Below are 144,179 nucleotides of genomic sequence, written 5' to 3' on the forward strand. Positions count from 1 at the left end.
ACCTATAAACTGAATGTTTATATTTTGAGAGGCAACATGGATTTTAGGGGTTTGTGGATTTTTGGTATTTGACTGTATAAAGATCATGTGAATATTCATAATTGATCATATGAATTGATTTGTATTCGTATGTTGGTTCTTGTTTATTTAAATAAATCCCATTGAATGCTTAGTCATATAAATGAAGTAATCATAATGTTTGTTCATATCAATGAACTTTTACTCATATGTTTATTCATTAGGATGGCACTGAATATTTGTTTGTTAGTGAATTTGGTAAAATACTCATTTAACGGCACACAATGAATGAAAGTAAATATTAATAAATTATAACTTGCAATATTGAATCTAATTTGGTATAATGCCCAAGTGCATTTAAGGGACTGCTGGAAATATATCAGTAATACATAAGAATAATTTCAGTAAAGATGAAAAGAGATATGTGGATATATCTTTATTATATCTTACAGAAAACACATCATAATCAAAATCATTAATTTTTTGTACTCTAGTAGGAAAATGATGCATCATATCGCAAATCAAAGACTTCATTCAAGATGTACCACATCAGGAATCTTTAGCCAGTGCACTTAACTGCATTCATTGTGATTGATTTCAATGTATTCATCGTTCTGACATGCAGATATTCCATTCATCGTTCTTATGCAATGTCCTGGATAAGTTTTTGTCTGAAAAAGATAAAATTATTTAACAAGGAAAATAATGAATTTTTATGAATCATGAAACATTAAGATGCTTGCTTTAGATTGAAATTTTAAAGTTAACAAATTAGTATTCAATTATCGTATGCTTCTCCTTTCCAACTTAACATGCTCTGCCTGCTTTAATTTGAAATTTTCATGTATTTTGCTACCGTTTTCTCCTCTTTTCCAACTCAGATCCAGAAGTATTCAAACGTTCAATATTTCGACCTTGAACAACACTTAACAGGACACAATAGGTGTCAAGACATGGATATTAGTGGCCAATAGCATATTTGTCTCCTGCTGCCTTCAATATTCACGCTTGTATTGTAAGTTGACTCGTAGAAATCGGAATTTAATTTTGCATGTGAAATTGCATGTTGTTTCGGTCTTTTAGCTTTTTGATCAAGCTTTAGTGAAAACTTATCATTCAAAGTCAACCATTCTTTATATGTGAGTAATGAATCCTTGGTTTTTGTAAGGTGCAAGTTGCAGACTTAAGTTTCACAGTTGTGTTCATTCGATTTGTAGAGTGAAGTTGGTTTTATTTGCTATTGGATTAATTTGCAAAATTAAAGCTATTCAGTATTTTACATGGAAGATAAATTGCTAGCAGAAGCAAATCCTAGTCATTGTTCTTAATGTAGCTAAGATTAGTAAGAGTACACATAGCACTTCTTATATTCATTAGTATACACAGCACTTATTCTAATTTTGCTTTTTACAAATTCAAAACTTTCTTCCCAGATAAATTATTATTTTTACTGTATACATAATTTGGCAAATCTCTGTTATCTTCAGTGTGAGGGCATGTGCTGAATTTCCTATAATACAAGGGGTGACCGAATGAAAAGGTTTGAAACGTAACAGTTAAATATTTGCATATTCCGCCATGGGAAAATGTAGCGAGACATCTTGGTGACTCCAATTGCATCCCGATCGGAGCATGTGTAAGCGCCTGCATGCACAGGAGAGAGCAGAGGCTCTTATCAAAAGTGGGGTTCGCATTGTAAAATTCGATGACTGAGGAGCAGCGAGGTGTTATCCGATTTCTGACAGAGGAAGGTGAGAAACTGGCAGCTATTCATTGCCGGATGGTGACAGTTTATGGGAGAAAATGAGTTTCTGACAGGTCTGTCGGAAAATGAAGTGCCCGTTTTCGTGCAGGCCATGAGAGTGTGGGTGATGACCCAAGACCAGGCCAGGCAAACACTATCATCACGAGCAATCTCATCAACAAGGTGGACGACATAGTGAGAAGTGATCAGCGTGTCACGTTGCAAATGTTGGCGGTGAAGGTGATGTCAGCTATGGAACCGTGTAAACAAATGTTCACGACAGGTTGCGATATCGGAAGGTGTGTGCCGCTTGGGTTCCAAAGCAGCTCACCAGCCAGCAAAAGGAACTGTGTAACATCTGTTTCGGTATCAGGAAGACCCAGCTGCATGGAGCAGATCGTCACAGGTGATGAGACCTGGTGCCAGCATTACGAGCCAGAGACAAAGTGGAGCAGCATGCAGTGGAAGCATGCATCGTCACCTCCCCCTAAAAAGTTCAAAGCCGTGCTGTCAGCAGGCAAGGTTTTGCTCACCATCTTTTTCGACGTTCAAGGTCTGCTACTTGTGGAATTCCTCGAGCACAGAAAAACCATTAACTGTGAGACACTCTGATGCCTACGCAGGTCCATCAAGAACAAAAGACCGGGGCTGCTCACGGAGGGTGTGGTTCTGCTCCATGATAATGTGCGTCCACACGTCTCCAGTCACACACATGGAACTGGCCAAGTTCAAATAGGAGATGTTGTACCATCCGCCCTACAATCCGGACATGTCGCCCTGCGATTTCCATGTGTTTGGTCCTCTGAAGGAACACCTGAAAGGAAAGCGCTTCAACTCGGATGATGTACTCAAGGACGCTGTGGAGGACTGGGTCTCGTCACGGTCACAAGAATTCTGGGAACAAGGAATCCTGCGGCTTGTTCATCAGTGGGATCGTTGTGCTCAGGCCTATGGTGTGTATTTTGAATAAAGTCTACATTTGTACCCACCGTGTCATTTCATACCTTTTCATTTGATCACCCCTTGTATTACGCTTTATAAAATCTCTTTCTGACAAGTGATACCAGAAATAAATAGATGAAAAATAACTATCACAGAACTAGTAAAGTTACCTGGAGTTCCTCCTTCTATTCTCTTTTAGGTGGGGTAAATGTAAAAAACTGAGACTTTCATGCCACTTCTGGTGTAATAATCAGTATAACATGTCTCTAGAAGTCCGAGTTCAGAAATTGAGCTCGTGCACGGTCTATTCTCTTTTCTAATCTGTAATATCTTCTCCCCCTCTAATGGTTAGACACTTGCTGATTAAACAAATGTTCATTGGAAATTAGGACAAAATACATTGCCCTTTTAGCAGTCATAATCGAGAGCATAGTTCAAAGTGAACCGCAGGGATTAACTGATGCTGCTTCAGCAAGGAGGGAAGAAAGACAAAATAACCCATCTAAATCTTTCACAAGAGTCGAACTGACAACTTTGGTTTTGGGCTAGCGTCAGACTCTGTTAACCACCATACCATTTCAGGATGGCTATTGTCTACAGCATCAAAGAATATTATAAGTAAGAATTATATTCATCATTAAAGAATAATGTTAATCAATTATCAGTAATTGTCATAGGAAAGTAACTTCTTGAATACTATTATTATGCACAATTTCCAACACAATAGCAATGTCGTTCTTATTTAGAAAAAATTAGATGAAAATGAGAAAATTTGTAGAGTGCATAAAACATAAATATAGGAAAATAGCAGCTGCTTCCAAAAATTTTGTAGCAATAGCTGATTGAGCGACAGCATTGTGTTGGACGGCTGCACACCTTTGAATGTGTTTACCAAAGGCTCTCTGGTTGCTATGAGATATAATGAGAAGATCGTAGAGTTGTATGTTTGACTTCTTAGGGGTACAGTTGTCCTGGATTCATGTTAATGGACAACTTTCATCCACATATGCCTCAGCAGGTAAACAATTACTTAAAAAGTGAGTATATTTGCTGCATGGATTAGCTGGCTAAATCTCCTGATCTTAACCATGCAGACCATATATTGGATTCCCTTGAAAGAGCAATTTCACATTGTCATCCCCCTCCAAGAACCATCTCGAAGTTGGAGACTATCTTGTTGGTGGAGTGGGATAGACTGCCACAGAGAGTTCTCAACTGCCTCCTGTCTAGTATGCTGTCATCCCGTGAGACCTGTCTGATTGTGAGAGAATGCCAGTTAGACTCAGTTCGATATCACGATGTGGATTTGGGACTTCCCTGCATTATGAACTTTACTGATAATCATGTGTATATAAAATGACATTTGAATGGTACAGTTCTTTCCTGTTTTAAATGCATATTCATACCAAATTCAATTAAGCTTTGTCCATTAGGTTTTCAGAAATTCGACATGATGTGCAGATTTCTTAATTTTGCATATGAGTGTTTAATACAACAATTTCAGGAGAAGTAGACGAAAGTAAGAACTAATTACTTCTTGTATGCGTATGTGGCACTGAGCATCTTCTTCTGATCTTAAATTACGTCTGAAGATCTCTGGCATTCCTGATGTTTTCTCGTTATTTCCTCTTCTGAATTTTGAGAGATCAAGATCATGCACGGTACCTAAAAGGACGCCAGGATCTCTTTCAAGTTCTTTTCTGATTGGATGATCCTAGAAGAAAAAAATTCATTGTTGTAGCCATCATGTTACAGTTTATTTGCTTCCACTATGGTCAGTTTTAAACGACTTGTAATTTCAAATTAAAAAAAAATAAGACTTGTAAATTTCCTATGAAATATGTGTACAGTCAAAAGTTGTTAATTCGGACACCCATAATCCGGACCTCAAAGCTACAAACTTTCTGCGCATGTGTCCCGACGCATGCGCGTAAGACCTTTACGGCTGCGAATTTGCGTGTGCGCAAAATACGTTTACGAATGCGCGTTTAATGTATAACGGATTGTATAAGCTCAGCTCTAATTATCTATTTCAGTTAATGTAGCCGATTGCGTTGTTCCTTAATCTTCGAATTGGATCCGGCTTATTATTTTTTGCAGACTATTAGAGCAATTTTATAAAAGTAAGCTTGAACATTCGATTATGTAAAATAGAATTTCCGATTTATATTTACTAATATGTAACGGATCTACAAAGCGAAAGTATGTTTCGGAGTCCATTAAACAAAAAGTGGAATTGCTGCAAATAATGGATAAAGGCATATCCTTTGTTTATCTAAGCTCAGAGTTGCCAACTCTCCCGATTTTCGACCGCTCTCCCGCCAACCCGATTTACAATATATTTCTCCCGACTTTTTCTTATTCTTAATATTTCTCACCATTTTTATGAAACTTAGCTTAATACTTCGTTATGTGAACAAAAAAAAAAAAAAAAAAAAAAAAAAAAAAGTGATTTTGGACGTCTGAAAGCAACTGAATTTTCTCTAGATTATATCTAAAATGAAACCTTGCGAATCAGATGAGAATTTCTGCATTGTGATTGACAGCATACGTTTCTAGAAACGTCGTTCTCCAGTTGCCCAATGGGCATCGAGCTCCACTGCGTGTCATCTGGCATATATTAGCCAATGAGCACAAAGCAAGCTCAAGGCCGTTGGCCGTTCTTTGGATGTTCTTTCGCTATTTCGTTCATCTTGTCCTGAGTTGTGTGAGTATACGTGCCTTTAGGGAATAGTTTTAGAAATTATCGTCTTTTGATATGTCTGCGAGAAAGGTGAAATACTCGTGCACGTTTCAAAAATCGTACACAGTTGACTTTCCTTTTCCATTATTTCTTCAAGGAAATGTAATAAATTTGCGAGGTGTACCATCTGTCGTTGCGATTTTTCGATTTCGCTTGGTGGAAGGGCAGATGTTCTCAAACATGTGCGTACACAAAAACACAAGGACAACATGAGTTGTTTTGAAAAAACGAAAAATTAAATTTTTTTTCGGAAACAAAAGACCAAAAAGTGATTAATGCAGAATGTCTGTTCTCTGCCTTTTTACTGGAGCACAACCTGCCACTGAATGCATCGGATCACGCTGCAGCTTTATTTAGAAAAATGTTTCCCGATAGTGAAATCGCTAAGAAGTACTCAAGTGCAAGGACCAAAACAGGTGCAATTGTTAAAGAAATGGGTTTGAAAAATAAATCTTCAGTTATTGATTGCATTAAAACAGCTCCGTTCTGCCTCTCTACGGATGGAAGCAATAATACCAATTCAAAACTGTATCCAATTGTTGTTTCTTTTTTTAATCCAGAGTCTTCAGAAATTGAGTGCAGTTTACTTTCTGTCCCCACTTTAGAAGGACATTCGACAGGCTTTAATATAGCACAGCTAATTATTAAAACTTTAAAATAAAATGCAGTCCCTCTGGATAATTGCTTAGCGCTTGGTGCCGATAATGCACCAGTAATGGTAGGCTTGAAGACTGGTGTTGCAGGCATCTTAAGAAAGGCAAATTCAGATTTGCAGATTATGAGGTGCACCTGTCACCTCTTAAATTTAGCAGCTGAAAAAGGGGCAGCTTCTTTACCATTAAATGTGGATGAACACATTGTTGATATTTATTATTATCTTGAAAGGAGTTCTAAAAGAAAGGAAAAATTGAAACAGTTCCAACAGCTGCATAATACTGAAATGAGAAAAATTTTGATTTTTTTGTAATTTCTGCATCATTCAGCAATTCAACTGGCAGTTCTCAAAATAATACTGCAAAATATAAGCGTAAAGCTGATACAAATTTCTCTCAAAATAAAAATAAAAAAAAATTGCTCAACACACGAAACATTTTCCGATTACTGTAAGTTTATCTTGTGAAGAATGAATATTTATGTTTTTTTCTTCGGACCTTAACAAAGCTTTTTGCTTTTTTTTTTTTTTTTTTACAATTCATTTTGCCATCATTCGATGTTCTGAACACAATTATACAAAGCAGAATTCCATTAATTCATGTTTTGCAATCAATGATTTATGATCTGTTTAAAGACATTTTATCAAAGTTTGTAAAACCAGTCTGTGTTTTGTCTTGTAATTCTATATATGATGTGATTTATGGTGAAACAGAAAATCAGAAGGAAGATGAAGATTTGGTAATAGGAGCTGCAACTACAAAAGTAGTGGAAGAACTTTCAGAAGAAGACAAAAATAAGTTTTATCTTCATGTTAGAAGTTACTTCTGTCGAGTATGTGATTACACACTACATAAATTTCCAGTCAACGATGAAGTGATTTTGCATGCTAAAGTTGCTGATGTTTCTGCTCTAGCAAATGCATCTTTTTTTTTTTTATATAAGGTACTTTTTGAACAGATTTCCTGTGTTACTTCGTTTAGTCATGAAAGATGATGATATTGATGTTGCTACTGATATACTGCAGTCGCAATTTTGCAGTTTACAATTAGAAAACTTGGATGAAGTTATAAAATCAGCTAGGATTGACACCCAGTGGAGGTTAATTGGAAAATTGAAAGGTGCTGATGGAATTTTAAAATATAGTGAACTCTCTAGAATTATGTTGGCCATCTTGACAGTTCCCCATAGTAATGCAGAGTGTGAGAGGATTTTCAGTGTTGTTGCGAAAGCGAGGACTAAATTTAGATCTAATATTAGTGATGACACATTAGAAAAACTTTTATTAGCGAAAGCAGGCCTACGTGGCAATTGCTATGAACAAAATTATGAAGTTTCTTTCTTAACGAGAGCAAAATCTGCCACTGTCCATAACATTTGTATGAAAATTGATTAAAGTGCCTTTTTTTTTTTTTTTTTTTTTTTTTTAACGATGAAAGTAATAAAAATGTTTTTTATGTCTAAGGTATTTTTGTTTTGCTTGCATTTAAGACTTAGTAACTATTTTTTATCATTTAAAAAGTCTTTTTAACATTGTGAAAAATCTCCTGATTTTTGAGTGTCATAGGTTGGCAAGTATGATGCTTTAACGTTTATTTATCTAAACTTTGTTTATCTTTAACGCCCGGCGAGCGCGCAATGAATTGGAAGTTGATCTGTCAGCACTATCCTTATCTTCAGGGCAGATGTTTTTATTTTATTTGGCTTATAATTGCTTACTAAATGTAGTATTTCATTTCGATATACTCCGTCTTTGATATGATTTAAATCAAATGCCTCGTCATTATAATTCGCTTCCGATAGCGATTAAAGTAACAGAGGTTATTGAAAACGAAAAAATTTCGATTGACAAATTAGTCGGTATTCTCGACACAGCAATTATAGGACTTGAACAGCGGAACTTTGTAACTGAACAAGAAATTATGTCAGTTTATAGAATTAAAGAGAAAGTGTTATCACATAAAACGAAGCAACTTAAACAACTTACATTGAAAGAAATGTTTAATAAAGTAAACAAATAAATATTAAGCTTTTTTTTTTTTTTTTTTTTTTGTAAATTTTGATACCCTTTAGATCATAATTGTTCTTTATTTCATAAATTACGATTTCATATTTTTAATTTTATAATTTCTGCATGCCATCTTACCAGATTTAAACTGATGATCTATAATCCGGAATCGCCGAAGTCCCGACGAGTCTGGATTAACGACTTTTGACTGTATATAATTTAATTCTCCTTACCTTTATAGAACAAAATCATCAATATTTTTTCCAGAAGGAATTTGATAGCTTAATTCATATTCTATACAGATAATAGATAGTTTTTTGTGACCAAATGAAGATGTTTCATAATTTTTTATTATTTTAAGATTATAGAAGCTTCTCTTACCATCAGCAACAGTAACTGGGAATATTAGCCTTATTTCAGCTTAAAATTTCATTATGATTGAACTATGCTGTAATTAGAGAATTATCTTCAAAAGATTTAAAGCAGTTTTACTGTTCAAATAACTGGTTTTTAAAGCTAGAAAGTTGTGAAGAAATTTTTATTTGTATATAATTTAGGTATTTAAATGCTAAATTATAAGCTTCTTCATTTGGATAGCTTAAATTTTATTAATTTTAATTTTTCACTGATTAGAAAATGAAAGTCAAAAGATAACTCGTTAAATTTACATATCTCGGTTTTTTTTTTTTTTTTTTTTTTTTTTTTGTGTATGTGTAAGATTAAAACGTATATCACTTCTTTCATTTCTACTACAAGAATTCCCCCCCCCACCTACAAAATTAGTTCTTTTATCAATTTATTACATTTTCACCTTCTCTTCAGATTAGGTTACTTATATTTAAAGCTAAATTTCAAATTTCTAAAAAATGTTTTCAGAAATAATTTTATATCTTCATTCTAATCAATGGCAATCCCTCTGTTTTATATTTATATAAATAATTCAATTCAGTTGTAGATTGTCAGGATTTCTTTGATATGGGCGATGTGAAAAATTAGCAATGCCTTCGCCGGGACTCGAACCTAGACCTCTCGAATACGCACCGAGTGTACTACCATTACACCATGAAAGCATGCAAAAAGGAGGGAGAAAATACCTTAGGGAACCCAATCGCCAAATCCTGATGGTGAAGAATCATCATCCACCATCTTTTAGGTCGGGGCCACTGTAGAGTCATTAGGTTATTTTCGAGCAAGAGGATATGGGAAATGAGAAATACCCTCGTAAGGACTCGAACCTTGTCCTTTCGAATACGCGACGAGTGTGCTAACCGTTATATCACGAAGGCATGCTGAAAGGAGGGAGAATAACAAAGACGAGTCCGGATTAACGACTTTTGACTGTAATAAGAATACCTCGCAATCAGTTTGCTCATTAATGTTAATATCGGCTTGCTGAGCATTGTAATATGCTTCTAGAGCTGAGCTTAAAAACATGCCTTAGATGGCTTTAAAAACATAAGTGAGTGTGTTTTCTGTTCAAGCTATCTTTCTATCTGCAGCATGATAAAGTATTTGAAAATTCTACCATTTTCAAAGCTCTGTATAATTTCATTTTAATGTTTTACAGCCACAAATGCTGAACCTAATAAAAAGGAAAAAAATGTGTGTATTTGATTCAGAATATCTATTGCTTCTGCAAAGTTTAAGAAGTTGGAATTTTTGTTTCGTGGTGGAGGAATAATGCTCCCTAAATTAAAATTTGAGGAAGTATTTCTCTTAATAGTAAAATATGTGTAGTTTGCATAGGCATATATGTACACAAAAGTTAATCAATGGAGTAAACTGTAAGAAATGATTACTCAAGTACTTCATATTATGTATTTCTGAAACATATAGCGAGAAATACACAGTGTGGAAAACTCACTTTATTTGGATGGTATTTACTGCTCAGAATTAGACAACCATACCGCACAGCGTGCAACTTATAATGGAATAATTTTATAAGTTTTCATTCTTTATCTTTTCCCCTTTTATCTAGGGGAAATATAAGAAAAATGAAACTGAAATATAATGATAATTTGCGGATCTTTTTTATATCACTTGAAAGAATTATCTCAATGAAGTAATTTGTATCAATGTGCAATTTTAATGCAATATTTACTATTTATTTAGCACAAAATGACAAAGCACATGAAATAATTTTAAGCTTAAGGATAGCCAACGAAATATTGCATGTTACGTTATTTTCATGCTTTTATTAAATACATTACATTTTCAAAAATTTTGAATAACCTATTTGTTTTACCAAAAGCGTTTTAAATAATGTTTTTGCAAACCAAGTTGGTTTTAAAATAGATAATCAATAGTATATGTTAAAAAAAATAATGTCATTTTACTAAACTTCAGTAACTGGTATTTGAAATTAAAAATGGGTGAATCTTCGGATTATGGTAACTTGGTGATTTTTTTGGTGACCAACCCTGCTACAGCAACCTGCTAGTTTTTTTTTTGGATGACATTTTGTTACTCAACATTTTTTCCAACAATCTGTTAACCGAATTACGCTTATGCTAGAACTTTTATGGAACAAAAGTGCTTAATCACGACGAAGATTAGGTGCGAAATTGTTTCTAAATCCTCATTAGCTAAAATCACGATCGGAATTTTCTGGAAAGTAGTGGAACAAACGTGCACAGAAATTTGTTTTTACAAGGCAAATTTATATATGAAACATGTAAATTTTTCTCATAAAATAGAAAACTTTGCACGAAAATGCAGAAAAATTTTGTGAAAAGGACATGTATGAAATTACCTGATCGCTAAAAAAAATGTATACTATGCAACCTTTTATATCTTCAGCTTGCATATACCCTTTCCAAGGATGAACATTTGCACGTATAAAATAAATAAAATATGCAAGAAATTACATTAATTTTCTTTCCCCTCTAAATTATCCATTATAAAAGTCGCTCCAAAATAATCTGAGACTGGAACTGTGTACTTCTCAGATTATTGCTGAAGTCCTAGTTAGTAACCTTTATCACCTTACCAAAATGTCGCCAAACTACCTGCAACCATATTCCAAAGATTAGCCTAACCGGCCTTTACTATATATATTTCATATTGCTTCTGAATGTTCATATTACTAAAGAAATAAAATTAACCGCTTTTTCCGTACATTGTAAATGCATTTAGTGTTTTTTAAATAACAAAAATCTTTAACTAAATCCAAAAATTCTAAAATGAAAGGGAAACATGTTGAAGAAAGAAACTGAATACATAACGGTTTGGTTTGGTTGGTTTATTAAATTACGACAAAGCACACTAGGCCTATCTGCCTAAGGGGAGGGATGCCTTCGTGGAGGACTTTCTAAGGGAAACTGGCTTGTATACACGTTACACATGGGGAAAACCACGAAAACGCCCATGCAGCCAACCCGTTCGCGGGATTCGAACCACCAGTGTTCAGCGACTTTACCGCTCGGCCGCTAGTGGGCATGAATACATAAAGGAAACTATTCTTCAAAGATATGTGCAGTTATTATTATGTAAATGACTCAATTGTTTATAATTTCAACCTTTACTATAATTCTCCATTTCTATTTCCTCATATGATAGAGTTATTGAGCCAGATTAAATTAAAATTAAATTGTATAATCTGACCATTAGTCCACATTATTAGTTTGAATTTGACTGTTCTTGTTTAATTGCGTCACCGTGAGCTGTAATTGATTTTGTTAGCACCAGAACATACCTTTATGTTCTAAGCTCATTTTAAATGAGAGGCTTATTTAAATCTTTGTCTGATCTGTAGTTAATTTCAGACATAGCGATAATATGCTTCACGCCTGTCGGGAGTTTTGGAATATTTAACTTTTACCAGATAAATTAAGCCCTTATAGGTACATTGTGGAGAGGTTGACAAGTTAGGAGATAAAGACGCAGAAACTAGTGAGAGCATTGATTTGTACATTGAGACAAATCTCTAAATGTTAGAAAAGATGCTTAAAGAAAATGAAATCGATATAAACTAGCCAAGAAGGCTTCAAATTAAAATGACGGATAAATATTAAAATTTAATAGTGGTCATGTAAATCCATAATTACTAAGGTTATAAAACTACCTAATTTAATTATTTATAACTAACTGCTTACCCTTAACATTTATCTCTACATAATAAAGCGAGTTATTGCCTTTCATTAATACTCACTGTGGTCACAAGATAAAATGTAAACATTCAAGTAAAACATATTCTATGCATCTACTTAAAATGATACAAAACAGGTTATCACCTCTGGTGCTGTAAAGGCTTATTGGAAACTTAAAGTATATTAACTGGCTTAAAACCCCTGGAACTGTATACGAAGCTACGACACTAACTGCATGAAACAGAACCTGACTAACTTTCAACACTTGCCAACCTTGCCTACATCAGGCCTTTCAGATTTGTTCTAATCAGCAAGTCTCTGTAGACAAGCAGCAGCGGTGACAACATTGTCTTTTGTTATGAATCATGCTGATTATGGTCTTCTCATTTTAACAGTTTGAAATAAAATCTACCTGCTTATTTACTAAACCTCTAGACTGACCAAGTATGTGACAAAATGAGACATTAAAAAAAAAAAAAAAAAAAAAAAAAAAAAAAAAAAAAAAAATCAACATAAAGCTAACTGTTAGTAAAACGTAAATGTCACTTATCTTCTTTCAAATATGACCAACAATTATAAGTGTAAAATATTTAATGCTACTTGATGATTAATTGCATAAAGTTTATTTTATTCTCAAACTTATTAACAATTATGTTAATTAATTCATGTTTAGTAATAATGCGTACTACTTAGGGATCTATTTTATTTTTAGAATGGTACTACAAAAGGGAAATTCAGGCATAAATAATATCTTCAATTGAATTTGCTCAGTTCCCATTTGCTTAAAGGTCCTTAATTTTTTTCATTAATGATCCTTAAAAGTACTTAATTTCCGTGTGCAGAAATGTGTACGAACCCTGTTAATATCATTGGAAATTATTGCGGTATAAGTATTCGTTCAGAACATGTATGACTCCAGGCAGCCGAATGAAGGAATACTGTAACGCAATCGAGGATTTTTAGGGTCCCAACATAATGCATCATACAGTAAGTGTTCAGATTGCAGACCATTGATGTCAATGCTTTGCATTGTTGAATTATGAAATGGCTTATGGATTCAGTGATACTTGGCGTCATGACGTCAAGCATCTTATGAATGTAGTCAACAGCTAATTGAAATGCGCGCAATGAATTCTTAGCGATAAAGTACTTCTGGTATACAGATTGTTTCAAAGCGTTCCGAGGAGGAAATTGATAGGTTTTACGTCTAGTGATGCACAAATACCAAGAATAAGTTATGGGTGCGTCTTGATTCGGTCAGCCGATTAGGCACATAGGATTTTAAGTCGCGTTTCTCCCGAACAAAACAGTTTGGGAAAAATAAAATGGTGTACCAAAATCATTTGAAAGACATTTTGTTACTTCTAACAGCACGAATACCTCATGTAACAATGCCTTTTTTCTGGGACACCTTGTGCACAGATTGTCATGACCGTCACAACTTCCATTGATGCTAATGCAGGTAACATGAGTAGCTGATCTAAAGAAAATTTGTAATTTCCTATTATAAAATTCAATAGTTACTGGGTAGGAGTATTATAAATGTAGTAGGAGTTTGTCTGAAATAGAAAATGAGACTGAAAAAAGTTAGAAATTTAATTTTGAAAATGTAGTAAATCAACAGGTTACTTATGTTGAGTAAGATTAATTAATAGTTATTATTCAATTTTGTATAGATATTATGGAATTACAAGCAACTTGTTTAATATCTTATTTCTTACTGGGCCTCTGTCAATGTATTCCAAGAACCAACTGAAAAGAAATTTTCTGATTAAAAAATAGAAAGAAAAGAAAAAGGCTTTCGCTTCCAAATAAGTACTGCGGTTCAGTTTTACAATACTGTGTATTCCCTAATGTTATATATTTATTTAATTGTTACGGGAACGTACACGAGTAGTTTTAAATGTTATCCAAACTAATAACCATTAAAAAAGCCGTGGCCTATTAATTAAATTAATATAAGCAAAAGTTTGTTGGGAACAATGAAATTTTATCAAGAAACAATGAAGCTTTTGAACTTACTTTAGACATGCCCCAAAATTTCACGCCCTTTGTCTTCTGTACCACCGATAATACCCTGAAACAAAGAAGGCATGGTGGCATGAACAGCAGAGAGAACTAGCAAATTCCAAAGGATAAAAATTCCCATTTCAGACATCTTGATCTAAAAATTAAGGAAAGTATAGTTACATTAATTTCATTTAAAAGTAACTAGAAATTAAAAAGGAGGAAAAAAAAAAAAAAAAAAAAAAAAAAAACGGTACTTTTCCGTTTCGGCGGCGCAAATCTCGCCAAGCAGACTTTATTGGCGACAACATACAGTATACACATAAAAAATATTTAAAAAATTTTAGTTCTAAGAATTCTTTTTTGAAGGCATAAACATTTTAATATCGCTTAAAACTTTATAAAAAGCCAATAAATAAAGACAATAAATTTGTAAAAAGACATTAATTTAAGAATTTACTATGCTTTCATGGTTCAACATCCTAATTCTCCGGTTCATATCACGTGACCCCAAGCGATCTCATCTCACGTAAACTACTCTACAAAAATCTAATGCTCTCAGTAACTATCTACATTAATTTCAAGTTAAATCTTAATTTGGAACACAAGTTTAAATGCAAGAAATATTTCAATGTGTACGAATAGCTTACTCAGAAATTATGTAAAACTGCAATGCCTTACTTCCCTAATGCATTCTCATTAGAATGGATGAATTTAACCCTTGACTTTCCTTTTCTATATTTTCGGCTTCGGGTAAGAGCTGTGATTGCATCCTAATTGACTTAATTACCGAAAATGGCCTTAGACATAAAACTGATATATCTGATAAAAATTATATGTAATTATATGCCAGTATTGAAAGAAACAGTCAATCTGATAAGAAAAAGCTGCGACTTGTTTTGAAAATGAGGCGTGAAAGGTTAGCAGCGAGAATATTCCGTTTGGCATCGGTTATACCATTATTGGCGACCTTATCACTTGCGCCGGCAAAACGGAAAAGTACCAAAAAAACTTTAAATCATTAACACAGCACTAGAAAAGCATACATATCTCACCAGTTGCGAAAATAACGAACGCGATTTATATAAGGTACGTATAAAGGCCATGTACACTGAGCAAAAAAAAAGAGACAGTTCAATATCTCCCGTTCTAGTGGGCTGATTGACGAAATTCAGCTTGCATTTTTGATGTCTGAAAAGCGCGACTTAGGATATGTATTAGATTTATATATAGCATTGTTCTAATATAGGTATTTTGACACAAAATCGGACTTTTTCTGAAACGACCTGCCAATTTTTTTCCATATTTCAATCCTACGATTCTAATTACGCCAAGTTCTGTAAAACCGCTCGAGTAGTTTTTAAAAAATTAGCTGTCAAAGTTTTAGCTCCTCAATGTTAATTGAATTTGATATATATTTGTTACTATCTCTTTTTTATTAAACTTACTTGATTCCTTCTTCCAGAATTCGAAATTTAGGTTCATTCCAAATAAAATTCGCCCATTTTTTTCTGATTTATTTTTTAAATTTGAATTTTTAAATAATTTTTATAAATTTTTCGAAAAATATTTTGAATTATAACATATAAAAATTTTACCATCTTAAAGTAGATGTATTTCTAAACATACCTGCAAAGAATTAGTATTTTTATTCAAAATTTCCTAGGATATACGTGAATTTACGTATTACCGCGTTTTAAAATTTGTCATATTTGTTACAAGCGATAATAACGCCAAATGTGGTTTACGCAGTTTGTTAAAATTATTTGAAATAATGAGCTGTGACTTTTTTCCTGCTCGTTTACAAAGGAAAATAGGTTGCTATATATTAAGAAGTTCGCCAAGTGAATTATTCTTGGCGCAAACTGAAAAAAAGGCGCCAAGATAAATATTTGTGTTTCTCCGTAAATTTCGCGCCAGATTTTACAAAATTTTTAATGTAGGCATAATTTGAACTGTAGAATCGAAATATGGAAAAAAATGGTATGTTATTTCAGAAAAGGTCCGATTTTATGTCAAAATACCTATATTAGAACATTGCTATACATAAATTTAATACATAGACTACATCGCGTTTTCGAGACATGAAAAATGCAATTTGAATTTCGTCAATCGGCCCAGTAGAATGGGAGATATATAATTCTCTCATTTTTTTGGTGGGGGCAGCAGTGTACTTCAAAGGTGAGTAATGGTGTCTTGTTCTTGCTGAGGAGTGTCTCACAACTTGTGAGACCCCACATAACACAAAAAATTTCTCAGGATATTCTGTAGGTGTTGATCATGGTACCCTCAAAACATGCTGGTATGTCCCTAATTCTCCAATCTCATCCTCCTTAGTCATATCTCACTAGACCTAGCACATCAGCATTAAGTTCCTCCGATAACGTCCAGGATGTCGTGAGGATTCAAACTCCTGCTTACCAAATTCTCAGGTCATCCCGGAATAACACTAACGCATCCTAATGCTAATGTTGCATCTCAGTACACCCCCAGATCATGTTCGAGCTAATTCGAAGAGCCTAAATCATAGAAAAATACAGAATATAATATATTGTGAGAATGCTTGACGACGGAAGTCTAAGAAATGCAGTTGAATATCCTGAGAATGCCAAATGACGAAGTTCTCAATATGTGAGAATCAACATCTTCAAAATATCTTCGCGTGTTCAGGGACTGGGATTTAACAACTTAAACAAGACATTCTCAGGATATGAAAAATTACATTTCTACAACACCTTAAAATGCCAATTTGCTAGAACAGTAAAGAGAGTCAGGCCACTTATCGCTCCATCCGCTTTCTAACTATAGAGCACTCAAACACAAAGTGAAGGTTTAAAATAAACCTATTTATTAATCAGTCCACTTAGTGGTTGATTTCACACACTTGAAAAAATAGAATTTCACAATGAACGTCTAAGTCAAATTTTAATGTGAAATACAAATCAGCACGCGCCTAACTAAGCCTTGGCTGGGTTTTATTCGCGTAGCAGAAGCGGCTGCGCAAAACCGATCAGTCCAATTTAGGCTGAAGGGAACAACAGCAGTCAGCATGGATTGCCAAAAGCTCTCTCTCAAACTCAAGAACTCTTAGCTACTTTAACTAATTCGCATTCTGGTGAGAGTTGATGAAAGTAAAAGCAAACTAAGAAAATAACTGAGTTTTGTAGAGATATTAGGATTTTTTGAGAAGCAGGAAAGATGAAAAATATGCAGCTCCTTCGCCGGGAATCGAACCACGGACTTCTGGAATACGCGCCCAGCGTGAGGTGTTTCTAAAAATGGCATGCCTTCGTGGAGTGTTCCTAACACCAAGAAGGCAGGAGAAATACCTTATATACTCCCCCTTTTAAAGGGCGACTGGGATTTTTAGGGGACCCAATCGCCAAATTCTGGTTGAGGAGAATCATCATCCAACACCCTTTTAGTTCTGGCGCCACTGTAAAGACATTAGGATTTTTTTGTAAGCAGGAAAGATGAAAAAAAGGAGCAAACCTCCGTGGCCGGGAATCGAACCACGGAGCTCTGGAATACGCGCCCAGCGTGCAGACCACTACACTATGAAGGCATGCTAGGAAGGCGGAAGAAACACTTTATGAGTTAACATAAAAACCTTATAAAGTTACTAAATTGTTAGGGTATCTGAAAATGTATAGGACGCTGGGAATTAAACAGGATTTCCTGAAAATAATCTGTGTTATGAGAAACTTGGGTCCTACCTCATATAGTGAAAGGACTGGAATATCTAGCAATGGACTTATTTTTGCCGGTATGTATGTTATTGGTCACCTTATGAGGTGTTTGTTTTCTGTCTGCTCACAGGGTGTAATTGGAAATCCCATCCAGCTGACGACTAGAATTCGAATTTCGGGGAGGCTATTGCACATTTTTAATGTCTCCTACTCCAAAATAAAGTGTCTAATGTTGTATACAGCCTCACATCTTAGAAGGGTATGAATTCTGCACAGTGATCTTTCACAAGCGGCTGAGCGGTGAAGTCGCTGAACACTGCTAGTTCGGTCTGAGTTTCGAATCTCGCGAACGGGCTGACTGCATGGGTGTTTTCGCGGTTTTCCTAACATGTAACGTGTAGACGAGCCAGTTTCCCTTAGAAATTACTGCACGAAGGCATCCCTACCCTTAGGCACGTAGCCCTGGAGTGTTTTGCCATAATCAAGTAAACTAAACCTGCACACTAATTTGACAACACTAGAATACCCTGCATATAGTCTAGTTTTAGCGATATGGGATTTTGGAGGCGATCTCAGTTTTGAAAAGGCAATTACGCCGTCAGAAATTATCTTCAAATGAGGAAGCGGTAAACACCACGTTAGCATAAAGAAGATGTCACAAAAATGCCTGTTTTGCGTTTATAAAACGATGTGAAATGTGTCATTCAGTGTGAAGGACTCAAGCTCGAAATGAAATAAAAAATACAGTACCCATAAAGTTATCCGATTCTGAATAACAGAATTAGTCCCAAAACGTTTCAGTCAAATTACATATATATATATATATATATATATATTCTATCTCAGACTCCAACTTGAAAGGGGAAAAGAACATACATTTTTAAAGAAAATTTGGTTAGCATCATAAACTGGTTTCATAATTATATCAAATTCATATATGAAATAGTTATTTTCAGAAGTCATATTAAATACGAATTCTGCTGAAATTTTACAGAAATAAAAGCATAAGCATCTTGTAAAATTATGTACGTTTACATGAAATCAAGGGAATTAAGGAAACAGATATTGAATTTACATAAAATACAGTAAATATTCTACCTATAACAGGCGATTCAGCAAAAATATTACAAATCATACTTTATAAACATGAAGAAATATGAAAAATACAAAACCTCTAAATTCTTTCTTATTCTTATCAGCTGCAATGAATGCAAAGCAAGTGAAGTGTCGACAAGGTTTATTTCTCTGGTTTATATACTTTTTCGAGAACTGTATTTTCCAGTATAACCACCTACAACTTCCTGGCAAGAAACCTTTGAAACTTTGAAGTTAATTGAAAACCTTTTACGAGTTGTCACATTACAAATCGTGCGTACTACGGTTAATGCGTTATTTATACATTTTATGAATGAAGAAAAAAGAATACTTAAAAATATCGCCTAAGTTTCTTTAGCTAAGTAAATAAAATTATATTAACCTTAATTAATTGTAATCATCGGCACAATGAAGGAATTTTATAATAATTCTTCATGCAGCTGGTAAAAATGATGCGATTTGATACCTTTCAGTACTTTTTAATGTCTTTAAATGCTTACGTTTTGTATGATACATATTTATATTTTAGCCCAAAGGGCGTTAGACCGATTGGGCTATTAATTTCGAAACAGGACTTCAAGGTGTATCACTTTTCAGATTATTGCTACGAAATATTATCGCTCCTTATTGCTTTTAAAGAAATTAAATAATGAAGAATCTGCATGAATGTGTGCATGTTTCTCGCTTTGTGGCGGTGTACCTAAGGCCTTCAAATTTTGAATAACGTAGTCCTCCACCTGAACATGAGCACCTGGAAGCCCGAATTTTATATTTCATATTTTAAATAAAACTTTTAACAAACTGAACGCTTTGAAAGCGAGTAATGGCATCATTGTACGAATTAACACATATATTGTTATCTCCAGCGCGCGGGACTGTATATCGGAATGCTGTTTTTAAATATTTTGTGATTTTGATACTCAACTGAATCTTATGTGGCGTAAATACGAAAAAATGAAATTTTTTTCATAAATTTAACGCACAAAATGTTAATAATGAAAAAACGAAAAACAGTTTGCTTTCTACTAAGAAATGTTTTGCTCATCTTACTAAGAAAACTGTATATTGATATGATAAACTCAGAAAAGACTGAATAAAATAGAAAAAATTACCCCAACATTTAGCACTTCATGCTATTTTAAACACATGTTGTTTTTCAAGATTTTGTAATTTTGTTGTTGAAGTGTATGTGGCGTAAATGCGAAGAAAATGATGCTAAAATAAAATGATAATGATGAAAATGATTGGTAAAGCTAAGAAGACAAGAGAAAATGGGTTTGCAGGAGTGAGTGTAACAGTTATCTGGAGGACTGCGAGCTCAGCGAGAGCATAGAAAATCCTTAACAAATCCTTCTGGGCGTCCGTTAAAATCTGAGCCTTTGAGATTTTTTTAAAAATTATCATTGCAATTTATTTTTAACCCTGTGTTTATGACATTTATATTTATAATTATATTTTACTTAAAAATATAACTTTTGTATGTGGGTTATTTATTACCGGATAAATGTGCCTACTTCAAAAATTTTTTTGCAATTCATCCTATAAGCGGTAGTATGATAACTATTAAGTTTTAAGCAGAAAACTGCAATCTGCAAACTTCAGACTGAAATCTAACATCTTGCGTTTAAGAAAGATAAAATTTAAATGTTCAAAATTGTAAAAATTTTAAGATTAAAAAGGACTTGCAAACTAAGCTTAGCAACCAAACTTAAGTCTGACACCTGCAACAAATTTAAACTAACGAATAGGCTTACTAGTTTATATAAGTAATCCCTATTCCAGAAATTAGAGATGTAAAACATAACATCTTATATTTGAATTGAGCTGTTCGAAATGGCAAAGCCAAATATTAAGAAAAGATTTTTATGATATTGTTTCATCATATATTAACGACACTTACAGACTGCTCTAATTTAATACGAAAAAAAGGCTTAATTATTCAAAATGTAACTACGTGTGTTTTCAATCCATCGCTTGAGCATGAGTCTTGCCGCAATTATTTCCTTGAAGGGACAAAACTTAATAAGCTATTTTGCCAGGATTTCAAATCTGAGAACTAAAAACAATATCTGTAAGAGGTTTCCTTCAAGATGAACGAACCTCTTAGCGAAACATAAAATTAGTTTTGCAAAATTAAGTTTTTGGAAACTGATGCTAGGATAAAAACATTGGACTTCCTATGTTTTTAAATAGCAATAATAGAAATAATACCACATTGATTAATATTTACTTGTATCATCTTTATATCCCGAAATTGTATTCACTTTAGTATTGAAAGTATTAATGTTTCGAAGTTATTGGATGCAATTTTAAGCCAAAATATAAGTACATTTGCCTTTAATTTAGCTTTGGTCCAAGGCTCCTTTTTAATTACAATCTATTTAAGAATATTCCGCAGTCTATTGTAGGATAACCTTTCCTTAACATTGTGGAATTTATGACAGAAAGCATCGTCTTTCTGAAACACAAATGGTTAACTGATGAACTCCTTCTCAATCCTCGACAGTGTTAAGATATATTCCATAATACCTCCGTCTCCATCAATTAACTGTTATTTTCACTTCGAGTAGCAAACAGTTTGCCAGAAAATATTCCACAGGAAAATTTTTAAAATGCGAAATGGAATTTTTTTTCATATTTAGTGCTGAACTTTTATTTTTTCCCACATACGTTCATTTATACTTCAAATTAAATATCGAAGGGTTTATGTATCATTGCAAAGACGATAAAATAGTTAATAGTACATACAAGTAAAAGCTTTTCTGTATTTTTAGAATAATATGCCGAATTTTTCAGTTTTTTAATTTCCACTTTTTTAGCTGTCGTTCATTAGCTAACAATATTCAATTTTTAAATCAAAGGATATCATCTTTCATTGCTGCCCTCTGTTTTCAAGTGTTGTTTAAATTCTGTCCATCAGATTTTTTAAATCCAGTTGGAGTTGAAATGAATTGAATGTAAATTTGCGTTTTCGGATGGATGAATTGTCCTTATAAAATAAGCTTCAGGAATTTACAAAATGTGTCTCCTCGATATGGCGGAGCCACTTTTGCTTTGGAGAACCTTTACTTCTTCTAGATGTCCTTTACTTCTTCTTCTAGGAGTAGCATCATGAGGACTGGAAATTTGATTCCAAGTTTTTTTGCGTTACGTTGATGATAAGCTAAGTATATGACGTCCATGAAGCCAGGGAAGTTGTAATTGTAAATGGAGCACGGCGTCTCAGCGATGGTCTGGGATGCTTTCTCTTGGTAGATTTGGTACCTTTTAATACTTCTACCAAGTACCACTGGGTTTAAATACGTAGGATCCTTAAGATGATCACCTTTGGCATTGACACATTTGTCAAAGCCTTTTCAGATCATGAGTTTTGTAAGAGGCACTATTTTAGCATTACTTTCAAATGTTGTTCAGGTAGCATTTAAACATTATTTTATTACATTAGTTATACATTACTTGTATTCCAGGAACAGCAGTTACCATTTCCTATAGTAAATTTTTTTATTTGTATAGATAATAAAGTAGGTAAAACTGTTTGTATACCATGTTGCTATATGTTTTGTAAGCACTTACTTTGAATGATCGTAAAATAGAAGAAAATTGAGAGTGATTTTACATAAGGTTTTGTAGAAGATTTATTTACGCTGCTAAATACTGCATCATATAAATTTCATTTGATGATATAAATAGATGGGACACTCAGCACTTTTTGAATGGTAGTTTTGTATTCTTTACAATAGATATTTAATTCTGATAAATCAGTTATTTAATATAGACTTAGAATTACGTGTATATGAGTGCGATTATATTCATTCTTATTCACAAAGATGGAATTTAAAGAATACAAGAGTTAACAATTAAGCTTTTTTTCACATCGAAGAATACATGTATACTTACCTAAATGTTATAGATTTTATTTATATAAAATTATTATACTAATTCTGTGGAAGATCACATAACACTAAAAGCGAGATACAGAATCAAATAATATATATTGTTACGAATTTTGTATATATGTAATTAATTTATAAACTATTTCTCTCGCCTTCCTAGCGTTCCTTCGTGGTGTAGTGGTTCTGCACGCTGGGGCGGTATTCCAGAGGTCCGTGGTTCTATTGCCGGCGAAGGCGATCGCTCATTTTCATCTTGCCTGCTTCCAAAAAATACCTAATGTCTCTACAAATTTTAGCGAAACTGTAGTATGCTTTGTTTAAAGTAACACGAAATGCTTGAGCGAGTGAAGTTATGCCAAAAAATTAGATTACAGGGACAAGTCTATTTAACATTTGAGGCAAATGGCAATTGCGCTAAATTGGCGAGAGAGCGAGAATTTGGCGACTATCTTTTGTAGGCAAATTTGGCGAGAAATCGCCAAACTCGGCAACCATTTGTAAGTGTAAAGTGTTTCTTTTGCAAAAATAAATTTTGTCAATCTAAGATTGATTGTTGTCTGCATTCAATCCATTACGAACCCATATACACGCAACAAATGCACGCAATTGTATGTTAAAAGATATTTCAGTATTTGCCAAACTATGGGGTGAAGAATCTGTATTTGTTGAGTCACTTAAATTTTTGAAAACCTGTTTTGTCACAATATTATTACATTTTGCGTATTATTAAGTTTCTTATTCTGTTACTAATTTTGTATATGCAGTGAATGATCGGTTAACGAACATAATATGTTACAAAACTATGTTCGCAATCCGAATTGTTCGTTAACCAATCATCGATTTACCATAGGATTTTTTTTTTTTTTTTTTTTTTTTTCTGAAATCGATTAATTCGTTCTGGTGAACTTAAAAATTAAATTTAAGAAAAATGTATAATTTCTTAGTAAGTTTATTAAAAAATAATTCATAGTCTTGCAGATTAACCAGTTCTTTTCATTTTTTGTTTATTGGGCATTAAAGAACATGCCTAATGTCGTTTGTTTTCTGTCTTTTTAAGGATTTTCCGGAAGTGATTAGTAGCATTGTCGTTATAAAGATCCCCAACCCTACTGACATCAGCTTGATTTGGGTGCCATTCTAAGACCATTGCTCTAACATCCTCCCACTTCTTCAAAAGAACTTTAATGGCAGATTGTCGGCATTGGTTCTCTTTCGTCTTCCTCTTTTTCAGAAGGAGATACATTTCGCTGTGTTTCTTGGTATTTTTCATTCAAGATTTCTTGGAGTTCTTCTGTCATCAGTTCATCTTCATGTTCCATTATGAGCTCTTCTATGTCATCCTCGTTAGATGGTCTACTTTGGCTATAAATATTCTAATGAAAAAGAAAAAAAAAAAAAAAAAAACTCCAATATAGAACTTTGAAGTTTAATAGGTGAGCAATATAATTCAAGAGAGATGAAAAACGATTTTTGGTCCGTTGGGTTTGGCAACCCTGCACATTATGCTCCGAGAGCCGAGAAGTATTCGTTAGAATTCGTTTTAGTTCGTTATCCGAATATGTATTTGTTGTCCGAACACAAAAATCTTTCCTGAAAGTGTTCGTTATCCGATTTGTTGGCAGTCCCCAACTGTCCGTTAACCGATAACCCACTGCATATGGATAATTTTGGTGAAATTTTATGTGAAATTATTGTATTCATCTGCATAATTTGACATGAAACTATAGAGAGAGAATGCTGTGCCAGAATACAGAAAATAAGAATACACGCGCAAGTCTGTTTACCATTAAGTAAATTTTTATTTCGGCAATTTGGCGAGATATCGCCAAACTGGCAACGGTTTTTGGCGACTAATTTTCGTCGTCAAATTTAACGAGAAATCACCAAAAGTCGCCAAACTTTGCGACGTTTTGGTCCGGTCCCTGTATCACTGTAATAGGTATAGTATTTGAATAACTGTAACTGATGTTCTGCAACTTATGTTTAGCCCTCATATGCCATCCAGTAATTTCGAGAAGCAGAAAGTGCTGGAAATATCTCGACCGCCAGGTGAAAATTTTTTAATCTCCTTTTGCTTCTCTACCATCCGTTGCACTTGCTCTTGCAGCTTTTTTTTTTTTTTTTTTTTTTTTTTTTTTTTGTTCAAATTTTATTTCTTCTTTCCACGATTTTATTTCGTTCACTAACTTTTTTTGTCCAACCTTCATCGCAGCATTCATCTCTTCTTGTCTGGTTTTCATGTCGGCTAATAAGTCTATTTCCTCCTCCCTGACTTTCCCCCTGCAGACGGGTCACTGGCATTCACTCGCAAACCCCACCCTTGACACCAGTTATTCCGTTCTACTGGTTCGTGGATTTGGAGTGATTGATGGCAATATTTGATGAAAAATCAAAACACAGTTTATTCGTCAGTATTACACAGGTTAGTTCCAAAGACGCGTTACAATCGTCGAAAACTCTGACAAACACTCTGAAACAGTCAGCAACAGAGCCTTCAGGCCATCAAGCTATAACGGTGAAGACAGCTTCATGGCAAAGCACTAAAGTACAGCTCCCGACTCGGACGATCGCTCTTGAACTGATCTCTGAACTCAAGACACTACTACTGAACTCAGCATATTGTCGATACTCCGCGTACAGCCGGAGTATATATAACTTTTGACCTGCCTTCGAGAACATTCTCGGGAAAACCGGTAATAATTCGTTCTAGAATGTTCTTGTTCTGTCCATGACATATCGCCAAATGGGCGATGTCGTCCCAAATCTGGAAACCATATCTTTCTTTACCACTTTCTGAAAAAACCTAACCCGCTTTGCGGAGAAGCTGTCTTACTTCAACAGGGAAATTCGTGACAATATTTCTATATGGATATTTGCATATATTTTTTGAGAAATGCAAATAACATTCAGGCATGGTTATTGTATGGAGGTGGTCGTCATAGTATTTTCTATTATTATTTCTTCAGTACACTAAATTTTAGGGGTTTTCTTTTTTTCCCAAAACGTTTGCTTACATTCTTAATTTAATTGTTATCTTTAAGTTATTTATGGGCAAATATTAACAAGCACTTCAGCTAAAAAAATAAAATGTAAGGGGATAATAAAAAACTGATGTAGACACCACATGACTTACCATCTGTACGATCTCTTAAATTATGCGCATTTTTTGCTGTACTCCATTTAAACGTACTTCCTCGAATTATTCTAAGTTAATCAACTTATCCATCAAGGCAAGCAGAAAATGACATCAAAAACTGCAAACTCTAAAATCAAATATCCTGCTCAATTTTTGTTGTACAAAAGTCAAATTTTTTGCGTTTTTATTTTTTAATAATGAGTAGAAAACTTTTCCAAATGTAAGTATTGGACCGCATTTAAAGTTAGATTTCGCTATTCGTCGAAAATTATTATTTTTCCTTTTTTTTAATCTGACTTTTCCAAAACATGCATATTTTCGTCATTTAAAACATTTAAACACACAATTGCGAAAATTAAGGCCTTGTAAGATAGGTATAAATATGTTTTGGTGCTGTCGACTGCAATCAAACAGGGATGTGCACTACTGGATGTTACAGCATTCCAATATATAAAAGTTCAACGATCTACGGCTAATCGCTTTTCAGTTATGCGAGATACATACGTAAAGTCTATTTTAAATCCATTTTACAATTCATTTTGTGATAAAAAGTCCTTGATTCTATCCTTATGTACGGACATCGTAAAAGAAAACAGTCGAAAGCGATTCGGGAACTGTCAACATGGATATTTATGGTAAAATCTAATAACCGAAGTTTTTCGCTATTACAATACTTCCTTTACTTTGTAATACAAGGAAGTGGTAATGCGGGAAACACAGAACTGGTATGAAAAGCAAGAAACACGTTGAATATTTTTGAACGAGATGATTTAAAAATTAAATTAAGCAATTTTATACCGAGTAGTAAAACGTAAACAACCATACATTAAGCGCAGCCATCCCATTCATTAAAATCGAGCTTTATCACAAAATGAATTGCCATTAGTATATGGGATTTTGCTTCTGAGTTCTTGTTTATATTTGTAAAATTAAAAAAAAATAAATAAATAAACATCAATCTGATTTTTTTTTTTTTTTTTTTTTTCAAAATTGTGTGCATGTTCTTAACTAACGGTAACCTTTAAGTTATTTATGTGAAATTATTTGTATCATGATTATATTGTATATTGTATATTATGGAAAAAATTATAAGGGTTCGTTGAAGAAAACCATTCTTTTGAAAAGTGTCGATGGAAGAAAAAGTTGGGGAATCCTTGTTGTAGAGCTGGGGCGTCAAACTCAAATTGCATCGGCGCCGGAATGCATGAACTGCACACAACTAACGGGCCAGAATATTTTTTAACAACATGAAAAAAGAAATTATTAACACAAATAAAAAAAAATTCTGAAAGGTTTCAGATTTTAAATTACGTCTAAAGGGACGTTATTTTTCACATTTTGTGTGTTACCTTTATTTATTAAATATTATGTTCTTCGCACTTAAACCATAAAATTCAGTTCAAAAGCAATATTGTAAAATAATTTTAAATTGAGCATATCTTTAGAATTTCCGATACACAGTCTCGCTTGCTGGAGATAAAAATGTTTTTTCTGAACAACGTTGCCATTACTCGCCTTGAAATCCTTAAGTTTGTTAATAAAAAATTCGTTAACGTTTTACAGAATATGAATTGGATAATAAAATTCAAATTTGGGTTTCCAGATGCCCATATTCGCAGGAGGAATTATTCAAAATTTGATGGCTGTAGGTACCGTTGTTTTATCACAATGCGAGAAACATACCTACATTTATGCAGATTCTTCATTATTTAATTTCTTATACTATAATACATTATTTAATTTCTTATAATATAATCATCTTTCTTATAATAATCAAATTGTTGCCAAATATCTGGTGACAACAATTTGAAAAGTGAAACAACGCTTGTAGTGAATCAGTGCAAAATGCCAAAACGAAATTAATAGTCCTTCTGGGCAAATTGCCCCTTTGAACTAAATATAAAAAATATTTTAATTAAATTTTAAATTTCGCTTACCAGATATTTATGAGAACATGACATAATAATAATATCATAAAGAAAAAACTCAAATTTCTTTTTATTTCCTAACTGATATCTGAAGTTTGTAGTTGCAAGATATATTTGTTGATTTAGAATTAAAACAATAATCAATCGAATTCTAAATTAATACTTTTTTGGTGTTTATTTTATCTTAATATATTTGTTGGTTTACATTTTGTAATTCAAATTGTTAGACTAACATTCCTTTCAAATAATTCCAGCATACTTAATTGATCATTAAATAATTTACTTAAATTTAAACTAAGAATAAACAAATTTCGAAAAGTTTCTAAGTTTCCGGATAAACTTCTCCAAGGGGGACAAAACTTGAGAATATAAATGACAACCTAAATTCATTCTCTTATTTATTAAAATTTTTTCCGTAGCATAAATAAAAATACATACTATGCTTGTATGCAAATAATTATAAACTCTTTATTTATTACTACAGCTTGACACTTGATGGTATTAGAATTTGATAAAATTTCTAGCTCTGAAGAGAAATTACTGGAAATCATCTTCATCGCGGACCGTAGATGCTAATCGGTCAATACTCTTCTTTTCCTATCAATTTGAACTGTGAAAAAAGCAGTTCACATGTAAATGTATTCTCAAACGAAACCATTATTCTTAGTGCAAAAGTTAGTAACTGAGCTTAATTATTTTTGACAAGTACGAATCAAGGTTAATGAAATGTGAATCTTGAAATCGTTGAATAAGATTTATATTACGCTGTAAATTAATTAACTACACTTATAGATCTTCTGGCGTTGTTCACGTTCCTTTTTTATAGAAATGAAATAATATAAACTCGAACTTAAAATAATTGAAATCTTTATAACACCGTGTTTGCACTATAAACATAGTTGAAAAGTCTTCGCTGGCAGCATAAAATTGCTTCGGGGGCCGCATGCTGTCCACGGGCAGGCCGTCAATTTGACATTCCTTTTCTACTTGTTGTAGAAGATTACCTATAAAAATCGGCTTCTGTAAAAATTTTCCGTGTATATTATAGCTAAGTTTTAATTTATAATAATCTGAAGTTATTAAAATTGCTGTTTTTCAGTTACGAGAATACCTTTGTGGGAAAATTGCCAGGAAATAAAAGGGAAGAGTCAGAAAACAGTCTCTCTGATTCTGCTGTTCCATTCCTTTCGCGCCTCAATGCGCAGGGAGAACAAACAATTAGCCTTTTCGCATCTCGACAAGGATGGATGGATTCCGCTGCCAGAAAAGAGTGCACGTGCACACAGATTGTTTAGTGATGATCTCGGGCAGATAGATCGTGATCGATAACACATTCTTCTTGGCAAAACAGCGTGTAAAAAAAAATTAAAATAGACGAAGAAAGGAAAACAAAAAGAACAATTGTTTCCGTTGCCAAAACTTATCAATCACTGATAGAATGAACGTTAGGATTTGCTATTTGTACTTTAGAACAAAAGTGTTGACTTACAAATCTTCTGAATGACGCAGAAGATAAAAATTCAGAAAATTTTGGTATTATATGATTTTATTTCGTAAGGGTTTCGGCTGGCAACAATAACAACAAATCTGATGTGGTTAACACATGACCTCTCACCAATTCCATATTAAGACAGGGAATTCGTGGAATATCAAAGAGGTCTTACTAATCTATCACTTAATGGTAAGGCGTTTGTAAATAAAATCGAATGTATTTATATACACTGCCCTCCAAAATGTAAGGAAAAGTATGTTTTTCGAAGCTCACCATTACAAAAAAGTCAGTAACGTTTAAATTCACAGTTCATATGCATGACAGTAACGAAGTTTAAGAAAATATATGCAAAAACAACAGCTACCACTTTTATTTTATAGAAATTAATACTTATATTGAAGTTGGAGAAAAATGCAAAATTTGTAATTTTTGTTCACGACTGTTGATCTTCAGTTGTTAATACAGTTTCGTGGACAATATCCAGGAGAGTCTATCAGCGTTCAGGAGAAGTCGTTTGCCCGATCTTTCAGTCCAAAGGAGGAGTAACATAACTGTGACTCAGCTCATGGCAGATCGTTTAGTGGCAACAGGAACAAGAATCTCAGCTACTACAGTGCGCAGACGTCTGCATAATATGATCAGTTGTTTTTGTCCCCTTGACCCGAGGACACAGCAGAGGTGCTCGTTGATATTGGGCAAGAAAACACGTCTCCTGGACCATTCAACAATGGACGTCTGTTTTCTTCACAGACGAGTCCAGGTTCATATTGAAGAGTGATTGGTGGAATAATGGTTTGGGATGGGATCTCTCTCGGTGGTCACACTGACCTGCATTTGTTCCATGGATGAACTTTGAGCAGTGTGAGACATCGAGACGAGATCCTTGACCAATATGTCCGCCCATATGCCGCTGCTATTGGTTCTGGATTTCTTCTAATAGACGACAATGCGTGACCGCACCGAGCTCGGGTTGCTGAAGAATATCTTGAGGGTCGTGTTATGGAGGAGATGGAATGAGCAGCTTAATCCACAGACCTGAATCCGATAGAGTATCTTTGGTACTACCTTTGGAGATAGGTTGCTGCTTTAAGTCCTCCTCTAAAGTCGTTAGATGAGCTTGAACAAAGATTACCGTGTGTGGTCGTTACTTCCAATTTCAGTGACCGTCAACTTTATTGACAGCATAGAACGTCGCTGCCGACAATATGTTACAGGTAGAAGTGGACACATTCCTCATTAGAACCCAATTCTGTAATGTTACCACCCCATTTTTCCTCAAAACACTGTGATATACTGTTTCTCCAAGACTGGAGATTTCTGCCATGAGTGCAATTTTTTTTTGTAGTAATTCATGTTTTTTTTTTTTTTTTTTTTTTTTTTTTTTTTAACTTTAGAAACATTCTATGTCGCATTCATTACAGAACGATTTAGTGAACACGTCCTGTAAATTTCTTGTTTCTGTGTTGTTTCATTCTCAAATTAGACACAAAAAACGCTTTGTTCCTTAACTTTTTGAGAGCATTGTACTTTATAGTTCAATGTTAATTGTAAGCACAACTCATTTTTCTATCCTCCCGTACAACGGACGATGATAACTGTAAGTATTCATATGCACATTCGTTCTCAAACTTTGATTTGAAAAATAGCGATAACATTTAATATCAGCATCATTTTATTTGAAAAAAGATTCGAAACAAGAGTGAAAATAATACAAAGTTGAAAACTGAGGCTAATACATTTAATTATTTTACAGTGAGAGCTGTCTTCATAATGAAATTTTTCTCGTCGCATTTAGCGTAATTCCAAGAATACATTTAATGCTTATAACTTCAGTATGTTGAATCATTTACCTAATTTAAATACCAAATTTGAGAAGTTTTGGATAATCTCATAATACATATTTTTTAAGAAAGTCTGTTCAGAGCTGCAAGTAAAGTATAATTTCCGGTTTATCAGTTTAAACCAAAATCTAATATGTTGTTCTTATCGATATAGTTAATATTATTATCGATATAGCTGTCTTAAATACTAAAATTGAAATGTTTGGAATTATATTTTGATATAATTTCTCATTAACAACTGTTACGGGACTCAATTAAGTACCACTTCCTGTTTCCATTAATGATGTTTTAGCCTTTACATAAAATGCCTCTTCGGCTGTCCAACCCACCAGCGGCCGAGCGGTAAAGTCGCTGAACACTGGTAGTTTGGTCCGAGGTTCGAATCTCGCGAACGGGCTGGCTTCATGGGCGTTTTCGTGGTTTTCCCTATGTGAAACATGTATACGAGCTAGTTTCCCTTAGAAAGTCCTCCACGAAGGCATTCCTTCCCTTAGGCAGATAGCCCTTGAGGCTTTGCCATAATCACACACACTATCGGCTGTCCAATTTTGCTCAAAATCTATTCAACTCTTTATAAATGAACAAGCTTAAGTACGGAATACGGAAATTTTTATGGAAGTTTCGTATAAGAGGTTTCGTAGACGAAACAATCGTCACCCACATGCATGCACGCAGACAGGCAGATATTGTAAAAATGGTGAAAACGTTCTGTGGGGACTCTAATTCAAAACTAACTGTCGAATTCTTAGATCGGAAACATTACCTTCCTTGCCTATTAAATTAATTATTATTAATTATAAACTATTAATATAAGTCATAATTATTACTAGCTTTATTAACTTAAAATTTAATATGCAACTTATTATAACTGTTATAGTTATTACTAATATATGGGCGCCGTCTATGGGCAAGTGGTTCAGATCGCTGAATGCTGGGAATCTGACTTGGATTCTATAGCAGGTGAATGAGGGTTGTCTGCATGGATGTTTTTGTGGTTTTTCTCTTGTTTAACGTGGAGCCAATTTCCATGAAAAAGTTCTCAGTTTTCGCGGGTTTTGGCATAATCAAGCAAAGCAAAGGAAATTTAATGGGTAACAAAAGCATGTTGTTTCGAGTTTCAGAATGCCGGTTGTTTCTGAAGATACTCGGGATTCTAATCTTCCAATTGTAATTTAAAAAGAAACACTGCTGTTTTCTTCTAAATCTAGAATAGAAATTTAAAGCCTAATCGTTTATAAAAGCGCGAAGATTCAACTTTCGGAGCCATGATTCTTTTTCCAAAATTCTCGGAAATCAAACTTTTCAACTCTCCAGTAGTAAAACTTTTCCAGATATTTATTTTAACATGGATTCTGAAGTATAATTTTTTAATTTTTTTTCCCCCCTGTTCTTTTTTTTTTTTTTTTTTTTTTTTTTCAAAATTCTCAGGCCAATGTTTCAACTCTACTGAAACATTATGTAGCTTTGTTCTAAAACTCTGGAATGAATTCTGAAATATGATCCTCCGTAACAAAAAGCGCAAAGTTTTGGGTTTTGGAATGTTCGTTATTTCCGAAGCTTCTCGGGATCCAAATGTTCAACTGAAGTTCAAAATTTAAAGAAAGAGAGAAAGAAAGAGAGAGAAAAAAAACCCCTACAGTTTTGTTCTGCACTTGAAATAGATTATAAAACATAATCGGTAAAAAAAAGCTCAAAAATTCGAATTTCCGAAACTCGATTCTTTTTTCAAGATTCATTGGATTCGAATACTCCATCTGTATTATAAAATTCCCCAGCTCTTTCTTTTAAGTCTGTATTCTCATGTATAATCTCTGATAAGCGATGGTCAGATAATAATGAATCCCACACAATAACCAAATACAACAAATTAATTCCACGCCACACTGAATCCCGTTGCGAAGGAACGAACGACAGGAAGAAGCGCACCACAAGCATGGCCGGACACCGACAAAAGACCCCTTTCTCAGAAAAATAATAAAGAATTATCCGGCGAATAAGATGACCCATATCAGGAATAAGAATTAGTTGCGGAAGTGTCGATGAAATACCTATTTGCTAAGACGGTGGTATTTAAAGCTTTTTGAGGGCGAAAATGTAATTCTGTTCACATGCGAGCTTGGTGTCAAGGAGACATACAACAGGTGTCTTGAGTAAGAAAGGTAAGGTGAGAAATTTGTTTCTTTTTTGGGGGGCTGTCGTAACGCGCTGTTATTGTTTTTAATATGTATCAGTTTGCAGCTTGTTTTGTCTTTCGAGTAATCACACAGAGAGAGATTATAATTGCATTTCTCGGAATGGCAGCAATCGGGATTTAATTGCAATTAAGATTTTCAGTGCTGTGCTGTTGCTTAAGAAGCTACTGTTACGAAAATTATTTATAGAATTCTATGCGAAAAAATCCAGTGTAAAGCATTTTCTAGGATACTTTAGAATTATGACTAAGTTTTCTATAAACTTGTTTAGAATTTTCTATATAGATCGAGTTTGGAAAATGTTAAAGCGATTTTTTTCGTTTAATTAATTAATGCTTAGAATCTAAAGAGTATTTTTTTGAAATGTTCGATGGGAATTTTTTTCTGAATTACGCATCTGCAGGATTTCCGTGACAGAAGGGCTTTTCGTAACATTTCCAGGACTGCTGATTTCCGTGCCCCTTCCACTACTTTGCAGAATCGATCTATCGTGGTGGATTTGCGGTTAGAAAGAGCTCTTTTGAGAGACCAAAAGCAGAATAGTCTGAAAATGAAATGTCAGGGGATTTCGTAGGAATGTATTGAAAAAATATAAATGCAATACCTGTATCAGCCTTCATTTTTTGGCCCAAATGGGCGTTAGCCCAAAAAGGCTATTAGTCTCAAAACGGCATTTTGCATCGAATCACTTTAAATGCCAGAATCACTTTACAAATTGTTACCACCAAATATTATTGCACTGTATTATATTTAAAGAAACTAAATAATGAAGAATCTACATTAATGTATGTATGTTTCTCGCATTGTGAAAAAACAACGATATCTAGTCATCAAGTTTTGAATATTATAGCTCTCCACCCGAACATGGGCACCTAGAAGCCAGAATTTGGAATTTGGTTTCATTGTCTATTTCATATTTTGTAAAACTTTAACGAATTTTTTATTAAAAAACTCAATAATTTCTAAGCGAGCAGTCGCAACACTGTAGGGAATAAAACATTTTTAACTCCAGCGCGCGAGACTGTCTATCGGAAATTCTAACGATATGTTTGCTTTTACATATTTTTAGCTCAATGTATTAGCCGAAACGCTCTCGAAACGTGTATGTGTCCGTAAATGGAAACAAAACGCCCTTTTGAATGTAATATAAAATCTGAAAGATTTCAGGTTTTTTTTTTTTTTTTTTTTTTTTTGAATGCAGTGGTGCTTTTTGAAGTATGACTTTGTCTCGATGGCGTTTCACTCTTTGAAAGTCATTGGGATAAAAAAAAATCGAAGTTCTTTTGTAAAAATCTGCCGTAAAACTTTTCTTTAGTATTATATTGAGCTGATTTTAACATTTTTCCGCTGTTCGAATATGTATTATAGAAATCTACAAGAAGAAATTCAATGCTAAACTTCATTAGAATTATGGCCAATATGAATAAACTAACTCCATAAATTTGAGAAGATGTAAAGCAGAGATTCCTAACCCCTCAGCTCCTCTCCCCCTTTTTTATTATCAATTCGCTTTTAAAAGTATGGCTTTCTTCGTCGACCCCTTTATGTTTTTAGCTATAATATGCAGCATATAACTCGATCACAATACAAATAATTGCACAAAATGTAAAGATAAGGATTAGACTAAGATTACGGACATTTTGCTTTGAAAGCTTTATAAAAATGCTTCATTAAATTTATGTTTTATTATTATTTTAATATTGCAAATATAAACACATTTTCCGAAAAAAAAATTAATTTCTAATTGTCCAATTAACTGCATAAAACTGATTAACTGAACTCTTAAATCATCTCATTCAAAAATACACATCCAGTTTCTTGTCTTTAGTTGAAAATTATTGACTCCGCTGAAGCTGGCTTGCAGTAATAAGAAGATTGATAAGGTTGGTTCAGTAACAACTTTGAATCGGGAATATTTCTCTCGGATGACTTTTATATTCCCAAACTTAGCGTACCGCTGTGTTTTGAACTGTTTGTGTTTGAACAACCTCCTTCGGTAATCAACTCCTTTCGTACCGTATAATATCAAGATCAAATGTATTGAAGTTGAGCTTTTCTATGAACAATTCAAACTTCCAATGCGAATATCAAATCTTGTTTAAAATTTTGCAAACGGCTTGTATATAATAATAATAATCTTCCGAGAAAGTTTTGGGTTTTTCTTAAATTTTAGTTGTGTTTTATCGCGTTTTATAATCTTATATTGTACATTTTGCATTAAAAATTTATCTCACACTTGTATTCGGACGTAGCGCGCTAGACTGTTGCCATTTAACAAAATGGAAGCTCTCTCAATTTCAATCCAAAAATCCGTGTATTTGAAAGTAATGTGTCTCAAACAGAATACTTATTATAACCACCCACCAGCTTATTGTCATTCAGTAAAGCGAAAGATGTTTCATTTTCAGTTTACATGTTTTTAAATACATTGAGCGACTTGACAAACCATCCACCATATAATAAAGTCAACGTCATATTTTTTAGCACCCCTCGGGTTGCTTGTTTATATGGTGTTTGGGAGTACGTGTAAAGGAATCTGGGTCATAATTAAAGTGCCTTATAATTTAATTATTCTCTAAATATTATACATACAAATTAGAAGAAAAAGTTCATCGAATAAAATTTATTTTATCGGAAATTACAATTTAATGAACTATAGAGAAAATTATATTCACAGCAAAAGGCAGAAATAAAGTAATATTTTTGTTGAAAAAAGCAAATACGCCTTTTTATGTAAAAAGGTTAAGTATGTTAAAGTATTACATTTTGATTTGTAGTGTTTCTAAGTAATCGCTTAACCAACCTATCTGCCTAAAGGAAGGGATGCTTTCATGGAGGACATTCTAACGGAAACTCGCTCATATACTCGTTACACAGAGGGGTAACCACGGAAACTCTCATACCAGCTTAGCCCATTCGCGAAATTCGAAACTCAAAATGGTTCAGCGACTTGCGCACCTCTCAGCCTCTGGCCGCATTTCTGAAGTAATGTGCTTGTAATTAAAGTAAAACGAACTCTCCTGAAATATTTATGTCCTTTGTAATATAATGATGTGAATAACAGCTTTCATTTGCATTCATTTCATTAAGAGTTTTCTGAGCGTACTTTTATTAATTGCAGTATACATTGGCTAGTAATAATGGTACATAGTAACTATATCGTTTTAGAAATTTTTATTTTCTTTTAATATACAAGATATTCAGAAGTGACTAAGACATTTAAGAAATATTCAAGTTTCCTGATAATAATAATAATAATAATAATAATAATATTCATTATTTGCCTAATCGAAGCACTTTCTTTATCGTTTCTTATCGGCACTAAATATTTTCGCACGCTTGAAACGTAATGTTTGTCATCAGTTTGGAATCGATTACTTTGATGCTACCAAATTAATATGCAAGTAATGCATACCAAAAAAAATAAAAAATCGGAGAGCGTTCAGATTTTAACGATAGTCCAAAAAGACTGGTTAAGGTTTTTTTACGCTGTCGCTTTGTTCGCAATCTACCAGTCTGCTATTGCATTCACTCTTGCTAACCCATTTCTTTTTGTATCTTATTTGTTTGTATATTATTATAGCTTTGTTGCTTTATTATTAAACATAATTTTCGTCGCACTTACGCATATACAATTACAAAATTACAAAAATTTTAAATGCAGCATAGCAACATATGTTTAGAATATTCTTCGATGCAGTGTTAAGTGTTGGCATACTTTTTTCTATTTTTTTTTTCACTTTTTTTCTCAGTTCATCATATCAGTGTTAAGGTTTCTTAGTAACATGGCTTGAAAACTTTTTTTATTATTATAATTGTTTTGCGTTGTTAATTGTATATACTAAATACCATGTTCTTCGCACTTACGCCGCATAAAATTTAATTGAATGGTAAAATCACAAAAATAGTTAAAATAGTATATCTTTAGAATTTTCTATATACAGTATCGCGCATGTGGATATAAAAATGTTTTATTGCGCACAGTATCAAACCTTTGAGTTTGTTAATCATAAATTCATTAAAATCTAATAAAATATGAAATATAAAATTCGAAATTCAAAATTCGGGCTTCCAGATGTACATTTTCGTTTGGAAAACTATGTTATTCAAAATATGATGTCTCCAGGTATCGTCGTTTTTTCACAATGCGAGAAACATATATACACACATGCAGATTCTTCATCATTTAATTCTTTTAAAAACGATAATATTTGGTGGCAATTAATTTGAAAAGTGATTCGCCATTTACAGTGGACGACGCGAAATTTCGTTTCGAGATTGATAGCCCCTTCAAGCTAGCGTCTATTTGTGCTAATAATTTTATTATTGGTGTATATTTCTCATTTTTGTATTTAAGATGACGTTCAAACTTTGAAGAGCTATGTACAACTATGTACAGAATAAAATATGCAACGCGGTGAAAATTAAGAGATAAATCAGCACACACTTTTAAACTATAATAGAAATCAATAATAATAATAGATAAAAAAATGAATAAAATGATTCATGATTAAATATACACTCATGTCCATAAATTAAGGATAATTCGGAGTCACGCGGAAATCGAATTCTAAAATAAATACATCACCTGTAAAACCACTACACAGATCTTCAAGAATCATATGCAAATTTCAGGAAGTAACCAGATGACACCGATGGTACGTCACAATGACGAGAGTGATATATAAGGAATACAGGCAAAGAAGTAAAATTGTTCGCAGGCGCTTTATAAGCATTTCAGTGCAATAACCGAACAGTTATGACACAAAGGACGCATTTGGAGGATTTTTTACGTGGTAAAATTATCGGCCGTCTGGAATGTGGGCGTACCCAACTTGAAGTATCAGACGAACTTGGAATTGCCCAGAGTGTCATCTCCAGGCTTTGGCAACGATTCCAAGATGATGGTAATGTGAGTAGACGTTACAGCACAGGTCGCCCCAGAGTTACAACGCCGAATGAGGACCGGTATTTGGCAGTCACTGCCAAAAGAAACAGGCGGAGCACAGCCTCAGAACTGTCTCGTCAGCTCTCTTCAGCCACTGGTACGACAATTTCAAGGTAGACCGTGTACAGACGCTTAGGGCAGATTGGTCTATATGCTCGTAGACCTGTCAGATGCGTTCCACTTACTGCAACTCACTGTCGCCTGCGGTTAGCCTGGGGTAGAGAGCATGCATTGTGGACACCGCAACAGTGGGCTTGTGTGATGTTTTCCGACGAGTCCAGGTTTAGCTTGCAGTCTGATTCTCGCCGGACTTTCATATGGAGAGCTCCAGGTACCTGTTACCACCAAGAAAACATCATTGAACGACACCGTTACGGTGGTGCAGGAGTGCTCGTTTGGGGTGGAATTATTCTGGGTTCCAGAACTGACCTGCATCTTCAAATTGGAACCATGACAAGCCACATCTATCGGGACGTCATTCTGGAACAACATGTGCGCGTACAATTTGTGTTTATGGATGACAACGTCCGTCCTCACCGTGCAAACATCGTAAGTGAATACCTTCAAACTGAGGATATCACCCGTATGGACTGGCCAGCATTCTCACCGGACTTGAATCCAGCAGAGCACGTGTGGGACATGCTTGGCCGACGAGTTGCAGCCCGTCAACCTCCTCCTACATGTCTACCGGAACTTCGGAGAGCATTGCTTTTTGAGTGGTGTAATATCCCCCAAGATCAGATCGATAATTTGATACTCAGCATGCCTAGGCGTTGTATGGACTGTATTGCATCGTCTGGGAGACATACAATGTATTAACAATCATACCAACCATGTAATATTGGTTTTTTTTAAAATAGTTTTTTTTTTTTTTTTTTGTAATTTGCTCTAGAGAGAAAAAATCGCTAGTTTTTTTAATAATATAAAAACATATAGCATCTTTTTTTGCTCTTTACCTTTTGTTTAATAAATAAGCTTTACAAATAAGTCAAATTTGTTTTGCTTCAAACTCTTCCTTTGCCTGATTTTGCATTATCCTTAATTTATGGACATGAGTGTAGATAAAACGTTTTAAAAAATAAGAAGAGATGATGATGAACGGTTGTTCGCAGAATGGATAAACATTTGAATTGGATAAGATACGAATGAGAATTGGAGAAGCTACGAATGAGATCCGAGCAATCCAGCACCCTGACCATTTAGCTATGTATGACAATATTCACAAGCAAAACTAATCGAACAAGTAGACACTGTAGAGGTAGTTATACAATTCTTAGTAACTTATATAATCTATAAGTTTGTTACTGTCTTCAAAAATTTAGTAGCAGTATTTCATAGAGTATTCTTTCACAGTCAAATGTTTTACTATGTTTTATTTAACAGTCTGCTTTATTATTTACTATTTTTAATAATGATTAATTATATTAAAAAGCAGAGGATTTGTTTCTGTGGCAACTGAAATTTATTTACTTTAATATTGCTCAAGGTGTTACACAATTTATTTAGTTTCCTTATTCAGGTGTTACATTCATATGCTTCGCCTATGAATATATCAGTGGCGTGCGGTCCATATGTGCGGGGCATGAACTGCACACCCTGGCAAAATTATGAGAGACAATAATTTTCTGCACCTATCTTTATACGGTATATAATAAATATTATTTATAATATATTCAAATATTATGTTGATTTGATTGCTTGTATTGCCACCAGTGCATGCGGTGCTAGGTGCTGTGCCACGTAGCGCGTTCAAAAAAAAAAAAAAAAAAAAAAAAAAAAAAGGAACATAGGAATTTTTGATGTGTACGCACTGCGCACTAATAAAAAATCACGCTTTATATGTATGGGCTACTGGAGAAGCACAGCATACTATAGCACTGAGGCAAGTGCAGCTATTTTTCCTGCACTTGGCATTCAGAATCATCCGAAGGTACGGTTTATTAAGCGTTGTATTAGAGCGGGGACTGACGTGCTGAAGCGCTTTTGGTTTTTTAACTGATTAACTGGCCATACGATTTTGCAGACGGTTAATGTTTAAATTTATATATTGTAAGATTTTGTTTTTATGGAAATATAAAAATAGTATTTCATCAATATAAAGGGAAATGTTTTAGTGTGGTAAAGTAACTTCGGTGATGTATTATATTTATAGAAATAATTCGCCGAAAAACAATTTTGTTTTGTTAGACAAAGAAGAAACGAATTTTAACAGAACAGTACAACATTTACCATTCACTGTGTCTTACAGACAGTATATAAGTTATTATCTGTCTAATACCATATCCCTGGTTTTGTTTTTAATAATTGTGAAGATGTTTTTCGCAGAATATATGATTTCAGAATGTTAAAAACAAACAATTAATATATATAATTTAATCCACTAACCGAACAAGAAACAGTTCGTTCTATTGTGCCAGCGTGCAGTGAAATCCTCTGCACGTGGAATAAACGTTCGGTTTGTCGGCACCAATGAGCATCCTGATGACTCATCCTGATGTCATCAGGCTGATCATGAGGCACAGCAGCGGTGGGCGCCGTGTGATGCTACGTTTGCTGAAAATATAAGTTTTTGCTGGAAGCCCGAAGCTTTGCTTTTTAGTCGCCGATATGACATCATACAACACAAGACATGATTTTTGCTTCAGTGCTAGTAGAATTCTCGTAAGTTTAGCTGTTTTTATAGTTATACCTCGACTACTCGTAGGTAAATATTTTATTTATTGTATTCTTTAAATTTATATTCATAATAAATAATCCATTTCAGAATGGAGAACTCAGATGTCTCAATAATTAAAGATTTTTTCGAAACTTCATTTTCGCCGTTACTACAAAAAACGAAATAGTTAAATTAAGTAGACCGAAGCCGGATATTATTCTATCGCAAAACGTTAAGATTAAAGGACAACAGTGTGTACGACAATTTCAAAAATCTATGTAAGAAAAATTTAAATGGTTAACCGGTTATAGTAAATTGAATAAGTTGGACTGTTGGCTATGTTTACTTTTTGTTGCAATTGAAAAGCATAAGAATATTTGGGCAAAACAAGGCTACAGTGATTTAAATCATCTCCACGAAGCTGCAAAGAAACATGAAAAAACACAATCTCACATAAATGCCGTAAAAACATTTGGTACCGCCAGGATAGATTTAATGTTAGATCAACAAAAGGCTTCATCGATTGTTCAACACAATGAAAAAGTAACAAGAAATAGAAATATTCTCAAGAGATTAATAGATGTAGTTTCTTACTTAGCAAAACAAGAAGATGCATTTCGTGGGCTCAATGAGAATATAAATTCCCTTAATCGAAGAAATTATATAGAATTAATAACTTTAATTAGTAAATATGATGACCTTTTAGCAACCCATCTAAGAACTGCAACTGTATTTTCTGGAACCTCTAATAGAATACAAAATGATATTATTGCATCGATAAAAAATATTGTAATTTTAAAAATTAGAAATGAGGTAAAAGAAACGCCATTCGTTGCTATTATGCTGGAGGAAACATCTGACATATCTCACAAATCGCAATTATCGGTTGTGCTATGATATGTTAATAATTGTAGTGCACCAGTGGAAAGAGTTTTGTTTTTTAAAGATGTTAGTGGTGATCGTTCAGCGGGAGCTTTGTGTAATGTTGTGCAAGAAACGATTTTGAGTTGGGGGTGTGAGAATAAACTGATTGCTCTAACGCACGATGGGGCGGCAGTCATGGCAGGAGCGTTGAATGGGACGCAGAAAAAAGTAAAAGACATTTTCCCAGAAGCTAATGTTTGTGCATTGTTGCGCACATGTACTTAATTTAGTTCTGTCGCAATCTGTATTGTTTATGAAAGATTGTAATTTTTTTTTTTTTGCAACAATTTCTGGCATAGCCTCATTTGTTTTCGGTGTCTACAAAAAGAAATCATGTTTTAAAGGAAATTATTAAGAGAAAATGTCCAAAATTAGCTACAACACGTTGGAACTATTCATCTCGTTTGGTAAATACCATAAAATGCGAAAGGCATGGCCTATCTGATTTATTTGAAAATATTGTTGAGAATCCAGAAGGCTGAAATAACGATACAATTAATATTGCAAAGAGTTATCACATTTTTTTTGAAGAATTTAACGGTAATTTTCTCTTAAATATTTTTGCCAAAGTGTTTTGTTATACTGATGTTCTATTTGATATTTTACAAAAAACTAACTTAAATATAGCATTATTCTAGTCAAAAAGTAGAGGAAGTAAAAGATGCAATTCAAAATATGCGAACTTCTGTTGCATTTGATGAAGTTTATGAAGAGACTATTTCTGTAGTGGGTCTCCAAAATTTAAAAAGAAAAACGTCGTGGGTTACAAAACTCAAGTGTAGACCAGGACCAACATTTTAAAATTTTATATTGTGAAATAATGGACACTATTTATTGTCAGTTAGATGTCCGTTTTAAAAAATTAAATTCGCTCAGATTTTTTGAACTATTGAATTTCAGTTTTTTTAAGAAATATCAAAGTAAATTTCCGGATGAATGCCTTAATTCGTTAAAGAACGCTTATGCAAAACATTTCGATTTTGTAAAGCTAACCAATGAATTATGCGTATTTTATCGTAGTGAGTCATACCACAAAATGAATTTATCGAAACTTATTCAGCATATAATGCTGAACGATTTGACAGATGGCCTAAGCGAAGTAAATAAATTGGCATATTTAATTTGTACAATTCCATTTTCAACTGCTTCGGAGGAGAGATCATTTTCAGCATTGAAAAGAGTAAAAAATTATGCACGCAATACAATGAGTCAGGATAGATTAAGCAATTTATCTCTAATGACAATAAAAAAAGAAATGTTACACTTATTACAGTCAAAACCAGAGTTTTATGTTAAATTTTGTGTACAAATGAATAATAAAAAGATAAAGAAGTGTTTAATGTACATTTCTATGGTTTTATTATTATTATTGTTGTTGTTCTCTGCATACCCTGCATGAAAACCTACCGCACGCCACTGGAATATATTGTACGGATGATTGCTTTGCAAATACGCAGTTTCTTTCTTTAAAGAGAATTTGAAATTTATACCAGTATCTGATTTGAGAAAACTGAGAATGTTTAAACAGTGCTCATGACTTTATTGATATGGTCAACTACCATCGCTTTAAAATAAAATCTCATCGCTATGTGGTTCCGACGCCATATTGAAAAAGTGTACACCAGAAGTCCTTTCAAATTATGACATGTGATATTAATGCAGTCAGCTATTGATTATTTATTCACGTCGCGTACGTAAACAAGTCAATAACAGTCAAATTCAAATTTAAATATAAGCCTAGTAGTCAAAAATACCCAATTAAATTTTAAATTTTAAGTTGGCTCAAAACTTCTCACCTTCATAAAATTTAAATGTCGGCAGCAATAACGCAAAGCCGAAGAATTACATTCTCATCAAAGTTGACGAAGTATAGTAACGTAGCCTCGAGAAGCAGAAACACGCTGTGTCTACAATCCAAACCCTCGGTTTAAACACTCTCTAACTCATTTACATTTCTGGTGAGGAAACGGAAAAGTTATAAAGGGTGAAATCGTAAATAACTGGTTAGTTTCAAATAATAACTGTACAATTAACTTGCTATTAATAATATATTAATATTCTATGCCAACCCATTAAAATTTGGCTTATCGGGATACTCAGCATACCAGTACCATGTTGTTTTCACATTTGTGGAGTTAATATTGTTCTGTACTTGCCTTGTATTATTGTAATTGTGAAGAAACCGGCTCACAGAGGTATGTTGACCCAAAAAATGCTTTCACTTTTAGTGAGGTAGTTATAGTAAAGGTCTAAATCAGAATAACTGATTAATTAAAACAGTGGTAACCTTACAAACATATTCTAATAACATAATTAATTTAATAACATAACATATTAAAACATATTTTAATAACCTAATTAATAACACAATTTATTTAACGCAAGATAGCATACCGTAACATTTTATGACATAACACAGTCTAACATATTAAAACATAAGAAAACAGATTAAATCAGAATTTAATAACACAATAATGTAATTAACTTAGTAGCAAAATATTAAAACATATTTTAATACCCTAATTAATAACATTATATTTTATTATATAACAAAACATATTTTAGTAACATGACGTAACATATTGAAACATAACAAATATATTTTAACGTAACAAAACAAAATATCCATTTTAATGAATGTCGTATCCTTTAATAAAGTTAAATAAGAGATTTATTTCCAAAATATCGGAAATAAAATGAAATAAAATCTATTCTGATGCTGGTTGCACCTGACCATTATATTATTTATTGCAGAACTCTGAAGCTGTGCGAGAAGCCGCCATTTTGACAGCAGTTTCTAACTGTTGACTGAGTCCTAGCTAGAGAAAAACAAAGGAATGGAAGGTTTATATCTAGGTACGTTTTTAAATTTATATTGTGCTTTTTATCTTTTTTCAGGAAAATTGGCGAAATTACGTTAAATGAATTTAAATACAAACTTTGTTTGCCTTTTATCTTAAATTATATAGCGTGTCCACGAAAGTCCTTACCTGGTCTTTATTCCCTTAATCGTTGGTCGTAAACATGTAGACATTCAATTCAAAAATGTTTGAAAGGACACGTTTAGATTCTCGTTTTGGCAGAGTTCAATTAAAAAAGTTAATTTTGCATCAGATGTAATTGATTAATATTTCACTGTTAGTATTAGAAACGTAATTAAATAACATTTCAGTATACAGTAATATTATGTCGAAATTAATTTATTAATATTTCAGTGTATAATAACATATGGAGACAGTGTTGAGTAACTGAAGTATGGAAGTGTAAATATTAGAAACGCAATTAAATAACATTTCGCTAATATTATGTACCTTTTCCTTGTCAATAAAATAATAATAACAATAACAATAAAATAGCAGAAAAATGTTACAAAAGCCCCATCTTATTACAAAGAATCAACAAAAACTATTCAGGAATATATATTCAGAGTAACACTGATTTCTGTTCATGAAAATGTCTGTACAATATCATTTTGGATTGACAGTGAAGCTGAAAGACCTGTCCACATATTTTATTTATTTTATGAAGTTTCATAGTCCATATAACATTAAGGCGCTGCAAAAGAAATTTCACTTGTGATTCTGAATCTCAACTTTTATTCTCTGAGAAATTTTTCAGATTTTTTCAGATCTCGATGCGACCAAACCATCATCTGCATGCGATTAAAGCTTTATATTCAAAATTATTACACGTACAAATGTAAGTGATATTTAAAAATAACCGCAAACTCACCAAGTTCGGATTCACCAGGATTGTGACTGGTGCAAATTACTGGATATGTTGCAGCTATGGTTGCATCCACAGCTGGCTGCTTGATTACAGGGATTTTGTCTTCCAACAGGATGAGGAACCTCAATGGAACGTTTAATGTTCGTCGATACCTGGATGATGAGCTTCCGCATCGCTAGATTGAGCGTCTTAAAGAGAATGATCTTGCTTTTTTTTCCTTAATCCCCCAGGTTACCTGATTTAATGCCTTGCGACTTCTTCTTTTGAGAGCATGTTAAGGACCCCATTACCAAAATTATTAGAAGACCTCAGGGAACGGATCAATTCTGCAGTGATGGCCATTGACAGGACGACACTACAAAATGTGTGAAACATGCAGAACATTTGTAGAGTGCGCAGAAAATTTGATGAGCTTCAGATTATTTCTGTAATAAATCACTCATGTTTGTACGTATAATACTTTTGAATATATAGTGTTTTGAAAATGAATGGAGCTTTTATAGTAGCCCTGTATATAAGCATGGATCACCGTCACTTGTTTTAAGCCAAGGTATGCACAAAGTCTCAAAAATATTTGTTGCAACAACGCAGTGCTTATTTTCTTCCATCTAAACTGCATTTCAGGCCACATATTCTGTCAGAACCTTCGTCTGATTGTTGCATGTATATGGATGTTTCAAGTGTTCCATACAAGAATGCTGAATAGACATCAAACTGATTAAGATGCAATTTCCTGTTGGCTGCAATATTGAGAATTGAAGGAACAGTCCCTAACTTTATTACTAGACTAAACGTTTAATCGTAATCAACTCTGAAACGTTCAATAGACCCTTTAGCAACAAATACAGCCTTAAATTTATCAATATATCCATCAGGATCAGATCTTATAAACTCATCTGCATGGTATAGCTTTCGCATGTTTTGGTAATTTTCCTAAAAATCTTGTTTCGTTTACCATCAGTGATGTCGTCTCTGAATCCATCCCTTCTTTCCGATGAACACTCTATTTACAGTTAACAGTTTCTTCATAAATACCAGAAGTCTCTTCAGAATCAGCAATAAAAGCTTCACTTACCATTGTATAACCTTGAAAATACTTTGCCTTTCTCGATTCAGCTCTGTTCCTTAGCTTGGCTGTGCCTTATTTTGAAAATTAATATCTTCGCCTTCTTGTTTCTTCAAAATATTCTGATATATTTCCAGATATTTCTTTATTGTGCTCTTTTTCTGAATGTTCCCTCTTGTGAGCCTATGTAAGAACGTAATTTGTAAGGTAATTTATGTTAATTAACACATGATTTGGAACTGCAACGTTACTTCTTCTTTTCGTTAGATCTCACCAAACGTGAAAATCTCTTATACCGTTTAAGTGTACAGTTGTACGTAAGGGCAGTTTATTAAGTGATATTTCGGTGTACACATACAGATGTAATTTGGTAATATTTTCGTGTACATAGGAATATAATTAAGTAATATTCTTCTGTATAGTTGTACGTAGGGGCGTACTTAAATTACATTTCGTTGCATAATAACATTATGTATCTTTTAAATTTCCACATGACGTATAAATTTAAAAGACATATACCTTTATAATATGCATATTAATTAATGGGGAAGACAGATGGCGCTTTATTATTTTGAAATTCTGTTGTCGATAATGAAGAATTTTACTAACGGCATATGTCAGTGATCTCAGTCTCGCGGCATTCGAAGCAGTTTTATGCGGCCCGTGGATGCATTTCAGTTACGTATTTGTTGCAAATACGTTATTGAGAAGATTTTGGTAATTTAATTTCTTCAGTTCCAAGCTAACATTGTTTTCATTTCCATTAAAAATAAATTTGTACAACGCGCCAGAAAATATATGAATGTAGTTAATTAATTTAAAATGTGGTATAAATCTTATTCTGAGATTTCATAGTATAGAGTTCATTAACTTTTATATGTACTTGTCAAAAAATAAATAAGCTGAGTTAACTTTTGCGCTAAGAATAAGTGATAAGTGACGGAGGACGCGAGCACCACCCCTCTACCATAGAGGTTAATTGGTATAGCGCCACGTCCCCATTGTCTAGAGCACCCCAAGATGGTATGGGGAAGGGTGAGGGGCCACATGAACCCCTGACACCAGTTACCGATTTAAAATACACTGCCATACAAGGGCCTTGGCAGATAGTACATTGCCATACAATAATATTTTGGTTCATACAGCATGTTACAGTTGAGGTACATATTACGTATGATGGCGTATTACAAATAAGGTACATAGTACATAATCTTACATATACAAAGACAAATACATTTAAAATATGCATATTACATTACATTAATTTGATTATGTGCATGGGAATATTTTAGATATAGGAAATTATATTAAGATTTACACGTGATCCAAGGGCAATATCGTGTTGCAATGGTTAGTGCTAAGAATAATCGTTTTGTTTAGGAATACATTTATGTGCAAACAGCTCTTTTCACAATTCGAAATTGATAAGAAAACACACTATTGACCGACTGGCATCTACAGTCTGTAATGAAGATCATTTCCAGTAAATTCTCTCCAAAGCTACAAATTTTATCAAATTCTGATATCATCAAGTGTCAAGTTGTGTTAAATAGGGTATATAATTATTTGCATAAAGCATATACATTTTTATTTATGTTCCGAAGAAAAATTTAATAAATAAGAGAAAGGAATTAAGTTGCGATTATTCATTCTCAAGGTTTGTCTCAATTAGGGCCCACCAGCGGCCGAGCGGTAACGTCGCTGAACACTGGTAGTTCGAATCCCGCGAACGGGCTGGCTGCATGGGTGTTTTCGTGGTTTTCCCCATGTGTAACGTGTATACGAGCCAGTTTCCCTTAAAAAGTCCTCCACGAAGGCGTCCCTCCCTTAAGGAAGATAGCCCTCGAGTGCTTTGCCGTAATCTAATACACCACCACCACCACTTGTCTCAATTAGAAATTTTTTTTTTTTTTTTTTGAAAACATGGAAAGTTTTCATAATTTATTTATTTTTATATGAATTGAAGTCAGTTATTTAATTATTATACAACAGGCTAGAACTATTTTAAATATATGTCATTCTGAAGATTTGATGTTTAGCTATCAATATATTAGAATAACAACTGTAGCCAACAAAAATATCTTGCGGATACCAAACTTTAGATTTCAGAGAGAAAATAAATGTAAATTCGAATTTTTTTCTTTACATTATTATTTATTGTTTATGTACGTTTTGATAAATATTTAAAGAAATTTAAAATTTATTTAGAATATTTTTAGTCCAAAGGGGCTTTGTCCCCGAAGGACTATTGTTTTCGTTTTACGATTTTGCGTTGAATCACTATAGATATCCGTTTCACTTTTCAAACTATTGCCACCAAATGTTAGAGTCCTGCATTATATTTGAAGAAATTAAATAATGAAAAATTTGCATAAATGTATGTATATTTCTCGCACAGTGATAAAACAACGGTACATAGAGCCATCGTATTTTGAATGAAGTAATCTTCCACCGAATATGGGCATCTGGAAGCCCTAATTTAGAATTTGTTTTATTATCGATTTCATATTTTGTAAAACTTAACGAATTTTTGATTAACAAACTGAAGGATTTCAAACACTCTACGGGGAAAAAGAAAACTTTTTTATCTCCAGCACGCGGAACTGTGTATCGGAAATTCTAAAGATATGCTTATTTTAAAATTATTTTGCGACATTGCTGTTGAACTGAATTTTATGGTTTAAGTGCAAAGAACATGATATTTAATAAATAAAGGTTTAAAATCTAAAACCTTTCAGATTTTTTTTGTTGTTATTTATTTATTTTTAGAATATTATTTAGAATACTTTTTATTTTGTTAATAAAAATCTTTCATTTGGTTAAAAAAAAATCTGGTGCGTCAATTGTTTTTAGACCATACATTTCGCCCGCTAGCAATCTGATGAGACCACTCACTTCTGTTACAGATAATCATTTCTTAAAAATATTTGCTGTTAATACTTTGAAATTAAAAAAAAATGAAAATATTAATTCTTCCTTGAAGGGTTTTTATGTTTCAGATAAAATTTAGATTACAATTTTTTTTCTATAGCTTGTGCTTTTTGACTAATTATGTCAACGAGCAATTTTTTATTACATTATTTTTTGTTCTTAATTTTTTTAAAGCACTAGAGGTGCTATTAGTATGGATCTCCACTTTTTTCAGTACCATTTTACAAATAAAAGGATGATGCCCTCCATTGTTATTGCCATAGGTTAGTTTTAAAGAAATAATATAGCGAGTTCTAAAGACATGTAAGCAACATTTAACAATATGTTGTAAATTCTAAAGGTATGCTGTTTTGAAATATTTTATGATTTTGTTGTTGAATGTTATGTGGCGTACGTGCGAAGAAAGTGATAAATAAATAAAATTAGAAACACAGAAGTTTAATAATAAAGAGATTAAAAGTTATGTAAGTCAACTTATTAAGAAAATCGAACATTGATATTATACTCGAATGGCGAAAATCAAACATTGATATTATTCCCGAATGGCCTGGAAAGAAATCTGTCGCATTATTCCGTCCTACACCTGGTCTTGGTTGCCGTCGTAAGCACCTTCAACGCATCAGTGCTGCTCCTCATGCAATCTCTTTGCTCCTCATGCAATCTTAAAGCAGACATGGACATGCAACATCTCGGCAAAAGCTCTGCTCTTCCTCGCGTTTCGATTTGGGAGCGCTACTGTGCGGCGAGGAACGCCCCCTTACTGATGTCAGATTTCTTGTCTTCGTCTTATATTTTTTTTAAATGTTTAGTTTCCTTGCAACGGGCCATTAGGAATAAATTATAAAAAGAGAGAGAGAGATGATGATGATGAACTATCTAAAGAAGAAAAGAAAAATAATGCTCTGAAATCTTAAAAATATGCTTTTTTTTTTTTTTTTTTTTTTTTTTTTTAATTTTGTGGTTTTATTGCTGAATGTTATTTTACGTAAGTGCGAGGAAAGCAGTGTTTAGTAATAAAGTTAAAAGAACAACAACCACACAAAAAATGTATAGGTCATCTTGTAAAGAAAACTTACCATTGATAGGATGAACTGAGAAAAGACTGACAAAAGTAATAAAAAAGTGTATGGCAAGACTTGAAGTAAAAGGAAATTTAAAAAAAGTTGTTTTAGCGGGCGGAGAGTTCGAGTACAGATTAGTAAATTGCGAACTCGGCAAAAGCGCAATAAAACGCAGCACACCCTCTAATCGGATATTAAAATTTGAGTTCTTTCATACTTTCTTTCTCCCATCTTTTTTAAAATTTATTTGTGATTTATTTGCTTTTCACATGAGATAAAACTTCAGTTTCTTCTTCCAGGAATACTTCTAGTAGCGACTTTGGTTTCCGGATACAATAACGGATACAGAGTGAGTAGAAGTTTTTTTTCTCACTTTTTCGCCAGAACTGATAAAAAACGTAATGAAATATAGAAAGACCAGCTTAATATATTCCCATTTGTCCACGGTTATTTCTATAATATTAAACGATGAGAAAAAAATATTGCCCTCAAAATAGCAATAGAATTTAACCAATTCAATATATAAATACAACAACAAAAATAGAAATATTTATTGTCACTGTATTTTAATTAGGAAAAGGCAAAATTTGTTTATGAACACTTCATAATGTCTTTATGTAAAAGTTCATTTCATAACGTTTCTGGAAATTATTGCATAAATAATAACAATAATAGTTTATGCAATAACATTTAACAGTAACAATTTATGTAATAATAATAATAATAAACGCTAATTACGAATGCTATATTATTATTAATAATTACTAGAATAACTAATAATGATGATATAATAATTAACACTGATAATAACAAAAATAATTGTAATGAATTATAATAGGTTATAGGTTAAGTTTTAATCTAAATTATTAAGTAAATATAGCTAATAATAATTATAAATGATATTAACATTGACTCATAACTACTTTAAATTATTAAAGGGTTAAGCATACAGTAGTCATAATATGCATATTATTTATACATACAGTCAAAGGGTGCGTCCGAAGGAACAATGTATGGAAATTTTAATATTATTAAAAGGTAAGTAAACTAACTAGTTATACATTGTATTATCACTAATTAGTTATACAATATATTAATAGTTTATGCAATTCATATAACTACACTAATAATAATAAGCTCAACATTTATAATGTTAGTTAAGCATTTATACTATTAGATAAACTATTAGATAGGTTTATGTTATTTATACATTATATTTACAGTTTATACACTTCTTCTAACTACACTAGTTAAAATAAATTAAATACTTATATTATTCAGTAGGCATCGCTTAAAATAAATGATCCCTTGTCAACGGCTATTAGGATAACATTAATTTAAAATGAAATGCGTAGAAGAATTTATCAATCGTATGAATGGAAGTTTCTTTAATAAGGCTACGAACTGCTGACACTTACGAGAATTCAATGCCTTCGAATATGTTCTACTACCTGAGGATGCTAATATCAGACTTTACGCGACCCACCTCACTCGTGACTCGAATTTCCTAATTTAATTGCACCTTTATGTATTTTTTATATGTGTACATAGTTATGTATATAGTTTGTATTTCACATTTATTATTTTATTCTCATTTTACCATACTGACTTATTTTAGCATATAAAACTTTGTATTTTGTGCATTTTCTTATGTAGTATGTTATGTTAACACCAGTCAGATACCGACACTCTTGCGAAGCTTATCCTGGTCTTCGTTCTTGTTTGGTTTTCTAAAACCTTGTGGCGTATAGTCATCCCCTTCTCTTCACCTCAGACATCCTCTTACTCTGTCCGACTGTTACATCATGCGCCTCTTGGGCAGACTTGTCATTGAGACGGCAACATCGCACATATTAGCGATAGCCCGGCAATACATGTATTAATTGATTAATTGATTGATAACATTAAATAATGAGAAAAATTGCCCTTCGAAACAGCGATGGAATTTAAGTAATTTAATATAATACAAGAAAAGTATAAATAATCAGTCTCATAGAATCATAATTAGCAAACTGCAAAAATTCATTTATGAACTGTTCACAAATGCAAATGTCTTAATGTCTTTAATGCTTTAATGCAAATGTTCATAACATTTCTGGAAATGTTTCCCCCGAAATGAATTGCCTTTTTCTTAACACTCGGAGGACAGCCTTAGTTTAGCAGAGATGTTTCCAGGAAATTTTGTTTTCCTGAAAAAAAAAAAAAAAAAAAAAAAATTGCAGAAATTTTCTTGCTCCCGGAGAAAAGAGACCTGTGCCTGATGCTCTCATAATCGATAGAATTATTGAAAATCTATGTCAGATTAAGGTTTATATTTTACCTGATTTTAAATGGTTAGCTAAATCTGAGACCAAGCTGCTTGGCGACTTAATCCCTTGTTTAGAAACATTTCTATATAACTTGGTAAATTTTATAAACTAGACTTTATTTGGCGACTTTGTTTCAGTTTTAAAAAATATATTTTTTAATACTTTAATCACATTAAACAGAACTGTTGATCCCAATAAGTTTCCACGTTTCTCGTATACAAACGGGTGGGACTTCGGCAAATCATAACTATATATGTGGATATGCTTAGGGGGAGGAATGTTTTCATGGAGTACTTCCTGAGGGAAATTGTTTCACATCCTCGTTACCCATGGGGAAAACCACGGAAATCAATCATGCAGCCAATCTGTTCTCCTGCAATCGAACTTCCCGTATTCAACGATCTTAATCAATTGGTCACTTGTGAGGGTAAAGAACGCCAAAGTCGAGCTGATTATTGGTAGATTAGCTACGCGAAAGTCAACTGTTTAAACGTACACTAGCAGTGCCAAAGTTGAACTGCTTAAACATTATTCCTTGCCTTTATATTGTTACTCTTAATGCTCTTTTTTTTTACTCCTTTAGGTCAAGAGGTATTCGAGCAATGGGCAAAGAGGTGGTAAAGAATGGAACTGGGGCAGGAATGGGCAGCTGTTCGCCGGGCAGACGCGTTCCCAGATCTCCTGGTCCTCGGCCAAGGGAGACACCACACCTTCCAAAGGAAGGGCCAATTCCAAAACGAACAGAGGTAAGACCTTCGAAGTCGGGATGGGAACAAAAGTACGCGTTTCTGAAAATGCAATTTTACAAAAATTTTAAAACTTTACATTTTATATTCGCGAATTTCCTTTTCGTAAAGGGACCAACCAGTATTTACGAAACTCAACGCCAGGACAAATTTTGAGACACTCTTCTTTCTGATACTTTTCATTGCATTAGAAACGAATTATAAAATGTAGACACTTTTTGTTGACATAACTTAATAGCTTAATACAGTCAATGGCGTAGGTAGAGATATTGCCGCCCGCGGCGGTCTCTAAATTTGCCGCCACACTTGATATACTTTAAAATTCAACTTATAACTTTTTTATGTAAATAACTTTACAAAGTATTAAAATGACATGTAGTTATTTTTAAAGAAAGACTTTTAATTCCAACAATTTAAAATTATATTATTGTTTTCCTTGTTTTTCCCTCTCTTTTTGTTTCGTTCGTAAAATCGATGATAATTTAGAGGTCCACTTGGTTTCTCGAGTTTTTTACGTGCAGATAATAGACTGCAGTTCTTAAAAGATTTTTTCTTAGAAACTCTTCTCACAGCTAGTAACACTTACAGCTACTGAGAGGAAAGTTCGCACTACTATTATAATATTTGGAACTTCGTTCTGAAGTTCTGTTTGGTTTTCTCTAGCAACAACGGAAGTAAACCCTGAAATACTTCTCTGTTGTTGAGGCGTTTTTCCTTATTAACGTCGCTATGATCGTAATTTAGTTAATAACATTCGTAATTTAAGTCAAAAGTTTTTTGATGGAATAAAAAAGATATATATCAAGTTGAAATCACGTGGCGATTTCTTTGAATGTTTCATCTATAGAAAAAACTTTTTCGTTTTCAGTTTATTTTCATGTGGCAATGTAGAACCTTATTATTCTTCACCTGCCTCCGGCTTACCAGCGGCCGAACGGTAAAGTCGGTGAACACCGGTAGTTCGGCTCGTGGTTCAAATCCTGGCGGGCTGGCTGCATGGGAGTTATTGATCTGCTGCTGCTGGCTGCATGTCATTAGAAATAAATAAATAAAAAATGATATGATGAACTGTCGAAAGACTGAAAAAAAAATAAAGCAACACTATATCCCGAATCCTGAAAGTATGCCCTTTTCAAATTTCTGTGATTTTGCTGAAATTTATGTCATGTAAGTGCAAGGAAAACAGTGTTTAGTAATAAATTTAAAAGAGCAAAAAAACAATTGTGTAAGTAATCTTGTTAAGAAAATTGACCATTGATAGGATGAACTGACTGAGAAAAGACTGAAGAAAAATTAGAAAACTGTATGACAAGATTTAAAGCTAAAAAGGCAAAAAAAGGTGTTTTAACATGACAGACTGGTAAACTATCAACTCGGCGAGTACGTAAACTAAGTAACTCGGCGAGTGTTTCATGTCTAATTCCAACAGAGTAATGATTTATACGGGAAATGCCGCCCTAAAACTGTGCCGCCTGAGGCGGTATGCCACTTTATCCCCTCTAGCTACTCCACTACTACGGTTATATCCCTCTATAAGAGAAATCCGATTAAAACGCAAAAACCTTTTTGTCCTATCTAATTTCCTCCTGTAGACTTGGATGTTATTCGAAACGTTCTGCGGTGTTTTTATGCTAAATACAACTGAAGCAGTAGAAAAACGTAAGAAAATTTCATTGAAATCACATATAAGCACCAATTTATACTATAATTTTTTGCCATATCTTAGGCAGCTGGAAAACTCCTTTTGAAAAAAGTCATTAGGTTTATTTATAAAGAAATTATTGACTTGTTGTTTGACAGTCTCCATCAAGTTCCATCAAATCCATCAAGCTGCCAACTGACACGGAGAAAAACTGTGTTATTAATGACTACAATAGCATACGTTTGTATTTCAAAAGGAAATAGAATTCCAGTTCGAGTATTATTGATAACAGCAGCATATCCATGGGTGCCAACTCTCATTTTCAAATGTTGCTAGATAATCTGCAAAAGTAGCTGAAATGTAGCAAAATTAAGATGGAATTTCGCTAAAAGTAGTAGCTAAAATTAAAAAAAAAAAAAAGTATAATGCATATTCCATAATAGATTTTGTTATCCGTCATTTTTTAAACTGAATCTTCATAAAAACATAAACAATGTCCCAATTTTTCTGCGGACCATCAAAACGTTTTCACGGACCACCGGTTGCCAACCGCTGATATAAATTACGAACAAAGAAATGGGCTCTTTAAATTGCAAAAGTTTATTTTTTAATATAATTTTGGTTCTATGGCAAATTTTTGCGTGGGGTTTGTTTTGAAATGTTTCTAAAAAGTCAAATTTTAGTATTAAGGCATTAAAGAATTCGAATTTTAAAAATGTATTTAAATACACCTGACACTTTAAAGAAAGAGTAAGGAATGCAAGCGTGAAATTAATTTTTTGTTCTTCAGACGGAACTTGGACTACAGACGTCCGACCCCCCTCTTCAAACGAGAAGGGGTGGAGCTCCAACCAACCTCCTCAAGGGAATCAGAAAGGGAGCGCTTACCCAGGAGAAGAAGATGCCGAAGGAAATCTGGAAGTTCTTCTTAGAGGAGTCCCTGGAATGGATTTTCCAAACTTTCTTGTTGTCCCAGAAACTTCTTTTGACTGCAGTGGAATGGCAACACGAGGATACTACGGCGATGTCGAAGCCGGCTGCCAAGTAAGAATAAGTTCATAGCATCGCACCGCTAGCATTCGCACTATTAGCAATCGTAATTACCTAGAAATGCAAATATAGCTGTACATTTGTCTGCGCAGTTGTAGCAAGGACTACAGAATAAGTAGTAGTAAGGGCTATGCAATGATATACTAAAACAATACAATAATAGCATGTATAAAATGGAATACTAGGATAATTCATACCTCTCTAATGTAATAATGCAGTAATATGTATTATAAATGATAATAAAGGTTCTATAAAATTAACTGTAGTAAAGGCTATGCAATAATATGTTACAGGGATATAATAACACTCTTATAATAAATAATAATGTATGTTATTTATTATTATAATAAATAATGTAATACATATTATTTATTATTTTTGTAATAGTGTGAAATATTACTATAATAATAAAATGTAAAAGTACACTAATATTTTTGTAATGTAATAATGCAACAATATCTATATAGTGTAATAATACAAAAATATACAGGGTGGCCAGAAAGTCCTTTTACACGAGCACTATAACTTTTAATAGCACTTTTTGCCCAAAACGTCGGTTATGTGCACCACTGTTATCCCTGAACAACTTGATACGCCTGAATGTCCTCATGTCTGCTTTAGTAGCTGCGGTGTCACATGCTGGAAGCCTTCAAGCGCACTTGCCCGCGTAGTATCATTGTTCACGTACCGCTTCTTCCTGAAGTATGATTCGATGGTCCCCACATAGCATTGGCTGGTGTCATAAGGTCCGGACTTCGAGGCGGCTAAGGGTAAGGGGTTGGTGAATTTGAGGGACCCGCATCCACCACGGACAAGGGACAGTTCATTTAGGTGTTCACGAACGGCAAGTGAGAAGTGGGCGGGAACTCCATCGTGTTGGTAAACAACCGTGTCATTGATGCCCAAATTCTGCAGCTATGGAAGAAGCTAGTCATTCAACATCTCCAGGTAAGTATAGTGGGTTATAGAACTGTCACTGAAGTACGGATCAAGGATGCGTTCTTCAGTCATCCCCACCAAAAGCTTTCTTCTCCCACGCGATCAAAGTCTGATGACTTTGTGGCTCCTTACCAAACCATTCACGGAACCTATCCGTCACCTCTGTTATATTTTTGTTGCTGTGTTTTAGTTCGTGTATACCTACACACTTGTCATTAAGCTCTCCTCCAAAGTGAAGTCGCTGGTATCTGCCATTTCTCTACGCACAGACTTTATTCTCCTCCCTGGGTAGTCACGCGGCAATTTTGTTGAAATTCACGTGAGAAGCACTGTTGCTATATCAATGATCAGGATGGGCGATTCCAATCTGAAATATCATACACATCTTGCATACTTTAATTCAGGTGTAAAGGGACCTTTTGGCTTTTGGCCACACTGTATACTAAAAATAGTAGTACAGGCTGTATAATAAATAGTTGTGGTAAGCACTATGTCATACTATATGACATTGATCTAAAAATACAATAATAATACTATTATAATAAATAATATAAAAAATTTTTATTTCTTATTATTCTTATAGTATGTAATAATACTGTTCTAATAACAATAAAATGTGTGTAATAATATACTAATATATATGTAATATAATAATACAATAGTAAAAGGAATATATGAAACAATCCAATAATATGCACATAGTGCAATAAAAAATAATTGATAGTTATATAATGTAGTAAGTATACACACAATAATATGTGTGCAATATAACAGTACAATAATTCATAATTATAATAATGTACTAATATAATAATGATGCTATTATAATAAATAATAAACTGTATATTTTTATTATTATAATACAATGTAATAGTACTATTCTAATAATAAGAAAATGTATGTAAAATCATTTAATCATAAATCCTTAATTATTAAGATCCGGCACCATTATATCAGAGCACCTTTATGATGGTTTTTGTGTTCTGGAGCAATCGCCAAATTGCGTAAAGATTGTTGTCATTTTCATCTATAGAGCTGTGTGGCTAGATTCTAGAAATGTTTATATAGTTTCTAAACTATCCAAAAATAGAATCTGTATATAGAATTAACTAAGAAAATTCTATTGAAAATATCAGATCCAGAGTATAGAAAATTGTACCATAATTATAAATTACTCTACACAAGTTTCCTTTTTAAATTTTCTAGAGAAAATCCTATAGAAGCTTTAAAAGAATTAAAAAATCAATAATATTTTCTTTTGGAATTTAAGCAATAGTACTTTCTTTCCTGATGTAGAATTTATTCAGATATAGAATTTATTTATTACAGAATGCTAATATACAATTTATTTACTATTGAAATCTGATTTAGAATTTATTCAGAACTTCATTATAGAATTTATAGAGTTTGTCTTACTTTGGGAGTATAAACTAGTTTCAAACCCTTACAGACGTCAAGCGAATTATCACTGTATTTGAAATTAACAATAATAACAATTATCTCGAAAAGGTTCCCAAATAATATTTTGATATAGACACAGAGAATTCAGAGAATTACGTTTTAGAGTTTAGGATATTTTGCATACTCTAATGAGGACTTGTCTCATATCTACCTTCTCCTTGAACTATTTATTTTGCTGTGCGCTATTATTAGCTTCAATAATTTGTCAGTTTCTTCCTGTTCTTCTGGCGTGATTATTTAAAAGAGACAGCCACGACCCCGTTAGTACGTTAGTACCTGGCGTCAGTACTAACTCCGCGACCACGGCTATCGAAATTTGATTAAAATTAAGGAATTGTGCTTATAAAGAAAGAGAAACATTATAGAAGAGATGACTTAGTGGATGATTTACTAAGAGAAATTGTTCGACTCTCTGTGTTCAGCAGAGTTAAAATTCAGCTGTTGAAATACAAAAGGGATGTAAAATATTTAATCCACTTTTTAACCCTTATCACTTATATATTATTTATATAATGAATAATTAACTTAATTGCTGCTGTATAAGCTTTTAATATAATGTATATTAACAATTTCTATATTCAGAGAATGCTTTTGAAACAACAGTGTTCCGAGAGTTTAAAATTTAGACCGAAATTTAAATTTAACCTATTATATATATCATCTAATTATCTTAAATTTAACTTATTCTATCTAACCTATTATAACTTGTGTAATTATAATAAATAATTTAATGCATTAGAGTAACTTATTATTATTATTACTATGTAGATCTATTAGGTTTTTCTCGAAGCACAAGATGTGAAAAATAAGCAATGCCCTCGCCGGGACTCGAACCTAGACCTCTCGAATACGCGCCGAGTGTACTGTCACATTACGAACGCATGGTCGAAAGAGGGAGAAAATACCTTATACACTTCCCCTTTTAAAGAGCGACTGGGAATTAGGGGACCCAATCGCCAAATCTTGGTGGTGAAGAATCATCATCCACCACCTTTTTAGTTCGGGACCACTGTAGAGACACTAGGTTTTTTTCGATGTCAGGAAACTGAAAAAATGGGCAATGCCCTCGCCGGGACGCATATTTCACAAGTGCACATTTGTGTAGCCATCGAGGGAGTGGCTTCTAGGATGGACCAATGGGAATCCAGTAATATTTCTGTCATGTCACATGACCTTTCGCGTGCTTTAAGATTCAAGCAAGATGGTTGAAAATATTTTATCACGCGATTTTCTGTACAAAAGCATCGTCGATTTCTTCTGAAAATTTTCATTGCGAAGTTAGATCAAATATAAGCAATTGTGAAGATTTCACTACCTGGTTGAAGGAATTTGAAATAAATACAAATACATGTTGCATACTCCGCAAAAGTATCCATGTGAAATATTATTTAATAAGTGGTAAATAAAATGAAGAAAGAAATATGTAATAAACATCGAACCGAAATGCTATCATTACATAAAAGTATGCATGTGAGAAAAATATTTACACCAATTATATATGTAAATAGAAATCAGCACTTTTTATTGCAGTCTATATGAAAAAGATGTTCTATAATAATAGCCAATGCAGAATTTTATTCAAAGTGAACTTTACTAATTTGCATTCGTATTCATTTAGTGTATTAAATTTCACATTTAATAACTGCTCACTCTTAAATGTACTGTTTACACAAGAAATACTCATCAACCAGAATAAATTTATCTTATTCACAATGAATATATTCAGTTTATTTACATGTAACTTTTAATGTTAACAATGGATATAATCAGATCAAACACAATATGTATTCTGAATCTTACACTTTAAAAACCAAAAAAATGCAAGCACTGAAATAAGAAAACACTAGATTCATTGTAACACTTCCAGTCCTTCTCAGCTCAATTAAAAAAATAACTATACACTTGAATTCTTTTAATCCACAGGTGTTAGTAAATGCATAATATCCGAGGCTAATTGCAGCTTGAGTCATTTTTTCGATGTAAAGAGCGATAATATGCCGTAAACATCGATCCAAATATTAATGCGTGATAAAAATCGCGAAAGTGAAATGTCAGAGATTAATTTAACTCATAAAAAAGATTTTCTACTGTTACGCCATACATTTATAACTGCGAAACAAATGCAAATTAAAATATAAACTTACGCTCACATGCATGAAAATTTAGAGTCACAGGAGCAATAGAAACTCATTCGTCTATTTTCGAAACCCCATTCCTCAGTGGCTACGCTGATGTGCACTTGTGAAATATGCCGCCGGGACGTGAACCTGGACCTCTCGAATACGCGCGGAGTGTTCTAACCGTTTTAAACTACGAAGGCGTGCGGAAAGGAGGGAGTAAATACCTCATAACTATCATAGTGTTAGTGTAGCGCTAGTATATGCTAGTGCAACAACATAGCTACTATACACTAGTGTAACTATGTACGTAAATATTAGTGAATAATTAATATAAGTGTTTAACTTATTATAACTAGTGTAGTTTTTACTAGTGCAGAAAATATTAATATATTACATAATTAACCGGTATTAATATATTGTGTAAATATCTAGATTACTTAACTTTTAATAATATTAAATCTCTCTGTACATTGTTGCTTCTAACGCATCCTCTAACGGTATAGCTTGTAGAGTCATTAGGATATTTTTAGAGGCAGAAAAGATGAAAAATAGCAAACACCTTCGCCGGGAATCGAACCACGGACCTTTGGAATACCGGATCAGCGTGCAGAACCACTACACCAGATGGACGCTAGGAAAATGGGAGAAATACCTTATAAGCTAGTACAGTTAATAATTTAGACCAATTTAGTGCATAACTTATCATAACGTGTGTATAAACTGATGAGGTACTTTCTCCCCTCCTTTCTGCGTGCTTTGTGGTGTCAATGCAAGCATACGTGACGCATATTTGGAAGGTCAAGTGTTCGATTCCCGGCGAGGGCACTTCATATTTTTCGCATATCCTGCTTCAATAAATCTAACGGCTCTACAAACTGTTAATATATAATGTGTAAACAATATAAGCATTTAACTAACACTACAGTATAAATGTTTAACTTATTATAACTATTTATTATAACCATTCGCCATATAACTGAACTATTAATAAAATGTTTAATTAATAATAAATGCATAACTAGGGGTATAATGAAAGTGCTTAACCTATTGTTACTAGTGTAGTTTATTACAAGTGCATTAACTTATCACTAGCGTAGTTATTAATATTATATAAACTATGCAATGCAAAATCCCGGCGAGGGCACTTCATATTTTTCGCATATCCTTCTTCAATAAATCTAATGACTCTACAAACTGTTAATATATGATGTGTAAACAATATAAGCATTTAACTAACACTATAGTATAAATATTTAACTTATTATAACTATTTATTATAACCATTCGCCATATAACTGAACTATTAATAAAATGTTTAATTAATAATAAATGCATAACTAGGGGTATAATGCAAGTGCTTAACCTATTGTTACTAGTGTAGTTTATTACAAGTGCATTAACTTACCACTAGCGTAGTAATTAATAGTATATAAACTATACAATGCAAAATTAAAATATATGTTTAACTAAACGTATAATATGACTGTTTAACTTATTATAAGAAGAGTATAACCTATTAATATAATATGTAATCAATTAATATGAATGCCATTTCACAGTATTGAATTCTCGATGTATTGTTGTTTCAAATGCAACCTCTGAGTTTATGGAATACCATTCTATATCGTTGCTTTGAATCTCAAATACCATCAAATATCTATCTTACCACGCAGAACTACTTAACATTCTTTTCCAGGTTTTTCATATTTGTCAACCTGGCAATCGCAAAGACTCTTTCCTTTGCCCAGTGGGAACCATCTTCAATCAGAAATACTTCGTTTGTGACTGGTGGTTCAACGTCAACTGCTCGGACACGCCTTCTTATTACGATTTAAACGAGGAGGTGTATAAGCAGCAACAACCGGACGATATCCCGGTCACGACGGAACCAAGCCTGCCTTGGAACGAAGATCTCAGCAAGAAGAGACCGTCGAAGAGTTGGGGCTCCCCAGCTTCTCCAACAAAACCGGTACGTAGTTATCTGAAATTACTACCGCTGCGTTGTAATCTGCAGTTTCTAGCTGCATGTTCTAATCTGATATTACTACTGGTATGTTGTAATCTGAAAATACTAGCTGCACGTTCTAATCTGAAATTACTGCCGGTACGGTATATTCTGACATTACTACCGGTACGTTATAATCTGAAATTATTTCCGGTACTACTTTGTGTTCTGAAATCACTACCAGTACGTTTTAATCTCAAATTACTGCCGGTACATTGTAATCTGAAATTAATACGTGTATGTTCTATGTTCTAATCTGAAACTTCTACCGATATTATGTTCTATTCTGAAATTCCTACAGGTACGCTGTAATCTAAAATTACTACTGACCCTACGTTCTAATTTGAAATTACTACCAGTACATTCTAAAATGAAATTCACCAATACGTTTTAATCTGAAATTACTTCCTGTACATTGTAATCAGAAATTACTATCGCTTTGTTCTAACCTGAAATTAATACTGGTGCATTGCAATTTGAAATTTGTTTTTACATTTTTAGCATTGCCTTAACTAGCGCCTCAACATTCAGAGAAAATTCAATGCAAACGTTTCATTTAATGTCAGAAAAATTCTGAAACACGCCTGTAGTAACAGTTATAACACAGACAACAGCACCTTCGGTACAATTTTTACTGTCATTCTCATGCAATGGGTTGTAGAGTCATAAGGTTATTTGGACTCGGGAGACAAGAAAAATGAGTAATGCCCTCACCGGGAGTCGAACCTGGACTCTCGAATACGTGTCCATTGTGCTACCGTTAGAGCACGAAGACATACTAGAAGGAGTTCGAAAATATCTTATAATGTAAAGAGGTAGTAGAGAGGTAAAGAGGTAGAAGTTTTACCTAAGCAACACAGGAACGTTCGGAACACATCCAGAAAGGGTCTTATTTGTTATATTTGTCCTGTGCTTAAATGCAGAACGTTCTACACGACATGTTAAAATGATGCATGTCAGAATCGTGTTTTTAATATTCACATTTCGCCATAAAAGTCTGGTACTTTTCAAAATGTTCGCAGCATGTGTTATATATTCTACACAACGTACTAAAGTGCGTGTTACAACCGTGTTCGAACGTACATTTCGACGAACAATGCTGGTACTTTTGGAAATGTAATTGAGAATGTTCTGCTAGAAATTTAAAGAAGTATTCTGCCAAAACATTTAGAGATGTTATATAAAATTAGTGGTCCCAAGTTTTGACGTTCTCCTGTCCGTTATTGGCGTGATTGAGACATTTCTGTCAGTATATTAATGAAACGTTGTGGTAGAACTTTACAGGAACATCCACAGAACGTTCTAAGAATGTTATATAAAAGTGTCCAGTGCTACATTTTAACGTGCTACTGTTCTATATTGACGTGCAATATACAGAGTTTAGATCGCGAGAACATTCTAAACCGACTGAAAGTTCTTCCAGGAACGTTCAGAGAAAACATGGCAAGAACTTTACATTGAAGTATTACAAACACAAGTATTTGTGTCGTTGCCCATTTTAGAAGTGTAAGATATTATTACGATATTTGCATATATATAAATAATTTTAGTGAAATTATATGTAAAATCGTAGTATTTATTGGATATTTTAACATAAAATGCCTCGAGAACGTGAAGCTCAGTCGGAAAACCATTTAACATCGACCAACATCAGGCAATCTCTTCAATAGGGGTAATCCATTTAACATTGATGTAAAGGGCTATCTAGCATAATTGGCGAGATACCGCCAAACTGAAGATGAAATTTGGTGAGAAAATGCCAAAAGTCATTTGGGTCCGATCTTTGTATAATTGTAACTGCTCTAATTCCTGTGTAACTGTGTTCGTCCTTATATGTAACTGTAACTGTATATGCTTCCAGTAATTTCAAGAAATCAACAGTAATGAAAATTTCTAGTCAGCCCGGGGTAAACTACTATATAAGGCCGGAGAAAGCAGTTGCTCTCAGTTGTCGCTGTTAGCTATGAGTTCGAAGTACTGAGATATCTTCGCTCTCTAGATGCGCTTTGCATCGCATTGTGTTTAAGGTTCTTAGTAGTTTGAAGTAGTAACTACTGATTGTGCTCTGTCATACTGAGAAAAGCTGCACGAGTACTTTTGTGGAAAGTTTCAGAACTGTCAAGTGTTTCTTTTGGGAAAATAAACTTTATCAAGCTATCATCGGTTCTGTGTGCATTCAATCCAATAACGAACCCGAACGCACGTAACAATATAAGTAAGAGAACTTTTTGCTTGAATCATATTCGTAAAGAGCTTGCAATGAACTTTCTCTGAATGTTCTTAAGCTAGTTGAGTATATGTCACTCCACTGAACGGACAACAGTATGTCCAGTGTTGGTGTTAGAATGTTTTAAGAAAGCGTTCTAAATCGCATCTATGTGTTATGAATTGCAGTTGAGTGCTGTGCGTTGGAATGTACTTAATAGTAACATAGCTGCAACACGCACCAATGTTGTACTTTAGTGCATTGAGTAGAACAGACTAAAGTGGTAATATTTCGTAGCATAAGCTCGAAACGTTATAAAACTGTTGTTGTGGTACGCTGATTTTAGGTTAGGTTATTTGAATACGATAAAGCCAAGAGGGATATCTTGCTAAGAGAAAGAATGCCTTCACGGAGGACTCACGGAGGCTCCTATTCGCCTTATAACATGAGGAAAAACTACGAAAACCACCTATGCAGCCGGCTCGTTTGCCTGCTTTCGAACCCAAGCCAAGTCGAAGTACCTGTATTAAACTATCTTAACTACTCAGTGACTGGTAGGGAGAGTTGTACGTCTTAAGAACATAGTTTCTGTACGATGCATATCGTATAGTACATGCTGGGAATGTGTTGAAATGTAATAGCGTTGTATATTAAAATGTACTTTTAAAGAACACAGTTTCAACATCCACCACTTTACCACGCCAAAGAGAACGTTCTTTATAGTACAGTCAAAAGTCGTTAATTCGGACACCCATAATCCGGAATGATCTATAATCCGGACCTCAAAGCTAAAGCGCATAGGCGCTTTACTCGTGCACGCAAGACATTTACGACTGCGCATATGCGTCTGCGCAAGTGCAGAATACGTTTTCGCGTGCGCGTTTAATATATAACGGACGGTATAAGCTAAAATTATCTAATTATCTATTTCAGTTAATGTTGATGATTGCGTTGTTCTTTAATCTTCGAATTGGATCCGGCTTATTATTTTTTGCAGACTGTAAGAGCAATTTTCTAAAAGTAAGCTTGAACTTTCGATTATGTCAAATAGAATTTCCGATGCTGGAGCTCCCAAAGGATCTAGAAAACGAAAGTATGTTTCAATGTCCATCAAACAAAAAAAACGAATTGCTACAAAAAATGGATAAAGGCATATTCTTTGTTTATCTAACCGTTCCGAAATCTGTTTATCAATTTCACGCTGCTCTTTGCGGGGGGGGACGTCGCGGCGCGCAATGAACTGGAAGTTGATTTGTCAACACTATCGTTATCTTCAGGGCAGATGTTTTTATTTTATTCGGCTTATAATTCCTTACTAAATGTAGTATTTAATTTCGATGTACTCCGTCTTTGATATGATTTAAATCAAATTTCTCGTCATTATAAATATCACGAATACAAATCAAATAGTTTTCTGGTTGCAATTGTCTAATTTCGACTATGCCTAAGATATGCTTTACGCATCCGCGCGTTGAAAGAAATGTTTAATAAAGTAAACAAATAAATATTAGGCTTCTTTTTTGGTAAATTTTGATACCCTTTAGATCATAATTGCTCATTATTTTATAAATTACGGTTTCATATTTTTAATTTTATAATTTCTGCATGCCATCTTACCAGATTTAAACTGATGATCTATAATGCGGAAAAATCGATAATCCGGAATCGCCGAAGTCCCGACGAGTCCGGATTAAAGACTTTTGACTGTATATGCTGATCATTACACTTTTAGTATCTTCCCAACCAGTACTAAAATGGCGAAGAACTTTCTGAATTACGTACATTGATTATACTTCTAAAAGAGACAACAGCTCGTTCCTACTGAACTAAATATTATTGGTATTTTCATGTAACGTAGACATGATATAGAATATTTTGGTAGCACTTTTGCAAAAGCGTTTTATATCATGTGTGTACAGAATAATAGGACGTCTAGTACTGCTGTTGATGGCGCTGTCTTTTAAAGTGTAAAGAACGTTTTACAATGAATGTTCAAAATTAAGTTACATTTTACAATTCTGAAACGCATAACAACACGTTCAATATCTGTGTTGGATTCTCATGTAACGTTTAAAGAATTAATAATATTAGCGTAAAAAGAGTAATTAGTCATGAAACACGATTTTGCGTTGATTCACTTTGATTATCGTTCGATGTCAATGCATTTTTTCACTTTTCATTCGAGTCTGTTGCCATTCGACTTTTAAATTGAATTTGTCGCTTAAGGATAAACAAATTGAACTATTGAAAAGTAATAGATGCAGTTCTTAAGACTATTATTTTTTTACTTTTGAACAGGATTGATGTCAAAAAAGGGAACTGAAATCATGAGATATCTAATTAAAAAGATTTCAATGTAATTTTAGGTTAATGTTCTATATTTTTTCATTGTTCAATTAGACTGAAGATACAGAACGTTCTCATTAGTCTAAATGCATATATTAAATTAATATCCTCTAAAATGTTTCGTTTTTTTACCTGGTCCATTTATATTGAGAATCTTAACTGATAAACCATATTCAACTTTAAAAGAGCCCTTTAGGTTGACCATCAAAATCTAATTAAATTCTGAAACCTTAGAGAATTTTCTATCTCTTTTTATTTTACATATTAGTTAACAGGCTCCTACAAATTGAAGTTAGTATTTTGTTTGCCTATTTTATTCTATTTTACTACCATAGTAAACTAAAGTTTTACTTACTAAGCATTTTATTTTACCCCTTTTATTTTACATATTTGTTAAGAGACTATTACAGCTAGTTTAGATTTTGTTTGTCTTGTTTCTGTCTTACATATTTCAGAATTTTATTTTATCTCTTTTTATCTTATATATTCATTAAAGGGGCTGTTGCAAATTAAGTATTTTATCCGTTTTTATCTTACATATAATTGTTAACGAATTATTATAAATTTAAGTTAGTATTCATTTTTATCTCTTTTTATCTTATACGTAGTTGTTAACGAACTGTAGCAAATTAAAGGAAAGAATTTTATTTTACCTCTTTTATCTTACATACTATTTAAGAAGCTACTATAAATGACGCACACTGTAATACTTTATTTTACCCCTTTTTATACTGCAGATTTGTTAAGGGGAAACTACAAACTAGTTTATGTTTTATTTTACTTACTTTTATCGTGCATGTTTCAGAATTTTATTTTACTTCTTTTTAGCTTACATATTTGTAAAGCGACTGCTGCAAATTATGATATTTCAATGTATCTGTTTTTATCTTACATATCTGTTAACGAACTATTGCAAATTAAAGAAAAGATTTTTTCGTGCATCATGCAGGGAAGTCCGTAACCTATTTTATTTGCAGGATGCGATGGGAAAGACACACCTACAGAATAGAAACTTTTTTTAAAAAACTTAAAATTGCAATTAAAAAATGACCATTTAAAAATTTAATTTTATCTCATTTCCAGTGCAAAAACTGCCTTTGGCAAATTATCCTTAGGCGATCAGGTACAAAGGAAATGCAGAACATAAACATACAAATACAGTTCCAAAGCAAACAAGCTAATTTCTGGGTCGTTTCCAGTTTCTTTCATAATTAATATTCTTTCATAGGGCTCACTAACAAACCATGAAAAATCGAACACCCGGGTTTATAACAAACTTCCACGTGTAAAAAACTGTGATGTGATCCCATCACAGTTTCCTATACACCTAATGTTATTTTATTCTGCTACAGTGAATCTCAAAACATATGGAATTCGGATACAACGAATCTATTTTATAGCCCACTTCTGCGGGTAACGGGACCCGAGGGTATAAAGAGTTATATCTCTAAAAAGTAGTTAAGATTTTCTCAAGTCAGATATTTAAACACAGATGTGGTTTCTTTGAACGAAGCGAATCATTCTGAGACTAAGTTGTATATTCTTTTATAGTTAATTACTGATGAGAAATAGCTTTCTCTTTACCAACTTTTTCTTCTTCATGTAGGCCACACCGAGGAAGGACTTCCCTACCAGAAAAATCCCCAAAGGCGCCAGCGAAATCGGAACGACGCGAGTCACCAACAACGGATGGAGCCATTCCGACTCCCAGAAAGAAGTGACGCTTTCTTGGAGTTCTTCTGGAAGTTATGGCAGCTCTTCCACTTTTATTCCAACAGTCAAACCCATATGGTACGGGATCGATGAACTACCAGCAAAAGACCAATCCAACGGGAAATATCAGGGCAGAAACGGTCAAGTACAGACCTCCGCTCCATTTGGCACACGCATGAGGGCCACACCTGTGACCATCGAAGAAACTTGGGCTCCCACAGAGTACCAGTCGCATGCCACGCCACCGAGTCCATCTTCTACATTAAAATCTACAGGCACAACAAACTACGAGTGGTCAAACGACTTGGTGGACACGGCCATCATTCCTACAGAGATTAAAGGCGTCTGGGAGCAGAGGTCTTCGAAGAAACTGGACGAGGACACACACTTTGCAGCAAGTGGACGCAAAGGGCATTTAAAAAAGCTTGATATATTTGACAATACTAGCCATCAATCGCTAGAAGACCAAACAGAGACTTGGGGACGACGAAAGGTTCTGAGAGATGCCTCTTCGAATCGCATTTCACGGTTTACAACAACACCGAGAAGGTGGACCACTAGAAATACGAAGAAGCAAAACATCGCTGACCACTCAAAGACCCCTAACATAGACGACAGGCCATTTGAGTAATTTCTATAGCAGTGCTTCTCGAGATTTCGATAGGAAACAAACTCTTGTCTCAACTCCCGTTCTATATGTCTTTAATCAATATAAACAATACATGTGAAACAATCATCCACTCAGGTCCCATTGCGATTTAAGGATTCGGGTATTTTTCTCTTCTACTGACCGTGAAGGAACTCAGTTTAATATCGGTTTCGTCTATCTAGAATTCCACATGACAGCTTAGTATTCCGGTATGGTGAAGGTAGCTGCAGTTAATAATTTAAAAATAATCCGAGAGTACGAAACTTTCGGTTATTCCTCCTATTTAATAGCCTAAAAATGAGTAAATATTTAAAAATTAAATTAATTATTTTTCAATGATTAAATTTCCGTTTAATAATTGAAAATAATTTGTCCTTTAATGACAAAAAGTAGATGCAGATTTTATAATATAAAAAATAACCAAAGTATTTATTGGAGTATGAACTGTTCTCGGAGAATCCTCTTAGTTAATACCTACAGGTAAACAATAATTTTAAAATAATTTGAGGTATCTTCAGATTAAATAACCTAAAAATAATCTGAAGTTTAATAGCCTAAAAATTATTCAAGATAGTTGCACATTTCCTAACAAAAATATAACCCGAATATTCATTGAAGTACGAACTATTCTCTGAGAATCCTCTTATTTAATAGCCTAAAAATAAATAAAAACTTAAAATGTAATTTCAAGTAGTTTCAGATTAAATAACCTAAAATTAATTTGTAATCTAATAACGTAAAAATAAATTGTGGTAGCTGCAGATTCAATAACATTAGAAATAATCTGAGTGTTCTTTGGGGGTCATAATATATCTCAGAGATTCTTTATTTAAATTATTCCTTTTTCACAGAAGGTATTAAAATTCTCAAAAATGTAAGAAAAATACATTCAATTTTCTTAATTTTTCTAACGTTCTTAATTCACCTTGAAAATGTTAAAAATAACGAATTTTATTTTCGTTGCTAGTGAAATACGACATAAGAGACGTTACAGTTGTTTTCCTAATTAAAATTGAATATGACTTCTGAGCAAACCAAGGAGACATAATTAGGCTTAGTTAGCTCTTCAGAAATTAATATATTGCTTTGTTTTTAGAAATTTTTAAAAACTTTATCAAGTAAACTCAACATTTTTTTAATTCAGAGAGTTTAATTTGCTATAAACATCATAACTGAAGTGATTTATTTTCACAGAAAGTATATCGCATAAATTTTGATTAAAAAACGCTGTTCTTAGTACAGGAACCATTATCATATAACTGCATGGGTATCATTAATTGTATCATATTACGTGATATAGAAAATATGGGAAGGGTTCAGTGCCATACTATGATATATATGTATTTATTTTCATACTATTTATAGAAAAAATAAATAAATAAATATTTTCATTTGGTCATACAGCATTGAATTCATTTTTTGTCTGTTTTGATATTAGATTATGAAATTTCTTAACAGAACTTTACAGTCCAAAATATTTTCACCAAAGTTTTTTTTTTTTTTTTTTTTTTTTTTTTTTTTTAAAGATTTCCAATACTTCCCGATCCTTGCATTACACTGCCATGCCTTGTCAAATATCGCTGTTACGTGAAATAAACATCGTTAATTTATCTTGTTTGTAGAGCCAGTTTGAAGAATGTTGCCACTTCGCAAAGTATATGCTTTTGGATTTCTAATTCATTTTTTTATCAATCAGTAACAGCTTAACAAAGTGCGAGATTTCAAAGTACCAAAACGCATTTCTTAACACTTTAAATCTTTGCTTTTCTCTGTTTATTCACCTAATTCTATGTCCATATATTATTGTAGATTAAATATTACTTCATACAACTGTGCACTAAAATATTATTTAATTGGGTCTCTGCAATAGTGCACCGAACTATTATTTAATTCCATTTTTTAATGTTATTGTACACTTAAGTTGCTTAAATATGTCCCTGCACGCAGTTATTACATACTTCTACCCCGAATATTTCAAATAAAATTCTACCTCTCTATGTTATAGTATAGAAACCAATTATTTGAGTAAGAAACAGGAAAAACGAGCGATGCCCTAGCCGAGACTCGAACTGCGGACTTTCCTATTGGCAGCCAGAAGTGCTTCCAAGTTACACCAAAACACGTGATAAAGACGGAGAAATTGCTTTACATCTGTACACCGAAAAATACTTAATTATGCCCCTACGTAAAATCGTTCACTAAAATGTTACTTAATTACGTTCGTACATATAATTGTACATCGAACTATCATTTTATTCCATCTCTACATATTTAAATGCACACAAAAATGTTACTTAATTATGCCCATACTTAAAATACCCCATACTTTAAAATTTTATTTAATTACGTTCCTAAGTAGATTTGTAAACAGAACTATCATTTAGTCCTGTCTCTATATGTAATTGTACAAGAAAATGTTACTTAGTTAAGCTTCTACAGATAATTGTACATTGAAATGTTATTCAGTCGCGCTTCTACATACCCTTTTACATCTAACCATTAACTAATTTCATCTCTTTATGTTATTGTAAGCCGAAATATTACTTAATTGTACCTCCTACTTACAACTGTACACCAAAACATTACTTAATTAATTAATTATAATAATTAAGGTCTCTGGAACTATTCATTAATTCTATATCTAGATGTTATTGTAAACCAAAATGTTGCTTAATTAAGCCCCTGCAAGCACTTGTACACTAAAAGGCCCCGACAAACGACTATACACAGGCATGTAATATCCCTCCATACTATTGCATGCGTACGGGTTCGTTATAGATTGAATGCATACAGTTTCTATGGTAGGTTGATAAAAATTTACTTTACCAAGGGAAACACTTCACAGTTCTGGAACTTTTGACAAAAAGTAATCGTACAACTCTTCACAGCATCACAGAGTACAGTTAGTAATCGCACTTCAAACTACTAAGAAAGTTGAACACAAAGCAATGTATAGCGCATCTAAAGAGCGAAACCAAAAGCGATACCTGAAATATTTCATGATTACAATACTTCCTTTATTTATACAAGGAGGTAATAAAATGGTTATTTTAACCATCTCAAGACTTTGTCGTTGTTCTCGGACATAGCGAAGATCCGCTTCACGTCTGCTAGAGTTATAGGACTAAAATAGCATTGCCAGATCAAGTGTAACCCTATAACATGTAGCTGTGTGCACTGGTATGCCGTTAAGAATACATCTCAAAGATATGCCTGTGTACTTGTAGGGTCTTCCTATGGAAAGCAGCTTGTATCATTGTCCTTCAGATCTACTAGAAATGACAAGCGAGCTATCGCTCTAGCTTTAATTAAGATGGCAAAGTCGTAAGAAATTTAAAATAGCCTTTTTATTGAACACTTACTGAGATCGCAGTTAATGATATCATTCGGATTATGGTTACCGATTTTCCGAAATCCCGCTTTTTAGTAAACGAAAACATGGAAAATACATCGCTTGTTGCGATCAACAATTCGGTTAACATTATCAGAAATTACAGAATACATTATATAAGAGTTCACTTGATCTGGCAATGCTATTTAAGTTCTAAAAACCCTAACGGACGTCAAGCGAGTTCTCGCCATATCTGAGAACACCAATAAAGTCTTTACAATGTTAAAATACCTTCTTATTTAAATATAACTAAGAACATAGTAAGTATATATTCTTGTATTACAGCGACCACAACTCGTGGTAATGCAAAATAATTAAATAGAACAGTTCAGTTTAACATAAACGTTTAACAGCTGTCAAAGACTACACAATTAAATATAACTTAACGGTGTTTTAGGAGAAGTGGCCAAGCCCCAATTCTTCGAAGGCCTCTTCTTGTTGAAGTCTTGTATGTTCCAAACGGGATTGACTGGATCGTGAACGAAATACCGTCTGGCAGCTGTTTCTTGTACACCTACCACCCCGTTCAGTTCGCAGTCAGAGAGCATGTTCGAGCGGCTGACGTGGAACCACAAATCGCAAACAAAGTATTTCTGGTTGAAGATGGTTCCGACAGGGTAAAGGAAATAGTTTCTGCCATTCCCTTGTTAACAAATAACATGCAAAACCTGAAATAGAATGTTTATTTAATTACATGGTTGTCTGTTAAACGATAGCCGCAGAAATCTTATGACTTTTAAAACTGCATAGAGCTTAAATTAGAATTAAATTCCATGCTGTTAAATTGCAAAATTTTAGTTTCTGAAATAAATGCTTTTAATTATTATTGTAAATACACTCTTGATAAGAGGAATGGTTCCACTAATTTTAATTAAGTTTAACTGTTATTTAAATTATTTTTATTTTTATTTAAATATTCTTTAAAATCCAAATAATATTTAATTTTTGTATTAGAAAAAAACACTAAATCTGGATCAAAAGTATTTATCCCGCCCCTTCCATGCGATAGATCATTTCAAAATTTAGATTACAAATTTGTATTCAAAAATTGAAATTTTGATTCATTTTTTCTAATCTCAAAAGAAAATAATTCTGTTGATTTTATGAGGCTTTTAAATACTCGAAAGTTTCTACAGTATTTTCTATAGAAAATTCAAGGACAGAAGCTTGTTTAGGATTCTTTAGAATGATGGCCGAATTTTCAACGAACTGTATCTGATATTTTTAGTAGAATTCTGTTAGTAGATTCTAAACACACTATGTAAGATTCTGTATGTTGATTCTCAAAAACAGTAAAAATTTTTATAGAATCTCAGAACAAATATATGTAGAAAATCTACCCGTGAGTCTATAGAATCTGTGTTCGTAACTCTGTAGCAGATATATCTAATGTTTTATAAAATTCTATAGATCCCTGATCTAGTTTATAGAAAACTGGGGCATAATTCTAAATTCTCAAAAAGGTTGATCCGTGGATTTTTTTCTTAGAATTCTATGAGAAATTTTCGTAAGGGATTTGTGGAACACTTTTCTAGTCTCTCTCCCTTTTTATTGTGCACAACATTTTTGGACAATATTTATGTGAGTATCGTCGTAAAGAAATTTCTTCATCTGTGCTGCAAACATTCGTCATCTCATTTTTAGAAGCATGTTCGGCTAGTAAGTCGGAGGTCTGCAGTTTCGAATCTCTGCTTTCACTGTCGTTTGGTTTTATAAAATCATCGAAGTCTTCATTTTTCATTCGTCGGTTAATTTTTCGATTTCTGCTTCTTCCGTATCTGAGAATTACCAGTTACTGGCACTTGCACAGTTGTTTGGCTTCATTTTAAATTGATAGAAATACTTTCAAATTATTGATGACTTCCGAGAGATGATACAAGCAAGTATTCAGTGTTGATGTGGTAACGTTGAACTCCAACGAATAAAACTAGCGGTGGACAAAGTACACTCATCAGTTGTTGAACTTTTCAAGTTCAACAACTGATGCTTCCAAAAGCCTAAATGTAAGAATAAGTGTCTTTTCTAAGGCCTAAGGTGTAATAAGCAAGTCTTTGGAGCTCTCGTCCATCAGCATTGCGTAGATAAATGAAATTGTTGGAACATTAAAATGAAATAAAAAATTTAAAAAAGACAAATATAGTTTAGTAACATATGGAGATGAATAAGCATTAGATATGACAAATATCCAGTCCGAGTCTTTGGATATGTATAAGAACGTCTCTGATTTTGGACCTAAGGTGTCTGTTCTTTATTGCATATTTCTTAAATGGTATTAGTAAATCTAAACAATTAAGATAAAGCGTAAACGCGAAACCATGTTCCGCAGGTTCAAACTCGGCAAGGGCTAACCGTACAAATAACTACTCAAACACATGCAACTTTTGTTTAGCCTAAGCGTTTCAACATAAATCTATCTTAACATAAAACTATGCATATGAAAAAAAAATATTTATACCAATTATACGTGTAACTAGAAGTCAGCACATCTTATTGCAGTCTATATAAAAAAGATGTTCTATAATAATAGCCAATGCAGAATTTTATTCAGAGTGAACTTTACTAATTTGGATTCGTATACATTTAGCGTGTTAAATTTCACATTTAATAACTGCTCACTCTTAAATCTACTGTCTACGCAAAAAATATTCAGCCAACAGAATGAATTTATCTTATTCACAACGAATATGTTCAACTTATTCATATATCATTTTTAATTTTAACAATGGATATAACCAGATCATATACAATATGTATTCTGAATCTTACACTTTAAAAATTAATAGAATGCAAGCACTGAAATAAGAAAACACTAGATTCATTGTAACACTTCCAGTCCTTCTCAGCTCAATTAAAAAAGAACTATACACTTGAATTCTCTTAATCGACAGGCTAGTAAATGCATAATATTGGAAGCTAATTGTAGCTTGATTCATTTCCTCGATGCAAAGAGCGATAATATGCAGTGAGCATCAATCCAAATATTAATGCGTGATAAAAACCGCGAAATGTCAGCGACTAATTAAACTCATAAAACGAAAGCACTGTGAGATTTCTTACGATTACGCTATAAATTTATAACTGCGAAACAAATGCAAATTAAAACTTAAACAACATACGTTCACATGCACCAAGATTTAACGTCACAAGAACAATTGGCTCATTGCTCCATTTTCGAAACCTCTCCTTTAGTGGCTACGCTGATGTGCACTTGTGAAATATGCATCCCGTGTACGCTGGGTAATGTCCCTTTGCGACGGGCAGCCTGACCGACTGACAGGAAGCATTTAGACGACCAGCGTTGCCGTATGGTGATTGGTGTCAATGTTCTCCAAGGTGCAGGGAAGGGGGTGAACCCCCAGAACTGTCGGTGCATTGGCCGTGTGATGCGGGCACCTAGCAAGACTAAAGCACGTATCCATAAAACTAGTTTCTAAGTCCATGGGTCAAAATTGTTATTATAGATCACAAAGTTGAGCTTAACTATTATTTTTATTCAGATAAAGGAATGGTGAATGTAACCTCTCATCATGAAAAAATTATCTGAACAAAACAAAAACGAAAAAAAATTTCAAGTTAAGAACGGTGTCTCGAACTGCGAACAGCAATGTCGACAACAGATGACTTTGAAAGGTGTTTTGGCATAACCTCTGCCATGTAATTAACACACAGTTATTTTTGGAAACATCATTTTGCAATTTCCCATTGATTCGCACCATAAAATACTAAAAATAGAGCTAATTAATTTACAGTGATGTGATATAAATCTTTTTCAAAGATTTGAAGATACAGAGTTAATTAACTTTTATTGCGTACTTGTCAAAAATTAAATAAGTTCAGGAATGAATTTTTTACTAAGAATAATCGCTTTGATTGGGAATACCTTTAGTATGCAAACAGCTTTGTATCACAAATGAAAATTAATAAGAAAAGAACCCGACCTACCGATGAGTATACGTAATTTGTGTTGATGATACTTTCTAGAAATTTTTCTTCAGTGCACGGACATTATACAAACGAATTTTATATTTACATGAAACATTTAGAATTATTTACATACAAACATTTGTATTTTAATTATTGTGTCGAAACAAATTTAATAAATAAGACAGAGAGATTAAGTAGTTATTATTTATTCTCAAGATTTGTCCCGCTTCGAAAATTTTATCAGAAATGTTTGTACGTAAAATGTTTTCATAATTTTTTTATTTTTTAAAATTAAAAAAAGCTATGTAATGATTAATTAAACAAATTAGAATTATTTGGCATAAATGGCAGTCTGAAATATTACTATATTTAGCTGCCAACATGTTTGAATTATGAAGTGTAATTAACAAAAATATCTTGCTGGTACAAAACTTGAGATTTCAGGGAGAAATAAATATAAATTTGAATTATTTCCTCTTTGCGTTACTATTTTTACTGTCTGTGTATATTTTAATAAATATTCACGAAAAGAAATTTAAAACCGAGTTAAAATATTTAATTTGTTGATAAAAAAATTTAATTTTGTTAAAAAAGAATTTTGCCTCGTTAGCTATTTTTAGATCGCGCATTCTGCCCGCTTTCGTTTTAGTTTGATACTTACAGAACCTTGAATTCAGACTACATGATTCTTGTAATACGCATCAATTATCACGTCGTGTAGAACGTACTTTAATGCCCATGCTGGAAAGATATAGAAAAGTATCTGTATCGTACGGCGAAATGTGCTTCCTAAAAGCACGGCTATGAATACGCACCACTTTAGCACGCCGTGCAGAACGCATTTTGTAGCACATGCTGTAAAGGGTTTGAAAAGTACCAGAGGCATATGGTGAAATGCACGTCCTAAGAATGCGGTTGTAACGCGCACCACTTAAGCACGTCATGTAGAAGGAGCTTTAATGCTGGAAACGCTTTGAAAATTACCAGTCTTGTATGTTAAAATGTGCGGTCTAAGCAAACGGTTGTAACAGAAAGCAATTGAACAACATTCTGATTTTTAACCAATTTTACTGCTATCATGGTTTTGGAAGTTAGCATCAAAGTCGTGAAAAAGTTACTACAGGGCTATAAGAATGAGCATCTTGATATGGCGGTTGCATTGTTTGGGGTGTAAACTTGTAAAGTCATTAGTTTATCGATGTAGAAGACGTTAACATATGGCGATGCCCTCGCTGACATTCGAACTCAGAGCCTGCCGATTGCACATTGGACGTGCTTCCAGCTACACTATGACGGTACGCCGAAATGAGACAGAAAATAAGTTATAAACTGAACTTCCTACCAGAGCCGGCACTTCTTGCGTCTCGATGAACGATGGCTAAATTGTATAAATATTCCACTAGAAATTTTGAATAATGTTCTTAGAACGTTTTACATGTTGTATTTCTCACGTATATGCGAAAGTGAGACTCGCACATTGGCAGTGGTAACTACGGTTACAGAATTTTGGGCGGTCATTAAAAAGCTTTCACATGTTTGAGAGTTTTAACTTTTAACATTGCACTAAATAGTTTCTAGGTTTCTGTTGGGTGGCATATTAAGTGAAATCCACTGCGTGTATTAGGGAGTTTTATCAATTTGCTGCATTTAGATAATGATGTCTCCTGTGGTTAAATACGTGATGTTCGATTTCCAAAATTTCTCTTGTTTAGGAAAAGTTCACCAGGATTATTCTCGTATGGCAGATAAGTAGAGATTTTATATTATTGTAGATGTACACTGCTCAAAAAAAAAAAAAAAAAAAAAAAAAAGGGACAGTGCTATATATCTCCCGTTCTACTGGGGTGATTCACGAAATTCAAATTGCGTTCTTCATGTCTCGAAAGCGCGACTTAGGATATATATTAGATTTATATATAGCACTATTCTAACATAGGTATTTTGACCCAAAATCGGACTTTTTCTGAAATAACATACCAATTTTTTTTTACATATTTCGATTCTACAACTCAAATTATGCCAGAATACCAAGTTTTGTAAAAATCGTACGAGTAGTTTTTGAAATATTAGCTCTCAAAATTTTAGCTCCTCAATGTTAATTGAATTTGGCAAATATTTATTTATATCTCTTTTTTTATTAAACTTTTTTGATTTTTTCTCTCACATTTCGAAATTTAGGTTCATTCCAAATAAAATTTACCCATTTTTTTGTGTTTTATTTTTTAAATTTCTATTTTTAACTCATTTTTATAAATTTTTCGAAAAAAATTTTGAATTATAACCTATAAAATTTTTACCATCATCTTAAAGTAGGTATATTTTTAAGCATATCTGCAAAAAATTAGACTTTTTTATTCAAAATTTTCTAAGATATACACAAATTTACATATTTTCGCGTTTTGAAATTTGGCATCTTTTTTTTGAGCGATAATAACGCCAAATGTGGTCTATGGATTTTTGTTACACTGTATTGCCACAGCTATTTTTAACCTTAAATTTCAAGTAAAATTTTACGGAGAATATATTATATGACATTTTTTCCCTCAATGATGCGTAATAAATATTTATTAATACTATATGAAAAGCTATTTTTTTAAATAATTTTTTTAATATTTTTTAAATTTCTCTCTATCTTTTTTTTTTTTTTTTTTTTTTTTTTAATAAGAGTAAATTTTTGTAAGAGTAAATTTTTACCTTCGGCGTTTTATCGTCTGCTACTTTATTTCGTTTAAATCGAATTGTTTAAAACTGAGAATTTTCGTTTGATGTTTATTTGAATTTTATGACATTAACTGCACAATTTATTTCTAAACAAACTGATGCTTTTGAAGTGGCTGAAAGAGCGGATGGTACTATCATCCATATTTTTAAAGCACAGTATATTTTTATAGAAACATAAGATTTAGAATAATCATTTTTATAAAAGTCAAATTATGATATAAATATACAACCCTCTAGAGACTGAATTAATGGAAGTTCAATGGTTATGTAGAAATGATCTGCAGCTACTTAATCGCTGGATAAGTCAGCAGATTCCGTGGACAAGTAAGAATAATTATATAAACGACACCCAACATTCTGGATTCAATAAACAACGAGGATACGATGTTTATTAAATGAATTCAAGAAGTTTTAAAACATAAAAAATGAACTCATTTTTTATCCTAAAATGTATTTTTGTGCGTAGCGTATTTTCATTATTCTAATTTAAAATTCTAATAATTCTTAAAATTCTAATTTAGAATGTAATTGTCAAGAACTGATTCCTAATCATCAGTAATATAATAAGTAATTATTACGGTTATTAATAAATCCTTCTTATAAAGTAATTGCAAATATTTCAAAAAACTTTCTGTCTGAATGCAAATATTTTTCTGTGCAAATATTTTTAATTTTATATTAATCAAGATTGCACACGATATTATTTATTTGCACTTCAATTCTTAACGTCAGTTCTAGTAGAAGTTACAAATCAATTATATTTAATTAAGGATTGGATTGGATTGGATTGGATTATTTAATTATGGCAAAGCACACGAGGGCTATCTGCCTAAAGGGAGGGATGCCTTCGTGGAGGACTTTCTAAGGAAAACTGGCTCGTATACACGTTACACATCGGGAAAACCACGAAAACACCCATGCAACCAGCCTGTTCGCGGGATTCGAACCTCGGACCGAACTACCAATGATCAGCGTCTTTACCGCTCGGCCGTTTGTGGGCCTTTATGAAATGGAAGGTGATAACTTTATTTAAAATGATTGTCAGAAATATCAAAATGTTTCGAAAAGTTGGATATTTTTAATATACTTTCAGAATGCTTAAAGAAAAAGAGAAGAAAAATAAATTTTTTCGTAAAATTTAGTATTTGTATTTTTTTTAAATTTAAAACTTTTCAATGTTATGATATTTGATTCTTGCGATTTCAAAAATAAAATATTTGACTAAAATATGAATAACATTTTAAGAAACCAAATGTAGGATAAAATTGTGTAAAGCAATGATAAAACTGTTTAAAGCAGTGTATGCAAGTCATCCTAAGTTAAAATGTCGGTTATACATCTCTCTTATTTATATATATCTTTTCTGAACGGAACTTTGAAAGGCGTGTAAAACTGTGCTTTACTGTATTTTCTCTTTTAATATAGTATGTAGTTTTCAAACTCATCGTAGTCTGGGTTACAAAGTATTCTTCCGAAAGAAACACAGTTCAAATAAATAAAATCAAATTCTGGCAAATTGATATTAATAAATATATTTAAAATGCTCAGTTCGAAGGAATAAATAGAAAATTTTAAAACAATTATCTGAAGAGACAATGCAACACAAACAATTAAAATAAAAGTATAAAAATTTAAAAATTACCTAAAATAATAACTAGGACGAAAAATATATATAAAGAAAACTATTTGAAAAAAATAAACGCTGCACCTTTATTTACGCAGTTCGAATAGGTAAATAGAAATTTTTTAAAACAGTTATTCGAAAAAAAAAAAAAAAAAAAAAAAACGTGCAACTTAAACAATTAAAATGAAATTCGAAAAAGAAAAAATTGCTTAAAATAATAAGTTATAATTAAAAATATAATATAAAGAATATTATTTGAAAAAAAGGAACGATGGTGACTTTTTTTCCTCTCACGGGAAAGGAAACTAGGTTGCCATATATTAAGAAGTTCGCCAAGTGAACTATTCTTGGCGCAAACTGACAAAAAAGTGCCAACATAAATTTGTGAATTTCTCCGTAAATTTCGCTTCAAATTTTACAAAATTTCATATTTAGGCGTAATTTGAGTCGTAGAATCGAAATATATAAAAAAATTGGTATGTTATTTCAGAAAAAGTCCGATTTTGTGTCAAAATACCTATGTTAGAATAGTGCTATATATAAATCTAATATGTATCCTAAGTCGCGCTTTCAAGACATGAAGAACGCAATTTGAATTTTGTCAATCGGCCCAGTAGATCGGGAGATATAGGACTTACATAACTTGTAAATATACCTGTAAAATAGAGCTTTATTGAATATTCAAAATTTCAGAATGGTTATTTTAGATTGTCGTAATGAACTATACATTCTATGCCGGAGCCTGTTGCAATTAGGTGTATAGAGAAATAATAGGTAGCGATAAGAATATAGTTCAGAGTTTTGCTCACAATGCTACGAATGTTAATTGAACATTATGGCAGATAGTTCTGAGTCACAGTTCAATATACGACAGTAGGACGTTAAAACGCAGTACTACTAACATAAGGTTTTTATCAAGCAGGGAAAGGGGAGAATTTCATAGTTTCACGGGGCGAGAATGTGATCAGCCTTTTATTTACCTGTCAAGTATTTAATTTTAGTTTACGAGTGCAAAAATGTATTTTCATTCAACATTTGGTATTTATAATTCTTCTTTAATATAATTATTTAAATCTATACTTTTCTTGTTTAATCCATAAAACATATTTAAAATAGTCTAAATTTAAATAAATTATGTGTGCATTTTTCGAGTTTTAGACAGAACGGGATGTGATGATCATCTAACAGTGGCGAAAGGCTGCATGGAGGAAAAACGGGTGAGAAACCCTGTACTAACACTTTTGAATGACGTTCTTAGAACGTTCTATAAATATCCCTATAACGTTCTGGAAGAACGTTCTGAATCATGTCATAGTTCGATAACGGATTGCATAACGTCAAAACATGACACTATTAACACTTTTGTATAATGTTTCTGGAACATTTTATTGAATGATCCTGTAATGTTTTGTTAGAACGTTCTGAATCGCGTTTCAAAAAATACCAGAGTTATACCTTGAAATGTAAGTCTTAGGAACAAGGTCTTAAGAACAAGAATTGTATATGGCGTATGTGCAAAGAAAATGATGATTAATAATAAAGCTAAAAAGACAAAATGGGTAATATCAGACTGATAGACTGCGAGTCCAGAAAGAGCGTAAAAAAAAACCTTAACAAACTGTATTATGTTTCTAAACTAATGAGTGGACTGTATAACAAAAGAAACTAACTAATTTATTGACAGTAATTAACTAAATTCAGATCTAATACATGCTCTGACATGTTGCTTAGCCTAATTCTGATGGCCAAGTGAGCGTTTCTCTCCCTGTCCAATAGGTGACGCTGTATTCTAACTTAACATGCCGCCGCTCGTTGAAATTCCAAATTTCAACATGTAAATTACAAACAAACATACAATTTAACAAATCAAGAAAACTAATTCTAGAGTACAATATGAAAGCTAATAGATAACTTCATCGTGAATATAATATAAAGTTATACAAACATCCAAGAACATTAACTTTCATTATGCTACAATCGAACTTATTCTTTAAACAGTTCCATTTTAATATAAAGCACAATTTCCAATAAGAACAATATATGTAATCTAAGCTAAGCATTATTATCCTATCTAATAATGTAAGCTAAGCATTATTATCCTGGGTAGGTAATAAACAAATTTTACTAATACATCGAATATACTCATCATTTGATGTTTTCACTTTAACAACTCTGGCCTTATCATCTTTACCAGGTAAAACTTCTAGAATTCTGGCTAAAGACCATTTAAATGGGGGAAGATTATCTTCTTTTAACACAACTAACATACCTGCCTTTAAATTTTCTTTATTAATAAACCATTTGGTGCGTTGTTGGTTTATGATTTAAATAATCAGTTTGCCAACGTTTCCAAATAACTTGAATGAACTTGGTAATAACTTGCCATTTAGAAAGTCTATTATCTGTAAGATGAGACAAATCTGGTTCAGGATATGAATTAATGGAACGTCCAATTAAAAAATGACCCGGCGTTACGGCTTCAAAGTCATTTGCATCTGTTGATAAAAGTAAAATTGGACGAAAATTGAGAATACCTTCAATCTGTGTGACAACAGTCCAAAATTCTTTTAAAGTTAATTTATAACTGCTGATTGTACGCTGAAGATGATATTTAAATGACTCAATACCTGCTTCCTATAAACCACCAAAATTTGGTGCTCTAGGTGGAATTAGTTTCCAATTTATACCTTCAGATGTTTAGTTCTGATTTTGAAACAACCATATTAGTACCGTTATCTGACATTATGGTATTACATTTCCACGTCTAGCAATAAATCTTTTAATAGTAGCAAGTAATGAATCTGTGGTTAAATCAGTTACTACCACTAAATGTACCGCTTTAGTAGCTAAACATATGAATATAGCAACGTACACTTTTACATAATTACCCTTTCTCTGATTTTTATACTTGATGAGGAATGGACCAGAAAAATCGAGTCCACAAGTATTAAACACAAACCCTGGGTTAACTCTTTTACCAGGTAAATTTCCCATAAGTTGTTCACATACAATTAGTTTAACCTTAAAACATATTACACATTCATGTGCAACCTTTTGAGCTATATCGACCATTAATTAACCAACATTTACTACGAACCTGATGCAATAGTGCTTGAGCACCAAGCTGTAAATATTTAACATGGTAATACTGAAAAATTAATCTAGTATGTAGGGTTTATATTTATTTTAACTAACATTTATTTTAAGTTTAAACTATCTTTCCTGTCAAGCCTTACTTTCCCCTGGAACTGCCAATGCCAGAATATGTAAATTTGAGTAGAACGCGCAAGCATTCAAATTATCAGCGGAAGTAGTATGATTTAAATAGAAGGAAACGAGTTCGGTGAGAGATTCTTACTTAGCGAGCGCGGAGGTAGTTAGCGAGAATTGAAGAACCCCGCGTTGCGGCCTACGTGCTTGGCGGGAAGTAGTGGCAATTGTTCCAGTGAGCTTCAAGTCTGCTGAATTAGCAGCGGTATTGTAAAACACGGTGAGTTAGTTATTTTAGAGAGCCTCGTAGTTAGAATCTTGTCTTTATTTTCTTTTCAGGTTATTATTTTTATTTTGACTGCCAAGTGGGCACAGTTTATAAGCGTCAAGAGGACGCAATTGTAATTTATTACGTTGAATAAAAAGGGATTTAAACCCTTTACAAGACTCTGTGGTTTATACAAGCTTTCACAGTCACCCTTGGTTGCGTGCAAGTTGTAGGCGCGCAACGTTATATTGGCGCCCGAACACTTATCGAACTGAAATGGCCGAAAACTGGATGGAAGCCGCTGGACAACACCAAGAAATGACAACTCAGTTAGAAGGATTTGGATACCTGGTCCAGACTTTGAGAGCATCAATCAAGCCAAACGTCTATTTCGACGGAAAAAATTCGGTGTCCGTATTTTTAGAAGGCATAGAAAACCACTTTCAGCTCTACCCTGTGCCTGAAAGACAAAAAGTTGCCATCGCCACATCAGCACTAAGAGGACAGGCCGCGCTATGGTGGAAGAACATAGGAAAATTTCTTCTAGGTGAATTTGGAAGCCCGACGTATACATTTGAAAATTTCAAAAAATCGTTTATTTTACGAAAAATCAAGCTAACGGATATGCTGTATGGGAAAAAACCCGATGCGGAGATAATTGAAATAATATTACCAAGATTGTTACCCGCTGTCCAAGACTACTTTGAAATTAGAAACCCAAGAACATTGCAGGAACTCTTCGAATTGGCGGTGAAATTTCAAAATCGCAGAATAGCGGAAAGAGCGAGAGGGGAAACATATTCTCAAAGTACCAGAAGGAAGGAGGAAACCAGAAATGGAAATCGCTCGTATGGGGGAAAGAACTATCAAGCTAACGCATCGAAACTTGAAGGTCAAGGCCCAAAAAGAAAATTTGAAAATAAGCATCCGCGTACCCAGAAGACACAGATTGAAAGGAAAGCTTTAAACGACTAGAGGGGCCTGTGAAAGGGAGGGTCCAGACCCCGGAAGTTTTAGAAAAACCCTCAAATAGACATTTAAATACAGTCATCGTAAAAAACTCACAGCTACCAATTATACAAGTCCTGGTTGGCGATGTACCAGTAGAAGCCCTCATCGATACAGGGGCAGAAGGAAATTTCATGAGTGAAAAGTTCTTCAAAAAGAATTTTTATAGGATACGACTCTTTAAAACCAGAAATACGGAAATTATAGCGGCGCAAGGAAAAACATGTCACTGCATCGGGAAAGTATCATTAAAAGTACAGGTAAAAGAGGAAAATCTCAAAGTATTAATTTTTGTGGTGAAACACCTCCAAAACTCTCTTATTTTAGGTATGGACTTTTCAAGGGCCGCGAGGGCCAAATTAAATTTTCAAGATAGTTCCGTGGTGCTGGAGATGGACCAGAGGGTGGTGGAACCGGTGGAGACACCTGAATTGGACCTTAGCCATTTGAATGACAAGGAAAGTAAAGCAATACAGCAAGTGGTGAGTAATTTTTCTCATTTGTTTTCAGAAAAACCAGAAAACTGCCAGATCGTGACTCACAAGATTCAATTAAATGCCGAAAAACCTTGTAGGACTAAACCGTATCGCTATGATAAACAAAAAGACTTAATCATCGAAGAACATATTCAGGAGATGTTAAAGAATAAAATAATAACGCCCATAAATAGTGAGTACGCGAGTCCAGTCGTACTATGTAGGAAAAAGAACGAGTTTCCTCCTTCGGATAAAAGGGCTTGGAGGTTTGCTATCGATTACAGAAAACTAAATAGCATTACTAAATTTCCAGTTTACCCTTTGCCGGTTATAGACGAGATCATTAGACAGATCAAATCGACAAGATATATGTCTACTTTGGACTTAACGTCTGGCTACTATCAAATAGCTATGAGACCCGAAGATATACACAAAACCGCGTTTATAACAAAATCGGGCACTTATGCATTTTTACGCATGCCCTTTTGGGTTGTGTGGGGCCCCATCAACATTCCAGAGAGCTATGGACATTGTTCTAAAGCCTGTCCTAGGAAAATCAACTTTAATTTATCTAGATGATATAATTATAACGAGTAGTACGTTGGAACAACACATTAATGACCTCGAACAAGTTTTTAAATTATTAAAAGAGGCCGGTCTTCCAATTAACGCCTCAAAATGCAAGTTCGCAACTAAAGAACTTAAATATCTCGGTTATAAAATTTCGCAAAAGGGTATAGAAACGCAAGATTCAAAAATAAAAGCTATTAAGAATTTCCCACCGCCCAACACCGCCAAGAAACTTTCGTCTTTCCTTGGACTATGTTCTTACTATCGATCTTCCATAAAAGATTTCGCTAATATTGTTGAACCACTCTTAGTAATCAAAAGAAAAAAGAGTAAATTTACGTGGACAGCTGAAGCTAACACAGCTTTTGAAAGATTAAAAGAAGCGCTTATTAATGCCCCTGTTTTAAAATTCCCTGAGGGGGATGAAAACCTGGAAATTGCGGCAGATGCATCAGACTATGCGGTGGGGGCGGTTCTTATGCAAAATAACCATCCGCTGGCATTTTTTAGTAAAACATTGAATCAGACACAAAGGAATTATACAGCTACAGAAAGAGAAACATTAGCCGTATTAATGGCTGTACACAAATTTCGAGTGTATTTCGGCAAATCGCCAGTAACAGTCTTTTCGGATCATGCGGCTGTTGGTAGACTTTACTCGGGGAAAAATCTAACGTCCAGGTTAATAAGATGGGCTTTAAAACTCCAAGAATATAATATCACAATAAAATATAAACCGGGTAAGGAAAACAATGTAGCTGACGCACTTTCTCGTATAAAACTGGACGATGAAGGAGATGAACTTAAATGCGCTGTGTTGACTTCAAAAATTTTAGATTCTAGAGATACGGTTATTACTGAACTGAAAGCTGATCCTGAATTTGGAAATATCTATGCTTATTTGAAAGACCCCGAAAGCTTTGAGCACACAGATATCGATGCGATAAGAAATAGAGCAAAAAACTATGAAATAATAGATAATTTATTATTCTATACGAAAACAACAAACGAAAATCTTGAGTATAAGCCAGTCATCCCAGCCTCGCTTCGATTAAGCATTTTGAGGGAGTTGCACGAAAAAAAAAACAGCGGGCCACCTCGGGGTCAGAAAGACTATAAAAAGGGTACGCGAGGCGGTATATTTCCCGCAATTATACAAAATAGTAACGGCGTATGTCAGGTCCTGCAATCAATGTCAGTTAATAAATGATATTAATTACAGCCCGGCCGGGTACTTAAATAGCATTCGCGCTACATTTCCGAATGAAATTTTAGGCATAGATCTCCTTGGTCCCTTCCCCCAGAGCGAGTTAAATAAAAATCGTTTTCTTTTAGTAATAGTAGATCGTTTTTCAAAATGGATAGAAATTGTTCCTCTTAAACGCGCGTGAGCCAAAACAGTCGCAGATGCATTCTTACACAGATACATTTTAAAATACGGTGCACCGATAAAAGTCATTAGCGATAACGGAAAACAGTTCATTAGTCAAATATTTGAAAACATATGCAATGGACTTGGCATACGCCATATCAAAATGGTTCCGTATAGACCACAGGCTAACATAGCAGAAAGAGTTAATAAAAACATAGTAAAAATAATTCGCAGTTACGTGAGCACACATCACAAGCGCTGGGATGGCTACATAAATGAATAAGCTTATGCTTTAAGAACGGCACATCATGATACTACGGGAAAAACTCCAGCAGAATTATTTTTAGGCAGAAAGTTAATTACGCCTTTAGATAAATTATTCTTTGTGCAACAAAGAGAGCAGGAGTTTAAACAAAAGGACGTGCAAAAGCTAATTGATCAGGCGCTTAAAACCTCGGATACGGCAAGAAACAGGCAGAAAATTTATTAGGATAGAAAACGCCGTGAAGCAGATTTTAAAGTTGGGGATAAAGTATTGAAGAGGAAATTTTCTTTATCAAGTGCCCCAGACAATTTTATGGCAAAGCTAGCTCCAAAGTTTGAAGGCCCCTATGTAATTCAGGAAATCAAAGGGGTAGTATTATATCTTAAGAACGACAGAGGGGAAATCTGTAAAGCAAGTCCCGACCAGGTGAAAAAATACTATAATCCAAATGATTTTGAAATCCTTAAAAGTTTCTTGCAGGACTCAAGTCTAAACGAAATAGAAGGGCCAGAGACTGCAACAACTATTCCACCACCCAAGAAACGGAGAACTGAAGAGAGACCTAGCACTTCTACAACCCGGACGTCGGTATCAAAAAGAAAAAATGATTTTCAAACTCCGGCGTTTAAGAAAAACAAAAATACAGATGAACCGGGTAAAGAAACCGTGGTAAAGACGAAAACACCACCTACAAAGGATGGCAGGAGAAATTACACATCAAGGAGAACGCGCACACGGCCACAGAGTCAGGTGCCAGCAAGGCCGCCGTTCCGGAAACTGAAACGACAACAGGAGGCACAAAAATACGACGAACAGAAGAAATTCAAGAAGGACTCCAGACCGGAGGACGTCAACACCAGCCGTCCCAGGCAGAAACGCAAAGGCCGACAACCAGACGATTACTCCGTCAAGAGGCCAGCATGTAGAGGACGCAAAAGAAAAAGCAACGGGGACGACACTCGGAGATCAATAAGGAGAAGATTGACATCCATGAAACCTCTAACTTGGGATCAATTTTGCCAAAAACGGATGACGGAATTTCAAGCATCGAAAACGCAAAGATAAGTTAAAACCTTCTATAAATTTTTCTTTCTGTTTGGTTCCGAAATGTTATGCATAAGTACGAAGTTCTATGTTTTGACGAAAGTCAATATGTCTCGGTTGAGACTTAGTTTTGTTTTACTTTATTTAGCTAAGGCAAAAGTATTATTTTCTTTAAGTGTAAAAGCTAAAAACAAGCATTTTCTGTTGGTCGAAAGACTAATTCTGTTATGTTAAAGCCAAAATTTGGCCGAAGATAAAAATAACTTCGTATTCTTGTACTAATAAGAATTTTAGTTTCAGTGCCGCCAGCTTGGCGAAGAATGAATAAAGTAAAAATTTATTTTCTCTTATTCATTTTATGGTAAATTGTAAAAAGCATATGTATTAAAATTTTGTAAATGTATGTAAATACTTGAATGTTATGTAAAAGTAGAATTTAGTCTAGAAGCATAAAATTGTAGATGCTAAAAGTGAATGCTTAAAAGCAATGAAGTCAAAATTTAAGTAGTAAATTGTACATAAAGTCATGCTTTAGAGCGAAAGCCTGCATGTTTAAAGATGAATGAGGGGGAAGTTAGAATGAATGTGTTTTGTAGGGTTCTCCACCTACATTTGAATTTTTAAGAATATTAAAGTAGCTCATTGAGTTGTAGAATGTCGAGTAAGGTGTGTCTATTTGGTTGTTGAATTCTAACAAATCATGGTGGTTAGGGGAAGTGTTGTAAGACTAAAACACGAATATTCCCGTTTGACACCACACATGGTGGTAACCGGGTAAAGAAACCGTGGTAAAGACGAAAACACCACCTACAAAGGATGGCAGGAGAAATTACACATCAAGGAGAACGCGCACACGGCCACAGAGTCAGGTGCCAGCAAGGCCGCCGTTCCGGAAACTGAAACGACAACAGGAGGCACAAAAATACGAGCCAGGGTAAAGTTAAATTAATGCTTGAAAAATTGAATGAATGTGAAGTAAGCAATAACTAAGAAAAACGAATCGTTAAAAACAAAAATTTATTGTGTCAAGAAAGTGTAAATTATAATGTATGTAGAAAGATACTGATACTTATTCCTTCCAGATGCTGGAAGGAAAGACCAAGATTGATTGATGAAGTCCAGGAAAAGTGGCTGTAAGAAGAAAGCTTTGTAACGAATAACAGAATTTTAATATATAATTGTTACATAAGATTTTTTTTGTGTAAACGAGGCTTTCGCCAGTTAGTTCAGAATTAGATAAACTTACAACAGGTCGTTTGTAGGACCTGCTTCCAAGTTTTCCAAATTCTGGCAGCGGCAAATGTAGGGTTTATATTTATTTTAACTAACATTTATTTTAAGTTTAAACTATCTTTCCTGTCAAGCCTTACTTTCCCCTGGAACTGCCAATGCCAGAATATGTAAATTTGAGTAGAACGCGCAAGCATTCAAATTATCAGCGGAAGTAGTATGATTTAAATAGAAGGAAACGAGTTCGGTGAGAGATTCTTACTTAGCGAGCGCGGAGGTAGTTAGCGAGAATTGAAGAACCCCGCGTTGCGGCCTACGTGCTTGGCGGGAAGTAGTGGCAATTGTTCCAGTGAGCTTCAAGTCTGCTGAATTAGCAGCGGTATTGTAAAACACGGTGAGTTAGTTATTTTAGAGAGCCTCGTAGTTAGAATCTTGTCTTTATTTTCTTTTCAGGTTATTATTTTTATTTTGACTGCCAAGTGGGCACAGTTTGTAAGCGTCAAGAGGACGCAATTGTAATTTATTACGTTGAATAAAAAGGGACTTAAACCCTTTACAAGACTCTGTGGTTTATACAAGCTTTCACAGTCACCCTTGGTTGCGTGCAAGTTGTAGGCGCGCAACGTTATAAGTAAATACATGATCTTTTGGCATTACATAAAGAAACTTTTGGTTGTAATTAAGATTACTATTGGCAAGTCTGTCTCCTACTCTCATAAGAGAATCATTATCTAAAAATGGACATAAAAATTTTTACTTACTTTTGGAAGAAACACAATTCTTATTTTTTAAGAATAGAAAATCCTTGCTAAAATGTTGTAATTGTACATACCTGATTATGATTTTTCTCAGCGTCATCCAATTCTTTAACACTTAGAGAACCTATTCTTTTTTTCCCTTACAATTGGCTATAAATCTGCAAACAAAACTTAACACACGAATAATACGAATATAGTTATTACTGATGTTAAGAATGTGATCTAAAACAAGGGAATTAGAGTTCACATTTAGGTTAACGAAGTCATTATCCTTAAGTTTGAGTTCTTTGACGTATTCCACATCATCCATATCAGATGAAATTACTTCACAAGGATTAGTCAAAAATCTCTCCTTAGTCAAGAAAGTTGCCAATCTTCCACGTAGGCCCTTGTTTATTATTCCAAAGTTAAGTTAGAGTTTAGTTAATATTTTTATATTCTTACGTTCAGACCACAAGTGGTTGGTCTCTGTATTCCGAAGTACGGAAATCATTGTAAAGAGTGAAAAATAAAGGGTTTCGTATACCCTTCCTGTGTATCTTGTCTACTTCCCACATTTATTGAACATAGCTTTAGTAAGCTCCCTGTTCCGAGTAGGGTTCATGAATGTTCCCCAAGCAAGTAAGGAGAAACACTGAACCTGATAGCGTTACGACATAGACATAGACATAGTTAAAAAATGATATAAATGTAGCGCTGGCAAGTAAACCTCCGGTCAGAGTGTCCCTATGGTAAACAAATATAGTGAATTTTAAGCAGCGCATTTATTCTATTGTGGTTTATGCTCTATCGACAAAGTAGATTTAATTCAATCCAATATGTTTAAATGAAATGCAAGAAAAAATGCGTATAATTTGATATTCCGCACAAGAAAGTCATGTGGTGCACACACCAGATTTTTTCCTTGCTGTTGGGATTTTTTCTCCCCATTAGTGTATTTCAAATTTTGCAAAACTTTAAAGAATTTTTTAATAAGAAACTCAACGATTTCAAAACCAACAATAGCGACACTGTACCAGGAAAAAAAAAAAAAAAAAAAATATCTCCGGCGCGCGAGACCGTGTAACGGAAATTCTAAAGATATGCTGTTTTGCCGTTTTTCACTTCCTTGTACGAAGTAAAAAGGAAGTATTGTAATCGCGAAAAGTTTCAGGGAGCATATTTCAACGAACATATCCATTTCGACTGCTATCGAATGCAATTTAACGATGTTTTTGCGTGATATCTGTACTTAAGGACAGAATAAAATACTCTTTTCCTCCAAAAAAATTATAAAACTGCGTTAAAATGAATTCTGAAGAGAATTTTTCGTCGCGTCTGTACGAACGTATGTACGTACGTACGTATCTCGCATAACTCAAAAACGAGTAGCCTCAGAACGTTAAAATTTTGTATATAGTACTGCTATAACATGTAGATGAGCACCTCGTATTTTGGTTGCAATCAGCAGCGCCAAACATACATAAATATATTTATATATACATCCAGTCTGTTACCCGGCTCAGTGATCTCAGTTTCTTTACTCTTATATGTTTGTAAATTGTACATTTTTCGCTTTAAAAGTGATTGAATGATGTTCTTATCTTCCGGTTAAGGTTTTTAGCCTTTAGTAAATTTCTAGGCAATATTTTTAGAATTATCAACAATTTTAAAGTTGTTTAAGTGCCGCTAAGCCTAAGAATTTTTTTGATGGCGGCCATTGCTTGTTTACATTTGAAAGAGCAGGATAGTGGATTTGTTGCCAATCTAGAGAAGGTAAGCTTTGCAATAACAAAGATAACGTTTTCTTTTATTATTGCGAATTAAATCGTGCTTAATCCACTCTGGAAGTTTTTCGAGGAAATAAGTGTTTAATATTTATTTCATAATTTTCAATACAGACATTTTGAGTTTTTATGTATTTTTGCCTTGTCGCGAAGTGAGAACTGAATTAATTGAATGAGAAATACTAAATCGTCTGAAAACCGTCGAAAAACTCTTTCTTTTTTGTTTTGTTTGCTTAAATTGTTTTATACATCGTTCTAGCTTTATTATAGTATTTGAATAGAACATGTGGCAACGATTAGATAATTCTTTAAATAATATAAATTTTGTGCATTCTGAGTTATAATATGAATGAAATATAATACTGTTAAGTGAACCTAGAGCGAGAGTGTAGCTATGTAAACAAATAGAGTGAATTTTAAAGAATACATTTATTCTATTGTGGTTTATGCGCTGTCGGCGTAGTAGATTTAATTAAATCCAATAAGTTTAAACGAAATGCAACAAAAAAATGCGTATAATTCAATATTCCGTACAAGGAAGTCATGTGGTGTACACATCAGATTTTTTGTTTTTGTGATATTGCTGTAGAATTGAATTTTGTGTAGTTTCCGTGCGAAGAACATGATATTTAATAAATAAAAATAACACACTAAACGTTAGAAAAAACGCCCTTTTAAGTGCAATGTTAAAATCTGAAAAGCCTTCAGCTTTTCTTTTCTTTTTTTTTAGCCCAAAGGGCGTTACCCCAGAAGGGCTATTAATTTCGTTTTGGCATTTTGCGTTGGTTTACTATAAATGTCGGTTCACTTTTCAAATTGTTGCCACCAAATATTATCGCCGTGTGTTATATTTAAAGAAATTCAATAATGAAGAATTTGCATAAATGTATACCGAATATAGGCATCTGGAAGCTCAAATTTGGAATTTGGTACTGGTTTTATTATCGATTTCATATTTTGCAACACTTCAACGAATTTTTTATTAACAAACTAAGAGATTTCAAAGGTAACAATAGCAACACTGCACGGAAAAAAAAATTATCTCCAGCGCGCGAGACTCTGTATCGGAATTCTAAAGATATACTCATTTTAAAATTGTTTTGCGATATTGCTGTTGAAATTAATTTTATGTTTTAAGTGCAAAGAACGTGATATTTATTTAATAAATAAAGGTAACACACAAAACATGAAAAAAAGGCCCCTTTGGGTGTAATGTAAAATCTGATGGCTTTCAGATTTTTTTTTTTTTTTTTTTTTTTTTTTTTTTTTTTTTTTTTAATATTTTAATGTAACTTTCGTACGGCAACTTTTATTTTAAATTTCTGTCTTACACTTTAGATTTTTTTTGAATTTTTTATTTTAAATAACATAGCTCATTTCTTTAAATGAGATAAAAGTCAGTTACTTAGTGTTTAGAATGCGATTTAAAATGTAAAATATTAAAGAAACTTTTTATAATCTTTCCTTTTCAGACATTTCTTAATCCCTTGTATCTATCTACGTTTTATTGTTCTAGGCAGAAAGCAAATATACAGATTATTGCAGACGATCTATTCAGTGCTTTTCCTCTCCCGTCATCATGTTTTTGTTTTATTCTTTATTATTCACGGCAGAGTATACTATTATAGAAGCAGATTTCAGATCTCTTTTTTTTTTCTCTCTTTAGAACTCAAAGGGGACTGAACAAAGGGATGCGCCGGAGGAGAAAAAGGAGAGGAAAGAAATTATTTCACGGATCAGTTCGTCTATTCCGGCTTCCGTTCCATTGTAATCGAATGTATGCTTTTTTTTTTTTATCTATTTGGTTATTTATTGTTATTACAGGGAGAAAGGTTGCGTTTTCACAGTTGTTGGTTGGCGTTTGTAAGGAACTGAACTGACCGATATAAACATTTAATTTTTGCCGCTTGAGAAATCGTTTGCGTCACATGATACCGGGAGTTCTGAGTTACGTTAGTCCCATTTGTGCACGGATATTTTGATAACATTAACCGACACATAGCATTAAATGACATTAAATGATGAGAAAAAATATACTTCAAAACAGAAATGGAATTTTTCTTAACTCTTTTAATATAAATACATACTTGCACAGCATTTTAATTAGCTAAAGTTCATAATGTAATAGTTCATAATGTCTTTAATACAAAAATGTATTTATAAACGGTTCATAACGTTCCTGGAACAGTAATTATTTGTGCAATAATTTTTAATTATTCCATAAATAATAGCAATAACATTAATGGTTTATGTAACAATAATAACGCACATTATTTACTAATACTATTTTATAATATTAATAACTGAACAATAAATAGAACAAAAATATTGCAACTCGTACCAGTAATAAGAACAGTAATTATAATGTTGCAATAGGTTACAGATTAAATTTTAGTCACAGCGGTTCTCAACTTTTTGACTAACGCGTATCATCTAAACAAAAACTGAAAGTCTTTAGCACCACCACTATTTTCCAATGATTATTTTTCAATTTCGCAAACGAAATATTTATAATATATATATATATTTTTCCATTTGCGTAAATTGTTGGCTATTTGTAGTAAAGATGCACTCATAAAAATATTTGATTAAAAATTGGTTCCATTTTAATTCATTTTGCTCGGTTCACTATAAATGCCGATTCACTTTTCAAATTGTTACCACCAAATATTAGAACCTCGCATTATATTTAAAGAAATTAAATAATTAAGAATCTGCATGAATGTATGTATGTTTCTCGCGCTACGAAAAAACAACGGTACCTAGAGACATCGAATTTTATTAAGTTGTCCTCCACTAGAATGGGTTCTGGAAGCGCGAACTTGAAATTAGGAACGACGTTTCAAGAATTTTTGATTAAGAAACTCAACGCTTTCAAAGCGAGCAATGGCAACACTGTACGAAAAAATAAAAAAGCACTTTTATCTCCAGCGCACGAGACTGTGTATCGAAAATTCAAAATACAATATGCCTTTTTAAAAATTATTTTGCGATATTGCTGTTTAATTGAATTTTATGGTTTAAGTGCGCAGAACATGATATTTAATAAATAAAGGTAACACACAAAAAGTTTAAAAAACGCCGCTTTGTGCGTTTTTATTATTTTAGTTTAAGTTATAAAACTTTATTTCTAAAATTTAAGGCGAAATTTGGGTCTGTTTAAGAGAGATGAATTTCTTTATGTCTGGTCTTATTTCACTTAGCTTTAACCGTAAATTAGGATCCGCTTTTAATTTTGTTCTGTATTTATTTTTTAAATATGACATGGAAGAAAATTCTTTTTCATACAAATAAGTTGTGCAAAAAGGCAATAAAAATTTAACAGCTTTATTTGAAACGTCTTTAAATTCTTTTTTTTTTTTTTTTTTTTTTTTTTCGATTCAGCTAAAGTTAACAAGTGTGTTATTTTTGAAATCTTCAGTTTGATCCCAAGAAATTTCTATATCAATTGTTCTTTTTCTTCACGAGATAAAATTTCAAGTACGTTTGAACAAAATGGATTTCTAATCCAATTTTCGTTTTCATAATCCTCAGGATAGTACGCGTTGAAATTATTTATCAATGAAAATAATGATTTTTAATGTCAGATGCTAATTCTTCTTTTATTTTCAAATTATTTTCTGTTAGAAAACATTTTAAATGTGGTGAAAAACTTAAAATATTATTATGAAATTCTTTGATTATTAGGTCGAGCTCTTGTTATAATTGCATTTATTTTATTTCTAATGGTAAACAAATTAACACTTCGTCCTTGTAATCCTAAATTTATCTCATTTAACTTTCCATAAATATCAACTAAATATGCTAAAACGTGCCAACCATAATTCGCTAAATAAACAATTTTATGTAAAGCATCGCCTGTAAACCACCACTTTTCCGCTTAATCAATCCTAGAAGTTTTTCGATTTTAAAAATTTAAGTTTGTTTTATTATTTTTTCAGAAATATTTAAATGCACAATATATCACGAGTCCTTCAAAAACAAACGACTATATTCTCAAATCGCGTACAAAAGTAGAGAATACAAAGCAACAAGAAGACAAAATACCTGCTGTTAGAGACAAAAAATCGATGCAAAAAAAAAAAAAAAAAAAAAAAAAAAAACTTCTAATTGAAAATAGAGTAATATGAGCTCAGAAATGGTCACGACAATAAAGTGTAGACATTCTAATAAATCGATCAGTTCTAAAAGAATTAATGAGATACTATTATCGTTTTATAGGAACTTATTTTTATTTCCTATTAAATACAACATCCATTTCTATTACTCCTTTTAAAAACATAATTTATGACAAATTTTGTTATATTTATGGCTAAAAGAATATTTGTAAAAATATTTTGCTGACGTCCTTGAACAAAGCTCAGATCGCATAAGTTTACAAGTGTTAGAGAAAAAAACTTTAACAGAATGTTGGAGTTAATTTTTGAATTTAATAGTTAAAAACGCTTTGTTCCTTTGAGTACCACCTATTCTTCTCTTACGTACCACCGGTGGAGAACCCCTTGTCTAAATTATTAATACAGTTACCGTTAGTTACAAATTAGATCAATTTTTTATACATTAGTAGCAACTGATTTAATACTGTTAAAAGTATGCAGTATTCATATAATGTATATTAATAGTTAATACAATCAGAGAATGCATTTGAAGAAACAACGTAGTTAGAATTTAACATTACTAAAAGGTAATTATGCATTATATTAATAGCTGATATACTAGTAATAACGATGCAAGTCATAATATGTTGTAATAGGTCTAAGGTCTAAATTTTGATGGTAATTTGTCTGTATTCATTTAAACTCATATAAAGAAAATTAAACACGTATACTAACTATATACTATATTAGCAATCTTATGCTAGTAATAATGATACTAAGTTTAATAAGTTATACATTAGTTATACTAAGTTATACATAAGTAATAATACAGTAGTTATAATACACTGCTCGACATTGAAAATGCAATACCAAGAAGAAGTGGTCAGAAATTTATGCAAATCTTAGAGTAGACGCACGTCACTGTGTTATGCGAATGATGTGGAATGCGCAGCTTTCCAACGCACGTGAAGTAGGATATAAGGGAAGGAACGTGCAGAATAGGCACTATTCGTGTCGTTATTTCTACCAGACGAATTATCGAAGAAAGTTGGTTTTTGACCCAGAGGATATGTGTAATAGGAAAGAATGCCAGGCCGCCATCAACGAAGGCACCGGTTTTGGCGAACATGGTTGGAATAAGGAAATGTGGGAAGAAGGAGGGGTGCAAGTGCATCCAGAGTGACGTCAGCACGCGTGGATCGACGCATCCACCGACAAGCTGTGGTGGTCCCGCAAGTCACTTGTACCACTATTCTGCAGCATGTGCAAGATACCCTGGATGTTCCCGTGTCGACCAGAAGCATTTCCCGTCGATTGGTTGAACATGGCCTGCACTCAATGCGTCCGTTAAAAAGACTGCCATTGACCTTACAGCATAGACACCAACGTTTAGAATGGTGCCGAACTGTAGCGATGGGGATGACAGAATGGCGAAACGTCGTGTTCTAAGATGAGTCACGTTTCTGTTTATCCAGTGACAGTCGCCGCATACGTGTGTGGCGTTGACCTGGAGACAGATCTAATCCGGCAGTAATTGTGGAACGCCCCAACGCGCGACAACGTGGCATAATGGTTTGAGGCGCTATTGCCTACGATTCCAGGTCAACTCTAGTTCGTATTCAGGGCACTATGATGGCCCAATGATACTTGGATAATGTACTCCGGCCCGGTGGCAATGATACTTGGATAATGTACTGCGGCCCGGTGGGGCTGCCTATTGCGATTTTTCAGCAGGATAATGCCCTACCACCCAGTGCTCTCATCTGCCAACATGCTCTGCAAGGTATACAGATGCTTCTCTGGCCACCGTACTCTCCTGACCTGTCACCAATCTGTGGGATGTGATGGGACGCCGTTTGCAGACTCTGCCCCTGCCTCGTTCAGAAGACGAATTGTGGTTGAAAGGGAATGGAGAGCCATCCCTCGGCACACCATCCGCACTCTTATTGACTCCATGCCTTGACGTGTTTCTTCGTGCATCGCTGTCCGTGGTGGTCCTACATCTACTGAGCCAAACCGACGCCGTTCTCGCTCTGTATTCTGACTATCGTTATGAAATAAAAATCACTTATTGCTGCTTGCTCTCTCTGTCTTTTTTTCCAAATTTCATCACTTTCTGACCACTCCTTCTTGGTGTTGCATTTTCAATGTCAAGCAGTCTATGTTAGAATGTGCTAAATCTACTAAACTCATTAAAGACAAAGGAACTAGAAACATATAAATAAATACTTCACAGTAATTTTAATTAGGTTTGGCTAGTTTGTCTTATTTGATTACCGCAAAGCGCATAAGGGATGTCCACCTAGAATGAGGGATACCTTCGTGGGGGACTTTCTAAGGGAAACTGGCTGCCATCCACGTTACACACGGGAAAAAGAACGAAAACGCCCATGCAGTCAACCCGCTAGCCTAGTACCAGAGTTCAGCGGGTTAAACCGCTCGGCCGCATTTTAATTAGGAAATGTGTGTTTATGAACTATTCAAAATGTAATTAAAGCAAAAGTTAATTTAAGAACTGTTTAAAACATTTTCGAAAATTGTTGGCAGAGGCAAAGCATTGTATTTAAGTAGCCGACTTTAAATCGAAATTTTGTCGAACAAAACATGCAATAAAAAATTCTATATTACGCGCAAAAGTAAATTTTTTTTAACGTTTTATGTGTTTGTTACCTTTATTTATCATGTTCTTTGCACTTAAAACATAAAATTCAATTCAACAACAATACCTCAAAATAATTTTAAAATGAGCATATTTTTAGAATTTCCGATACAGAGTTTCGCGCGATGGAGATATCCTCCCCCCGTAGTGTTGCCATTGCTCGCTTTGAAATCGTTGAGTTTGTTAATCAGAAACAAAATATGAAATCGATAATAAAACGAATTCCAAATTCCAAATTAGGACTTCCAGATGCCCATGTTCGGTGGAAGATTACTTATTCAAAATTGGATTGCTCTAGGTACCGTTGCTTTATCACAATGCGAGAAACATACATACATTTATGCAGATTCTTCATTATTTAATTTCTTTAAATGTAACACAGGGCGGTATGGCAAAAATTTGAAAAAGTGAATTGGCATTTATAGTGAACCAAGACGAAATTAATTGCCCTTCTGGGCTAACTCCCTTCGGGCTAATAAAACAACAATTTCCAATTTCAAAACTTTAAAAAAAAATTAGGGAGGGGGAAAAATGTGAAAGTGTTCAGATTTTAACAGTCTCCCAAAAGAGCTCGGTTGGATAGTGAAACATGTTATACCTTACCTACACGAAAATACATTTAGACCGACATGGGAGCGTTCTATAAGTTCTGCATATTTAAAAAATGAAAAAATATGTAATAAAATTCTGTAAAATATTAAATATTCTTAATTGGATTTATTAGAAATTCAAAATATTTTATTTAAATCAAGCGGATTTACAATATATATATTCTCAAAAACTACATCGATTATTTTGAAATCACTAATTTGTTCATCAATAACAGACAAAATATTTGGAAGATAAATATAAATATTCTATATTTTGCCGAATAACAACAGAATAGAAAAAAAAAGTGAATCAACTTAAAATCGCGTTTCCAGACTAAGGGCCGTTTTAGATAATAAATAAAAAAAAAAAAACGATTCGGGTCACTGCCAGTACAAAAATACCACTTTTGTTCTAAAATTTTAATTAATAAAAATAAAAAAGAGCAAAAAATATCATTAAAACTTATATTTTTAAAAATGACCTTCACCACCTTGTCATCTTTGCATCCACAAGTTTGTTGTCGAAGCTTATCGCCGAGAAGATTCGACCCGTAGAATTTGACCCACTTGACCCAGATAGGGTAAGAAAAAAAGATTTTTTTTTTTTCGTTTCCGATTTGATGAGTGAGTTTAAATAGGCGCTTCAAGATGGCGAATGGTTTACACTTTCGTTTTCAAACTCGTGCAAACGATAGCTAGCGCGTGCGCCTCGTCTTGATATGATTCAGTGAGTAGCAGGAAGTTTTCGAACCGGCAAGGAAAAGTAAGATCTTTTTTCTTGTTCTTCTTTTTGTTTACATATTTTGTCGCGTTTTTACACATTTCGCCTGTGATACTTCCTGCGTTTTGTAGAGTTTTCACGCAGTTTTGTTTAGCGATGAAAATAAAAAATATTTCGTTCTAATTAATACAAGAAAGAAGGAAATAAAATAATAATACTAATTTAAAGTGTTATTATTAATTAAAGAATTCAATCTGAAAAAAAAGCTAAATTAATATGTATATAAAGATAAAAATTGAAGAATATTGAATTAATACATTCCATTGATGTCGCGAGAAATGCTGCATAATTAATTACGTCATAGGTTATGCAAGAAAAAGGGGGAAAAAGGCTAATTTAAAATCAGAATAATAATAACGTTTGGTTGTTATTTTAAGAAGGCAGGAAAATTATTTTGGGTTCTGGCTACCAAACAGTTGGCAATAGAATTTGTCTGCTTTAGTTAAAATTGGCTGTAAAACTTTATCAACCAATAGAAATGAATTGCTTTCTGGCTGATGGTCTGAAATATACAAAGAAAAGTAGCAAATCTTTATTTATATCGGGCTACAAACAAGTCTTAGAAATTGAAATCAACCCATTTTGTTAGTAAAAGGAAAAATAGCCAGAAGAAAAGAGTATTTTGCATCATAATACAATAAATACAGAAATAATTACAACAAAATTTACAAATCCTTAAACTAATAGACATCCAACATAATTCACCTAGAAGGTTTAGAGAATCTTACCAGTAGAAAGATTACCAGTAGAGTGAATATTTAACGCCTGCTTTTCTAAGACAAAAATTAATAAACTGACTTGGTACTTGATTGTTCTTAAGAATTTTAATAAGTAGTAAAATTTCGTTTTGAATATCTAGTGCATCTGTACAAATATTTTTAATGCGTTTCGTTGAATTAATTATTGTGTTACTAATCACTTTTTAGAAACCAACTTTTTGGTACAAAATTAAATTTAAGAATTTTGTCAAAGAATTAAATTTGAGTGTAGTTGACTATTTGAAGATCTACATAGTCAACAACTTTTTGTGAAAAATTAGTTTTATTAAGTTTTAGGCTCTCTGGATAAATTTAGGAATTTTCTATTTTGTTAAAATTATTAAAAGTGATTAGATCATCTCTGTATCTGTAAGTATGAGCGTAGAAAATTAAATCGTCTTGTTATAAAGACTTTTTGAATTTAAATTCTTAAATAAATAAAACCAGATTACAAAGACTAGAAGATGTAGGAGCTCCCATTGGTATGCCTTGTAATGTCGATTTTCAAATTTGATGAAGTTATTAAAAATGATGCAACATAGGAAAGTCTTCGGTTTATTAATGTATAGTGAGCATAGTAGGAAAACATTCTGGTGGAGCAAAAAACCTAGCATAGGTCTCTTCTAATGGAAGTGAAGTACATAAATTTTCGAAGTCATAGCAGTTGATATTTTGTATATTAAAAGACTGAATAATTTTATTAACAGGAATGTTATTATTGATAATCTAGCAATAATTATGCTCTGTGTTACATGTAGAGAAGATTAAATTACGTTTTTTTAAGCTGCACTGAAAACAATAATCAGTATTTTTCTTATAGTTATTAGTGTAATTCGCAATGAATCTAAATAAGTGATGTTTTTTGGATCTTAGGAAGAGCGTAAAGGTTAGCAAAGCAGTTATACCGGGGTTCTATAGAATGATCTATAGAATGATAGTTCTTTAATGATCTGTATATCTGAGTATTGAAAAAAAAATAATAATAATAATAATAATAATTTTCTAGAAGAAAAAGAAATTTATTATTGCGGGAATGCAATGATATAAGAAAGTTCTTAGGAAAGTTGATAGAATATAATAAACTTTGAAAAGCGTGCCAGTAATTTAAGTATATCTAAAGCGGGCAACATTTTCTTATTGCGTCAATTTCCTCCACTATTCCTCTTAGTGTTTTAGTGCTGCAAAGTATAAATTTGCTGAAAATGGAGCTATTGGAATATCTTTGTGAACTTAAGCATTAAGTCCATAAGGATAGAGCGTATGCTTAAGCACATAAAGCAGTTCTTAAAAGCCGCCGCATTCTTTGGCATTAAGAATAATATCTAAAATCTATAGACTGATTTTGGATATTATTGTAGTCGTTGTGCTAAAAATGTTCTAATTCCGCTGAATTAAGCTGGCATGAAGAAATAACTTGTGTTTTATTGTGTTGCGCGGCATTAAATTCTTTAATAACGAGCTCGATGATTATTGATTCTATAGTTTTTTAGCTCCAAAAGCGTTAGCTCAGAAGGGCTATTAATTTCGCTTTGGCACTTTCTGCTTTGATTCACTTTTCAAACTGTTGCCACCAAATATTATGACCACGTGTTATATTTAAAGAAATTAAATAAATATATGCATGTATGTGTCTACGTGTCTCGCTTTGCGATAAAACAACGGTACCTATAGCCATCAAACTTTGAATAACGTAATCTTCCACCGAATATGGGCATCTGAAAGCCCTAATATGGAATTTGTTTTATTATCGATTTCATATTTTGTAACACTTTAACTAATTTTGTATTAAAAAACTCAACGATTTCAAAGCAATGGCAGCACTGTACCGAAAAAAAAAAAAAAAAGAAAGAAAGAAAGCATTTTTATCTCCAACGTGCAAGAATGTGTATCGGAAATTCTAAAGATATGCTCATTTTAAAATTATTTTGCGATATTACTGTTGAATTGAATTTAGGTGTGAAGAACATGATATTTAATAAATAAATATAAGACCGAAAACGTTAAGAAAACGCCCTTTTTTGGCGTAATGTAAAATCTAATTTTTTTTAATTTTATTTTTTCTTAGTTTGTGCGATATATTTAATGTTGCAAGTAAGCATATAAATGCAGCTAAATGTTTTTCATAAAAATTGTTCTTTTAATGAGTTAGTGGAAGACATGGCGTTAATTTTACATGTTTGTCATCTAGTAAAACTACAAAATCAATGTTATAAATTGCGGAGAGTAGGAGGCTGCTAATCTAAGTTTCTGTACAAAAACTTTGTACATTGTAAACTTTTCTGGAAATAATTTACTGGCTTGTAGGCGTGGTAGTAAAAAAATAGCGCTAAATGTTGCTTTTAAATTAAATACAAAGAACTAATTAAATTAGGTAATTTTTTGGTACTTAAAAAACCTAATACTTGTGATAGAGCTGCTCTTGGATTATCTTCTAGGAAAAGAAAGGAAATTAGGAAACTTAATAAAACGTTATTGCTAGTGCAATAGAAAATGTTTATTAGGTTTGTTTGTAACAAGTTAAAAAAAACTTTCAAAATTAAAATTTAATTTATGAAAGTGGTATGAAACGAAAATATTAAGAAAAAAATTAATGAATTATTGCTATTAAGCAGAAATTAATTTTCTCGTTTCAAGGGAAACAAATCAATTACAATGATTAATAGACACGAATGTGTTTCATCGTCTTAATATGGAAGAAGCAATTCTCAAATTCTAATCCAGGAATATAGACCCGAAACTGATTCAAAGTACAAGTTAAGAACAAATCCTAAGAGGATATTCAGTAACTATTTTGAAGTTGTTTAGAAAAAAACCTGAAAGCTTTCAGATTTTTTTCTAAACAACTTCTAAATAGAAGTTTACATCTTTACACGGCAGTTTCTAAACAACTTATAAATAGAAGTTTACACCTTTACACGGCAGTTTCTAAACAACAACTAAATAGAAGTTTCATCTTTACACGGCAGTTTCTAAACAACATCTAAATAGAAGTTTACATCTTTACACGGCAAGTTTAGGCTTCGTCGCCATTTTTAGAATATCCCCAGAATGTCCATGAATACTGCGACTAAAATGGGATATCCTAAAAATGTTTTGTGTCATGCAAGTTTAATGAAACAAAATAATTTTAAAAACGTATTTATTGAACTCATAAATTTGTAAAAATCCTTTCGCTCTAGAAAATACTAAAAGGGATTTCAGAAACGATTGGAAAAACGTACTTAATGTCAGTCACAAGTTATATTATTATAAGTATTACAATAGGTTTTCTTTTTTTTTTTTTTTTTTTTTTTTTTTTTTCTATTTTCAGGCTAAATGATGATCAAGCTCTGTAGTATTTTTTGGGACATACTTTTACTAGCAGGTATGTATATTTGTCTCCCTTTTTTTCAAATTTTTAAGGTAAAACATAATTTTACTTTTTACCTTAACAATTAAAACGATTCTATTGATACAAAATTTTAAAAAAAAATTTCGTATCTGTGATTTTGCTCATCTAAATTTTAAAATGGATTCGTTCACGTAGTGATTGTTTTCATCTCACTAACAAAGATAAAGCAACGTAAATTACTTGCGAAGGCCATGCCGAACCTTTCCGTTCTACTTCTTAAACTTTATGCCAGCCTAATACCAAAACCAACAAATCACAGCGAAGAAAACCGATCTAGTCTACGATTTCGTCTAGTCAGCTACATATTCACCTACTCTAATTATTTATGTATGACTGGAGGTCTAAGGTGTAACAGTGACAACAGTAGATAGAATATACCACTTTGGGGCCACAAGGATTAGGGATCCGAGGGATCCTAGAGGGCGGAGCCTCTTGAGGCGCAGAGGGGGGAGGGAATTTACAGAGTAGAACGGGAGGGTTGCTACGTCATCAACCAACGTGGCTCAAGCACGGACGCGCTGCTTCTTGTTCGTGACGTTATCACGCATTATCACCTCGGATTATTTTGCTACTTCAGCCACATGTTTCATCCCGTTTGTGTTGTAATCCGGTTTCATGTCCGCGCTTATCGATTGACGTAGAACTTCCCGCTGCTCTGATGTCATACTAAATCCGCAACCTGATATATTAGAATTTCTAGAACATTCTACTTAGTTCAGCAACGACCGCTAGAGGGCAGTAGTCTCACCCATAGCGCTTTCTGATTGGTTCTCGTGGATCTTGACCAAGGCCTATATAGACACTGGACCTTTTTTTTCCATCATTTCTGCTCTTTCTGTTTGAACCAAGAAGATTGTACTTCGATGGAGTCACTCTTACCATACTCACTATGATTAAAAAATTTGACGATCAGTCAATACTGCACTATTTTAATGATTTTCACGACAAAGAAAAAGCAGGTTCCATATTTCCGGAATTGTGCCCTTATCCATTCCAGCCTTTAAACTTGAATATTTATGGACGGCAATACGTTCCAGCTCGACTTTGCTGCACCTTCGGGTATGATCATGGACTCACTTACAGTTTTTCGGGAACGTTGGTCGCCGCCCAGCCCTGGACTCCTACGCTGCAGCAAATTAAAAATGAAGTTGAAGCACTCACCCACGAAAAATAGAATTACGTTCTGCTCAACAAATACCCTGTCTCCGCGCACAGAGACGCTTGAAAGCGCGCTAGACCCTTCGTGCAGCATTCCCACACTGAGTTACGGTTCGACGCGAGATATGCATTTTATGAGGGAGAATTATATGACTCACATTCTGAGTCTGGAACACGGATCGCTTCTAGTGATGAAACCCCCTACGAACACAGTATTCCAACCCAACCCGAAGTGAAGACTACTCGAATTAATCTGACGTTCAGAAAAATTTTACTTCCGCAAGGGAAGCGTTCGTGTGCTAAAATGGACTTTAATCATTACGATGATATAATTAATTCCGTAGCCACAAAACCGTGTATGAATAAAAAGATTTTTCCACGCAAGAAAGCACGTTTAGAAGACGAGATTCGTCAGGACGACTGGCTGAGTCGACATGCAAATTCATGTTTATCATCAAAAATGTTTCGCTGTGCTTCAAGTAATGAAACTTTGCTGAAGCTTGATTCTTTGCCAAAGAATATGTTTCATCTCGGAGGGGATATTTTTGTGACTGTATCGTGTTTCATAGGTTTGACTCGTGTTCACGTGCGGAAATATGTGACTGATGAGAATGGTGTGGTATATGGTATATTTAATTATGGCAAAGCACACTAGGGCTATCTGCCTAAGGGGAGGGATGCCTTCGTGGAGGACTTTCTAAGGGAAACTGGCTCGTATACACGTTACACATGGGGAAAACCACGAAAACACCCATGCAGCCAGCCCTTTCGCGGGATTCGAACCTCGAACCGAACTACCAGTGTTCAGAGACTTTACCGCTCGGCCGCTGGTGGGCCGACTGATGAGAATGATCTGTTACATCCTACCAAAGATGGAGTTTCGCTGTCTCTACTAGTATGGAAAGAATTCTGCGATCATGCAAATACATTTGCCTTCTTTGAAGACTCTCGACAGCGTTTCGATTGTAAAGAAAGATGTATGTGTTTCGAAACAAAATGTCAAAGGTGAAATAATTATATCACTACAAAGATTATTTCAAAGAAAAGATTTTAGACTGGAATTCGTACCGGAACATGTTCTGTTGAGGAAAGAACATTTACTTAAACTTGACTCAAAATATAGCGAAATATGTGCCGTCCTGAAAGAAACTCTTAACTATTTCGTGAGAAAGCAGTTGGTTGCTGATATACATTTTGAACGTAAATATGCTGGTGATCCTGACCGTCCAAATGAATTTCATGAATTGCAGGACTCTTTGTGTAAGTGTATTGAAAAATTTATTTCTAACAAAATTACAGAACTTTTTGTATGTTTTGGTTGTCAAGTAGGTTATAACAATCAGCTACGACATGAATGCTTATTAACAAGCCGTGCCCAAAAGTGTGAAAATTATTTGACCAAGATTTGTTTACAGTTAATTGGATTGACATAGCAAAAGACTTTATTCTTCAAAATAAAAGCAATATAAATTTTAGTAACCTAATTGTTACTGATGACATTTTTGATATTATTAATGTAAATGATGTACTGACTGATGTTCAGAGTTTGTATGTAGGTGAAGAAATTGATTTGTTTTAAGATTTTTTGAATAGTACTTTTTGAAAAGAAATAAATATCAGGTTTTTAAATTTTTATATTTGTTTATATTTTCTTCTGCGTCAAGATTTTTTTTAAAATCCTACTGAGGTTTTGTAAACACGTATTACAAGATCTTACATTTCATCGAAAATTATGCAAAAGTTCACTGCTCCTAATGAATGGGATTTTCTCAGCGTGTATATTGGGTATTGGACATTTCATTGCATTTTCTCCCAATAGCGCATGAGACTAATAATATATACCATAAATATTGAAATTTTTGAAAATTCTAACTGAAAGTTAATGTTAAAATTAGGTTGAATCCGTATTAAGTGCATCTAAAGGGCTGACTGTACTATGAAATAATGAATGATTTTTGTGTGTATACTCATAAAGGGAGCTTCAGTTTTTCACACTCATAGTAAATCTGAAGCCGATGAGAATCTGTTAAGACTTATTTTTTAGTTAAAAATAGTTGCTTTCTATTGCAGATTTCTCTAAAACTCGTTGGAACTTTTATGTAAATAATTTAAATTCGGTAAAGTTTCTATCCTCATTTGAGTAAAATAGCAAATACTCTATAGTAGAACATGTATACTTCATATTTAGTTCCTAATATTATGTTAATAAAATAGTTCTAATATAGGTATAATCTACTAAAGCAGTATGTAATGTAGAAAAATTTGAATGAATTAGATAGACTTTGAAGTTTTCGTAAATCCTGCATAATAGGAAATACTGACATGAATTTCCAAATAATAATACAACTTAACTTCAATATATTCAATTTAACTGAAGATACGCATTTCAAACTGACATTACTTTACTTAGATTTCTTACAGCTCTTTGAGTACATCTGATATTTAATTTTTCACAGATATGAGAAAGAGTTTTGCATAAATACCATACAAAACATATAATATTAACATGAACTACATACCATGGTCCAACATCGGTAACTTAAATGAACCTTTAATACACTTTAGTATGAATTAATTTTAAAAAGAAAAAATTCAAATGTAAGTATTCAAACAGAAATGCTTCACAAATTTACATATTAAGCAAACATTCAAGAGAATACCTATATATCTAGAGATATTATTTACACTAGTTGGTAATGTAATATATTAGAACAGCCGCAGACGTATAGGAGAGGTATGCAATATCCATGAAAAAACTTCCTACCAAGCAAAACAGCAATAGTGAAATATAACATATAAGAAGGGAAAAAGATATCTGAGTATGGAAAACATGAACAAGGAATGAATATTTTTTTCTGAAAATGTCCCGAATGGGATAAGTCAGGGGTAAGAACCTTAACCAGTTTCAAGAATAGGGCCTGGAAAATAATGAAGTATTTTCATTCTTATTTTTCTCTATGATGCATTTATTTATACTAAAATATTCTGTTTGAAGACTATATTCTACACTTAGAAGGAATTTGATAAATCAGAATGATTTCATTTTCTGAAGATTTAGGTTCAGAAATATTACAACTCAAAAGAAAAAAAGTTAGAGCGAGAATGAAGTATACCGTAACCAATAAAAAATGTTTTTCTCCCTAAAAAAATTAAAGTGAAACTTTGTTGACCTAAAAAAATCTAAAGGAATTTTTTTCGACTTTTCAAAATCAAAGTGTAACTTTCTCCCTTTAACTTTTGAATTTAACATGGGTTTTCCTATAGACAAAAAAAAAGTGGAGATTTTTCTCCCTAAAAAAATTAAAGTGAAACTTTTTCGACTTAAAAAAAATCTAAATGAATTTTTTCGACTTTTTTAAATTAAAGTGTAACTTTTTCCCCTTACATGTTTAAATTAACATGGGTTTTACCATAGACGAAATAACAGTGGCAGTTTTTCAGCTTAAAAAATTAAAGGGAAATTTTTCCAATTCAGAAAAGCAAACTGTTTCATTTGAGCCCTAACGGAAACTGTAGTGAACATTTACCACCTTAATAAAATAAACACATTCAGATTATCATCAAAAACATTATCATCAAGATATTCCACTCAGATCTAGTTTTCTACTTTTCATGTCATTACATTTCCAATGAACTTTGAGTCATTACCAGATAGTTAAATGTTTATTGTTTTTCTCACACATGAATGCATTTCGTGTCTTACATATGCTCATTATATATGATTTAATAAAATTACAAACAAGTTAGAAGCTAAGTGAATATGTCCTGAAATACTGTACATTTCATTTCGGAAAGTTACATGAGTATCTTCGTTTTGAATCCTTTAACGTTTCTTTTCCTACATCTAAAGAAAATTTTGAGTATAAAATTTCTAGTTTTGACGGAAGTTATTTGCGGATGGGTGTGATACGTTCGTGTTTTCATAAACCGTTTTTTTTAACACCTTGAATATTACCATTTTTTACATTACTGCCACTGCAAATCATTGAATTTTCAAATATTTTCCTATTTATCGTTTACAATGTCTCGTAAAGTCTTGGGGGAAAATTTTTACTAAATAGTTATATCATTCGATTTAATAATTTTGTTACACGTTTGGAAGATTTAACTTCACTATCACGCTAAACCAGAAGTTAAGAAAAGAAATGTAATTTTTATCTTAGTATTTTATGGGGATAGATTAATTTTCTCTGACATTGACGTATTCGTATGTAGATAATAGAGACTTTTAATCCAGCTCATACAGACTTGGAATATTTTCTTCAAGTCACCACGATGACAGACTTGCATTGTCATAGACGTTTTTCTCGTGAAATATATTTCTTTCTTAAAAGTTTATATACTAATTTCTTTAGAAACATGTCTAAGAAAATACCTCATCTTCTAAAGAAACATCAGCGCTTTGATTTAAATTAGTATTAAAATAAGAATCACTGTTTTGTAAATATGTTTTTCTGTGACTCAAAAGTTTCTTCTTTATCATATTCGAGAAGAATAATTAACCGTACATAACTAATATATTGTATTGATGAACCAGAGTTATATTTTCACTTACTGCATTACGTTTCAAGTGAACGTGTATATTGCATCTTTTAATAAAATCTCAAAGGCTGAAATGAGTGTTTCATTACCAAATTTGTACTTTTCGACTTCATTCTACTAAAACGAAAACATTCATAACTTATTGCGAAGAAAAATTTGTATCTGTTATACTTTTTGATTAATTTTCATACTACTTGATTTACCTTTGAACATTTGTTTCCTAGTCCAGTGCTAATATACTGCTAATTTTCGCTTTTTCAGTGTATTTCGTATGTGACAAAAACTCAGTTTAGAACTTTTTTTTTTACTTAACACCTTATATTGCATTGCTGAACCGAGGCTCATGCTTTCATTTTTATTACATATCATGCGAATATTTTTAAAAAAAGACAAATTTTTTCCTTCTGTTAGCACAATTTTAACGAGCCTTCTTTAGTAATCCTCTTCTTCTTCAGTTATTACCGAGCCTTCTTTAGTAAAATCTCAAGGGTTAAACTGAACGTTTCATTAATAATTTTGAAGATTCTGGATATATTCTACTCAAACGTTCATAACTGATTAGCAAAATAATTCCATATATGCACTTCGTAGTGCTCTTGGTTTACTTTTAAATCATTGTTCATCTATAACACTTGATTTCTAGTGAAGTATCGAAATGATTATTTACTTTCCGCTTTTTCCGAAGAATTTCGTAGACACATACGTGCAGTATAAAAAATTTTCTTAACTTACCAGTATTATTACCAAAATAGAAATCATGCAAAATTTCCCTAAAAATTTATATATTTGTTTCTTTACAAACATGTACACGAATACCCACATTTAATTACTTAATGTGTATTTTCCTATATCAGAACTAAAATTTCGAACAAAAATTTTTAAATAATGGGATGTTCCATAAAATTTATGTATTTGTGATGTCATTGTCTTTTCGCAAACGTTTTGAGAATGTGCTCTAGGTGGTCTTTTAGACACTTCGAAACTGTTTTCTCTTTGTTAATGGAAACTATTTTATCTTTGCTGTTGGTATATGCAATTAATTTCTGATACATTTTTTATTTATTTTTTTTTTTTGGTTCAGACATAAGATAAAAATTTTGAAGTAAAAGAAAGTCTTCAGATCTAGGCAATTCAATAGAATGTGCAAATTCGAAACTTATATTTGGAATTACATAGCATAAAAAATATAAATTTACTAAAAAATGATATAGTGAAGATCACGTACTCTGCAAAATCTAGACGTAATTATACAAAACTAGTTATATGGAAGATTTCCATAAAGTGGTTCCAGCGAAGAAGATATGCCAGCAATCTCTTAAAACTCTAAGTGGGCCTTTGATCTTCGCTCTTTCGTAGAGGCTACAATTCTACTTAACTTTCGTAAGAGTGAAGATCAGGTGCTCACATAAAGTTTTAGGAGACTGCTGGTATATTTCGCTTTTGAACCGCTTTATTTTCGATGACAATATTTTCTCCCACGATGTTTCTTTGCTTTCTTTATTCCCACGATGTTTTGTAGCGCAACGTTTTCGCCTTGCCTTATTTTCTCCTCGACGTTTTCGTCTACGGTTTTCCGGCGGACACAGTCGAAAATATTAGTTTTCCCCCAGCCGCTGAGAAATCTTTAGTATAATTTTAGCATATAATATAAGTATAGGGACGGAAACGCCGTTGGATGGACTTCCGACCTAAGGTTCTACACCAATCAGAGTTATGTCCATGCGACAGAAAAGAATCTACCATCCACCGTCGGCGGCATTCACTGAATCAATGATACTAATATTACAATGCTAAATTGACAATGTCTTCTATACAATAATTGTTACATAATAATCCTATGAAAAATAAATATACAATCAATTAATCATTCCATTGTCATGGATAGGATCTATATTGTGGAGAGAGGAACTTATATATTAACCAGTTTTTAAACCTATGTCTTCTTCAATACGTCATAACTTCATATTCTTATCAGTTACACACCTAATGATGTGTGTCCGTATTATTGTTGCAGTTATCCACAGAGTAGGCCAGTCACATCAGTTCAGGCAGTTGATAATTCCCTAGCCCAAAGTATATGATGTTGTGTAGACTATTCTATGTTCATATAAACTGGATTCTAAGTTAATTTTTGATAAAATCGAAGTACACTTTTGTTAAGTTCATTGTTCACGTAAATACTATTTGTCCACTTCGATACATTATAACTTCGTGTCCTTAACAGTTTGCACACCTCATTATGTGTGTCCAAGGCAATTTGTACACTGTGTCGTAGTTATCCACAAAGCAATCACGAAATTGCAGTTGGGAAGTTGATTGTTATATGTACACTATTTTACTATTATCCACAGAAGCAAATGTTTTGTAAATAATAATTTGACTCCCAGATGATAAAAAAGAGAAGGAAAGAAAACTAATTCTTAAATTTTTTCAATACAATTCTAAATTGTGCAAAACTACAGATTTGTTATACAATTCCAGTCTATAAAAATTGACTGGTATTTCAACAATATAAAGCACATATTCTAAAAAATGCTATTATTTATTCCATTACATGTATCTAATTGTTTATACAATAATACACAATTTCTTCAAATTTGTTAAAATGTCTAATGGAAAACAGGAACTAATTCCCAATTAAAATAGACATAAAATACATAATTATTCTGTCCATATTATTTACCAATCATCATACCATAAAAATACACATGTTTCAAATGCTGCAACTAATTTTTCATTACAGTTAGAATATTTACCAATCAATCATACGACAAATGTACATGTTTAAAAAAAAAAAAGAAAAAACTGCAACTAATTTTTCATTACAGTTAAAAATAATAAATTTTTACTATACAGTTATAAATAGCACAAATAAACGATTTCAACCGATACAAATTGACAAGTATTCCTAAAGTATAAGAGAAACTATTCAAATATAGCTAATAATTCTTTTAAAATGGCTAAAATAGTGCCCAATTTCTTCAAGTACAGGGACTGGAGGAATGTGTGAAAAGTTGGAGATTACGTATTTTATAGAAAAAAAATTTTCTTTTTATTTAAAAATTCCAAAACCTGAATATTGGCGTCATTGAAAACATTTTCGTAACTGGAAGTCCATATCTGCTAGCAACTATATATAAATCTATAGAAACTGGGACTCTGTGCTATTAATAACTCTTACAGTGCGTATAATTAACTCTTATAGCTTTTTTAATAACGTTTATAACTTATATTCACAGTTTGGCTTTCGAGAGAATTTAAATTCTGTCGATGACGCCTATAATGCTCACATCGTATGTAACTTATTCCCGCGTTTGCGTCAAATTTAAATATTGTCAGTAACGCTTATAACACTGTGGAGACATTAGGTATCTTTTTAAAGTAGAAGAGATGAAAAATAAGCAATGCCCTCGCCGGAACTCGAACTACGGACCTCTCGAATACACGTCGAGCGTGCTGACCACTACACCAAGAAGGCATGCTAAGACGGCCGAAGAAATACCTTATAACCTTTATAATTTATTCTCGCTTTTGCGACGGTTAACGCTAATAACGCTTATAATCTATAATCGCTTTTGCGTCTCCCTTAATTATTCTCGCATTTTATAAAAAATTCTATCAGTGAAGCTTACAGCGCTTGTAACTTATCCTCGCTCTTATGTCGAATTTAAATTCTATTTATGACGCTTGCAACTGATCGTCGCTTTTGCATCGAATTTAAATTCTATCAAGGATGCTTATAACTCATCCTAACTTTTGCATCGAATTTAAATTCTATCAGCGAATCTTAAAGCACTGGTAAATTTTCGTCGTTTTTCCGACAAATTCATATTCAATCAATAACGCTTATAACGCCGCCTAGACAGTATAGTGGTTAGGGGAGCCTACTGCAAAGCCGAAGGGTCCCAGTATGGATGTTTGTAATTGTATAATGTGTTTGCGGCATGGGGCACTCTAAATAGTATATGAAGGGCCAAAAGTCCTTTCTTGTGGTGTGGGGGGTAGGGGAAAGGAGTGGGAGACCCTCGGACCACCGCCGAGTGCTCTCCTTCAAAACTAAGGTGGAAGAACTCCAGTCTTCTTGAGGCTCCGGCAACTATTTTTTTCATGAAATTCATAGAAATTATAACAACAATTGTACCTAATCCTCGCTTTTGCATCGAATTAAAATTCTATCAATGACGCTTATAACGATTGTAATTTATCCTCGCTTTTGCGTTGAATTTAAACTCTATCAGTGACGCTTATAATCCCTATAACTTATCATTCCTTCAAAAGATTTTATTACTATTCTCATGCAGGTATATTACTTCAGAAACTTAATCTAATAAGCATACAAAAAATTCATCAAATTAGAAATATTTAAAATATTTTTATTTATTCAAATAATATTGCGAGTTGGCTGTATTCAAATACTGAAGCATGTGAGTTTTTCCTTAAAATTCTGCAATAAAAATTCTATTTTGGGCATACAGGGTGGAAATAAGCGAGGAAATATTGAATGTATATAAATATATATATTTTTAGCAGTTTTATCACCTGAAAATCGAGAGGAAAATGATGCGAACAAGTTAATTTCCAAAAGATGGGGGTTACAGTAAAAATATAAGAAATGAAAAGTAGTCGTGGGTAAACTACACGTAATCACCACATAGAAACCTACATTCTAATAACAATATCAAAATTAACACTACTATATCTAATAAGATATCTTCATTTCTAGTTCACCGTAACTTGAATCTGAGCCGTTCCTGTTGTTGCCTCTGCTTCTCTTCAGGCCTCGAATCATTTGTGAATAAGTAAGAGAAAAGGAATGGGTAGCCGACTCGGAAAAATCATACAGTGAATGTCGGTTCGTGTTTCCTTCTCCGCGATTCAGTTTTCATATTAGGCCAGTATAAAACTTTACAGTTAGAAGGGAAAGGCACGGCGTGACTTTCACGGGTAATTTGCAAGGATTCGTCTTTATTAGTAAGACGAAAACGATCATTACGTGAACGAATCAATTTAAAAATTTAGAGAAGCTCGTTCTCTAAACGCATCGAGGTGAAATGACGCGCATAGTTTTAATATTTTCAGAATCTGGTGCTAAAATGCTAGGGAAGGGAAATACAGGAGAGATAAAAATGCGCGCGATTGAATTGTGATGAAAACGATGACATCTGTGACGACTTTGAGCTGAAGCAGACGACATTCGCAGCAGTTCCAGTAGCCTTGAATAATTTGATTCCTAGGAAGTAGCAATGAAGAACAATAAGAATGGGGGAGATTTAAGTGACACAGAAGTGGAAATGAAGGTATCTCATTAGATATTGGTAACTCTAATATTACTTTGCATTCGTATTGAAATCTAGGCTTGTTTTAAAGAGATAATATTGTGATAGTTATCCGTTAATACTTATCCATGAATGCTTTTCATTTGTAATGTTTTTACTGTAACTGTGCCTTCCAGAAATTGAATTATTTGAGCAATTTTTTGCTCTCGATTTTCGGACGATAAAATTAGAAAAATAAAGGGCGAAAATACGTAAGTAAATAAGAAAAATGGTAGAAAATTAAATTCTAATCTGAAAACAATTTTTTTGATAGTTAGATACAGTTGCATGTTAGCTTGAAAATATAATAAAAGTATTAAATTTATTTCTCAAATTTAATAACTTAATTATATTTTTCCTGTTCTAGTTTTCTTCACGTTTTCCCATGGTCAAAACGAAGAGGTAAGAATATTTTTTTAATTCAAATTATTTTTATTATTAGAATTTTTTTGACAGTCTATAATTCGTTCTGAGAATTCTAATTTAAAAGAAGGAGTAATAAACTGAGGAAACCAAAAAATATTCAAATATTATTTACTAATTTTGTATTTATTTTGATATATTATTTCGTTTTTGCTTCCGTTTTATTGTTGATTTTGATTTTAAACATTATTTTTCCTATTAGTAATACTGCCACTTTAGGTTGATTTAATCATATTAATTATCTCTCGATTATTTAATTAATTTTTCAACATACAGCATAACTTTAATAATTAATATTTAATTCTGCATTTTCTAATTTTTATAGAATACATGTGACTCTAAAATTTCTGCTAACAACAAATCTAGTTTTTTTTTTGTAATTTCATTTTGATGTTTTGTAGCATGGTTTGTAACCCAAGTTTATTTTACAGAGGCTATTGTATTAATTTACAGGGACTGTACTTTACAGCTACATTTACAGGGACACTTTTTAAAGCTTATAATTCTTGTAACACTTTTAATTTATCCACACTTTTGTGTTAAATCACTTTTGCGATGAATCGCTTTTCAAATAAACACTTGTAACACACATAACTCTTATACCTTATCTTTACCTTAGCGTCTAATCGCTTTTTGTGGTGTATAAATTATTTTTATAATACTTACATATCACTTACAACGCTTATATACAATATATAATGATTTCAAAAGTTAAGGAATACACTGGTTTTAAAAAATTAAGCAAAATCACAAAAATAGCAATACTCGTTCAAAATTAAGCCAATCCGTATAAATTTTGAATATATTATCAAATAAGAAAAGCATAAAGTGCAGTATACAATTTAATGGCACTTTAATCCTAATACGTCATCTGCGAAAAGCATAAAATTGCATGTTTGAGAGGTAAAGCCTGAAAATTTTGCTGTGATACTGAGATCAGAAATCTGGGGTAGCCAGTTTGTAACAATGACCTCCAGGCATCATTTGCCCGAAGATGAACTGCAATGAAGAGCTATTAGACTAAAAGCAGCACAAAATCAGACAGAAGTATCCAGATGGTTAAATGTGAGTCATTCTGTCAATCATAGACTTTGGCAATAATTTCTAACCACAGATATGGCATCCAGGAAGTTCAGCCAAGGACAGCCCACCGCAATAAATATCAGTCATCGACTATGCACACGGAAAGAATAGAACCGCAACTTCGATTCAACTCAGATCCTCCCTCTCTATCTTTACGGATGAGTCTATGTTTAGCCTCCAAAGCGAAAGTAGCCGTTATTTGATTTGGAGAAAACCTGGAACCCGTTCTTATCCATCAAATGTCCGTGAAAGAGATGCAGTGTCTGTGTTTGAGGTGGTATCTATTTGGGTGAATTCACAGATCCCCATGCCTTTCCACAAGGAGCCTTGAATGCTCAGGCCTACAGAAGTGGCATCCTTGATCTTTATGCGTGGCCTTATGCCGAGGCAACAGGTGATGATTTCCTGCTATAGGACGACAGCGCTAGATCGCATAGGGCTCGCATCCTGGATGATTATCTTCAGCAAACAATTCAGTTCATGGAGTGGCCAGCTCGACGTGATGGGAATCCTATCGAGCATGCTTGGGATGTTTTAGGAAGACGTATAGCTCCTCTTAAACCTTCTCTTCTCTTCATATCCTTACCCCGCTTGCAACTGCTTTGCAAAAGCAATGGCTCTCACTTCCTACGGAACTGATAGACCGCGTAATTGACAGCATCGTACATCGCTGTATGTGTTGTGTTGCTTCTAGGGGAGATCATACTCCAAATTGTAGGTAATTTTCCTATACCGGAATGGCTCATCCGATTTGTTCATTTTATACATATGCTGATTTCTATAACACCATTATTGTCTGGTAATTTCTTTTCGTGTTATTTTATACCTTCCTATGTGTTGCATACTGTGGATCAGTTTCATTAAAATCTACAAATAACTTTTTGAGTAATGGTCATTTCTGTGATTTTTCCTTAATTTGTGATAATCAGTGTATATATATATATATATATATATATATATATGCATATAAATTCAAAAAATTCAAAATAAAGTAATTAAAAGTAAATTAAAAATCCTAAAACTTGCGCTAAAGCTGCAAAGTAATAAACGAATCATTCATAATAATTTATAATAAGAAATCATTCCATATACCATCTCCAAGGAACACAAATTGAATTTAAAACCACGAATGAAAAAAATTTTTAGAATGTAAAAGCGTTTTAAATGTAATTTCAACTTTGTTTATAAATCGGCTTTAATCGCAAAAATCCCAAACCAAAAGTAAATTTAAAATATTGAATAAGCAGCTATTGTAATTGAACGCAGATTAATCGACTTATCAAGGGGATAAACCAATCTAAAGTTTTTTCTACGTCTTGGCAAGACCCAAGCTTCTAGTCGTCTTTTATATTATCTTTTCCTTTTTGATTTAAATATAATTTACGGTACCTTTACAAAGTTTTAATTCTTTAAGCTCGCAGGTCCAACCCATAAGTTCTTGTATATTTTGACTAATAGCATATCGCTATTTATTTTTTCTGTATATCGGAATTGCCTTTCAATTTTTTTACACCTTAATGTGTCAAAATAAGCGGACGCGTCGGGAAATAGGAACAGAGATTGAGACTAAGGTTTTTGACATAGTTTATTTAATTCATTAAAAAATTTTTCGCGCAAAGTTTCAATTGTCTGTTTCGCCGAAACGCGTTAGCTTGGTTCGAAATTCATTTAAAAAATTTCCCTTGACAAGGCAAAATGAACCTCGAATTGGGCTAATTAACCATTTACCGCTTCTTAATTTTAATATTTATTTTTATATTTTACTTTGATCAATTGATTAGTATTTTACTATGTTTTAAAATCTACTTTATTCGTTTAGCATGTAGCTTACTATTTTTATTTTACCTCGTTCAATTGATTTGTTTCTTTACTGTGTTAAAAATTACTTAACTCGTTTAGCATATAGCTTACTTTTTATTAATTTTACTTGTAAATATTCAAATATTGTATTTTTATCCTCTTTCACACATTTCATAGCAACTAAACATGCTTATGTTGAAGTTTTCACAGAGCCACAGTTTTTGGTAACTTTTTAGCGTGCGTACTAAAATTTATTTCCTAATTTCCTTAATTTTGCAGCACAATGCACAAAATTTTGATCACATAGGTCTTTTTTCGTTTGTTCTTACAACTTATATTATACAATATACCATATATATATATATATATATATATATATATATATATGAAATGTAATTTCTCATACATTATTTGTTTTGTGCAGCCGGGGCAACAGGAATGAGACAAATTTTGGAATATAAAGTGGCAGGTTTATTTTAGCATCCATCTCGTAAGCGTTCTCCTCGTACCTCGAGCAGAAGCCCTACTTATACATATGTGTACGTCACGAAGCTCCTCCAATCAGCGATATTAATTGAAATCACGAGGTGACGCTATTTTCTCATCAGGAGTGTTCTTAAGTACTTTATGTAATATGACAGATTTATGAGTTTGGCGATTTGGCGGGTGCCAACAGGTTAATATATTTTATACTAAAGAAAGGATTTCGCCAAAATTTAGGAACAGGGATGCAATTTAGGTAGAGAATCGCCAACACATTATTAAGCAATATTAATAGAATTTAATTTAATCAATTGCTTTAAAAATATCATTACATATTATATATACCTATACATATATATAAGATGCTTAAAGCCCAATGGGACGGTATAAAGTGGATGGCTGATTCAGATAATCTAATGTAAAAATTGTATAAATGTACAGATTATTCTCCTAAATACATTTTCTTTCCTCCAAAGATTTTGGCACTATACTTTAATACTATTATTTAATAGTTTTGAATTACTTAGAAGGCCAAACTCTACTATTATTAACAAATCGGGCCTTTTCATTTTTCATAGTAGCTTGACCACCCTCTAGCTTGAAGAATGACGACTTTTATTAACAAATGACTTTTTTCCAATTTACTCTTTCTTTTGTGGCCAAAAATAAGTAATTTTAGCTGAATTAGCCATTTTCACTTATTTTTAGCAGTTTTGTTCTTCTAACAACTTGACTGACGCCATTTTGAGTTCTTTCCGTGTCTTTTCTCGTTTGTCACACCCTCTATAAAAAAGGGGGGACAGGAATTCCCGCCAAACTACAATCTCAGCCCATTGGCCTATGCAGATTTTATTGTTTCGCCCACCTACGTCACACGACGAGAAGGAGGGTTGGTTGAACACGGAGGGGTTTTGCACCCTTTTCTAAAAATTTTTCGGATGCAATGGACGGCACCTCTCAGGTCAGTTTTTTCGTTTCTTTTGTCTGTGTTTTTTTGGTCCTAATAAGACCCTACGACGTTTGTTTTCTTGCAAATTTAATTGCATTTTTATTTTATTACAGCACCATTCTCTTTATAAAAGTTCTATCATCTTTAAGCTATACAGGACCAGCCCGTACGTTGTTAAAATTTTTTGACTAATAGCAGACCGCTATTTATTTTATTTTCATTTTACATTGCACGAAGTTGCAATTACTTTTAACACCCTAAAGTGTTTTTCAGCGGACGCGTCGGGAAAAAGGAACAGAGCAGTGAAGCTCCAAAAAAGATTTATTCGGGAATATTCATGTTTTTTTTTTTTTTATTATTATTTTATTTTTATTTTTTCGAATTAAACAAGAGCTTCAATGGTCTGTTTCGGCGAAACGCGTAATGGTATTTAACCTAGTTCGACACTCAGTTTTTTTCCCTTGAAAAGCCAATTGAGGGTACGAGTGGGTTAATTTACCATTTTCCGCTATGTAATTATTGTATTTTTGTATTGTTGCAATTTATGTTTTCATTTTAATTTTTGCATTTTATGTATTGGCATTTTTTCAGTCCATATATTTTATTATATGTATTAACTTTTCTTATATATATATATATTTTTTTTCCGACATCTATTTTTATGTGTGTTAGTTAACTTTTCACATATCACAACGGTCAGATTAATTTTTTCGTGCATTAGCATGTCTTCCTACATTAATTTTGGCAGATTTTTTCGCGTGTTTTCAGTTTTTCCAGACAAAAAATCTCTTCTTAGTTTATATTTTAGTAATACAGCGTTGAAATATTTCGTGGAGCTACAGCTCCTGGTAACTTTTTAGCAAGATCGCTGCAATGTTTCTACCTACTACTATTATATATATACATATATATATATGGGGGGTGTTCGTCAGTGTGTGTGAGAGAGACATATAAAAAATATGAAAGGAAACTACTATAATTTAACAATAATCCTTTTAATTCCTTATTCTAATTTGACTACGCCCCGTTCCTGTCTTAAAACTACTAATCTAAAGTGCGTCACCTGAACTTTAACCCACTTTACGACATTATGTAAGAGGAGCATTGTGGATATTTTTTATCCAATCGGAAGTACAAAATTTAAACAAAAGAACCAATTCTATAAATACATCTTCACTTAAATGAACACTATCTTCCTTTTACTGTGCTTCCCCATGTCATTTTGCTCTTTATGTCATTCATTATCAGTTCTAAAAAAATGTGAGGTGCTTATCGCATCCAAAATGGTGACATGAGAAGATGAACATGTTCCTTAGTGCGACTTCAAAATATGACTCCTTTCAGATTTATCTTTAAATAAATTTTCTGACGATTTCTGAAGACAAATCTCATTTTAATTTCAGCCGGCGATTCTTAACCATACAGTCCCCGATAACGATTACCCATCTGATTATGACGGTTATCCGAGTCTCGATTATTACGGGGATGACCGAGAGGGTCGCTCTCTGGGGAACGACGCAGATGACTACTCGACGAATGCTTTTCATGCAAAAGATGACGCATTTCTGCTGAAGCAACTGCGATCTACAATCCCTGGAACCCCCGGGACAGATTATTCCTTGTACCAAAGTGTTCCAGACACTTCCTTCGAGTGCCGGAACCAACAGCAGCCCGGTTTCTATGGAGACGTCGAAGCACAATGTCAGGTAAGTTTTAATAACTCTAACATAATAGCTCAAGTCATCGCGAATATATAGCTTAGGGAGCTATATGAGCTATATCTTCAGCTATAAGCTTAATGTCATCGCGAATAATATTATCATTCAGATACTGTTATCAAAGTATCGACTTCTCGTCCGTTTGCATGCAATCGCACCAAAAATACTGCTCTTATGTTGAGCAACAATTTGGTTAATACGATCAAAATATTATACAATATACGCCACTTAACTGGTTAATGTTATCATGCGGATATTCTTATCGAACAGCTGAAAACCCGGCCATTGGTGCACGAAAACAAAGAAAAATACATCGCGTATTGTGATCAACATTTCGGTTAATACGATCAAAATATTCTATAGCTGAAGACAATGTGATCTAGTTAATGCTAATCATTCGGATATTGTTATCGAAATGCCGAAGTGCCGTCCATTTCCATACGAAAACACGGGTAATAATTCGGTTATTGTGGTCAACAATTCTGTTAATGTGATCAAGATAGTGTAGAATAAATTTTTAAAACTGAAGTCAAGTTGCCAAGTTAGATCCTAAAATTAAGGCCAAATTATATTCTAAAAACTGCCACATGACAAAGAAATGTCGCCAAACAAGGGCAAAAGAAAGCCACCTTAGTTTTGCGTAGATTTTAAATAACTGGAATGATTTTCAAAGCGGTCAGTTACAGGTCACTCTTCTTAAGGGAGGGGGAAGTTAAATTACCGTAGAATTAATTTTTCCCTCTCCCCATTTATCCTTCTCCTGAGTAAATAAATAAATAAATCCAGGGAAGCACTAGCTAAGTTTGCCTTTTCTGCCTAATTTTTTTAATTTATATTGCCATGATTTTTTAACTTTTAACTTTTTTTAAAAATTTTACATTTTTAAGCTGGAAAGATGACCTCCAAGTATTAAGATTAAGGAGTACTGAATTGATCAAATAATTTTCAGAAATGCTACAAACACTTCATAAGTGAATACTGCATTAAAGAGATTACGTGCAGTTCATAAACAAATGTTTACCGTTTCCTAACTAAATTGCTGTAAATGTACCTATATGTGTTTCTGGTTATATTTGTATTAAATTAATTAAATTTCATGGTTATTTTGCTATTCATCCGACCAAAAAGCTGTTCACAAACAGTAGCTAGAAGGCGACAGATGGGACACTCGGTCCCGAACGGCACTTTTACACGGGCGGTATTTTTCGAGTGAAGCATCCTTTAGTAGGGGTTAGCCGAGTGGATAGTGAAGGCAAGTAAAGAATCGTGAGATTCTGAATTACCAAACGGAATTAAATTGATGTGAAAAATAGATTTTGCTGTAGATAGAGTATTTAAAGAAATCATCACGATAATTTCGAAATCGCTACATACTTTTCTTACACCTTTTTTAATTCATCAAAACATTTTATTGAAAATAAGGACTATCGTATATTATAATCAGGGTTATATTCCTCAGGATGAATTCCTAGTTAAGAGGTATTTCAGAGTTTTACTTCAGTTAGCGTCATGAAGAACAAAACAGGAAAACAGAAGGGCAGTGATTTTGAATTTTTTAATTTATTTTAAAATAGAATCTCCAGAGTAAAGTTCCAAATACTGGAATATTAGTGAGAATGCTCCTTCCAACTGTTTATGTGTCGCAAGCTGTGAAAACTTTTTCTCAATAAAAATCCCTTGGGAAGTATTTAAGAAGCACATATACGTATTTTGCATTGAAGAAATCTTTCTCTAATGTCTACATCACAAGTGCAATGAAATGGACCTCTGCAATACCATCGACGGTTTTTCGAACGGAAAAAAACAGTCAAAATAATAATGTAATTTTAAAATATTGTCTTCAGAAATAAACGTGAGCTTTAATTTATTTCCTTGCATGTCATTTTGACACTTCTTTTTTTGTACTTATTTATCTGTATATGAACAGGGGCGGCGAAAGATCTAGCTATGCCACTGGGATAGATTCGAAAAAGTTTAAAAAAAAAAAAAACCTGAAAAAAAAGGAATTTGATATTGACATTACATGACTTCATTGTACGATTTGTTAAATTATACACATTTTTCTTGCACTACATTTAAACTTATTTCCCCTAATTATTCTACATAATGAACTGATTCCTCAACGCAAGCTAAAATGACATTAAAAACTCCAAATTTTGAAATTAAATATGCAAATTAAATATGCTGGTCAATTTTTGTCGTGCAGAAGTCAAACTTCTTATAATTTTATTTTTTCACAACGAGTATAAAGCTTTCTCAAACATAAGTATAGGAATCCGGAGTTAAATTTCGTTATTTGTCGAAAATTATTTTGTTTTTAATTTTGCATTGACCAAATATGAATATGTTCGTTGTTTAAAACACATTTATAACTAAAAGTAGACTATAACTGAAAATAAAGGCAGAGTTATTACGAAAATAAAGACCAAGTGAGGACTTTTAAGTCCAGTAAAGGGAATGGGTATATATATATATAGAAAGAGAGAGAGAAAAATTAAGAAATTTAGAACCAAATCACATTGAAAGAAATGAAATTCAAAACCAAGAAAATCAAAAATTCCCCAGAAATATTAAAAAACTTTACCAATAGCAATCAAAACAGTAGAATTAAAGAGAAGGGAAATACAAAAATAACAAAAATCTACTGGAAGAAGAACGCTATCAAAATCTGATTCAAAGTCATCAATAGGAGAAAGATTAGATTTAATTGAACTCGCCCCCCCCTCTTGGAAAAATACTGCGTTTCTGTCAACCCAGAATCAGCTGATGAATCATTCTAAACTGCTTAATTGTAACAGTTCACTCGAAAATTATAAATCTATCTTGTACGCAGACGAATTCGGAAAATGAAATAAAATTATTCAAAAGCAAAACCGAAAGTAATAAATTCAGTGTCCCATAAAGGAAAAGAATACTAATTAGACATATTTTACGCAAATAAAATGTAATAATACATAAAAATTAACAGAAGACTGGACTCAGAATTTTCCATTAGGCAAATTAAGAAACAAAAGATCAAAATTCAAAAGTACACGCCACTGCTGCCAGTTCGGCGTCATTGGCGAAGGCATATACAGTGGCTCACAAAAATGATCGGATCTGAAATTTCTGTATTCTCTAATGAACCTAAAAACTAAAATAAATTAAAACAACAAAAAAGAAAATCTGAAAACTTTCAAATTTTATATTACGCCCAAAAGGGAGTTTTTTTTTAACGTTTTATGTGTTACTTTTATTTATTGAATATCATGTTCTTCGTACTTAAACCATACAAAATTCAATTCAACAGTTAAATCGCAAAATATTGAAAAACAACATATCTTCAGAATTTCTGATACAGTCTCGCGCGCTGCCAAAATGTTTATTTCTTTCGTACAGTGTTGCCACTGCTCGCTTTGAAATCGTTGAGCTTGTTAATCAAAATATGAAACAGATAATAAAACAAACTCCAATTTTGAACTTCCAGATTCCCATATGTGAATTGAGGACTACGTTATTCAGAATTTGATGCCTCTAGGTACCGTTGTTTTTCACAATGCGAGAAAAACATACATTGTTGCAGGTTCTTCGTTATTTAATTTCTTTAAATATAATTCAGATCCCTAATATTTGGTTGCAACAATTTGAAAAGTAAACCGCTCTTTTATAGTTGACGACGCAAAATACCAAAACGAAATTAATAGCCCTTCTGAGTAAATTGTCCTTTTGGGCTTTTTAAAAAAAAAAAAAAAAACTATAACGTGTAAGTGTCTTTTGCAATCCTAATCAATATTTTTTCCCTTTTTAATTATTAAATTATATGTTAATTATTAAATTATATGTTTAATTATTAAATTATATGTTAATTACTAAATTATATGGAATTAAAAAATATGTTTTGTGATCGCGAAAAATTGCGTGCATCATATTTCTCGAGAATATCCATTTGACCATTCCTTAATCCACTTGAACAATATTTTTTCTTTGTTTCTATACCTACGAACAGAATAAAGACTCTTTTTTCCTAAACAAATAGTAAAAAGGATTCAAAAGGCATTTTGTCATGACGTTTGTTCACCCTAAATTCGAAATAGTATCCGACTCCAAAGGAGTGATATCCCACCTCTCTCTAATGCCAAAATGGCACCAAACGCAACGCGAAGGAGCGACTTTTCGCTCTAGTAAAAAGGGGTTCCTTCTCACACAAAAAAAGGAGTGACCCTTTCTTCGTTCGCTGTTCTCGATAGCGAGAAATCGCCCGATATGCGGGTGAAACCACGCACATTACAAGGAGTTATAATACTCTGCTCACTCCTTGATGGTGCGATTTTTATATAATGATTTTATAATTATTTTATTTGCAAACTGAAAATTGGTATTTGCTGTATGTAAAGTTCCCCCCCCGGGGGGGGCGAATCCCTGGGAAGTGCTGGTTAGGATCTGTAGCTAGGCAGTCTTAACCACGGAGGCATAATAACAGACTTCACAGAAAGCCTGAAGGCTCTCGGGACAGAGTAAGGCTCGGCAGGGACCGTACCGGTACTGCCTTGTCTTTCCTTGCTCTGTGGGGTCGCAACATGGTAGATTCTAAGTTCGGTGGGGAGGCACTTAATTCCGTTTGGCACAAGCCTCAGGTCGAAAGTTGCCCTATCCGCTAGCGTTGTATGTAAAGTTTATGGTTGCGGTAAAGTTTTAGATTTCTGGTTAATATTGTTGCGTGCGTACGGGTTCGTTTGAATTGAATGCATAAGTCCGATGAAAAATGAACAAATTTATTATTATCACAATAAAAGTGCTTAAACTTCCTCAAATATTCGTGCAGTATTACAATATATCACAGCAGTTATCTTTTAACTACTCAAACGTTCAAGAGAACTTAATTCAAAACAGCTAAAGAAAGCTAATCCGCGAATTCGCTACAGTCAGCAAAAGCAGTTTTCTAAAACAAACTCTTAAAACAACAACAAACTAACTAACAACAACTGAATTGAGAGGTTTTCCTCCTTTTATAAGATTTTAAATCGCGCGCGAGAATTTTCTGGAAATCAAAAAGAGATATTTATTTATTAAATAAATTGCTCTTGTATTTTTAATTTTCCGGCTTAGCTTTTCTTTAATATTCATCACGCACTGTATTGCGCGAGGAATAAAAGAATTTTATTTATAATTGAATTAACATTAGCTATTCATATTCCAAATCCGTAACAATATCTTCATTGTTTGGACATGTAGTTTTTCTTTCCAAATTTGGGGCCCACCAGCGGCCGAGCGGTAAAGTCGCTGAACACTGGTAATTCGGTCCGAGGTTCGAATCCTGCGAACGGTCTGGCTGCATGGGCGTTTTCGTGGTTTTCCCCATGTGTAACGTGTTTACGAGACAGTTTCCCTTAGAAAGTCCTCCACGAAGGCATCCCTCTACTGAGGCAGATAGCCCTAGTGTGTGCTTTGCCATAATTAAATACACCAAACTTTCCAAATCTAAAGAAATATATATTTCAAAAAATTACATCCACATTAAAATATTGGAAATTCGGTGTCATGTTACAATATTTAACATTCTGAAATACTTAACGCTATCACTATCTCACAATACTTCTGATATGAAATTACTTTGAATACACAGAATATATTTTATTTTACAGAAACATGGTTTTTGCCTTTAGCTATGTGTAGTAAGTAATAAAAATAAGGAAATCAATGCAACTTATATATAAAAACTGGAATAGCAAGAAATTCAGACTGAAAACTTCGTCTTTGAATAAAAAAATAAGGCCTTTCAGGTTCTTAAAAATTTGAATAAATATATCAGAAATTTTCAAAATTTGATGTGAGAAATCAAAAATGCTTAGCCTATAAGATATTTCTCCCACCTTCTTGGCATGCCTTCATGGTGTGGTGGTCTGTACGCTGGGCACGTATTCCAGAGGTCCGCGGTTCGATTCTTGGCGAAGGCGGTTGCATATTTTTCATCTAGCCTGCTTTCAAAAAATACCAAATGTCTCTACAAGTTTCATAAAAGAAATTTAAAAATCATATATAGTGATATACATTCTGAATTTGAATACATATTTTAATTTCAAAAAATTATGCTTATTCATAGCTTTCATTCACAAGATTAGAACATGAAGTCATGTAAGCTAAATTTTCCATTAATAATCTAATAGTCGAAAATTAATTTATTAAAAATATTTCTTCAAAAATTTTAAAATCATGAAAATTTGAATGTGTTAAAACAGCTGATCATATATATATATGTCTCAGTAAACCTGTATTATAATCTTCTAGATTTACAATATTTAGTATGGTATCTTGATTTTTTCTTGTCTATAATTCCTTCCATTTTTATCGTTGTCATCTCCTCTGGCCTCCACTCATACATAATAATTAGAGAAGGGGATTGTGCAGCCGACTCGATATCGTAGGACGGAATGTCCTTTCGTCTCTGCTTCGCTGTCATGGGTCGATTGTCATACTGGACTGGCATAAAGTACGATAGTTAAAAGTGAAAGGTTCTGCTTGACTTTCGCAGGTAGGTTGCTAGGGTTTGTTAGTGGGACGAAAACATTTTAAAATTTAGGAGGGCTCGTTCTCCGAACGCACTGAGGAAAGGGAAAATAATGCGAATATTTAAAAAAATTTAGAACTCGGCGCTAGGAAACTAGACGTAAAAATATGCGAGAAAATACTAACTTAAATATAACTGATTTTGATAGTTATTAATTTTCACTGAGAAGTTACAGAGATTGTGGGAGAAGTGATGAAAAACACAAACAACGTTCCGGTCGCTAATATACATAAAACTCCGTTATATCCGATTTTCATTCGATAGAAGAATATATAATTCTTAATAATTGCGGAAGTATCACTACAGCAGTATATAATAGAACTAAATATGCAGGAAATTGGACGGGATAAAAAGGTTTGTTGGTCTTTATTTGCGAAAATTAGTTATATCTGATTTGCGTAGGTTTCGAGTTTCGCTATAGCGGTATAAAATAGCATTCATTGCAGAGGAAGTTAGACAGAAGGGAAAGGTTTCTTTCGTTATATTTGAAAATCCTTTGTAAATGGAGTTAGCTGTATCGGTATTTGTCTATATATGGAATTATGAAGTTCATAACATATTTTCTTTTTCAATTTTAGGTTTTCCACATCTGCCAACAAGGTAACAGACAGGACTCCTTTCTTTGCCCGATAGGCACTGTCTTCAACCAGAGGACCTTCATCTGTGACTGGTGGTTCAATTTCAAATGTGAGGACACGCCCATTTACTTCCATCTGAACGCCCTCTTCTACGAGATGACTAGCAGTACTACGCCTAAATTTCAGCAAGTCATCCACAAGATTCGACGATCCAGACATATGTCTTCCAGCCTGAAAGGCATGATGTCCCTGGGACACATGGAAATCCATAAGATGGATGAAGATGGAATGTCCAAAAGAAAAAGAATTCGAAATCTTTTTATGCCGGGAACCACAAGATCCAAAAAGGTTTGGAATTTTTTCGGACAGTTGCCACTTAATGATGAAAGTAACAACAGCAGCAGAAGTCAGAAAGCCATCGAACAAGACGATTCTTCTTCTGCAACTCCAAACACTGTGAATGAACACAAAAGTTCGTATAATCAGCCAATTTTTGATTACGCTATATCTGCGCTTGCGAGTACTGCCAGTGATTCAACAGAACCCAACAAGTCCATTAAAGAAGGCGACCTCGAAGAATCAACCACAGATTCCTCTGACGGCGATAACATTGACTATAATATAACTGTTGTGGACATAAGTACGGTTGATGGATTTGTCACAAGCACTCATCATAAGTTAGGCAATAATAGCTATCTGTTTAGTACTTCAAGAGATCCAATAACAACTAAACAGCAATCAGATTCTGATGGGAGAAGTTCTACAAAAATGCCGTTACCTCCGGATTCTGTTTACCAGAATAGTAACTTAACTGTTGTTGAAGACACAGAATGGAATTTAAGACAAAATAATTATTCCAATAACCGTGCAATCGACAGCACTGGTAGCACTTCACATCGAAAACGATTTGCTCTAGCTGCTTTGGAATTTCCATCGAATTCTGTTACCAAAACTCTAGAAGATGGTGAAAGCACCACAACTTTTTCATTGCCTACAACAGTTTCTTCTCTTGAAGCAACTCCAATTTCAGAATTTGATATTCGTATCTTGCCATTAGCCTCACCTCTTCCGTTAAATTTTGTTGCTAAAACTATAGAGGACAAAGATTTGGTAACTTTAACCATGAAAGAAAAACCATCCAAGTCGAATGGGACTTGGATTGTTGAAAAACAAAATCATATATCCGTGTCAGTAGCAATAGGATCTTCAACAAGCAGAAGTCATCTACAGTGGAAGAGACAATCCGATGCCAAAAAAATTAGGAAGTTCCACCTCAAGAATCTTAAAAGAGGTAATGATAATCCGAATTTCAGGGAGCGTCACCCAGGAATCAAAAGGTCTCGAAGCAGAATCATGTGGATTCCATCTCGAAATGGAACTTTCGAACCAAGAAATCACTGGCAGAAAGTGACCGACTACTTAAAAGAACGTGTCCCCGTTGATATCAGTTTGAAGAAAGATGTTCCTGTTGATATTAGCATGAAGAAAGATGCTCCTGCTGAAGTTAATTTGAAGAAAGATGTTTCCTTTGATGTCAACTTGAATAAAGATGCTTCTGTTAAAATTAACTTGAAGGAACTTCCCTTTGATGTCAACTTGAAGGAAGATGCTATCGTTGATGAAAGCTTGAAGAAAGATGGTCCCGTTGATGTCAGCCTGAAGAAAGATATGCCTTTTGATGTCAACTTGAAGAAAGTTGTTCCCATTGATGTCAGATTGAAGGAAGATGTTCCTGTTAATGTCATCTTGAAGAAAGATATTCCCGTTGGTGTCAACTTGAAGGAAGATATCCCTATTGGTATCAAAAAACCTTCCCTTGCGAAAGCAGCAATAACAGATCTTAATCTTCCTTTCGAAATGAAAAAAATGGTAATTCATGAATATGCAGCAGCACAAACGCATAATCCAAGGGAAGTTAAAGAAGAATTTGGAAATGAACAATTGCCGAAAGGAATATTGCACAGTAAGCTTCTTCAAGCAGCTGTCGCCAACGATTTAGACGAAACTACTCCGATTCATTTTCTGTCTGATATTGAACAGATGACGATGGATACTTCGGAAAACGCTTTTCAATCGACGACAACTGAAGAAGATTTTTTACCCAAAGCGATGGAAGAAACCAAAATACATTCAACCGGAACCGGCAGCAATAACTCAGTTCAGAAAGGTAATGATTGTAAGATGATCTGTATCAAGTTGTTGAGAAATATGCTGAAGCCAAGCAATGCTACGCAAAATGAGAATAATTCTGTTGCCCATGCCGAATTAAATGCAGAAAGTTCTGCGGATAAAACTACACAGGTTTTCAGTCGTAGAGACTTCTTAGGTTTGTCTTCGTCTGAGCACTTCACAGTTAAGTATGATGTCCGTCCAAATTGCAACAAGGATCAAGAAAAAGACAAATTTTTGGTGCGTGGCTGGAGCGTAATAATAGATTCTGGGTACGTCACCAAGGAAAAAACGGTCAAGAAGAGAAACTGCAAAAGCATCTTAAACGATAGCGAGATTATTTTAATGCACACAAAAACCAATCGTGGCTTCAATACGGATTATGACACTGCAGACATAACTTCTAAATGGCCACAAAAGTTGCCTGGTTCAAAACACAAAGATCTAGAATTCGGTTCAATGGATCAGCAGTACTGGTTAGGGCTGGTTAAAAATTGGCTTAAAGCTATTCCTTCTTCAGGCAAGGGGTCCAATAACGACAACAAACTGAGAAGGGATAACACAGAAGCAGATTTGAGTTATTCTTCCTATTCCAATGATCACTCAGCTCAGAATTCAAACAGGCAGCAGCCGCAGAATTCAAACTGGAATAGGAATCATCCAAGCGATGCAGCATCTTGGTCATCGAAATATCAAAACAGCAGAATAGCTGATTCATCAGATATTATAAAATATGCTGGTGACTTGGACAATAGCGAAACAAGAACAGATCACGAAGCAAGGAATATCGCAACTAAGTTTTCCCAAATAGCTGATGATTCAACTGATGCAACGAAGCAGACATTCTCATCTTACAGTGTAACTGAGCACGAACCACTTGAACAATACGTCAGAGATAGCTGGATCCAAAATCAGAATACTAGACATCTTGATTCAGCAACTGCAAAAGATACATTTCCAGAAGACAGTGAAAAATTATTTGATCCACAAAAGGATTTTGACAGGTTTGCTAAATTTCAAAATGTGAATGTAGGAATGCAAAACAAAGACGAATCTCGCAAGAATTTCGAAAACGTTCAAAGCAACATAAGAACATTGGAATACAAGACAAACTGGACTAGCCAATATAATCAGAATACTAAAGAATGGTTGCCTCAACCTAAAAGTCAGAAGCTAAACTGGTCAACTCAACCCGATAATTACAACGAGGATTGGTCATCTAAATCTGAGAATCAGAAATCTGATTTATTGTCTCAGCAAGAAGAACAGAAGTTTCGGTTGAAACCCGAAACTGAAAAGAAGGATTGGTCTTTCCGGTCACAGAACGGAAAGATGGATTGGCTTATTCAACCTGAGGAGAAGAAGCAAGATTTGACAAGCCACACTGAAGGTAGCGGGCAAGACTGGTTTGCTCAATCAGAAGATAGAAGACGAGATTGGTCTGCTGAGCCTGAGGTAAACTATAGAGGTTGGGGTTCTCAATTTAGCAATGAAAGGAGTGAGTGGGCTTCCCAGAAGAAGGACAATAAGAAAGTTTGGCCTGAAAATCATAAAAGGGACAAAACATCTAAAGATAATAGGAGCGATCGGTCATCTCAAAATAAAGGCAAACAGGACTGGTCTTCCCAACCTGAAGATAAAAAGAAAGACTGGTATTTACAAACACAAATTAAGAAACAAAATTCTCGGCCTAAAACCGAAGATCAAAACTGGTTTCCTCAAACTAAAGAAGAAACTTCAGACTGGCCTTCTCAGTCAAAATATCAAAAGAATGACTGGTCTCAGTCAACATCTAATACACTAGATTGGTCTGAAGGCAATCAAAACCCAGACTGGTCTACTGAACCAGAAGATAAGAAACGGGACTGGTCTCCACAAGCAGATAACCGAAAGGGAGACTGGTCTTCTCAACCAAATCAAAAGCCAAACTTGTCTTCTCAAACAGAAGGTCAAAATAGAGAATGGTCTTCTGAAGGAAAAGATCAAAAGCAAATTTGGCCTTCTCAAGCAAAGGGCCAAAAGCAACACTGGCCTTCTGAACCAGACAGTCAAAAGCAACACTGGCCTTCTAAACCAGACAGTCAAAAGCAACACTGGCCTTCTAAACCAGACAGTCAAAAGCGATACTGGTCTTCCCGACCTAGGGATCAAAAACAAGACTGGTCTGCGCTGTCGAAAGATGAAACGCAAAATTGGTCTTTAGAACCAGATAATCGCAAAAACGGTCAAGGACGAGACTGGCCTGCACAAACAGATTATCAAAAAGGAGGCTGGTCTACTCCAGCAAAAGACCGAAAACGAGACTGGTCTACTCAAGCAAGAGATCAAACGAAAGATTGGTCTTCACAACCAGATAATCAAAAGCGAGACTGGTCTTCACAACCAGATAATCAGAAACGAGACTGGTCTTCACAACAAGATCAAAAGCGAGACTGGTTTACTCAAACAAAAGATCAAAAGCGAAACTGGTCTTCACAACCGGATCAAAAACGAGATTGGACTGTTAAAGCGAATGATGAGAAACGAGACTGGTCTTCACCACTAGATATGCAAAAAAGAGATTGGTCTCCTCAACCTAATCAAAAGCCAGATTGGTCTTCACAGCCAGATCAAAAGCGAGATTGGTCTACTCAAGCAAGAGATCAAAAAGAAGATCGATCTTCACAACCAGACCAAAAGCGAGACTGGTCTTTACAATTAGATCAAAAGCGAGATTGGTCTTCACAACCAGATCCAAAGCGACGCTGGACTAATCAAGGAAAAGATGAAAAATTAGACTGGGCTTCACAAGCAGACACACAAAAACGAGACTGGTCTTCACAACCAGATCATCAAAAACGAAATTGGCATATACAACCAAACAATCAAAAACGAGACTGGTCTTCACAACAAGGTAATCAAAAACAAGACTGGTTTTCACAATCAGATCAGAAACGAGACTGGTCTACTCAAGCAAGAGATCAAAAGCAAGACTGGTCTTCACAACCAGATCAAAAGCGAGATTGGTCTACTCAAGCAAGAGATCAAAAACCAGGCTGGTCTTCACAATCAGATCCCAAGCAAAACTGGTCATCTCAGGCAAACAGCAAGACGGAGGCAAGGCCTTGGAATTCTGATAATCGAAGAAGTGATGATAGTTTGTCTTTCAGATTTCCTTCTGATACAACAGACAAGGAACAAAGCGATTGGTCATGGAGATCAGAAAAGAGATTGCCACCGAAAAAACCTCAGTGGCCTATAAAATCTCCTGATTACCCTTCTGACCTACCAGCTAATGTTCTTAAGGGAGATGACAGTACCCGAAACGACTGGAGTTCAGGAAAAGGTGGTGCTCTAAAGGGTGAATCATCCTGGCCTACTACGATAGCTGAGGAATCTTCATGGCAATCCGACAGTCCTCAAGGTGACACTGCTTGGCTAGCCACAATCGTGGACAAAGGACACACTAAGCCATTTGAGAAAGGCATCCAACAAAATGGTTCAACACATAAATCAACCGGTTTATGGAAAGGCGATGATGGAAGTTCGAAAAGTTCTCCAGAAAACACACAGGATAACAGATCCAGCACATCCACCAAGACGCGAAAACAGTATGAGGTTCGTTCACCATGTAAAGATAGCGACACAAGATTTGCTGCTGGGAAAGAAAATTTCCCTAAAGGTACTTCTCAAATGAAAATAAATTGGCCATCCGACAGCAACAAACATCAAATGCAGTGGCCTTCAGATACACCAGCTAGTCGCGGCGACAAAAAAGCAGACAATGCCTGGTCAAAACAGGCTAGAACTGATGCCACAATAGTAAATGGATATCCAAGAGATTCAGATTCCAGTCATTTTGGATCAAAAGGCCAGTCTTCCTGGCCATTTGATTCCATTCCCCAACCAGGATCGGGCCAGAAAGATAAAAAAAGGATGGACAGCGGATCATGGAATCAGGAAGCTAATCCTTTGCCAGAGCAGAGAAGAAAAGGCAAGTGGAACTTCAGAAGCGACGCAATCGATTTCCCTAATGGATCAAAAGGTTCTCCAGAACAGCACTTATCAAAGCCAGTACCGAAGGATAGTTACCCAACGGATAAAACACATATGAAAGGAAATGCTGGGAAGAAGGAAGAGAAGATCATCTGGAGCGTTCAAATTAGCAGCAATGGAAAGCCAACGAATGGGTGGGTTCCCATAACTCTGAGACCCAATCTCAGACCGCGTAACGGCGGAGGACCAAAGAGTGGCGGCAGAGACAAAGACAGTTTTTTCAACAACAAGGATTGGGGAAACAAGCCAATACACAGCTGGAACGCCGCTAAGGTTTCTAAAGCATCCATGAGTCCCTCAATCAAATTAGACATAGTAACTTCAGCTACTCCAGAAGTCATAGAAGCAAGTGATCAACATATGTTTTACATACCAACCGTCAATAGAAGGTATAAAAGAGACACGCAACAACATCTCGGTCAAAAGAAGTATACGAAAGAGAGCAATACCACATCCTACGAAGTGGTAACGAATCCCAAAAAACTCGGCAAGAATTACCATAAAGACAGATTTTATTTAGCCAGAGCTGATATCAGCTTCGAGGGAGATTTTCTGAAGGAAATTGGTAGATCAGAAGTCTTGCAAGAACAAAGAAGTGAATTGGGGAAAATGCTTTCAAAGCCGAACGAAAATGAATCTAGGCCATTTTATTCTTTCCACAACGCAGACGAATCCGATGTGAGAAATCAATCACATCTGAAAGAATTCCAGCAGGAGATTTCTTCGCAAGTGCAATGGAGTGTACCATTTGATTTCTCAAAAGTACCAGTTTCTGGTTGGGTACCTATAGTGAATGTCAAAACATTTACCAAAGACAAATCACTAAAACCGGAAACAGCTGTCAAAGAATTCACCAACATTTTTTCTGGAGCTTTGCATGCAAACGCAATGAGGGAGAACATTACTCAGGTACTTGAAAAGCAGCAAAATGCATCGGAAGGTTCAAATGGAGCTGAAATATTATATCCAGAAGAGGAGGTTGAAAACTTCTCACAGAACGCTTCAAACGAATTGACTCAGATCCAGCCAGCAGGTGAAAACAAGCAATCCGATTTAAGGAATGAAACAGAATTTGAGACAGGTAATAGTGTTGAAGAAACCAGGATGAAGATCGGGAATGAAACTTTAAGAATCCTTCCGTTTTCTAACATCATGAAACAGCTAGCGGAACATGATATTAAATCAACTGAATCGTGGAATATTCCTTTAACATCAGCTCCAAAAGTTTATTCTTTGAAGTTGGTCAACGATCACACGACCTCACTAAAAAGTAACGTCAGCAATGTTTGGACGTTTTCGAGCGGACCACAGAGTTCTTGGGTTTTGGTAAAAAATGACAACAATAACAGCAACAGCAAAAGAGACCCACATAGTGATCAAAACTCCATCATCAATAACTTGAGGCTTGCTTCAGGTTCACAACAGAACTCCAGCCAACATTACAGAATAATCATTGGCAATAGAACGAATGTTGTGCGACCTTCAGAGCTTTCTGGTGGCAAGATATTCAGAGGCAGAGAAGATTATTCCGTAGGTGGAAGTTTGTTCTTCAACTCTAGTGTGTCCCAAAAGGACTCTGGGTGGGTACCATTATTAAGAGGGGTGGGGAGCGTAGTACCTCGGAACATTACACAATCCCAGAGGACAAAGGACAAAGTTTAAAGAAAAATCACTAAAATCGCCAGTCATCATTGCCATTATGTGTTGATGTGGGAATGGCATCGTAACATTTTAGCGATTTTGTAAGAATTTTAAAGCAAATGTTTCATTCTCAGTATGTATAGTCCTAAATAATGTAGAATCTGTATGTATATATGTATGTATGTATGCGTGTGTGTATGTACAATAGGAGCCATTTAATGAGATTCCATCTGTCCGCGATTTTTTCGATAACGAATGATAGCATTGATGATACGAATGATAGCATTATACAATGAGGCAAAAATCCCCTTAGTAGCACTATAATATAATAGGAAACATTTAAATACGTTCTTTATTTATTTAGTATTTTAAAATGATTAGTATTCTTTATTTAGTATTTTAATTAAAGAAAAATCATTAATAATTGATTATTAGAATCAATTGGCAAATGTTCATTTATAAACTGTTCATATTCATAATGTTTCTGAAAATTTGTTTCAGAAAGCGGCAGGCAGATATCTTCTGTCATTAGCGCTGCAGTTTGACTTTTTTCATCAATATCCGTCCAAGTGTTAAAATTCCTCAAACTTCGTGTAAGTTGGAGACGATTTTAGTTATTGAACTTAATTTATTTCGTCATTTATTAAAAGGCTGGTATATTTAAAACAGTTCTTTATTAACTTTTTGAGACGTTATTCCAAGATTTAAATGTCACATGAAATCAAAGTCAACATTCTTGGCAACTTAATTCCTTACTCGATGACATGTCTCTATCATTTCCGAAAACACTGCGGCAAAAACATCGGGGACGAAAACGTCACGGAGACAACAACGCAAGGCGAAAACGTCCTGGTAAATCCTGCACAAAGACATCCCTTCCTTTAGGCAGATAGTCCTCGACTGTTTTGCAATAATCAAATAAACCAAACCTTTTATCGATCCCTTTTGAAGAATGATTTTCTTCATCGACCCTCCCATACATTTTTCTCTATAAAAGCATGCAACATGCGTGATATGCAGAATGCTCTGTAACGTACAGCATGCAATCATAATACAAATAATTGTGCATAAGTAACATAAGTTAAAAAGTAGACTAAAAGCGAGATAAAAAGTACACTAAGAATAGGAACAAAAATGTGGGGAAAAAAGGGTTTATTAGATTAATGTTTTATTATTTTTTGTATTATTATAATTAACTTTACAAATGTAAACACATTTTGAGAAACAAAATCACAGATTCTAATTACAAAAGCGTTCTATTTTAATCGGTATGATGGCTGTGCTTGGTGTATTGGTGTAATTTTTAATATTTAGCATAAAGTTGTCTAACTTAATTCTGTTTCTTAGTAAATCATGTAATTCCGTAGTAAATTATTGATTAAACTAAAGCCTGTTTCTGTTGGGTGAGAACAGTTACAAGTCACTAATGTTGCTTCGGTAACAACTTTTATTTTTGGGATATTTCTCCCGAATGACACATGTAGTTGTCTTTCGAGAACATGAGCACCTCCAAAACCCGAATTTCGTATTCCAACTTTTTTATTTATTAATTTATTTTATGTTTTGTGCTGTTTTGACTAACAAATTAAGCTACTTAAAAAAAGCAAAGTGTTGCCACTCTGCAAAGCTTAATATGTTTATGTTTCATATTTAATCCGAAAACTCGCGATATAAAGGAATTCTATGAATGCTTACTGTTCAATTACTACATTTCCTCACGTATTTTTAACCCTTAGCCTTTTAGCACTAGGTTCTAAATGTTTAAAACAATTCGCATTATTTTTATATCTTTCATTTGTTTTACAATTATTTCCTCTGAAAGCTATTTAACTTGTAAAATTTTATTCCCTGGATCGCTTTTATTCAGTATATTCAATTTTGTTTTGCATTTCGTCAGTTTTATTATTTGAAACGTATTTCGCGCAGACTTTTCATCGAGCTACTCCGGTGTGGCAGATCGCACTCGAGAAACTTTACGAACACTTGATTTTACCTTACTTCTATTATATACGTTTCCGCTCATTGTAGCCTTATTTACTGTCGATGTGTTTGATCAAAATCCCGGTAAGTGAGTCGGATCGTGACATGTCCGGATCAGTTACCGTCTGATATCTTCTCAATATCCGTCCTAATGTTAATATTACTAAGTATTCTTAGTGAAATATAGGTTTTCCATAAGGAAATCATGTTGTGACAGTTATCTGTAGTTTATCCACGACTGCTCTTCATTTGTTATACTCTCCTCGTAACCGCGGCCTTCAGAAATTAAATTATTCACATAATTTTTCCCTCTCAGGTTTCGAGTGAGTTAAAAAGAGGTGGAAAATACGCGAGGAAATACGGCATTTATTTGTGCGTACTTTTCAAACGAACTCTTTGTGAATATTCTTTTGAACATTCTATGTATTTCTTACAACGAACGCTCTTTTAACAGACATAATTCACAATGATCATTGTTGTTCCTCGGGTACAGGTCGCTTCGTGGCGCCCCACTCTACTCCGATGTTCACATAAAAGAAATGTGCTGTAAGTCAGAAAAAAGTTACATATTTGTCTTTTGAACTTAATCAAGAAACTCAGAGATTTAAAAGGAATGTATTACCACTGTCCAAAATATTTTTATCATGCCGTTGTGTGTTGTCGTTAAACAAAGCGTCAGATAATATTAAATTTTTCTTTCAAATTTATTCCAATATTAACTATTAAATTAACCGATTTAAAAGGAATAAGCACTAGTTCATTTCAATTATTATTACTTATTACCTGAACACGTGAAATCACGTTAGCTTTATTCATTAAAATCATTACACATATATATATATATATATATATATTTCTTTTTTATCATAACTGTTTCCCTAAAATGTTCATTATTAAAAAAGAAACTGTTATATATAACGAGTTTTGTGATTTACAATCTTAATTTAAAAGAGAAGAGTGGCAACGCACCTCGAAATAAAACAAATAAAACTTTTTATCTCCGGTTGCCATTCGGCAAAAGTAAGGTTTGAATCAGCAACCTTGCCTGTTTGAAGGAATGTGCAGCCACTGCCTAAAATAAAATACTTTTCCCTTCCACGCTCTATCGTGATGTCATTCGGCAAAGCTTTCATGTTTAATCTCTCTTATTGATTAACAAATTAAGCGATTTAAAAGCAGTAAACGCATTTCATAGGAATACTTTTTCGACTTTTTAATCCGAGTGCTTGAAATAAAAACGGATTTAAAACATGATAACTCTAATTAGAAGCATTAAATATTTTTATGAAATGACACTAGCTGGATTTTTTTCATTTCACTGCCTTGTACGAAGTAAAGAAAATAGTACTCTCGAAAGAATATTGGGTACCATGTTTCATCGAAAATAACCATTTCGACGGCTCTCGAATCCATTTGAACGATTTCTTTTGCATGGTGTCTGTACATCCCGACAGAATAAAGGACTCTTCTCTCCAAAACCGTTTGTAAAATGAGTTTAAAATGGATTCAGAAGGGATTTTTCATGATGTCTTACTATACTTCGTACATACTTATGTATCTCGCATAACTCAAAACGGATTAGCCTAAAACGTTGAAATTTTATACATAGGAATGCTATATCATCTAGTTGTCCACCTCCCTTTTTTGTTGCAATGGACTCCAAACATATATGCTGTACATATATGCATATATATAAACCCACTTTTTAACTCGGCTCGGTGAGCTCTGCTTCTTTAGTCTTATATGTTGGTAAATCGTGTCTTTTTTTGCTTTAAAAAAGATTGAATTATGTTTTCTTATGTTCCGGTTAAGGTTCTTATACCTTTAGTTTTTTTTTCTTTGCAGACTTTTAAACAAGAAGTGGAAATTACTTTTTAAAATACTAATTTAAATTCTAACTAAATTTTTTTCCATTCATTTTTTTTTCATTCATGGTTTTAAATTGAATTTGTGTTCCCTGAAGATGGTATATGGAAAGTTTTCTTATTATAAATTATTATGAATTATTAGTTTATATATATACATATATATACAATGATTTTAATAAATCTAGCTACTGTCATTTACGGTCTAGTGAACAATTAATAATAATTGAAAGAATCTGCGTTTATTGCTTTTAAATCGCTTAGTTTGTTAATTAACAACAGCCTAGAACTGAAAATCTGAAAGGTTTAAGATTTAAAATTACGTCCAAAGGGGCGTAATTTAAATTTTTTAACATTTTTTGTGTTGCCTGTATTTATTAAATATCATGTTCTTCGTCCTTAAACCATAAAATTCAATTCGACAGCAATATCACAAAATAATTTTAAATTTAGCATATCTTAAGACTTTCCGATACAGAGTCTCACACGCTGGAGGTAAAAACGTTTTTTCTGTACAACGTTGCCATTGCTCGCTTTGAAATCCTTGATTTTTGTTAATCAAAGATTCGTTAAAGTTTTACAAAATAAGAAATCGATAATAAAACAATTTCCAAATTTTCAAATTTGGATTTCCAGATGCCCATATTCGATAGCAGATTACTTCATTCAAAATTGGATGGCTCTAGGTACCATTGTTTTACCACAATGCTAGAAACATACATACATTTATGCAGATTCTTCATTATTTAATTTCTTCAAATATAATACAGAACCATAATATTTGGTGGCAAAAGTTTGAAAAGTGAAACGGACATTCAGAGTGATTCGAGGCAAAATCACTGAACGAAAACAGTAGTCCCTCAGAGACAAAGCACCTTCGGACTAATTAAATAACTTAAGCTTCGCACAATGGCAACAAAGTGGCGCGTGGAAGTTAAAAAATTTTATATGAGATAATTTTAGAATTGGCGGTATTCTTTTATTTGTCTTTATATTATTATTATATTTTATTGCCATAAATGTTTTATATTTCCTACATTATTTCTTTAAAAATAATACTTAACGATAACACTGGCCAGTAACTATCTTTTATTTATGTTTCCATACATTTTTTAATAATTGTTATATTATTTTTTTAAAAACAGTACATGCCGTTAACACAGTGTGGCAAAATTTGAAAAGTCTAAGGGCACAAAAGTATCTATTTGAGACTAATACAGTCAAAAGTCGTTAATCCGGACTCGTCGGGACTTCGGCGATTTCGGATTATCGATTTTTCCGGATTATAGATCATCAGTTTAAATCTGGTAAGATGGCATGCAGAAATTATAAAATTAAAAATATGAAACCGTAATTTATGAAATAAAGAACAATTATGATCTAAAGGGTATCAAAATTTACCAAAAAAAAAAAAAAAAAACTTAATATTTATTTGTTTGCTTTATTAAACATTTCTTTCAATGTAAGTTGTTTAAGTTGCTTCGTTTTATGTGATAATATTTTCTCTTTAATTCTATAAACAGACATAACTTCTTGTTCAGTTACAAAGTTCCGCTGTTCAAGTCCTATAAATGCTGGGTCGAGAATACCGACTAATTTGTCAATCGAATTTTTTTCGTTTTCAATAACCTCTGTGTCACTTTCTTCACTATCGGAAGCGAATTATTATGAAGAGGAATTTGATTTAAATCATATCAAAGACGGAGTACATCGAGATAAAATACTGCATTTAGTAAGGAATTATAAGCCAAATAACATAAAAACATCTGCCCTGAAGATAAGGATATTGCTGACAGATCAACTTCCAATTCATTGCCGCCGCAGCGTTCCCCCCCCCGCCGCAGAGCAGCATGAAATTGATAAACAGATTTCGGAATGGTTAGGGAAACAAAGGATATGCCTTTATCCATTTTTTGCAGCAATTCCACTTTTTGTTTGATGGACATCGAAACATACTTTCGCTTTGTAGATCCTTTGGGAGCTCCAGCATCGGAAATTCTATTTGACATAATCGAAAGTTTAAGC

At 33.5% G+C, this 144,179-nt stretch overlaps 2 protein-coding genes across 4 annotated transcripts; one reads left to right on the forward strand and one right to left on the reverse strand.

Moving 5' to 3' along the window:
- Positions 1 to 447: 447 nt before the first annotated feature.
- LOC118186800 (uncharacterized) lies at positions 448 to 14,361 on the reverse strand. Its single transcript, XM_035356950.2, has 3 exons — positions 14,217 to 14,361; positions 4,239 to 4,418; positions 448 to 689 (listed from the first exon to the last, which is right to left on the reverse strand). The coding sequence occupies exons 1-3, from the start codon at positions 14,295 to 14,297 to the stop codon at positions 591 to 593; spliced, it is 360 nt and encodes a 119-aa protein (XP_035212841.1). The 5' UTR covers positions 14,298 to 14,361; the 3' UTR covers positions 448 to 590.
- An 18,938-nt stretch (positions 14,362 to 33,299) lies between these two features.
- On the forward strand, positions 33,300 to 71,365 carry LOC118186799 (uncharacterized). Of its 3 annotated transcripts, none has more exons than XM_035356949.2 (7): positions 33,300 to 33,434; positions 44,750 to 44,851; positions 51,082 to 51,131; positions 53,675 to 53,837; positions 56,270 to 56,523; positions 62,746 to 63,018; positions 69,213 to 71,365. In XM_035356949.2, the coding sequence occupies exons 2-7, from the start codon at positions 44,833 to 44,835 to the stop codon at positions 69,948 to 69,950; spliced, it is 1,497 nt and encodes a 498-aa protein (XP_035212840.1). In that variant the 5' UTR covers positions 33,300 to 33,434; positions 44,750 to 44,832; the 3' UTR covers positions 69,951 to 71,365. The 3 variants fall into 3 exon arrangements, with proteins under 3 accessions (XP_035212840.1, XP_035212838.1, XP_035212839.1); XM_035356947.2 differs by lacking the exon at positions 33,300 to 33,434 and adding an exon at positions 40,959 to 41,076; XM_035356948.2 differs by lacking the exon at positions 33,300 to 33,434 and adding an exon at positions 41,017 to 41,119.
- The last annotated feature ends 72,814 nt before the right edge of the window (positions 71,366 to 144,179 follow it).

This window comes from Stegodyphus dumicola, chromosome 1 (assembly GCF_044657685.1).
Source record: "Stegodyphus dumicola isolate Sdum_Otavi_A_Nest chromosome 1, ASM4465768v1".
Classification (NCBI taxonomy): domain Eukaryota; kingdom Metazoa; phylum Arthropoda; class Arachnida; order Araneae; family Eresidae; genus Stegodyphus; species Stegodyphus dumicola.

Coding starts and splice junctions, on each gene's coding strand:
- LOC118186800 (XM_035356950.2), bottom strand. CDS start 14,297: ATGCCACCATGCCTTCTTTGTTTCAGGGTATTATCGGTGGTACAGAAG. Junction 4,419..14,216: donor AATTTTGGGGCATGTCTAAA/GTAAGTTCAAAA, acceptor TTTTTCTTCTAG/GATCATCCAATCAGAAAAGA. Junction 690..4,238: donor GCCACATACGCATACAAGAA/GTAATTAGTTCT, acceptor TATCTTTTTCAG/ACAAAAACTTATCCAGGACA.
- LOC118186799 (XM_035356949.2), top strand. Junction 51,132..53,674: donor GATACAATAACGGATACAGA/GTGAGTAGAAGT, acceptor TTACTCCTTTAG/GTCAAGAGGTATTCGAGCAA. Junction 63,019..69,212: donor CAGCTTCTCCAACAAAACCG/GTACGTAGTTAT, acceptor TTCTTCATGTAG/GCCACACCGAGGAAGGACTT.